A 144,179-nucleotide genomic window follows, 5' to 3' on the forward strand; every position below is an offset into this window, starting at 1 on the left:
TGATTCTTGAAAGAAAACCCAAGCGTGGGCGTGCCTGGGCAGCACAGTGGAGGGCTGCTTCTGTTACACTGCGTAGCTTTTTACTCAGCCCGTTCACCTGCAGCACGGGTCAGGCAGTATTTACCCCAGCAAGACCCAGAGCTCAGCTGAGCTGCCTTAAGTTGAACTCCTGTAGGAAAGGAAAGGAAAAAGGAAAGACCCCCCCAAGGACCCAAACTGTCCTAGACAAAGAGAAATGACCACCAAGGTTTGGTTCTTGAATATGTATTTTTTACTGAAAAAATCATTCATAAATTAACATACAAAAATGTACAAACACATGAGTAAATAATGTAATGACAAAGGACTATTTTTGTGAAAAGTGTTTTTTAAAACATCTTTAGATTTCAGTGCAAAAATGTACCCCTGGCACCTCTTAAAACGTAAGAGCAAGCTCAAAAACACGTAGTGATGGAAATAAGCTAGCTACGCTCAATGCCATCGTCAATGGTGAGTGGATACAATCAATCCATGTGGCTCCTGCTCAGCTATTAATGTCTGTGGTAGAGCATCTCTGACAAGAGGACCTATTACGTCAAAATGAGTATTCTTGCAAATACCCCCCCACCCCCCAAAACAGCATGAACAAACGGGGACACCTTTCCCTGCACACAGCAATCAAAGACAAGATTAAGGGGCCACCCATCAGTAGCCTTGAAGATTTTCAGCTACCAATATATGCACAAGGTCACATTTGGTTCCTGTTTTTTTTTTTTAACATGACAATTTCACACTATTAACAGCACACGGGCCTGGCTGTACGTTTTTAACTATGACATTTCCCATATGATATTCGAGGCCTGGTGGACACATGACTGACAGTGCACATCCAGAGATTCCACACTCATCAGACACAGACATGACCGCAAAGGTATCAAAGTGACCCCACTTTAAGCAGTGAAAAAAGACCTTTCCTTTTGTTCTCAAATCAGCATTTTCTAAAGTCAGGTGTTAGCCTTTTGCCAACAGTGTGTACTTGATGGTAATTATGGTAACGTAGAGCTTCAAACAAGATCGCCTGACAACACTGCCGCATACACACACGGCACCCAGGACTCAGAATCAGTCTGTCCTGGCAAATCCTTCCAAATGACATCATAGTGTTGTCACATTGAAAGCAACTCACAGCCTTCAGTGAGGAAAGGGGAGAGGAGAATGAGAAGGGGAGAAAAGCCAAGGCAGGGACAAAGGCCCGGTGGGGGATGGGGGTTGCAGGGTGGAGGGGGGTCTTTATTGCTATATGCACCATAAAACAAAGGAAAACCAAATGAACTTCTGTGTGTAATGTTCACTTGTGAAGGTATTTTAAAGCATGAAATGCTTAAGTCTTAAAAAACATATGCTATAGCTTACCGGCATTTTCAAGGGCAGGAACCTGCTCTCTCATATGAGCCGATAAGAGCTTTGCAATGCAATTTATTTTCTAAATACCACTCTATTCTTCAAAAGAACAAAAACACAAACAAACAAACACAAAAAAAACAAGGCCTGGCCAATCACTCCCACAGTTTGTGGGGATCATATGTCCACAGAACCATCACATGCAACGAAAAAAGCCCTAACCCACACACATACACACACACACACACACCCCTACACACACCCATGTAAACTATGAAAATCAAGGAAGTTGAAGGCAAACAAGGCAATTAAAAAAAAATACGAAGTACTCTTCAGAAAGTACTCCTCATCACAATATATAAATATGTTTTATGGAAAACAAGGGCGGGGGAGGAAAACTGGCATTTTCCAGAATTCTGCAGAAGCCGACAGAGACTACAATTTGAGGGCTTTGGTTTGGGGAAAAACAAAGAGGCACAAATTCAAATACAATTTAGAATATGACTTCAAGGCTGGGCGCAATGGCTCACACCCGCCCATAATCCCAGCACTTTGGGAAGTCAAGGTGGGCGGATTGCTTGAGTCTAGGAGTTCGAGACCAGCCTGGGCAACATGGAAGAAACCCCCGTCTCTACTAAAAATACAAAAAATTAGCCAGGTGTGGTGGTGTGCACCTGTAGTCCCAGCTACTCGGGAGGCTGAGGTGGGAAAATGGCTTGAGCCTAGGAGATGGAGGCTGCAGTGAGCTGTGATCGTGCCACCACACTCCAGCTTAGGCGACAGAGCCAGACCGTCTTAAAAAACAAAACAAAAAATAATATGACTTCAAAATGCAGGTGGGGGTGTGAGCAGTGCACCTGGGCTCTTGCTGTCTGGAGCTTTATTAGTCTAATTTCAAAGCTTCAATCCGGTCTTACCTGGATCCCAGCTGCCCCACAGCACACAAGTGTCACCAGCTCCCTGGCTCCTGGCTCCCTATTTGAGTGCTCCTTGGTTCTATGTTTCAGTTACTAATGTTGACAAAGAATCTTTCCAGAAACCAAAAAGGGACACAGAGGAATCACTGAAGCCAGCTGGTAATGTAGGCACATTGTTCAGAAACTGTGGCCAAGTTCCACAAGAGAAAAAGTAAGAGGGGGAGGGATTCCCATACACACCCCCGCCCCCCGCCCCCCACCCCGCCATACTGATGAAAAGACAGAACACGAAGCCTGGAGAGCCAGAGATGTGTATGCAGTGAGCCCCGAAGGGCCTGCTTTAGGCAGGAAGCAGCCTGCTCTAACAGCAGCCTCCCGCTTAGCGGAGAGTGGGATGAGCACGTGCGCGGCCGACAGGGAAGAGTGAATCCAGAGCAGAAGTCAAGGGCAAGACTCGTGGGGGAGGAAGAAAGGGACAGAAGCCAGCTCCCAGCAATAAAGGTCGGGTTATTTTGTTCTTTTGTGACATGCCCTATATCCACTCCCTCCCCAAAGTGACAGCAATTCGGGAGATGACATTCTTCAACTGCATTTTAACTGAGTTCCTGCACTTGCCAACCAAGTAAGTGGCCTAATATATAAATCCTCAATTTGAATTGGAGCCAGCTAGAAAATTAAATTTTAAAAAGGCATTTTACATGGCTTATTTACAATTATACTTCTTCAAGAAGTGATTGTTATATATTTATGTCTATTTATCTTTCCCAAACACCCTCCCCTCCACCCTCAATCCCCACCCAAAGAAGGTAATTTTTTTAAAAAATGAAACCAAAGCGAACACCAGAGATCTAGAAGAATGGTGTGGAGTTTCATTTGCTCTTCCTAAAACGCAGCTGCCCTGTGGTGGGTTTGCCTCTGCTCTGAAGGCCAAGAGGCTCCAAGGTCATGTGTAGGGACAGGCTCCACGGCAGGACCACGGCAGATCACAGTTCATCATGGGTTCTGAAGACTGCGGCTAAGACAGGATGTGGGGTAGGAGATGGGGAGAGAGCAGCGGGACAGACGTCTGTCTTGTGAAAACAGAAAGCCAGTGCTGACGAAGGAAGTCCCCAAGCTCACTCCCTCAGTTCCAGCGGCTGATCCAGTGAAGGCGTTTGTGCGTGTGCTGTCACATTTTCCCCCTGAACTCTGTGATCCTTCATGAGACACGGTATTTCTGTTATCTTGCTGTATAGACCCTCCCCCCTCCAAAAAAAAATCTCATCGGACTGCTTTCTTGGTGGCGGTGGGTAAAGCAAACGTACATTCTCTCCTCTCAGTACTCGTTCACCTGAGCCAGCTCGGGTGTCAGGTTGACAGTTATGTTTTTATACAAGGCGTCGTATGTGATGTTTGCAAAGTAGTTCAGGTTGTTGAGGCCATCCAGCCCTTGCCGTTCTTTTGACTTCCTCAGCAGAGCATACCTGTTTAGGGAGGGAACAGAGAAGAGGTGGCTCTGAGTGAGGATCCACGCCTCTGCAGCCAGAGGATGGAGCAGGGCGTCCCACAGCAGAGGACGCAACCCATGGCAGCACTTTTGCAGCGCAAGACGGGCGCACGGCCAATTCTGCTATGCCAGGCTGAGTGCTGTGGTCAGAAACACCTCCTGTGTTTCATGCCAGGTGCTTCACTTAATTATTTCATTTAATGCTCACGCCAGCCCCTGCTAGCAAATGAGGAAACCAAGGCTTAGTAATGTGAGGTAACTTGCCCAAGGTCAGAGAGTGGGGAAGTGGGAGGTAAAGCATTAAAAACACAACAGATGAGAAAGTTCATACTCTGTATTCAGTGCCATTTTACTCCCATGAAAACAGAATTTCAGCAATTAGAATTGGTTGTCTAGAGCACAGTCTTCCCCACAATTTAGAAAAGACACACACACACACACACACACACACACAAAGAAAGAAAAGGTAACACAGCAACTGCAGCCACCCAGACAGAAGCTCAGGACACCATTCGGAACGGGAGCCCACGGAAAGGGCGCCACTGCTCTGTCACCTCAGGGACCTTCATCCAAGCTGTTTCTTCCCAAATTCCCCAAAGGCTACTGGGGAGACCACAAGGCTGAAGACATAGGACAAGTGATTTCCTTCGAAGAATCTTACTATTGAAAATGTTCACCAACGGTCTGATCCCTACACTGGTCTGCCTCAGAGTTAGAATACATGCAACAGCTGTCAAACAGCTGTCAGAACAGGGCCTCGGGGTGGGGAGTAGGAGAAGGGGCTGTAATATGCTCTAAGACATCCGGACATGAAAGTATAGGGGATACTTCTAAGAGACAGAGATAAATTCCACCAACCTTCCAAGAAACTGGACTTCGCCTCGATGGTGATGAGGAATGGACTTGTACTTTCCTGTGTCACCCTCTGGCCGGCTCACAGAATAGCCTGCATTCTGTACTCTGTCCAAGACCAAGAGAACAGGCTTTTAGATACAACGGTAATAGCCCAGGAGTGACCAAAGCCTACAAGACATGTTACAAGCTTACCCTGGAAATCACACACAGCAAAAGCTCTCACCTGCTCAACTGACTCACTGTGTCATTTCTTAAAAACTGAGTTAAAACTCAATTTTAACTGAATTAAAGTTTTTATGTGAACGGAAAAAACAGGCTGGGCTAGGTGGCTCGTGCCTGTAATCCCAGCACTTTGGGAGGCCGAGGTGGGCAGATCATTTGAGGTCAGGAGTTCGAGACCAGCCTGGCCAACATGGTGAAACCCCATCTCTACTTAAAAAAAAAAAAATTAGCCAGGCGTGGTGGTGCAGGTCTGTAATCCCAGCTACTCAGGAGGCTGAGACAGGAGAATCACTTGAACCCGGGAGGCAAAGGTTGCAGTGAGCCAAAATTGCACCAGCTTGGGTAACAGAAAGAAAATCTGTCTCAAAAAAGAAAAGAAAAGTATGGAAAGAAATGGTTACTTCCAGGGAATAAAATAGAATCAAAAAGGGGATTAATACTTAGACACTTGTATCATCTAATTTTTTTTTTTTTAAGAGACAGGGTCCACTGTGTTGCCCAGGCTGGAGTACAGTGAGGTGATCATGGTTCAGTGCAGCCTCAATCTCCCAGGCTCAATTAGTCCTCCCATCTCAGCCTCCTGAGTAGCTGGGACTACAGGCGTGTGCCACCACAACAGGCTAATTTTTAAAATTTTTTGTAGAGACAAAGTCTCACTGTTGCCCAGGCTGGTCTTGAACTCCTGGGCTCAAGTGATCCTCAAGCCTAGGCCTTGTGAAGAGGTGGGATTACAGGTGTGAGCCACAGTGCTCAGCCTATCATTTGAATTTTTATTAGCAAAATAGTCCTTGTAATTAACAACAAACACATACTTTTCAAAAGCCAAGCTACAAAGGAAACAGATACCAGGTAGTATTTTGCATTTGTTCCTTATGAGGTTACTGTTTACTTACTCCATAAAAATATTACTTTATTCCACTCACACACAGGATTGTTCACCCAAGTTTGTACAGTACAAGCCTTATGTGACGGCGCAGCTAAATCTATGTAGACATATCACTAATATTCCACCCTTCAGTTTGGAGTGGTTCCAATGAAATGGGCATTTAGTACAGAGAACGCTGGTGAAGTGAAAAGTTTTGTTAGAACCTTTAGCAGGAGGGGCACTTAGTTATAATATGCCTTAAAAACCCTATTTGCATCCATTAAAGGACAGAGCTTAAAAAAAAAAAGAGCCTTAAAATGACTACATTCGCTTATAGGAATTTTTCCTAAATAGGAATAACAGGCAAAAGAATTATCTACTATATCACACTCTAAATAGTGGAAAATGGAAAAGATTCTAAATATACACCAGGAAGTAGTTACATAAATTACAGCACATCTATATAACCGAATTAAATGGAGCCACTTAAGATCCTGTTTACAGAGTATTTAATGTTGATATAATAAAAACAGTAACACCTATTGAGAGCTTATCACATATCAGATATGCCAGAGCTCTATACACATTACATCATTTAATCCTCACAATCCTGAGATTTGTGATTTTAAAAACTGATACACAGAGATTTTAAATTACTGTTCACTTGCCACTTTTTAAACACAAAATAAACTCAATGAAATGGTAACATGTTACTTATTGTTGTGGGTAATTTATTTTTATACTCATTTGTATTTTATAATGAACGTATTATTTATTAGAAGAAAAAATTGCTAAATTATAATTTGTTGATTTTTGCATGTCAAAGGAGAAAAATGAAAATAGCTGCATTGTTGGGATATACAGTTTGTTTTTTAAGATATTAAGATATTTTTAAATTAAGATTAAAGATATTTTCTAAAAACTTGGATGTGTGTGGTGTGGTGTGTGTGTGTGTGTGTGTGTGTGTGTGTGTGTGTGTGTATTTTTTAAGACAGGTCTCACTCTGACACCCAAGCTAGAGTGCAGTGGCACAGCTCTCTGTGGCCTCGAACTCCTGGGCTCAAGTGATCCTCCCACCTCGGCCTTCCAAAGTGCTGGGATTACAGGTGTGAGCCATCACAGCTGGTCAATTTCATTTTTTTCCTTAACCTTTTAAACTGTAGCTACTAGAACATGTTAAATTACACACATGGCTTGCAATATATTCCTATCGGATAGTATTGGTCTGCAGTCTAAGGTAGCATTTCTAGAAGACACCGAAAGAACGGCAGAGGTACCTGTTCCAGAGGTCGTCATCTTCTCCACCCCAACCCCAGAAAGCATTAGGAAAGCCATTGATTTTCCGAAATTGTTCCACTGTTAAGCCACTCACTCCGCCAAAGAACTCGGTATAAGGAAGCCTAGGAGGAGATGTGGGACATCAATCATCTGTGTGTTACAGGGTAACTGTTTTCCCTAGAAGGTTCTCATTTGAGGACTAAAAACAGTGCTCTCTGTGCTCCTGACCTGAACCATATGAACTTGCTTCCTCATGCTGACATGTATCAAATTAGCAAAATTAATTTTTGCAAACTGATTTTTAATAGCTTTAGTGAGATATAATTGACATACCCATACACAATTCACCCATTTAGAGTATATCATTCAATGGTTTTAGTTTATTCACTGAATTGTGCAACCATGACCACAATCTATATTAACATGTTTCATCACTGTCCCCCGCAAAGCTTTGCACCCATTAGCAATCACCCCCTACTCCTCCTATCCTCCTTAGCCCCTTATAACCATTTATCTACTTTCTGTCACTATAGATTTGCTTATTCTGGACATTTCAGACACCTGGAATCATATGATACACAACCTTTGTGTCCGGCTTCTTTAACGTAATGTTTTCGAAGTTCATCCGTGTTTTGGCACATATCAGTATTTCATTGCTTTCTCCTGCCAAACAGTGCTCCAATTGTATGGATACACACATTTTGTTTATCCATCCATCAGTTGATGGGCATCTAGGTTGCAGCTAATTAGATTTCCTTTTCACATCACTCACCATCCTTTCAGATTTAACCTCTTTAATTAAGAGGAAATGATACTCACAGATACATATACTTATCCAATTTGGTTGCAAAATGCCTCGGCATCTGTCCACATCCATAATAGTTGCGATCACTTTCCGGTATGTGATCTACATCATGAAAAATCAAACAGTCCCACTCCAAGTCCTTCATTGCTTCTTGAAAGCCAACGTTGAAAAGCATGGCTCGATTAAAGGGTTGGGTACCAACCTAAAAGAAACAGAACTTTATTTTTAAAAGAATCTTGAAGGAAAATCTTTGCTGTCTTTCCTGTGCCTAAAGAAGAGTTTATTAGAACCAACTGGAAAAGATCACTGGGCTAGTGTAACCAGGTCCAACACCACAAATCAACTCATAGTGTGGCTCAGAAGTCACTGGACCTCTGGCATGGGCACAGTGGCTCACGCCTGTAATCCCAGCACTTTGGAAAACCAAGGTGGGAGGATCAGGAGTTCGAGACCAGCCTGGCCAACATGGTGAAACCCCATCTCTACTGAAAATACAAAAACATTGGCTAGGCGTAGTGGCGCATGCCTGTAATCCCAGCTACTTGGGAGGCTGAGGTAGGAGAATAGCTTGAACCTGGGAGGCGGAGGCTGCAGTGAGCCGAGATCGCACCATTGTACTCCAGTTTGGGCGACAGAGCAAGACTCCATCTCCAAAAAAAAGAAAAAGAAAAAGAAAAAAAGAAAAAGAAAAAGTCACTGGACCTCTGGCCCCAATTTCTTTAAAAATGTAAGTGGTAGCAAACCCAAGCTTCTCTCTCCCAAGGCTACTGAAGGCAGAAATGCAACCATGTAACAGCATTTAGAAGAGTGCCCCGCTCCACAAAGGGAAGAGACAACACTACCATTTCTACTCTTTACCACTTGCTCTTCAGCACATCAACCAATCTCTAACTGTTCATAAACCAAATCTAGTACAAAGAGTGGTTTTTAGTTTTGTCTTGTTTTATTTTTAAGATCTAACTAAGACAACAGTCACTGAGCATGCCAGGGACTCAAGCCTATGGACAAAGAATTCAGTGGCTCATGAAGAAACCAGTTCAAATCAGTTAACAGCCTAATTAGTGTTACAGCTACATTGACTCCCCCTTGCCACTATCAAAATACCCAACTTAGGACCGGCAGATAGACCGTTAGCATTTCCCAGATGCCCGGCCTTGCTGAACAGTGGCACTCAGCTTTTTTCTCACTCCAGTATAAGGCAAGCTCCAGGGTGACCACTTAACGGCAACTCAGACTGTGAGACTCAAAAGTGTGCCCATAGGGAGAGGTGAGCATGCAACAGACCCTCAGGCTGACGATCAGTGTATTCAGGGAAATCTGTCAACCTTTTGTTTATCTATGGATATAGCAACTCTAGTTCAAGGATCACATACTTCAAAATGCCTACAGAAGCCAAGTCAGTAATGTAAACATATAAAGTAGGCCCGGCAAGAGAAAACCACAGTAGGACAGTCATGTTCCATCTAAAGGCAAATAAAATATATGCAGGACCAAAAAAAAAAAAAAGATTTACAGACTGAATTTGCCATGCGGTCTTCTTCAGTTTGTGACCTCTATATCTGGTTCCCTACCAATATTTTTAAGATTAAAATAAAACCAAACCCTCAGGCTTAGAGAAGTTTGCAAATGTCCCAGGCCACTTGGCTGATTAACAGCAGGCATGACAAGCACTGAGGTCTATTGACTCCAAGGCCACATCCTCTGTGCTGTACCTTGCTGCAGCTCTTTATCTTAAGGGGAACTTCCTGGGTCTGGAGCCTGCAGGCACCAACAAAACCATAATACAAGAGGCCTTTGTTCATGAGCCAACAAAGCTCTCTCCTGGATTCAAGTGTGCCCAGTACTGGGCAACAGACATCTCAAACCAGGAGCACAGAGTTGCTCTCTGCTCCCCCTTCAAACCTCAGGCAACTCGATCCTAAGATTTCAGTTTTATTGGCTCTTCACACCAACAGTGGATTAGCTTGCAGCAACCTAAACTGCTGTCTCAGAAGAGAAAGAAGAAAGGAAAAGAAAGGACTACTCACTTGTTCAACCACATAAAATGCAAACTGCAGGCGCTGGCGCTGGAGCATGGGAAGCAGGTGTCTGAACAGGACTGGGAGGTGCTCGTGGCGGTTCCGGAAGGGGATAAGGATCGCCACCTGGAGTGGATTACAGCAAAAGAAGCACAGTTAGGACTCTCAGCTCTCACTCCTTAGCAGGACACCCCTGCTGAATTGCTGACCAACCCATGGGAGTTCTGGGAGGCTGGCTATCTTGTCCTCAGCTTTCTCTAAACAAAGATCTATGTTGGCAAGTTGGCCCTTGGACCTAGATGAATGTGATTCTTACATATACCATATCTTATAGTACATAGTAGGCCTACAATTTATGCTAGGCCATAACTCATAAGAAAACACACATTCTACACTGTGACAAAAATACATCTATAAACTTACAATTAAAACAAGCTTCACAAAACAGTATTTCCCCTTACAATGTGCAACGTACAAATGCTGGTTATTCAACTGTTTTTATTTCTCAGCGATGGGCTGGATACTGATGTGTTCCAGATCTGCTGCATCAGCAGCACTTAACGAGGCTGGCACAGAATACGCATTTTAATAGATACTTGTTGAAAGAATGGACTTCAGCTGGGGTCACAGCTTAACGAAAACTACTGATGTCTTCTGACTATGGTCAGGCAGAAAAAAACTAAATCTCAATGTCAAGCCAGGTAACTTTGCTTTTTAATCCACTAATCTTGTAGTAACCAATGGAGAACAGGAATGAAGCACTGACTCTGTAGATGACTTCTGCAAATGGGTCATTAGAGACCACCAACGCCCTCATCCCCTTGCTTTGTTAATATTCCTGGTGGGAAGACCAAAGGGTCTTGCTCGGTCATCAGAATAATGCAAATTTCTTTATCTACAAAAAGAGTCCTTGTGGAAACCCATTCCTCTAAAATGTTTCTACATTTGCATGGGGTGGCAGGATGAAAATGACAAAATGTCATGGTTAGCTAATCCCATGGTGATTCGGACCAAAGGCAAACCCCAGGTGGGCTTCTCAGCATTTTGGCTGTGACTTCACACCCTACCTTCCACCGAGGCATGCAATCAGAAGGCTTCCAGTGACCTCCGAGCTTGATGGTTGGGTCTTTGGAGAAGAGTTCATGAATGTAATCCATTCCAATTTCACTCATGTTTATGTCTATTGGGCCCTCTGAACAGAGACGGGGAAAAGGGATTAAGAGGTCAGAAAATGACAGGTTTCCCTATGCCTGGGGTTTTAGTCTCTGGAGAGCGCAATGCTTTTTCAGCTGAATTTGTTTTTAGCAAGGATGGAAGTCCCTTCCTCTGCTTTCCATCTCACCGTATTTCAGTTCCTCACTATTTTCAAGGTGAAGAGGCAAATCAAGGAATTAAGACTTTAGAGTTCTGCTTCTGTCAGGGGCCAGGAAGAAATGAAAACTTTAAGTAAAACAGTAGCTGAGCTTTTCTTTTTTTTTTTTTTTTTGAGACAGTCTCGCTCTGTCGCCCAGGCTGGAGTGCAGTGGTGTGATCTCAGCTCACTGCAACCTCTGCCTCTGGGTTCAAGCAATTCTCCTGCCTCAGCCTCCTGAGTAGCTGCGGTTACAGGCATATGCCACCACACCCAGCTAATTTTGTATTTTTAGTAGAGACGAGGTTTCACCTTGTTGGCCAGGCTGGTCTCGAACTCCTGACCTCAAGGGATCCACCCACCTGGGCCACCCAAAATGTTAGGATTACAGTCGTGGGCCACTGTGCCCAGCCTTCTTTTTTTTTTGTTTTGTTTATTAGTATGTTTTAATAAATAGAGACAGGGTCTCACTATGTTGCCCAGGTTGGTCTTGAACTCCTGAGCTCCAGTGATTCTCCCACCTTGGCCTCCCAAAGTGCTGGGATTATAGCTATGAGCCCCTGCACCTGGCTGCAGCTGAGCTTCTCTGAGAAGAAGGAGAAAAGCAGCTGAGCTTAGAGTCATGTCAGGTTTGTTCCTGATGCAAGTGCAGCCACACTACCTCTCTCAATCCATTCACCAGTGGGTCAGGACCCTGAGTGATTATGTCCTAACTCAGAATGCTGGTCATCTCTGACTTAAGTCAGGAAGTGGTACAGTAACAATCAATAAATGCTACTGAAAAAATGAACTGATAACATTAGTTTTAGGCCTGTCAACGCCTATTTCTGATACACAAATCTCAGCCTTCCCAAACTAAGCTTACATCTAGATGCAAACAAATGCAGGTTTTAAAGGGAAAACCTATATATGTGTGGTGAGACATGCAAATGAAACAGTAAGGCTTCCAACACAACTTACATACTTATAATTAATTATTCATATATGGATGAGAATATGTTCAAATACCATGCACAACTATTTCTAACATTTTCCCTATTTTCACTATGTTTGTGCATAAAAGTCAACTTTGCAAATGTAAGATTTTCCTTTTCTTGATCTCACTTCTTAAAAAAAAACAATTTTAAAAAAAGAAGTGGGGAACCATATAAGAAGCCTAAAAGTATAGGAAAGGTATAAGAGTTTACTGTCCTTGTTTTAGCTTACACGAGATTCAAAAAAAAGAACAAAAAGATCTAAGAATTGTTTTAACTAGCACTTTGTTAAGAAAATAACTTCCAGGCAAGGCATGGTGGCTCATGCCTGTAGTCCCAGCTTCCCAGGAGGCTGAGGCAGGAGGATTGCGTGAGCCCTGAAGTTGGAGACCAGCCTGGGCAACATAGTGAGACCCCCACCTCTAAGATCAAGCACTACCATCAGTGGGAGATTTATACTAAAAAGACAAAGCTGACTGCCTATAGAGTGATGTGCTTTGACATTTTCACCAGTGACAGATGGCATATACGGTGGTTGCATAAGATCACAATGGAGTTGAAAAATTCCTACTGCCTAGTGATGACATAGCTGCCATAGCATTGTTGTGTTACTCAAGTGTTTCTGGTGATGCTGGTATAAACAAATCTACTGCATTGCCAGTCATATAAAAGTGTATCACAAGGCTGGGAGCAGTGGCTCACACCTGTAATCCTAGCACTTTGAGAGGCTGAGGTGGGTGGATCACCTGAGGTCAGGAGTTCAAGACCAGCCTGGCCAACATGGTGAATTCCCATCTCTACTAAAAATACAAAAATTAGCCAGGCGTGGTGGCAGGTGCCTATAATCCCAGCTACTCGGGAGGCTGAGGCAGGAGAATCACTTGAACCTGGGAGGCAGAGGTTGCAGTGAGCGGAGACAGCACCACTGCACTCCAGCCTGGGCAACAAGAGCAAAACTCCCTCTCAAAAATAAAAAAGTATAGCACATACAATTATGTAGAGTACATTATACTAGATAATGATAATAAACTATGTTACTGGTTTATATATTTATTATACTATATTTTTAAATAATTATTTTACCCTTTTGAAACAGGGTCTTGCTTTGTTGCCCAGGCTGGAGTGTAGTGGCACGATCATGGCACACTGCAGCCTGTTGCCCAGGCCTAGGTGGGAGGGTTGTTTGAGGCCAGGAGTTCAAGACCAGCCTGGGCAACATAATAACACCCCATTTCTTAAAAAAGTAATAATAATAATTTTAAAATTAGCCAGGCATTGACAACAGGCACTTGTAGTCCTAGCTCCTCAGGAGGCTGAGGCAAGAGGGTTGCTTGAGCCCAGGAGTTCAAGGCTGCAGTTTTTTTTTAAACTTTTTACAAGTTCACAAGTTTAGAAAGTAAAAAGGTATAATAGTAAGGTTCATCTACCATTAAAGACAGACAAATATTTTCTGAATAAATTTGGTGCAGCCAAAGTGTTCAGTGTTCATAAAGTCTACAGTAGTGCAGAGTCATGTCTCAGGCCTTCACGTTCACATTCACTCCACGTTCACTCACTCACTGACTCACCAGAGCAACTTCCATTCCTGCAGGCTCCATTCATGGTAAGTGCCCTACACAGCTGTACCATTTTTTATCTTTTATATCTCATTTTTTACTGTACCTTTTCTATGTTTAGATACACAAATACTTACCATTGAGCTACAATTACTGTATAGTACCATGCTGCACAGGTTTGCAGCCCAGGAGCAATAGGCCATACCATACAGCCTAGGGGTGTAGCAGGCTACACCATCTAGATTTGTGGAATTTTACTCTAGGAGGTTCTCCCAACGATAAAATCACCTAATGATGTACTTCTCAGAAAGTACCCTCGTTGTTAAGCTATGAATGACTGTATTCATACTTTCTCTAGGAAGTTCAAACAGAACCCAAGTTACAAAGGACAGGCAAGGGCAAAGGGAAGAGTGAAAAAGTAGGAAAGGTAGAAAATGGCACCCAAGAACACAGGCAACCTTGCAGCAGGCTTTGAAGAGGAGCCAGGAGCACAACTTTCACAAACCCTGTTTCCAATGGCAGGGAGGTATTTATATTCTCTCTGCAGGCAGACAGAGAGATCAAGAGTGCCCTCCCCTTTATCCATTTTAAAAGCAGAGGAAGACAGGCCGGAGCTGTACTCACTCATGGAAGGGAGTCTTTCAGGGCAGGTATGGTTTGCAAAGTAGGTGAAGTCTTCAGGAAGAAATGTTGTAGTTTGCAGGAAGGTTTCACTGTGGTTCAAGTCAAGAGGATAATCTAGGGAGGTAAAGGAAAAAAGTCGATCAGACTGGTATGTGTGATCAACCGTGCAATTATCAGATGCCTACCAAGTAAGTCTTTCTCTTAGCTATCATCTTGGTAGAAGGAGACAGGACTCTGGACTACCGCTTTGATGCAGCTAAAAATGTGAACCCATCAATAAAAATGTCAGCCAAATGGCAGATTTTAACCAGTGTTCCTATTCCTATTGATTTTATAGGTTTATATGCAGCACTCAGTTTACAGTCAACTGTAATTAAATGTAATTTTAAAAACAGCAGTTGCCCTCCTCTCATTTCTGTTTTCTAAAGGAACCACTTGCCCTTCTTTTGGCCAAGTATTTCAGCATTTATATGCAGTATTCACCTCTGTCAGCCTCTACGGCTGGTCGTGATGTTTCTGTTTTCAGTCTTACCTACTGACCTCCCACTTATCCCCTTCCTTCTGCCACCCCTGCCACATGATCCCCTTCCATTCCCCAGTCTCCCATCGGTCACATATCATAGCTGTGGTTAGGACAATCTTCAGTCTTTGTATTACGATGCTGCTGTTAAGTACTAGTCATCGCTGAGAAATGTGGAAAGTTATGCATCTTGTTTTTCTGTTTGCTCAGTTTTATATGCAATGATTCTAATTCAACACCATGCCTTTCACCAAGACATTTCCTCCTAAGACATACATTAGGTATTCTCTCAACTTCATCCTCCCAGAGGAGGTGTGGCAGCTTCTGGCCTTCTTCCATGCCAAATGTGCTTGGGGGGAGGTATTCTCTCGGTGATGATTCCTCCCTTCTGTACTCTGTGCTGCCTTTCTGGAGAATACAGAACAGGAGTTGGATGTGGGACCTCCTGGTCCTCTGTCTCATCTTTTCTATCCAGTTTTCCATCTTGCCATTTATCTGCCCTACTTTCCAAGAGATTTCCTCAACTTTACTCAACCTTCCTTTAATCATCATCTCTGCTATCATATTTTTTAACTTTGAAGAGCTCTTGTTTCCTGAATGTTCATTTCTTACTATATTCTTGTTTCATGTTTGCAGTCATTTTTCTCTTATTGGTATCTCCAGTGTCAATATCTTTGGGTCTTTTCTCCTGGTCTGACCAGATTCTCCAGAGAAATCCACTCGAATCTCCTGCCAGAATGGTAGAGTCCTGACTATAAACATCCTGAAACTAAGAAAGAAGAGAAAGAGGCTGGGGCATATGTAATCCCCATCTTTTCAAATACTGTGGTCATGCCAGGTATCCCCAGGTTGAGGAGCCTCTGTTTTGCCATCTCTGGGGTTATTAAGTCTCTAGCTCTTGCCAGGATGGGGAAATGGGTCTGGGTATCTGACTGCTTTTTAACAGCTTTCAATCTCCCTTTATTTTAGTTGCCACCTTTGCTCCTACTTCCCATATTGCTAGTTCCTGAGCTTCTGGGGGATCCTGGGGTGGTTGCTGGTTCTCCTGTTGCTGCTTTGAGCAGTCAGTTTTCTTGGGTTTGTTAAGTCTTTTATCAGTGGTTCTTCTGCTTTCTACCTACCAAGGTTTTTTGCTGTGGTCTCCTTTTGTGTTCTCATTCTCGAGGGTTTATAATTTAAAAACCCTCACATATGTATGCCCCTTTAGAGTCACGTTAGTGGATATGAAGAGTGTGATGGCAGATGTCTTTTTCCTAGGGGACTGTACTTGTAGAGTAGGAGGAGGGTCTTCCAACCTCATTTTCTACAGATGAATAACTGGAACAACATACACAGAACTCTGACCAGGAGCCCTGGCTAATGCATGACAGAGCTCCAACTAAACTCTGAATGAGAGATCCTTCCAGTATACTGTATTGTTTTTATTTTTTTCACAGAATATTAAATCCTTTTGGATCCATGCTGATTCTATGAAAATTAAAACATCCTGTTCAAATTCACTTTGTACCCTAGAATTCTAGAATCTTCAACTAAGATATTTTTGAAAAAGCACTATAAGCAGGTTTCCAAGAATCAAATGGCTAACACATTGAATCCTTTTATATATGCACACGGCTGCCTACTCTGCGCTGCCTACTCTGCAAGTACTCTGGGGCAAAATTCAACGAGAGGCAACTTGAAAATTTTAACAGTGTCTTAACAAGGGAAGGAACAGAATGCTTTCTGTCCTTTTCAGTAGTAGCTTTCCTGAAAAACACTAAGCCTGCATTTATAGAGAATAGTAGAGACTAATTTATATAAAGACATAAACCAGGCTGGGTGTGGTGGCTCATGCCTATAATCCCAGCACTTTGGGAGACTGAGGCAAGAGGATTGCCTGAGCCCAGGAGGCCAAGACCAGCCCAGGAAACATGCTGAGAACCTGTCTCTACAAATAATTTTAAAAATTAGCCAGGCCTGGTGGTGCACGCCTGTGGTCCCAGCTACTCGGGAGGCTGAGGCAGGAGGATCACCTGAGCCTGGGAGGTCGAGGTTCCGGTGGGCAATGATCACACCACTGTACTCCAGCCTGGGTGACAGAGTGAGATCCTATCTTAAAAAAAAAAAAAGAAAACATGAACCAAGACAGAACCTTAAAGATAATATTTACACAGAAATTCTCTGAGCTCAGTTCATACATGCAAACCTGGCCTGGGTTGAATCTTCTTCTGAAGGTAGTAACTGCTTCAAAAATCTATGTGAAGAACCCCTCATCCTAATTATTACTCTGGATGAATCTAATAGATGAAATTATTCTCCTTTAGAAAAAAATTAAAAGACCTCACAAGTACTAGAAAATGTGCCTGTGTTTGTGATACGCCCATGTGTGGCAAGAGACGCTGGCTGGAAACATGTATTGGCACAGTCAATACATTCACTAGAAGGCAATGAAATTCCCAAAAGTATTACACTAAGTATATTTTCGTAAACAAATAAACAAAAACGAAGACAATAATCATTCTGGTCAATGACTGACCCAAGCCCTAGAGCTAGAACCTAATCAGGAAACTAGAATTTAAAAAACATGAGGCAAGAGACAAGATATCACTAACTCTAATGATTCTACTATTTGGAGTTTCTTTGAAGACAGATAAATTCCTTTCTACTTCCTTCAAACAATGATACAGTAAGCCTGGTAGCAACTAGCATGAAACAAAAAAAAAAGCATTTATTTTTCTTCTGATTACTAAATTAATAATATGTCACTGTTTTAAGAATCCTCAAATACACAACAACTCTATTGCAAAAATCTTCCAGAAACTTACTCTACATCTTGGGAGGGGTGGCTTAATTTCCTGATTTCTTGTTTAAAAATTTTTAAATAAAACTTTAATTAAAATAAAGTCTACTTGGAAGGCCAAGGTGGGGTGATCACTTCAGGTCAGGAGTTCGAGATCAGCCTGGCCAATATGGTGAAACCCCAACTCTGCTAAAAAAAAAAAAAACACAAAAATTAGCCGGGCATGGTGGCAGGTGCTTGTAATCCCAGCTACTCAGGAGGCTGAGGAAGGAGAATCGCTTGAACCCAGGAGGCAGAGGTTACAGTGAGCTGAGATCACACGGTTGTACACCAGCCTGGGCAACAACAGCAAAACTCCATCATAAACAAACAAACAAACAAAGTCTGCTTTTCAGTAGCAATAGAGGCCTTTTAAAATGAAAGAGACAGAGGAAATTAATTGCTCACGACCTGGTAAAACTATGTGCAGTTATCGTGAGGAGCCCTTGTTTTTCTCCCCTGCTAGCTGTCCAGCAACGGGTGGGGTTATACCTTATCCCCTTGGAGTTCCAAATATAACTTCTTACTCTTCTAAAGCATGTACCTACTGAATGAGGAAAATGCTGAGAGAAAAACAAGCCTGTTGAATTTCTACAGCCACGGTTTTACTTTTTAATTTAAATCTAATCTATTTCAAACCTGGACATGTTCTTGAAGGGCAAAGAAGGCAGCTGCTTTTACATTTAGAAAATGGGAAAACAAGCCGGGCGCGGTGATCTCTGCATTTTGGGAGGCCAAGGCGGATGGATCACCCAAGGTCAGGAGTTCGAGACCAGCCTGACCAACATGGTGAAACTGTGTCTCTTACTAAAAATACAAAAAATTAGCCAGGCACGGTGGCATGCGCCTGTAGTTCTGGCTACTCAGGAGGCTGAGGCAGGAGAATTGCTTGAACTCAAAAGGTGGAGGCTGCAGTGAGCCGAGATCCCGCCACTGCACGCCAGCCCGGGCAACAGAGCGAGACTTTGTCTCAAAAAAGAAAATGGGAAAACAGGCCAGGCACAGTGGCTCACACCTGTAATCCCAGCACTTTGAGAGGCCAAGGCAGGTGGATCACCTGAGTTCAGGAGTTTGAGACCAGCCTGGCCAACATAGTGAAACCCTATCTCTACTAAAAATACAAAAATTAGCCAGGCATGGTGGTGGGTGCCTGTAATCCCAGCTACTCAGGAGGCTGAGGTAGGAGAATCGCTTGAACCTGGGAGGCAGAGGTTGCAGCAAGCCAAGATCGTGCCACTGCACTCCGGCCTGGGCAACAGAGCGAGACTCCGTCTCAAAAAAAAAAAGAATATAGATAGATAGAAAATGGGAAAACAACAGACTCCTACCTACAGGTTCAAATAGCTACTGATATCATGGGCTTGCAGACCAACATTTCTGTCCAACAGCAACTGCTTATTCAGCATTGCTTCACACCAGTGGTTCAGCAGCCTTGGCTGCATATTAGAATCATCTAAGAAGCTTTCAAAAATCCTAACACCAGGCCGGGTGTGGTGGCTCATGCCTGTAATCCCAGCACTTTGGGAGGCCGAGGTGAGCAGATCACTTGAAGCCAGGAGTTTGAGACCAGCCTGGGCAACATGATGAAACCTCATCTCTACTAAAAATACAAAAATTAGCCAGGGGTGGTGGCACCCGCCTGGTGTCCCAGCTACTCAGGAGGTTGAGGCAGGAGAATCACTTGAATCTCGGAGGCGGAGGTTGCAGTGAGCTGAGATGGTGCCACTGCACTCCAGCCTGGGTGACAGAGCAAGACTGTCTCAAAACAAAAACAAACAAACAAAATTCTAACATTCAGGCTATACCTCAGGCCAATTAAATAAGAATCTCTAGCAGTCAGGCACAGACATCAGTACTTTGGAAAGCTCCTTGGGAATTCCAATGTATAGCTAAGCTTGGTATTGCTACCCTAATACCTGGAGGAGGTAAAAACCTGCCTTCTCCCTTGTGTTACCAAATCCAGTTGAGAAGGAATCGAAAGTGCTGACCAATGGACCCCAGCAAGAATCACCACTTTCCCCTCCCATTTGAGAAAAGACCAAACACTTGCCTCTCTGCTTGAAAAAAATATGGAAATTTATATATACTAGAAAGATGCCACTGGGACAAATATCTGTGAAATATAAAGAATGAGCATTCTTCAAGAGTTAGTCCATTAAAGGATGACTACCTACTGGGAGGGTAGCCACATCGAAGACTACAGACTGGACATCTAAAACCACCGAGAAAGAGGTGAAGATGACCCACTCCATTAATAGATTACAAAGCACACCAGCATGACTTTACTCACTCTGCAGATTCACAATCTCACAAACCAATGGCTTTCAGTGACAACAGGAAGCTTCTCCTGGTCACTACTTCAGGTTTATTTCCAGGTTCACAGACCCCATCCCCAAAAGTCTGTTTTCATTCACTAATCACCATGTTGCTTTTAAACTTAAAGAAAACCAGCATTACTTAAATGCCACCCTGGGCTTTTGAGCTATGCTTGGCCTAATGCAGATGCCTGAATGTGGGTATGTGCCTCAGCATTATTTCAGCAGAGGATGGTGCATAATCCAGGTTACCACCATTAAGCCAACAGTGCTCCAGGCAGAAGTGGTCGGGCCAGAGGTGTCAGTCATTTGGCTGTCTCAGCAGTGCTGGGCCCAGAATACCCTCTCTGACTGTGCTAGGTAGACAACTGCTTTGAAATGAAGAAGAATGATGGGTTTTCATTAAATACACTTTCAGTGAAATGCTATTTTCTTTTCAGTACAGGTTGAGTATCCCCTTATCTGAAATGCTTAGGACCAGAAGTGTTTCAGATTTCTGATTTTTTAGGATTTTGGAATATTTGCATTATACTTACCAGTTGATCAACCCCAATCTAAAAATCCGAAATCTGCAATGCTCCATTGAGTATTTTCTTCAAGTGTCGTGTTGGCACTCAAAGTTTCATCATGTGTGGATTCTGGAGCAGTCTGGAGTTGGTATTTTCTGATTGGGGATGCTCAACCTGTACTTACTCGCCAAAGATGTGCCAGTGACACAGCAGCTCCACAAGATGGTGACCTCCTTAGAAACATGCTACAACACTTAAGACGTGCTTTCTTGTTAAATTCATTCCTTCATGCATACAAAAATAACTTACCAAGTGCTTCCTATGTGCGAGGCAGTGTATAAGGTACTAAGGATACAAAGATGACAAAAGGAATGAAGCCATCACTGCCATTCAGGGCACAGGCCCTGGAGTGAGAGAATCAGCAAACCCTAACCCTGCTGCTGCATCAAGTTCCATGACTTCCATGTGCCTTGTTCCTTTTATCCCTACAATGGGGACACAGTAGCTACCTTCTGGGTTCTTGTGAGGGACTACATGAAATCATGTGAGTCAAGTATCTAATAAACAGTAAGAGAGTCCCTGATGGCACAGACTTCCAATCTATTAGATAAATAAACACGTTTAACAAAAAATAGATTGTTCTAACCAGAGAGATGTAAGGAAAAGGTATTTGGGTGTATGATAATTTGAGAATAAAAGTACACCAAGTTCAATAATAACGGGTCACTGGATACACCCTCCAAGGGTGAAACTCACCTCTGTACTCAGTTTTCAAAGACAGCAACTCAGGAAGTAGCGCAATCCTGTGTTGCCAGACCGGCAGTGGTGTGGAAATGGGGTCCTGCTGCATGCCCCTCTAACTTCTGAGAGAACTGCCAGTACTGCCAAAAGGCCAGAGAGACAGATATTCCAGCCTCATCTAACACTGCAGAAGTATGACATCTGGACTGGATAAATGTCATGAGGACACAAATGTTCCCTTACTCAGTGCTATACAGGGGAGAGAGCTCTGGAAGGGCAGTCAGTACTGCCTCGTTTCTTCACCTAACTAGAAGCAGGATTTTGGCAGGGTTTAGGGAAAGAGTCACATGATCAAGCTGCACCATCTTCCCCAAGATTATATGTACTATGTGTGAAAAATGCAAACAGCATAAAATTCTGCCTTAAATGACAGAGCCACATGAGTCGAGTGAGAATGTGTGTGCGGATTGTGTGCAAAACCTACCACCACATGCAAGACGGAAACTGCAGGGTTTCCTCTCCCAGGTATGGTTCAGGACTCAGGTAACTTGACCCAGTGCGACCACAATTTGTCTAAAAAGCTCTGAAATGTCATTCACTTGTTCTTTGCCAACAAGAAAGTATCAAAAGTTTATCAGTTTGCTAACTACAGTCCTCTGTTGCTAAAGTGGATGGCAGAGGAAACTGATAAATTAGGATGTGGTCAATTCTTTTAAGGAGAGGCAATTCTTTTAAGAGAGGCAATGCTTTCTCTTGATTTCCTAAGCGCCGCAGAATAATTCGCATTTGCAACATTTGCAAAGCAATTTCACATTCGACAGTGAACCTCCAAAAATCTTGTAACTTATTAGAGAAGAAGAGAGGACTGATTTAGAGGGAGAATTTTTTTTTAAATGTAAATATTTTAAAATATTGGGCTTAGACGAAATCATTAAGAAGCCACAGGAGGCTGGGTATGGTGGCTCATGCCTATAATCTTAGCACTTCGGGAGGCCAAGGCAGGTGGATCGCTTAAGCTCAGGAATACAAGACCAGACTGGGCAACATGGTGAAAGCCGTGTCTACAAAAAATACAAAAATTAGCCATGTCTACAAACAATACAAAAAATGAGCCACGGTGGCTCACACCTTTAATCCTAGCACTTTGGGAGGACGAGGCAGGAGAATCACTTGAGCCTGGGAGGTCAAGGCTGCAGTGAGCCAAGATCATGCCATTGCACTCCAGCCTGGGAGACAAAGTGAGATGCCATCTCAAGAGAATAAAAAAAAAGCTCGGGCACAGTGGTTCATGTCTGTAATCCCAACACTTTGGGAGGCCGAGGCAGGCGGATCACCTGAGGTCAGGAGTTTGAGACCAGCCCGGCCAACATGGCGAAACCCCGTCTCTACTAAAAATACAAAAGTTAGCCAGGTATGGTGGCGCACACCTGTAACCCCAGCTACTCAGGAGGCTGAGGCAGGAGAATCAGTTGAACCCGGGAGGTGGAGGTTACAGTGAGCCGAGATAACACCACTGTACTCCAGCCCGGGTGACAAGAGCAAAACTCCATCTCAAAAAAACCCAAACAAACCCAGAAAGCACGTTAGTCCTCAGTTACAGAAATGAGGCGAATCATGAATCCTTAGTAAAATGAAATCTCAGAATCTATTTTTTAAATAAAAACCATCCCTGGCTGGACTAGAGAGGCCTCAAGAGAGTCCCACTTAATCATGTGGAAGTATCACTTCCTTCCTGTATTCAGTTTTTGAAAGAGTTAAAAAGAAAGAGCCCTGGCACAGTGGCTTATGCCTGTAGTCCCAGCACTTTGGGAGGCCGAGGCAGGCAGATCACTTGAGGTCAGGAGTTCAAGACCAACCTGGCCAACATGGTGAAACCCCATCTCTACTAAAAATACAAAAATTAGCCAGGCATGGTGGCATGCTCCTGTAATCCCAGCTACTCAGGAGGCTGAGGCACGAGTATCACTTGAACTGGGGAAGTGGAGGTTGCAGTGAGCCGAAATCACCCGTTGCATGCCAGCCCGGATGACAGGAGCAAAACTCCGTCTCAAAAAAAAAAAAAAAAAAAAAAGTAGTAGTCATCCAGTCGTTCTTAATGTATTATGCTATAGTTTAAATGTCTGTCCCCTGCACACCTCATGCTGAAATGTAATCCCCAATGGTGGAGGTGGGGCCTACAGGAGGTGTTTGGTTCACAGGGGCAGATCCCTCATAAATGGCTTGCTGCTGTTGCGGTAGGTTCTCCTCTATTAGCTCCCACAAGAGCTGGTTGTTAAGAAGAGCCTGGCCCTGCCCTCCTCTCACCTGCCACATTGCTTCCTCTCACCATACACACAGGCTTCCCCTTCCCCTTCCACCAAGAGTGGAAGCAGCCTGAGGCCCTCACCAGAAGCAGATGCTGGCATCACACTTCTTGAATAGTCTGCAGAACCATGAGCCAAATAAATCCTTTTTCTTTGTAAATTATCCAACCTCAAGTACTCTTTTATAGCAACACAAACAGACTGAGTCATATTGTTAACAAAAATGAACGAGGATTCATTTGGCAAGAGCTTTTTTAGCAGTAAAGTAAAACTCAGCCAAATCCCTCTTTTACAATGCGCTTTTCCCATTGAAAATAATTATTGCAACCGAATTTACCTCTCTTGGGAGGAGACATTCTAATCAGACCACCTCTTTACTAAAAATATACCTGAGTCATTTACACTGCTGTTCCTCTTGGCATAAGCACTCCGAAGCACCTGCTCATAAACCTGAGCACCGATTGTTCTCACGTTGTCCCGGATCAGAATGCCTTGAGCTTGCATCATGAAGAGGTAGGTGTTCACTGCAGAAAGCAAAAAGGGGAAAAAGAGGTGGATTCAGAAGCAATCATTTAAAAAAACATACCACATAGCTATGGATTTTTTTTTCTTTTTGGACTTTTAAAGCCTCTTTTAGTTCTTTTAAAACCCTACACGACCATAACTCTATTTTCCATACCTTTCAGGACACCAACATCCTTTGGGTAGCTAGTAGAGCTTAGAGGAATTTCTGTCAATATCCAGCAGTTCTAGAAAAAGCATCAACTTAAAAAAAAATATATTCCATCTCTTCTCCAAATACCCAATCTGTATTCTAGCACTCTGATCATCAGAAGAAAGACCTTTATGAATTAGTTAAAACTTTTTTTTTTAAAGGTTTCTGCTCTCTTTAAGTTCACCTTCTCAGAATTAGTTCATGGTTCTTCATAGAGAAAAGAAACCACTGACTCTCTGACTGCTAGAAGCACTGAAGCCATGGTCTGAAGCCACGGTCTGGTCTTGGCAACCTTTTCAAAGGGGTAGACTGAGGCTCCAATCACTTACCCTTGGGGGATTTGCAAAGAAAAAGGAGTAACGGAAGACTATTTGCAGTCCTCACTATCCACCCATCCCAGCCCAAAAGTCCAAAGCAATAGGGAAAGAGCACAGTCCAAGGTCAATTAAAACATGCTCTTAACAAATGAGTGTTCAGATTAACCTGCCAATCTTGTCTTCTTTGGAAAGTGATCTCCACTTGCATTTTCCTGAAGTCTCTCTATGATACAAAACTAGAAGTTCATAAACACATCAAAATGTAATCCCTATATTCTACTTGCAAACTCCACTGCTGTGCCATCTATTTTCAAGAAACAGTGAGATTGTAAAACATAGTTTCTTAACCAGTCACTCTAATTCCCTCAAATTGCCTTTGTCATTGTGAAAGGGGGATGTGTTACAGGGGTGGAACATTTACAAATCTAAACTTTGTGGGTGTCTGGGGGTGGATTCATCTAACCGCTTGGCTAACCTCGGGACCAGGCCCCAGTGCCTCCTCCACACTCAATACATCTGGCCTTGGGATGTGGATTCTGGCTCTTTGACAAAACACTTGGCTGACGTTATGTTTCATCACTATTAAAGCAGTATCCTGTACATAATGCGCAGCAAACAATGACTGAATGGAATAATGGACGAAGCTTAGAAGTCACTGTATTTCAAGCTAGTGCTTTTGGTGCTTTATACTGGGAATGACAGAGGTGGGGTGGGTTAGCATAATGTCAAAAACCCCACGTGGCCAACATTAAACAGGGACATTGAAATCTTTCGAAGATTTCAAATCATCTCTTAAGGTATATCCCAAGCCATAAAATAATAAGCAAAAAGGACCAGTGTTCAGAATGCTTTCCGAAATGAGGTAGCCGTTTCAAATGCGGCCTTGCATTGATTGGGAGACAGCCCTATGCTTAACTTCTGGCACCGTCGGAGAATAGATCAGATATTGTGTTTATTCTCTAGTAGCTAGGAAAGATTTTAAGGAAAAAAGACAGCTTCCAATTATTAAAAAAAAGTATAACTGTGTGAAGTCTCTGAAAGCAGGAGTAACACCTCATTCTCTATTTCCAGCAGATAGTACACTGCCAGTCACAGTAGGGGGGCAGTCCACAAATACTTGTTAAACCTAAGACTTAAACTTCATCTAATATCACATTTCTAATTCAGTCCTGTGTTGTTGTTGTTGTTTTTAATCATTTGGGCTGTACAGTATGTTCCCACTGCCCTGAAATCTTCCTTTCATCCCAACATATTACTAAACCAGTTGTCTTACTGAAAATTTTGTGTAAAGCTTTTATTGTATTTATTGAAAATCTTGTGTAAAGCTTATAGTAAGGTGCCGCCAAGAATCCACTACCTCCTTTCCTCTGCACTGCAAAGGACACAGTTGCTTAGCCCCTCCTTTAAACACTCTCCCTTTCTTAGCTTTGCATCCCAACTGGAGGATTCCTCTAGGGCAGTCATTCTCTAATGTTTCCCACCCATCCCCCAGAGTGCTTTTAAGAAGCCTGTTTCCTAGGTCCCACTACCCAGACTGATGCAGCTGGTCTGAGTGGGGCCCATGAATGTGCACTTGTAACAAGCTCGCAGGTGATAAATGGTGCTGGACTAAGGACCACACTTCTATAACCACTGCTCTAGGGAACTCTGGCCACATAATAAATGTAAGCAACATTTATTGAGTACTTAATTACATAATTCCTTACTGCATTTAATCCTCATAATTATCCTAAGAGGCACGTAATACTATCCAATTTACAAACAACTTCTAGGCTTCAGTTTCTCCAAGTATCTTCACAAAGGTCAACTGAGAGCACTAGGATTTGAACCAGGTGTGTCTGTGCTCTTAACTACTAAGCTTTTATACCTTGCTCATCCATGTTCTAGCCACAACCTCTCTCTGAAAGATTTCAAGCACCCACATGGCTTAAATGCTTACTCTTAAGGAGATAGCTCTCACATCTTCATCTCCTGCACAAAGCTGCCAGATGGATCTTTCTTGACCTTTCTTAATTACAGATTTATCCACAATGTTCCTGCTCAAAAGTCTTTTATGTCTCTTGCCTTTATCCCTGAGCTGCTGCTACAGCAAGGGGTCTATTCTTTCTGCCGTGCAAATCCCATTAATCCTTCAAACCCCAGTTCACAGACCTCTTGAGGAAGCTTTCAGTACCGTGTCAGTCTCCCCCCTTCTCCAGTTTCTGTGATGGTCTATTACAGACTATCAAAACTTGGATTTGTTTCCATGTTGACTTAATTCGCTAACAACTGTCTCGTGTTAGTCTCGTCATTCAACTAATAAATTAACGTAAACCACATAGTATTTTTTTTTCTAATTATCGAAAGGAACTAGCACAATGCTAAAAAAATAAAAACTGAGGGAGTAAAGACTGCCAAACAAAAGGAAATAATCACAAATCCACAACTTGGGATTGGATGGCATTTTAAGGAACACTCACCAATATCATCGAATGCTTCCCACTACTGGGGAACTATGACCTCCAAGAACACAGAGTCAACAGGGAAAATATGGCCATCAGCAAAGAAAACCTACTTTGGTTGGGTACAAAATGTTTCCCAGTCACTTGTTTTCTCTTTTTTTCTTTTTTTTTTTTTTGAGACAGAGTCTCACTCTGTTGTCCAGGCTGGAGTGCAGCAGTGCAGTCTTGGCTCACTGCACCTCCACCTCCCGGGTTCAAGTGATTCTCATACCTCAGCCTCCCAAGTAGCTGGGACTACTACAGGTGCATGCCACCATGCCTGGCTAATTTTTGTATTTTTCATAGAGACGGGGTTTCAGCATGTTGGCCAGGCTGGCCCAGTCACTTTTGCCCACTGGTTCTCTGTCAACCTTCCCCAGACACCCTCTCCCACTCAGGCCCCTTCTATGTGTGCCCCTCCCATATCACAACTTCACACAACTTCACATCTTCATCATCACAACTTCATCATCACAACCACTGCCCATCCAGGCTGCGCTCTCTGCATACTGGCCCAGTTGTCTACACTTGACAAAGAGTTGTGACCACACTAACGGAGTTGTCCAGATGCAATAGGATGAGCCTAGAAACACACAAACCACCAGCAGCCCTGTTCCACCTGTTACCAAAGATCTGTAAAAGCAAGCCCCTTTTTGGAGATTCACAATGCACAATAACTCAAGGCCCAGAAATTCCCAGAAGAGAGATGTTTAGTTATTTAGCCTGCCATTTCCCAAACCAGAACATCAAGTGAGTCTCTGCAGAACTTACTTTGGGAAATTCAGTTTTGGATATTTCTATGAATAGACTTTTTAAACGTCCATTACATGGTTAGGTAATCAATCAATCAATCTTTGCTGAATGTTGTTGGTAAACAGCAGTCACATCCTATTACTAATTCATATCAAGCTTGCTAGAAGCAAAATCCCCTTAATCTTTTTAGAGATGCTAAATTGCCCTTCTCCTGTGCAATGCTCATGCAGTTGGTTATACAAATCAAACTGTAGGACCTTTCAGGTGTCTCTATTAAAAGTCTTGTTACCGGTTGGGCGCAGTGGCTCACATCTGTAATCCCAGCACTTTGGGAGGCGGAGGCAAGAGGATCACTTGAGGCCAGGAGTTCAAGACCAGCTGAGCAATACAGCAAAATCCCGTCTCTACAAAAATAGATTTTAAAAATACTAGCCGAGTGTGGTAGTGTGCGCCTGTAGTCCCAGCTACTCACTCAGATCAAGGCTGCAGTGAACCATGATTGTGCCACTGCACTCCAGCCTGGGCAACAGTGAGATGCTGTCTGGTTAACAACAACAAAAAAAGCAGTCTTGTTAATAAACTTAGGCCATGGCTCTGGCCTAAAGTAGGAAGTACATATGCATACACATGTTGCTTTCAATCTAAATTATCTCATTCAAAATTCACACCTCTGTGAAGTAGATATCATCTTGAGTGTTTATTTTAGATTAGGAAGTCAAGTCCTCCAGGGGGTAATTTGCCCAAGGTCATATGGTTAGAGAAATCAAAACCAGAGAGGTGAACTGAGTTGCTGCATATATTTTGATGAGCTTTACTTTGTTTTTTTCTTTTTGTTTTTTGGAGATGGAGTCTCCCTCTGTCGCCCAAGCTGGAGTGCAGTGGCACGTCTCGGCTCACTGCAACCTCCATTTCCCAGGTTCAAGCGATTCTTCTGCCTCAGCCTCCTGAGTAGCCGGGATTACAGGCACCTGCCATCATGCCCAGCTAATTTTTTGTATTTTGGTAGAGATGGGGTTTCACCATGTTGGCCAGACTGGTCTTGAACTCCTGACCTCAGGTGATCTGCCTGCCTTGGCCTCCCAAAGTGTTGGGATTACAGACGTGAGCCACCACACCCAGCTAACTTTGAAAATTCTGAAAGCAATACTTTCTAATAATATGGTCCTGAGCAACAGTGGCTGAATCACAGTTTAAAAAAACAATTTTAAGTTGGTGTGCAGTGGTTAAATCCTCCAGTTTCAACGAGTCTCTACTGAGCACCTCCTTTACTGTGTGCTTTTTAGGCACCGTGCGAGGGCACTGGAGGCCAAGTATGCATAAGGCAACGCTGAATAGATGAGTAATGTATAGACAAAATTCAACAAATTACAATGCAGTGTGGTAAATGCGACAACATTTAACACAAATTCACACTTACTAATAATTTGTTTTACACTTTGATGAGACAATGTAATTATTATCCAGCCTCATATCTAGGAGGAGGGATCTCTTATATATAACCATAATTCAGTTGAGAAAAATAAGCCCCATTCAGGTCTACACAGTTAGAAATTTCCATCCAGATGCCAGTGTTAGCAGCCTTGGGCCATGGCTTAACTGGACAGTTTCCGGGGGCGAAGGACTGGGTTTCCTGCCCTTCAGCCACCTCTTGGCCACACAACGTGCCTTTCTTCCTCTCTGCTTCTGATTCTAACAAGAAAACCTCCTCCTTTCTCACTGAACCTTAATGTGTATCCTTAATGTTTGCTGCGGTTGGCTTGGTAAGCTAAAAGAGGGTTCAGAACCAGAAAAGAAACCATTCCCTTCCTGACCACTTTTTACAATCTGTATCTCACCCCCAACATATGCAAACATACAACACACACACACTCACACCCAAACACCAATCACCCTCCTCTGCTTTGGTTTTCTACTTAACATACAACATATTTTAAAATGTATCTTGTCCCCCATAAGAATGTGAGCTCCATTAGGGCAAGGCTGTTGCCTACTTCCTTTAATGCTGTACCCCCAGTGGCTAGAACGGTGTGTCGGGAACACAGAGGATGCATAATAAATATCTGAATTTAAAAAATAATAATAATAAGTTGAGACAATATAGAGTTTTCTAAACTTGGCTGTGCTCCAGGAGGCATGGAGATGGATTTCAAGCCCTTCTCTTTATTTTGCATTAGCCCCCTCCTCCTTTCTGAGAGGAACCCAAAATACTGTAAGTTAACCAGTTTCACTGCACTAACCTGTTCCTAAGAAAAGCTCAGTCATTCCTTTCCACCAATTGAGCAGCACTGCCAAAAAGATTAGCTTTCCCCCCAAAATGTTCTCTGTTACTCTCATTCCTCATAAAGCTTTTAAAAACATGTTCCATACTATAATGCACAAGTTTATTCAAAATCTTGTGCAATATTTGTAGTAGAAAAACACTAGGGAAAAAAGCCTAAATGACCATCCAAAGGAGACTGGTTGAATACATTTTTATACTCACTCCCATGGATGAGTACCATGAGACCATAAAAAAGAATGAGAAAACATTTGTTATAGTCCAAAACTAGAAAGAACTCAGAAGAGATTAAATATTTGTAGCCTATTCCGATTTTGGAATACTATACAGCAACAGGAATAAATAAACTAGAACTGCATGCACCCACATGAATGAATCTCTCACACTTTATGTGACACAAAGAAGCCAGACACAAAAGAACACATGTGGTATGATTCCATGTAGATAAAATACAAAAACAGGCACAGCTAATCTACAACATAAAAGTCAGGAGAATGGCTACCCTGGAGTGCAGGAGAGTTGAAGGTGGCTTCTGGTCATCTTATTTCTTAACCTGGATGCTGGTTATTCAGATATATTCATTTTCTAAACATTCACCAAGCTTTTTGCTTACATGTACACATTTTAATGTTATATGTCAACAAAATTTACCTTCCCCAAAAATAAGGTGAGCAAAACCCATGAATTGACTTCCAAGACATATTATGCTACTTAATAAAGGGAAATTGATATGCACTCACATATTTTTACAAAAAAAAAAAACATAGGAAGAGTAAACCAGAAACTAATAAAAATGTAGGGGTAGGACTGAGGCCTGAGTACACCTTTTATATTTTGGACATTTACGTATTAAAAAAATTATCTAGCTGGGCATGGTGGCACACACCTATGGTCCCAGCTACTTGGGAGGCTGAAGTAGGAGGCTGGCTTGAGCCCAGGAGTTTAAGTCCAGCCAGAGCAACATAGTGAGAATTCATCTCAAGAAAGAAAAAAAAAAAAAAATATATATATATATATATATATGAAAAATGGGCAAACCCTAAAACTAAATACAAACACAAACAAATAATTCTAATAATACATCGTACTGAAAACACAACCAACGGAAAAGTACTCCGATACATTCTTTGAGAGATATGCTGTAAGGACAAAAAGAACCGTAAAGAATCTGGAACTCTGTTTAGCAGGTCTGTTGATTACAGTCATATTTGGGTCATAATCATGACATGGAAATCAACGGATGCTAAAACCCTCAGGTGAAAGGGTTGTTGAAGAGGATAGTCAAAACACATATTCAATGCACCACCCCACAAATTACATGTTGATCACAACTGACATTTGTAATTTTGCTGCATAAGAGGAAGATCTAGCAGGTCATCCCTTTACCAAATGTCTCAACTCAGCAACCCCAATATTAGAACAACCTACAGTTCCAGGCTCCTAATGCAATGTAAGATATTTACTTCCTATATAATATTCTTGCTAATCTACTGAAGAGAAAACAAGAAGATAAATCTAGAATATCCCTTAAGAGTTGGGATCTCACTCTGTCACCCAGGTTGGAGTGCAGTGGCATGAACATGGCTCACTGAAGCCTCCAACTCCTGGGCTCAAGTGATCCTCCCAACTCAGCCTCAGGAGGAGCTGGGACCACAGCGGAATGCCCCCACACACACAGCTAACATTTATATTTTTTTAGAGATGAGGTCTCCAAATACACACACACACACACACACACACACACACACACACACACTTTAGATTCTTCAGGCTGAAAGAACATAGGATATTCTACAAAATAACTGATCTGGACCAAAAAAAAGCAGGGGCTATTCTAGATTAGAGACATAACTAAACGCAATACATGAACTTTGACTAAATTCTGAATAGAAAAATCAGAGTGCTAAAATAGGTATTTTTGAGACAAGTGAGAAAAATTAAACATGGAATGTATATCAGATATTACTAAATGTTAAGCTTAAGTGTAATCATAGTGCTGTGATTATGCAGAATGCGCTTATTCTCAGGAGATGTATATTGAAGTATTTAGAGGTTTCGCATCATGATGTCTACAACTTTACTTTCAAATGCTTCTGAAAAAAATGTGTGCATATGCACATATGCATGTATGAGCTTATGTATGCATATAAAAAGTTAAAGCAAATGTGACAAAATGCTACCAACTGGTGAACTCAGGTGTAGAGCATATATTTATTGTACTATTTTCTCAATGTCTCTACAGATTTGCAATTTTTTTCCAAAAGAAAAATAAAAGGTTGTTAATTAATGTGTTGCAACTGCCAGGTTAAGTGGGTTACTGTTCTGCTGGACTTCAAGCTTTCTCCAAAAGGGGAAAAGTAAAGTGGCCACTTACTCTCCAGGAGTGGCCAAGTTCCCAACTTTATTTAATGAAGAAACAGAGCTGGGCACAGTGGCTCATGCCTGTAATCCCAGCAGTTTGGGAGGCCTAAGCAGGAGGATCACTTGAGGCTAGGAGTTTGAGAACAGCCTGGGCTGTTCCTAGTGAGGCTCCGTCTCTACAAAAAAATTTAAAAATCAGCTGGGCATGATGGCGTACTCCCAAACTACTTGGGAGGCCAAGGTAGAAGAATCCTTGGAGCTCAGGAGTTTGAGTTGCAGTGAGTTATGATCATGTCACTGCACTCCAGCCTGGGTAACACAGCAAGACCCTGTCTCTCAAAAAGGGGGGGTGGGGGGGTAGTAGTAATAATAATAATAATAATAATAATAATAATAATGATGAAGAAACATCAAGTCCTAGGGACTTTTTACACTTCTATAAAACACCAGCTACAAAGAGATGATGAATTCTTTTATAAATGTTACAAACTGTAATTCAGACATACATTCATTCAACACTCATTATATACATATGATGTTCCAGGACTGCCCTATACTCTAAAGATAAAGAGATACAAATAAGACACAGTCCCTGCCATCACCTTGCAATGGAAGAATAGTCACGTTTGTTCAGGGGTACAGGAGAGTGGCTACTAGATCATATTGGGAGCAGGGGCCAGGAAAATACTCTCAGGAGAGGTAATTCTAGAGTATGGTCCTGAAAGAAGAGCACTGAAGCAGGAGAGGGAGCAGCATAAATGAAAACAAAGAGCCATCCAGGGGGAAATACATCTGAGGAATCAAAGAAGTTTCATATGGCTGGAGCAAAGGTTGCATATGGCAAGAACATGAGACGGGAGGCTAGAAAAATGGGGGGAGCAAGAGCGAAAGGGCTTCACGCACTATACTTGGGGTCTGAACTTGATTCTGAAAGCCACAACATTGCAGAAACGGTCCAGGATTGGATTTCCAGTGGGCCAATGAGTAGGTATCAATCGGAACAAGTAAATTTACCCTACTCAAAATTCCTGGCTCCAGATTAAGGACTGAACTTTTTAGTATCCACATCTAAATTCTTAGATGAACTAAATAAGATTCTGTGTGTAGAATCCCCCAGGTGATTAATAAAAGTTGGGAGCCTGAATCTTAGCAAAGACTGTACTTTCTACATGGAGCAATGCAGAGGAACACCACATCTCCATGGCATGTAGAGTGGAGGGAAAATGTCAAGATATAAAGCTAGACACAACTGACCAGAGCCAGAAAGAATGACACTCAGCAAAGGTGCTGCTTGGTGCTCAGGGGGGTCTGTTAGACTGGGTTTTCTTTCTCTGAATTTACTCACATCATCATCCCACTATAAAATGTGGGATTTATAACAGAGTCAAATAAATTCCAGAAAAACACTGGAGCCAATCTATGGATCAGAGGTTCTACCTCTTTAGCATGTCCATGCTTTTGGCATAAAGAACAGGGAAAAGGGAAGAGAATCTAAAGAGAAGAGAAGCAGAAAATGAATAAATAGAACAGGAGGCTCCCTCTCACACTCATGCTTGCTAGTGCTCTCTCCTTCCCCCATATACAAAATACACAGATAAGACACAATAAAAATTAAGGAAAAACAAAATGTGCCAAAGGAATGCTGAAGTTTGATTTCTGCCATGCTAGAGTATCTGCAAAACCTGCATTATCTTTTTAGACCAATATTTTGTGGAAAAAGCACAACCTGAAAAATAATTGAACCTTACCCCCAAACAAGCAGATGATCAGTGTTCACTGCTCTGCACAACAGGTAAAGAAAGAATCTGCTTATTCTGCTTATAAAGAGATGGATTCCTATACAACTAATAATCCATTTATTGAGTCCTTATGTGCCAGCACCTTTCCAAATGCCTGTGTTTTATCTCATTTCATCCTCACAATAACTGAGAGGCAGGTTGTTACCATCAATTTAGAGATGAAAAAAACTCAGGTCTGAATACGCAATCTGACCATGTGGAGCCAAGATTTCACAGCAGGCTTTGTCTCCAGAGTCCAGATTTTTAACAAACATGCTCTACTGCCTCTCAGATGCTCAATCCCCTGAATCCACAGCTGCTATGCTGCCCACACTTTGTTTGATTCCTTTTACTTGGATCTTTTTGAAGTGTTTTTTTTTTTGGCTTGTGTTGTTGTTGTTTTTTTTGAGACGGACTCTCACTGTCACCCAGGCTGGAGTGCAGTGGCGCGATCTCAGCTCACTGCAGGCTGCGCCCCCCAGGGGTTCACGCCATTCTCCTGCCTCAGCCTCCCGAGTAGCTGGGACTACAGGCACCTGCCACCTCGCCCGGCTAATTTTTTTGTATTTTTAGTAGAGACGGGGTTTCACCGTGTCAGCCAGGATGGTCTCGATCTCCTGACCTTGTGATCCACCCTCCTTGGCCTCCCAAAGTGCTGGGATTACAGGTGTGAGCCACCGCGCCCGGCCTGTTGTTGTTTTTGACAGGATCTTGCTCTGTCACTCAGGCTGGAGTGCAGTGGCACGATCATGGCTAACTGCAGTCTTAACCTCCCTGGCTCAAGCAATCCTCACACTTTGGCCTCCCAAAGTGCTGGGATTATAGGTGTGAGCCACCCCGCATGGCCAATATTATTACCTGGATCTTTACTGTCAACATGTCATATATTTCAGGCTTCCAATATTCCACTTCAGGAGTGGGTGCCAATACTCACGCTATAATGCGTCCCCCAAATTTTATAAGTTTGAAGCTCTAATGTGAATCATGAATTTTTCCATTTTAAATCTGCTTAAAATGCTGGATACTCATACTATGCATTACATACATTAACATACATTTAAGAGAGAAAATACAGCTTTTTTAAGATACAAGGAATTTTTGGCAGCAAAATTTACTCCCATTGTCTTATCGATTTAAATATTTTGGAGCAACCGTGTGACAATTTTCATACAAAAAGTGTTTAAAGAGAACTGGGAGGAGGGGGGACACATACACACATTAACAAAGTAAATAATCCAAAAAAATATTTTGGGGGAAAAAATTGATTTGAGGAAACTTTTGCTTTCCTAATCCTTCTCATTTGAGGCGGAAAAATCACAAAGTCATTCGTAGGTTTCATTTTTCACCCTAATTACTATTCCTAGCTATTAAAAAAATCCAAGTGGTAAAAATTAACAGCTATGAAGTACCCTATAAACATTTCCACTGACCTATTAGTCTACCATCTGTTAAATTATTAAACTGTACATAAGATTAGACATGAAAATGCTGTCTAAACAGATATTAGATGGCTGGGTAGCCTATGGTAAGTACTTTACTGATCTAAGCTTCAGCTTTGCTTCCCCCAAAATTCTTAATAGCATGACCAGTTATCAACCCTCAGAAGTACCAGTATCCACATGCACAGCCACATAACCTCAGTATAAGCTTGGGTGGGAGAAAACTGTAAATTACCTTGCTGGTTCCATTGAAACTGAACACGTACACTTATCAAAACAACCCTGTGGAGAATGGGTGGGGGTGGGGGGGGGGCGTCAGGGTATGACGGATGTTGCTGATGGGAATGCGCTAGAGGCACAAGACCAGCACTGCCACACTCCTCTCTGGAACTGAAACCAGAACAAAGGCTCTGCTCCCCTCACCTCCGCACCCCCTCGTCCTAATCTCTGTCCGTCACCGCCCCCACTCCACCGACCAATCCCTGTCCCTGAATTGCCTTGTGGTTCCAGCCTCCCACCCCCACTGACACCTCCTCTGTATGAACGTGCTTTTGTGACACCTGCTCATACTAAGCTTTTTTTTTTTTTTTTAGACAGTGTCTCGTCCTGTCACCCAGGCTGGATTGCAGTGGCACAAACACAGCTCACTGCAACCTCAACTTCGTTGGCTCAAGCAATCCTCCTGTCTCAGCCTCCTGTGTAGCTGGGACCACAGGCGTACACCACCACATCTGGTGAATTTTTTTATTTTTGTAGAGGTAGAATCTCACTTTGTTGCCCAGGCTGGTCTCAAACTCCTGGGCTCAAGCAATCCTCCTGCCTCAGCCTCCCAAACTGCTGGGATTACATGTGAGAGCCATCATGCCCAGCCAATACTAAGCTTTAATGTCCCTTTCCTAGCTTTTCCTGGTATCATCCCACCCCCAAGATTAGAACTGCCTACACCTATCTTTGGGCTCTTTCTCAACTGATACACCAACTTCTATCCATGACCTCTACAAATTTGAGCATGTCTCTCTCTTCCAATAGACTGTAAGCTCCTTAAGAGTACAGACAGTCTTATTCTTTTCTTCATCAACTTCTGATAAATAGTAGGCATTCAGCTATTTATTAAAGAATTACATAGGCTGGGCATGGTTGCTCACACCTGTAATCCCAGCACTTTGGGAGGCTGAGGCAGGTGGATCACCTGAGGTCAGGAGTTCGCAACCAACCTGACCAACATGGAGAAACACCGTCTCTACTAAAAATACAAAATCAGCCGAGCATGGTGGTGCATGCCTGTAATCCCAGTTACTCGGGAGGCTGAGAAAGGAGAATCACTTGAACCTGGGAGGCGGATGTTGCGGTGAGCTAAGATCGCGTCATTGCACTCCAGCCTGGGCAACAAGAGCGAAACTCCACCTCAAAAAAAAAAAAAAAAAAGAATTATAGCTTGGCACACAGATGCTGTGATAGCCGGAGGAGTTGCCTTGCTTTTTTAAGGTAGAAGTATACTGGTTTTTCTGCAACCACAAAAAAAAAGGCTATAAGCCAGAAAAGGTCACAGTGAAACTGATACTTCACCAACTGTGCTGGTGTTTGTGCAGACTGGTATAACCCTTTGGGAAAACTATTTGCAAATTCAACAACAGCCATAAAAATGCTCATACCTTCTGAGCTAGCAAAGTATCCTAAATATGAGGCTATTCTATGCACAAAGTTTTTAATTACATTATTTCTAAAAGCAAAATTTTGGGAAACAACTCAAAATCAACAACCAGCAGCTCTCAGTGCTGCTCTGCCTGTGGAGTAGCCAGTTTCTTTTCTTCTCTAATAAACTTGCTTTCACTTACTAAAACAACAGCACATAAACTGTGACACAAAACTTGACGGAATCTTACACATCTTTAAAAGTGAAAACTACGCAACCTTATCACCATATACCTTATGTATAATATTTAGCATAGACTATCACATTTTTAACAACATGAAAAAAGTTCTGCTATATCATGACAACTATTGCTAAGGAATAAGAACATGTATCAGGCTAAAACAGACTTGAGGCAAATTTACCAACCTGCTTTGCTGTTAGGGAGTAACAGTGATGTGAGATGACCTTTTTTCCTTCTGTTTTACCAATGTTCTTTACAACAGTAATGATTTATTTTTTTGAGACAGGGTCTTACTATGTTGCCCAGGCTGGTCTTGAATTCCTGAGCTCAAGAGATCTTCATGCCTTAGCTCCCAAGCAGCTGGGACTACAGGCATGCATCATGGTGTCTGATTGAGTGAGGGTTTAAAAGAATGCAATTCTATAGCAAAAAGTTGAATTTCTTCAACACTGAACTGCTATCTGCCTACAACTAAGTTTCTTCTAACCCTTTGCAAACATGTAACGTAAAATTTTAAGTTGACACTACAAACTGCTTGTCTAAATGAGTCAAAAGACTGATACCTGTTCTACCAAAGCCTCACCAACATTCAGAGGCTGTTGATGGAAACAAATTGATATAACCTCTAGAGAGGTTGGCAATACAGATCAAAGTGAAATGTTCATACTCTAACCCAGTAGTTCCTACTTTCAGGTATTCATCCTAAAGAAATAATTGGATAAATAACAAATGTGTTCAATACTGTTTATCTCGGTGCTACTTATAAAAGCAAAACTCCAACCTACCTATGCACCAAAAGGGTCTGGAAAAAAAATTATGGCAAAATCAGACCATGACTAACTCAGCTATCACTGAAATAATGATTATTGTTTTAGAAGTACTCACTATTTAAAAATCATACCGTGCAGGCCAGGCACGGTGGCTCATGCCTATAATCCCAGCACTTTGGGAGGCCAAGGTGGGCGGATCACCTGAGGTCAGGAGTTCAAGATCAGCCTGGTCAACATGGCGAAACCCCATCTCTACAAAAAATACAACAATTAACCGGGTGTGGTGGTGCATGCCTGTAACCCCAGCTACTCAGGAGGCTGAGGTGGATCACTTGAACTTGGGAAGCAGAGGTTGTGGTGAGTTGAAATCATGCCACTACACTCCAGCCTGAGTGACAAGAGTGAGACTCTGTCTCAAAAAATAATAATTTTCTGAGATTATGTCTGCATTTGTGCTAAATAATTTACGCTAGGAGCAGTAATAAAAGCAGAGATGAAGCTATTGATTCAAGACTGTATATACATTGTATATATACTACATACAGTATATCACATTTGTGTTAAAGACACAAAGGAAAATATAAGCCTAGAACAGTTTTAGAAATTACTTATCAAGATGTTCAGTGTTTTTTATCTCTGTGTGGCAGAATTACAGGTCATCTGGGTTGTCTTTTCTTTGTTACAATGCAACATTTCCATGAACATCAGAACCCTGTAAGATAAGGAGGTTCTCTGTTCCACTAGTGAAAAACTGCAGTAACCAAATCTGTTTAAATCAACTGACCCAAAATTTCAAACTTTCCAAAGTTACTGAGAACCCCTTTTCACACAGCATCTACTTTATGAGCACCCTTTAGGAATGCTGCCTTTGGGCAGGGTCTTTTTCTTTTCATTTTTTAAAACAATAATCAATACATTTTTGTATGGGGTCGGGGGAAGCACAAAAACACAACCTTCTGCCTTACTAAGAGTTTCCTCCCCTCTTCATTGCTCCAGACTCTAATAATTCCCCTAATCTCAAACTGTTATTCTACCCCCAAATTATCCTACCCCAAATGATTCATAATGATCCTAAAGCTCTTGGTGCTTCTAGCTTTAACTTCATCAAGCAAGTTTCCTCTATCTAGCCTACCATCCAAACATATTCTTCCACATACTGTCCTTTGGTCTCCCTCCTGATTCTCTTTTGGAAAGATTATTCTTCATGTCCTATGGGGATAATATATTTTAATCACATTATTGTTAGCCTGGAAGCTTGTAACAGACTAATGGGTTATCTACTCATTGGGAATTTAAGTGCTTCCAAGAAGGCAGCATTCCAACTGGTATTAACACCCAAACTGTCAAACATAGGAAATCAGAGCCATGCTTTCCATAAAAAGGCAAAAGATGCCAGAGAAAGCACTTGAAATTTTCTAGCTTCTAAGGCACATACACTTAGCAAAACAAAGTCTTTCCTTAACACCTTGTGGGTAATGAAACCCTTCCTCTCCTCCAGATGGCTTGTCTTTTGCATATATCAACTTGTAGTCCTAGAAACGGGTTCTCTGGGCCATGCAGAATGCTGGATTATTTTTCTGTCATCTATTATGACAGACAGACTCTGTCACTTGATCAGACATAAATTTTTCTTTCTTTAGCTAAGTAATGTTCACATTTTAAAGCAATTCAAGACCCAAGTCCACAGAAACAGAAGGGCCAACCTACTCTACAAAGGCACGTTGGAAGAGCATGATTGATGGAAACTTGTAAGGAGTCAGGCAAGGTGGCTCACACCTATAATCCAAGCCCTTTGAGAAGCCAAGGTGGGTGGCTTGGCCTCGACCTCCCCAAAGGCTTGGATTTAAAAAAGAAAACAAACCAGAAAAAAAAACGAACAAAAAACACATCTTGTAAGGCTACACTTTGGAAAGAAAATTAAAAACAAATTCTTCCCACAGATCACATAACTGCAAAGGGGGAAACGTGCATTTACAATGGAGAGATCAGATAGGTATCACTTAACCAAGTGCCCAAACTGGGTATCACCAACTAGAACAAACTAAGATTACCTTCTGAGTATTCTTGCCAAAAACTTTTAATTTAAATCGAATCAAGCTCTTAGACTTATCTTCTGGTTTACAAAAATACAGTGGATTGGCCAGGCGCAGTGGCTCACACCTGTAATCCCAGCACTTTGGGAAGCCGAGGCAGGCGGATCACGAGGTCAGGAGTTCGAGACCAGCCTGGCCAACATGGTGAAACCCCATCTCTACTAAAAATACAAAAATTAGCTGGGCGTGGTGGTGGATGCCTGTAATCCCAGCTACTCAGGAGGCTGAGACAGGAGAATTGCTTGAACCCAGGAGGCAGAGATTACAGCAAGCCGAGATCGTGCCACTGCACCCCAGCCTGGGCGACAAAGAGAGACTCCAACTCAAAAAAAAAAAAACCAGAAAACTAGGGAACACATCAAAGTGACACTAGGCAATTCCAGAATGTAGGACATGCAATAATACTGGCCTGAACTCTTCCTCAAAGAGTTACTACAATGAGCAGTGGATGGGGTGAGAAAGCTACTAAAGACTAACAGACATAACCAAATGTAATATGTTATTTTGGGGATGGGGGCAGCTACAAATAACATTCTGAGCACCACTGGATGAGGACTGGATATTGGAAAGTATTATGATCACTTCTCGGCCTTCTGGCTAAGATCAAGTATTGAAAAGATTATGAAAGTACTGTTAATTTTCTTAGATGCAATAATAGTACTTTGATTAAACAGGAGAATGTCATTTTTTAAAGAGATGTGTGCTGAAGTATTTAAAGGTTAACTGCCTGGATAATTATCAACAATTTAACATGGCTCAGTGGAGAAAGCAGAGCCACAGTTCAAACAAAAAAAGCAAAATAGTGGTAACTGTTGACTCCAGATGGAAGATAATGCTTTTATTGTGTTATTCTTGCAACTTTTCTGTAAGTTTGAATTTTTTCATAATAAAAAGTTGTGGGGGCCAGGCACGGTGGTTCACGCCTGTAATCCCACCACTTTGGGAGGCCGAGGTGGGCGGATCACGAGGTCAGGAGATTTAGACCATCCTGGCTAACACAGTGAAATCCCATCTCTACTAAAAACACACACACACAAAAAAAATGTTAGCCAGGTGTGGTGGCAGGTGCCTGTAGTCCCAGCTACTCGGGAGGCTGAGGCAGAGCTTGCAGTGAGCCGAGATTGTGTCACTGCACTCCAGCCTGGGCGACAGAGCAAGACTCCATCTCAAAAAAAAAAAAAAAAGATGTGGGAAAAGTTTGGTTTGGGATGTATCTAGATTGCCAACTAAACCTAAATCAAAGTATACTAATATTAAAAATCCTGTAAATGGGCCAGGAATTGTTACAGAGGGAATAAAGACCCTAGCAACATAAGAAGTTAAAGCACTGCAGGGTTTTTCTATGCCCGTAAAGTATTCTTTAGTCTTTGGAATCAAGAACTGCATTTAGGGTCGGGTGTGGTGGCTCATGCCTGTAATCCCAACACTTTGGAATTACAAAATCCCAGGAATTAGTAACTTTTTTTAGTGAGTCTGCAAATGTTACTGAATAAGCCAGCCGCAGGACTGCTCATGGAAGGGGAAGGGAGGCACAGGAGACCGAGGTGGGAGGATCACTTGAGCCCAGTAGTTACAGAGACCAGACCAGCCTGGGAAACATAGCGAGATCCCATCCCTATTAAAAAAAAAAAGGAAGAAGAAGAAGAAGAAGAAGAATTGCATTTAGTCTTTACCTATAACGTCCTATAATGTCATAGGTGAACTAAAAGAAATGATAAATATATCCTCCTGTTGTCTCTCAACGGCTTTCCACCACTTTCAAGGTCCAAATTCCTCATGCTTAGTATGACTCAGAAAACTCCATAAAACCTGGCTCCTGCCTCTGGAATTTCAGTTCTTGCCACTCCCAACTCTACCCACAATGGACAGTTCTCTGGAACCTGCTAAGATCTCAGACAATGCTGCTCCTACTGGCTAGGTGCAAAGACACAAAAACTAAGATTTCAAAAGCAAAAAATCCCAGGAAAAATAATCTATCACAACAAAAGCATGAGCTCAGGAAGAAAAGGGAGTGGAGGGGATAAGAGCAGGGGATGGGGACCAAACCCAACTTTGCCTCCCTTCCCCTTCCACGAGCAGCCTGGTGGCTGGCTTGTTCCGTGTGTTCAGTAACATTTGCAAGGACCAAAAAAATCACTAATTCCTAAGATTGCTGTTACTCTCAAACAAAAGTCAATTCCCAAGCCCGCACACCCCACAGTCAAGCTGAGAGTTAAAACTCAGAAAACTCAAAGGCCTTAGGATACTGACCCTATGCTGGCAACCACATAGCTCAGAAATGCAACAAATATTAAATTATGGTGTCCTGTAATAGATTTACACTTTACTTTTAAATATTAACAAGACTGCCACAGGGAGTAAGTTTATCAAGGGATAAGAATCCTAACAGTACCTCCTAGTTCACTCAGAGGCCAATTAACATTTCCCACCACGCCCAACAACAAGGCTCCTGGGGGTGTTCAAAGTTGCTTATGACCCTGTGGAGCTATGAGCAGGTACCTCTGCCCCAGAACCTATTATGAGCAATGCACTAGGGGCTCGGTGCACAAGGAAACACCTGAACTACAACTACCCAAGCAAATATCATATCTTTGTAGGTTGTCGGGTTTCTTCAGCTGTCTGAAGATACAAAACCTCATGTGACTGTTTGATTTTTAGTCTCTTCTCACCTTGGTCTTCCTTTCTCACAGTTATTTTTAAAATCAGCAACTGGCTAATATTTGAAAACTGTCAGTAGCCAACTGTCCGTTTCACAATTAGATCACTGTTCAAAAGGAGCAGAATTTTCAACTCTAGACTTTAGTTCAACAAGCTAGCAAATCATTACAGGAATGAGTGACTTCATCTTTACAGCTGGGTCGCTGCACTATGAGGCTACACTAAAATATACCTAATTGTTGAATTCCAACATGTCTGTAGGCCCTCCCCGCATCTTCAAGGTTAGAGTTTTTATTACTGCATCCTCCCCCAATGCAACCCCCCCAGACAAAGCTTGGCATTTTCAGAACCCCTACTCATAAAGTGACTCAGTCCACTGATGGGCCAACTGACAAATCCTTAAGGGATTAAGATATTACCAGGTAAAAAGTGACTTTTAAAAATGTACATAATACATATATATGGAGAGAGAGAGAGAGTGTGTGTGTTACAGGAAAGCTATTAACTATACTATGAATAAAACAAAATTTCACTGAAAATAAAAGTGATCAGGTAGCACTGACTACAACCTTCTAAATTCCCCCTAAATGAATCCACAGAAAGACTTTCTTGAAGGGTCTTTTGCTAATTTGCGGTTAGAACACAACACACTCAAGAAAATGATGCTCACAGCAGGACACTAATACTAAGTAATTTCTGAGATTATGTCTGCATTTGTGCTAAATAATTTATGCTAGGAGCAGAAATAAAAGCAGAGATGAAGTTAAGCTATTGATTGAAGACTGTGCTAACCCCATTAAAAATAAAGAGAGGTATGAATGTGTGCCTTCACAACTCAGCTCAGGATATACTTGCCAACTGAGCTCTTCCTTCCGTAAGAAGGCCCATTGCTCTTGGCTACTGCGCAGGGGCTATGAAGGCCCCATGGTTCTAGGACTAGAGCAGATGCGTACAAACTCCCTAAAGTCACAGGAAGGAAGGGGAGGCACAACTGGAGAGAAGTTGGTGAACTGCCTCTCTGGCCCATGGGGGCATGAGGGCGGGGGGCACAGAATAAAACCATAAAGCAATAATTTTCACTATTTAAAAGAACAAGTCTAAATGGCACACATCCTCTGTGTCTAAGATGACTAGCACTGCTGTTTTTTGGTGAGTCATCAAGGGCAGTCATGCTGAAAAGCAGGGATACTTCTGTATTCCACCTATGTAATCATTCCAAAATTATGGGATTGGAACATTACAATACCTGTGATGTATGTGCTTATATTTGTATGTGTTTGTGTGCTTACCCTTAAGTGGTGTTTTTTGTTTTGTTTTGTTTTTGCTGACTTCTTTGCTCTCTGGGGTATTTCTGCAGCCTTCTCAGAAAAACCTCAGGGTATTAGAGAAGGTACAACTTGCTAATGGCATCTGGTGAGCATGGGCTGGAAGGGGAACCACAGGGAAACACAGTTGTCAATAACCACACCCCCTATGGTGCAAACATGACCCACATACAAACTGAAGTACAAGTACAACCCCTCCCAAAAGTCTAGCCCTAAGATAATAGCACAGAAACTAAGCCTAACAAGGTGCTTGGAACCTCTTCCTACCTGCACCAACCACCCTCTGCACACCACCCCCAGCAAGACCCCCTGCCTCCAACTCCCCTAAAGCAGCATTTCCAGGATAGCACTATTCTTTAATCCACTGACAACTTTGGCACTGGCTAAAGCTTACTATTTTTATCCCCTTTCACACCATTCTCTGAGCAGAAATGCTAGGTGCAAACATTTGTTGGTAATTATGTTAAAGTAAGTCTTCTTAAGAACAAATGGTAAAATGAATACATGAAAACTTTGCAATCTATTTTTGAAGAATTGTCTGCAAAAAGAGTGGAAATTGAGTTTTTCTTACGCAGCTGAAAGGATAAAACAAAAATTACATATAATCAGAACACAATATAAAATAAGGATCGTACTCCCCCAAAATTACATCTGTATTTGGCTGTGAGAGGTGAAATATCTTTGATTGATTGATTGATTGATTGATTTTTGGGATGGAGTCTCACTCTAACGCCCTGGCTGGAGTGCAATGGTGCAATCTCGGCTCACTGCCATCTCCGCCTCCCAAGTTCAAGCAATTCTCCTGCCTCAGCCTCCTGAGTAGCTGGGATTACAGGCGTGTGCCACCATGCCTGGCTAATTTTTGTATTTTTTAGTAGAGACAGGGGTTTCACCATGTTGGTCAGGCTGGTCTCGAACCCCTGACCTCAGATGATCTGCCCGCCTCAGCCTCCCAAAGTGCTGGAATTATAGGAGTGAGTCATCACGCCCAGCCTGAAATATCTTTTAAATCTTGTTAGCATGTGCTCTGAAAGATATGTTCCACCTTAGGACAAACAGCAAACAAACTTTATTTCTTCAGAACACAGCAAATGGCAGGGTAGAGAATCAAATGACACTGGAAGTGGGGCCTTGATCTCACCCCTCCTGATATGGCAAGCACACAGGGCCTAGAGTCCTGGGCTAAACTAAAAGATGAAGGTCAACTTGGTTACTAATTTCGCAGAGCAAGTCCAAGGCAATCAAAATAGAAAAGCAAAACCAACCCTGGAACTCACAAAGGACTGGACACATGTCATGGAATTATTTATAGTCTAGGACAGGTGAACAATAATTTGGCTGGACAAGAATGCAGGCCCTTTTCTGAGTTCACTCTCACTGTTCCAAGAATGAAGATGTCTTGCTATTCTAGCTGCAAGACAGGCACCAGCCATGAGTCCCTATGTGGTGGTGTGCATGCTGCCTCTGAAGGACAAGCCTCATAATTATCTGGCCAAGATATCTTGAAAGAAGCCTACTAATGCATAAAATACATAATCACTGAGCCCTGGAAGCCATCCAGGTACCCTCGGGCCTTTGGGAGTTGGACAGACATGTAGCAAGGACACATTCTCTCAAACTTCCTCCTAACACAAGCCTTAATCAATATCAAGGGTTAAAAGGTTTCATTTAACTTCGATAAAGTAGGTATTAGTACTCTCATTTTATAGAAAAACAAGCTGAGACTCAATCACTGCTTTCATTTGGCTTAACAGCTCACTACTAGGTTTGCTACTAAGACCTTGAAGATCCTTGGCTTCCATATCCACTTCAATATAAACATTGTTAGTGCTGTTACTGGTAATGGGGGCTGGGGGGAATCCCCAGGGTTCCTGGAGCACAAAGCAAAGTTCCCTCCATTCTCCTAATTACATTAATTTAATCCCTTGCCCACTACATGATTACATTAAAAGGGGCTGGGGGTGGGGAGGGTAACATAAAGCCAAGACCCAAAGTTAACCACAATACAAAAGGAGAGAAGAATGGATACTATGATCTTCCTTTTAAACTTTCATTATAGCTGACTGCAGAACTGCTGGGATGACTCAATAGATTATGGGAAATGGCCTAAAAGGTCTACTGGAAACCAGACTGAACTGTGGCCACATCTTAAAAATAACCTCTTGCCTCTAATTTTCTTCTCCCCCAATTTTTTTGACTAAAAAGGGTTTTTTGCTGTTTTGTTGTTGTTGTTTCACAATCACCAGGCCTAAAATGAAGCTAAAAATTTATTTTCATTTTATCCTTGGTCATTCTCTAGCACCACAATCAAGAACATTAATGAGTCTTTCCTACAATACCGAAAGTTAGTTAAACAAATACCTTGTTTCCCAGCACTTTGGGAGGCCGAGACAGGCGGATCATGAGGTCAGAAGTTCGAGACCAGCCTGGCTAACAGGGTGAAACCCCGTCTCTACTAAAAAAAAAAAAAATACAAAAAATTAGCCAGGCGTGGTGGCATGCACCTGTAGTCCCAGCTACTCAGGAGGCTGAGGCAGGAGAATCACTTGAACCCAGGAGGCGGAGGTTGCAGTGAGCCGAGATCCCACCACTGCACTCCAGCCTGGGCAACAAAGTGAGACTACATCTTCAAAAACAAAAAACAAAAAACAAAAACCTTGTTTCACACATCAGCTGAACTTTCAGTGGACCTGACTACTGAACCCCAAAGGACAGCCAGGTTTTCCTTTAACACATATTGCTGCCATAAAAACTGCTGTTATCAGGCAAAGAATGAATAGGTTATTTAGGAAATATGGCAAATATTTAATAACTGATTTTTTTCAGTATACCTGCCTTGAAGCAACAGGGAAATATTACAGGACTTGGCCCCTAAGCTCAGCAATTTGTCAAATGAGTAAGCGGTAAAATCACGCTCTCCAAGATACCTCTCACTAAATACATTTATCGCATTCCAGAAGAAGAAAACTATTTTGACTTGATTGCTACCTTTAAACTGTCCCTTTTTCAGGTTTTCTATCTATTTCAAATGAGACAAGCTTATCCTTTGATTAAAATGCCATATAATAAAATCCATCAAATCATATTAGCCAGAGGGTCAACAATCCAGCTATTCAATAGCATTATCATTATTTTACTAGTAGCACAAATAAGAGGGCTGCATGGGCTGAAGAGCCACTTCAACAAGCTCTTGGAGTGTTCTGGACACAGAGACCATGAGTGTTTTGGAACATAAGGCTGAGCTATGGAGACCCTTCTGCAGCAAAGAATTCCTGTCAGAAATAAGACTTGATATTAGAGGTTGTTTTAAAAAATAATAATAATAAAAGCACGGATGTGCATCCTAGGATGTTTAGCAAAATTAAAACTTAAAAAATTTAAACTTAAAAAGCAGTGAAACATGCTGTAACATAGATGAACCTTGAAAACATGCTAAGTGAACTATGCCAGAACACAAAAGTACAAATATTATATGATTCCATTTATCTGAGGTACCCAGAATAGGTAAATTCACAGACACGGAAAGTAGAATGGTGATTACTAGAAGTTAGGGAGAAGGGGACTAATAATAGGTGGACTAATAATAGAGGTTGAGAAGGGGACTAATTTTTAATAGGTGCAGAGTTTCTGTTTGGAATGAAGAAATCAAGTTCTGGAAACGAATAGTGGTAATGGTTGCGTAATATTGAGAATGTACTTAACGCCACTAAATTGTATACTTCAAATGATTTAAATGGTACTTTTTTTTTCCGTAAAGTGAAAGCAAGTTTATTAAGAAAGTAAAGAAATAAAAGAATGGCTACTCCATAGGCAGGACAACCTAAAATGGCCTATTTTATGTTATGTATATTTTACCACAATTTAAAAAAACTGTACATAAAAACTAGAATTATAATTTAATAAGTTCCAGCACTTTGGGAGGCTGACGTGGGAGAATTGCCTGAGGCCAGGAGTTTGAGACCAGCCTGGGCAACAGAGTTAAACCTTATTTCTACCAAAAACAATTAGCCAGGCGTGGTGGCATGCATCTGTTGTCCCAGCTACTCAGGAGGCTGAGGCTGGAGGTTTGTTTGAGCCCATGTGTTTTAGGTTATAGTTAGCTATGATCACACCACTGGACTCCAGCCTGCGCAACAGAGCAAGACCCCATCTCTAAAAAAAAAAAAAAAATAGTAAGAAGAACATAGGTGGTAAATAATAAACCTAGCCGGAAGGACACTGAGGTTCTGTATTTAAAATTCATGTTAAGAGTCAGAGCGCTACATGCATCCGTAATCAGAATCAAAGAATCCACACTCCCAAAGTGACAAAACAGCCCCAAACTAATTTCTCTCATTTTAATGCTGCAGATCCCCAAGGCCCAGACCCTGGACTTCTCGATCTACACTCACTCCCTTGGTGATCTCATCCAGTCTCATGATTTCAAATACCACCTGTTTGCTGGACACTCCCAAATCCTTATATTGAGCCCTGACTTCTGCACTGAGCACCAGGATTGTAGACCAACAGCCCCCCTGCCATCTCCACTCAGAAGCCTAACAGTTACCTCAAATTTGTCCAAAACCAGATCACTGTCCTTCCCGTCCACAAACCTGTTCTACTGCAGTCTTCCCATCCTGGTTAATGGTAACTCTACCCTTTTACCCTCATTCCTTGTCAGTTCATTCTCAATTAGGCAACCAGTGGCATTCCTTACAACAGCAGTCAAATTTTCTAATTCCTCTATTTGAAAACCTCCAAGAAAGGCTGGGCGTGGTGGCTCACGCCTGTAATCCCAGCACTTTGGAAGGCTGAGGTGGGCGAAGGGCTTGAGCTCAAGAGTTTAAGACCAGTTTGGGCAACCTGGCAAGACCCCGTCTCTACAAAAAATACAAAAATTAGTCCGGCATGGTGGCTTGCGCCTGTAGTTCCAGGTCCTTGGGAGGCTAAAGTGGGAGGAGCATTTGAGCCTTTGAGGTTGAGGTTGTAGTGAGCTTCCATTGCATCACTGCACTCCAGCCTGGACAAAGGAGCCAGACCCTGTCTCAAAAATAAATAAATAAATAAAAACCCTCCAATGAATTCTCATCTCATTCAGAGTACACATCAAACTCTGGACAATGGCTTACAAGGCTCTAAACCAGGAGTCAGAAGCTGTGGTGGGTGAATCCTGCCCAGTGCCTGCCAGTGTGAATAAAGCACTGCTGGACACCCTGTGCCCCTCTGTGCACTGCCTACTACTGCTTCGGCATTGCAGGCAGAGTTGAGTTGTTGCTATGGACTGCAGAGTCGAAAACGTTTACATCTGGCCCTTCGCAGAGCAAGTCTGTCTACATCAGCTCTTAAATGATTTCCCTTATCCCTCTGACCTCATCTCTCTAGTTCTGCACCTCACTCACTCTGTTCCAGCCACACGGGCCTTCTCGCTGTCCTGTCCTGAAGATACCCATGCAAGCTCTCACCACGGGCCACTGACCCAACCACTGTCTTGGCAGCGCTGCCCAGACAACCACATGGCTTGCTAGCACACCTCCTGAATACCTCACTTCAGTGAGACCTTCCCTCATCACAATATATTTAAAATTGCAAAATTTCCTCTCTCTACTCCCTGCAAAGCATCCACTTTCCTCTGCTTCTCCAAAGCACTAATTACCTAAAAGGACACACAAGTTTGCCTACCATATAGCAGCAGCCCAATAAATATTTGTTAAATGTAGTTAAAAGAGTATTATTAGTGAGCCTAAGGCAAAAATTCAAGATTCCAATTCTAGGCCGGCGCAGTGGCTCACATCTGCAATCCTAACACTTCAGGAAGTTAAGGCAGGAGGATCACTTGAGCCCAGGAGTTTAAGATCAGCCTGGGCAACATAGGAAGGCCCCTTCTCTACTGACATAAAAAAATATTAGCCCGGCATGGTGGTGTGCACCTGTAGTCCCAGCCAGTTGGGAGGCTGAGGTGGGAAGTCTGCTTGAGCCCAGGAGTTCAAGGCTGCAGTGAACTGTGATTGCACCACTGCACTCCAGCCTGGTTAACAGAGTGGGAGACCCTGTTTCTGGGGAGGAAAAAAAAAAGTGACATAGAAGGACGACATATGCTTATATACAACAAATACAAATTCTCAACTAAAAGTTAAATCATAAAAGTTATCCTAGAAATAAATTGTTTTGATTTCACAAATAATGTTCTCCTTAGAAGTTGCAAACTATCTGCACATAAATGTGTTCTGTTTAGTCTAACAGGTATTTTCTAGTTTTCCTTTTATCTTTAAGCTGAATAAATTGTCAGGTAAATGGTTTAATGGTTGAAAGTATTAACTCTGGAGGAGGGCTAGACAGGTTTAAATTCTTTTTTTTTTTTTTTTTGGAGATGGAGTCTCACTCTGTTGCCCAGGCTGGAGTGCAATGGTGCAATCTCGGCTCACTGCAACCTCCGCCTCCTGGGTTCAAGCGATTCTCATGTCTCAGCCTCCTGAGTAGCTGAGATTACAGGCACCCACCATCATGCCCGGCTAATTTTTGTATTTTTGTAGAGATGTGGTTTCACCATGTTGGCCAGCGTGGTCTTGAACTCCTGACCTCAGATGATCTGCCAACCTCAGATGATTTACCCACCTCGGCCTCCCGAATGCTGGGATTACAGGCATGAGCCACTGCGCCCGGCCTAGACAGGTTTAAATTCTAGTCAGCTGAATGACCTTTGGCAAATTATTCATTCTGTGTTTCCTCATCCATAAAACGGGGATAATAATATCCCTATCTCATTTGTATTGAATGAGTTAATATTGGTAAAACATTTAAGAATAAAGACTGCAGCCAGGCATGGTGGTTCACGCCTGTAATCCCAGCGCTTTGGGAGGCCGAGGTGGGTGGATCACTTGAGGTCAGAAGTTTGAGACCAGCCTGGCCAACATAGTAAAACCCTGTCTCTACTAAAAATACAAAAATTAGCCAGGTGTGGTGGCACATGCTTGTAATCTCAGCTACTTGGAAGGCTGAGGAGGGAGGATCGCTTGAACCCAGGAGGTGGAGGCTGCAGTGAGCTGAGATCACACTGCTGCTTTCCAGCCTGGGCAACAGAGCAACATTCCATCTCAAAAAAAAAAAAGAGCAAAGTAATAGTACCTACCTCACTGGGTCAGGAAGAGAAGCAACACATGCAGAGCTCTAAGGGAGTCTTGTATATGGTGAGCACTAATGTGTTCATTCAGAATTTACTTTAATTAAAAAAAAAAAAAGTTGGCTGGGCGCGGTGGCTCATGCCTGTAAGCCCAGCACTTTGGGAGGCTGAGGCGGGCGGATCACAAGGTCAGGAGATCGAGACCATCCTGGCTAACACAGTGAAACCCGGTCTCTACTAAAGACACAAAAAAATTAGCTGAGCGTGGCAGTGTGCGCCTGTAGTCCCAGCTGTTGGGGAGGCTGAGACAGCAGAATGGTGTGAACCTGGGAGGCAGAGCTTGCAGTGAGCCAAGGTTGCGCCACTGCACTCCAGCCTGGGCGATAGAGCAAGACTCCTCAAGAAGAAAAAAAAGTTGGTCCCTGAACTGAAAAAGGCCACATATCAAGGACATAAGCACGCAAAATCAGCAAGTGCCATACAGTAAGTACTGATCTACAACAGAAAGAAATCAAGGCATACCTGCAGACTTAAACGACATACTGAAGAGCCACGTCCTTGTTCAAATAATTCCATTCCAATTCCCCAGAGAACAGAGGTGGCATGGGGTAGGATTAGAGTTTCACTCAGCTAAGACAGAGGTTTGAGTCCCTGCTCGGCTTAGCTGTGTGATCTTGAGCTCGTGACCAAATTTCTTACAGTCTTAGGAGAGTTAGAAATAACAAATGTAGATTCCAGAGTGATTGAAACAGAGTAGGCCTTCAGGAAGTCATGGTTATTATTTGTATAAGCCTTTCAGTTTAGAGTAATTTTAGAATTATAGAAAAGTTGTGAATATAGTACACAGAGTTTCCATGCTGTTATTTTATTTTCACCAATATTGTTATTCTGATTGTGAAGAGAGGTAAACAATTTCTAAATTACACCTTAAAAATCCATGACAACAAAGAATACTGTCACTCTAGGAAACTTCTGATTTATGCACTTAAACACACCACTCGGCATCAGGTGAACTGATTTCCCAAGTTTGTTAAGATGTGTTACACAGTTTAAAGGCAGACATGACTAAGAGGCTAACATGTGTATCACAGACCTAGGAACACTTTCTCCATGTTACCGTCTCTAAAAGGAACTTCAGCAGGTGCAGTGGGTGCCTCCTCTCAACTCATACCACAAACCCAGGGGCTTCAAAAATTACTTTCCCTCTACCAGGGCCCTTCAAAACACAGTATTTCCTAACCAACAGAAAACGAAAAACTCTGTGACCCAGACAGCCCGGCCTTTGAAAGCAGCAGGGGTAGTAACTGCTGAGCCTCAAAAGTCAGCCTCTGAGTAGCCACCCAGAATGCAATGGGCTGGCAAACAGTAGGGGAGAAAAACGCTGGATCCAAGCCTGGATCCCAGTGCTCACCGGACAATCATTTGTCCCATTTCCTCAATTATCTGTTTGTCTCCTATAGCTGTCTATCATAAAGGCAATGTGAAAATATTATTTTAAATTTTACAGAATAGAAATTACGGACTCAGAAGAGGCATATCCAGACAATAGGTAGAAAAGTAGAAAAATAACAGCTATTGTCCTAGAAATCAAATACAATACACACTAACATTTAGATCTGCTTTTAAGAGCTTTCAAAAACCTCACGTTAGTAGACATTTTTGGATAGTTTTAAAAGTCTTGTTCTTTAACAGTAAGAAAAATGCATCCCCTGAATTGAAGCTTTAGAGTATTTAAAGTGAAAAGCTTGCTAAGAGATAAATGTGCAAAAAAAAAAAAAAAAAAAAAAAAAAAAAAATAGTAGTATTTGAGCATTGCAGAGGGATTGCTCCTTTCTCCTGAGCTGCTGCTGTAACATCTCCTCTGACTCAGCACCTAAGAGGCATGATGGGAAGGGAGTACTATAAAAAAGCCATGCATTATTAACAAGACATTTGGCATCAAAGCAGAATGATTTGGAAAACCGGAAAATGTCTGCAGAATAAGAGAAAGGGGAGCTAACAGCTTAAATTATTTTTGGTAGTGTCATGCCATTCAAAATTGTCCATTCTAATCTTCTAAGCTGTCTTTTTCTCCCTTAGTTTTAGCTCTAATTCTGATCTCTTTATGTCTTTCCTACCTTACATTCCAAATGGTTACTACTTACATTCTGAGTGGATTTCTCTATGTTGGTTTGCTCCTGTCAGTTTTAAAGAACTGCTGTACACGCATTAGATCCAATGAAGACAGACTGCAACAGAACTGCTCTGCAGAAGCCCAAGAGATACCACACGTAGGATGTTAACACTTACTACTGCCTAGAAATCAAGAGTCTGTCTTCTTAACCCTAGAATAAGCAACCAAGTGACCTAAGTTCCCAATTCACAGATGGCAAGCCAATGGTTAAAAAAAAAATACATTTACTCTTACAACCATTTTTAGGACCCTAGAATTTACCATCAAATTGTCAGTAAAAAATGAAGCTGGGCCAGGTGGAGTGGCTCATGCCTGTAACCCCAGCACTTTGGGAGACCGAGGCAAGGAGACCTCTTGAGGCCAAGGGTTCTTGCTATGTTGCCTAGGCAACATAGCAAGACCTTGTCTCTGCCCAAAAAAAAAAAAAAAAAAAAAATAGCCAAGTGCGGTGGTGCACGCTGTAGCCCCAGAGACCCACAGGGCTGAGGTGGAAGGATCCCTTCAGCTCAGAAGTTCCAGGCTGCAACGAGCTATAATTATGCCTCTATACTCCAGCCTGGGTGACACAGCGAGACCCCATCTTTACCAAAGAAAAAAAAAAGAATGAAGCTGGCATATAGTCCAATGGTCAGAGACAATGACTTGAGTAACTCAAAATCCAATTCTGCTTTTCTGGCATTATATCAGATTAGGAAAACTAATCCCTTCCTTTAGGCCAGTAGTTCTCAATTAGGGGTGCTTTTGCTTCCCAGGGGACATTTGGCAGTATCTGGGGGCATTTTTCGTTGTCACCACTGCGGGAGAAAGGTGCTACTGGCATCTCTTGGGTAAAGGCCAGAGAGGCTGCAAAACATCCTACAAGGCACAGGACAGCCTCAACAACAAAGCAGCATGTCAACAGCGCCAAGGTTGAGAAACTCTGCCTTAGACAAATCACTTAACTTCTACTGACTTTTAAATTAACCACTGACATTGTTAGAAAGTACAGCAGTAATGCATAAACGTTAAGTTTATATTTGCTGGTTCACATTTATTGGATTAATAAACATGCTGGGCGCAGTGGCTCATGCCTGTAATCCCAGCACTTTGAGAGGCTGAGGCGGGCGGATCATAAGGTCAGTAGTTCGAGACCAGCCTGGCCAACATGGTGAAACCCTGTCTCTACTAAAAATACAAAAATTAGCCGGGTGTGGTGGCAGGCGCCTGTAATCCCAGCTACTCGGGAGGCTGAGGCAGGAGAATTGCTTGAACTCGGGAGGCGGAGGTTGCAGTGAGCCAAGATTGCACCACTGCACTCCAGCCTGGGTAACAGAGCAAGACTCTGTCCTGGGAAAAAATAAAAAATAAAATAAAATAAACAGATAATTTATTTTCGATTCCCTATAAACTGAATATTTCTTCCTTAGTAAATGGAGCACAGACTAGCATCACCTTTTCTGCAACATAAGTAACATGCACATGTGCAAGATTTGCATAAAGTAGCTTCTGCTTCTGGCTGTGACTGAGAGCCTGTGGCAGACCAGAGATCCCTCAGAGAAACAACTCCAACAGCCAGAGAAAATTAAAAAAAAAAAAAAAATTTTTTTTCAAAGTCTGAAGACTTTGGAGAACTGTGGAAGCTACTATGACTTGAAGAGACACAATCCGGAAGGGCAAACCCTAAAGAGCAAGCCAATATGCCACAACTGCTTTGCCCCTCAGGGAATTTGCCAATGCTAGGTGCCAGGAACGAGGCTGAGGAAACAGAAAAGCAGCCTGGGAACATGACCAGAGCCACTATTCACAGGCAGAGAAACCAGCAGAGCTCATGGTAATGTCTCAGGTCTGAAGAAAGAAAAATAGAGACAAAGGCCTAGGATTCCTGTGAAAAGAACTGAGTGTTTTACCCTGAAGACATTTTACAAAATCCCAAAGATGCACAGGTCAGAAGGCTGAAACCAAGCAGAAAGCCTCTGACTAGCACAGCAAGTTTCTTCACCAATCCCATGTACTAAGAAGACAAAGATTAAAGTTCAGGACACACCGTGGGGGACAAAGATTAAAGTTCAGGACACACCATGGGGGAAGGGCCCCAGTTCTTAGCCAGAACTCCTGCAGGGTACTTCCAAAGAGTAGAGGCAAACCAAAAAGAGATGGAGCCTGACCAAAACCACGCCCTTGCTGTGGTCAGCTCAGACAAGATAAATGGAATCAGCCCCCATTTTATTTGCCTAGCAAATGGTGTGAGCCATCTAGATATTAGAAAATCATCTAGGGTTGCTACAATTTTTTTATATACAATGCCCACTTTTCAATAAAAATTAACAGGCATGCCAAAAGATAGGACAAAATGAGTGTCAAGGCCGGGTGCAGTGGCTCACGCCTGTAATCCCAACACTTTGGGAGGCCAAGCCAGGCAGATCACCTAAGGTCAGGAGTTCGAGACCAGCCTGACCAACGTGGAGAAACCCCATCTCTACTAAAATTACAAAATTGCCAGGCTTGGTGGCGCGTGCCTGTAATCCCAGCTACTCAGGAGGCTGAGGCAGGAGAACTGCTTAAGTCCGGGAGGCGGAGGTGGCAGTGAGCCGAGATCGTGCCATTCCACTTCAGCCTGGGTAACAAGAGTGAAACTCCATCTCAAAAAAAAAAAAAAAAAAAAAACAGGGTGTAATATTTTAATATTGGGTAAGACAGAGCAAAAAAAGAGAATGATTGATCCAAAAGCTATGCCATCAGAAAACATCTAGACTGAAAGCTGGAGGAGAAGGAAGGCGAATAGAAAAATACAGATTTGTATTGAGTGCTAGCCTGAGAAAATGTCTCAGCAAAACAGTGTTTAGGTATCCATTGGATGATACATGCAGAAATAAACACAGATGTCACCTCTTTGACAATTATACAGGATTTATGTTACTTGATTTCCAAGTAACAAAGACAGCAAAATAATCAGAAAAAAAATATTTAGACTCAATGAGAAAGATAAGAGAGATCCTTAACATACTGAGGATGAAGAACCTGATAATTCTTAGCTCACTCTCTTATCAATCTCAAAGTTAAAATGATCACGGGAGTGGTGTGATTCAATGGATCCGTTTCTGCCCCGTGGGAACTACAATTTCACAGATACAAATTTGTAACATCTTTTTTGATATCTAATCACCGATGTGAAAATTTTTAACATTTTTAAACCGTTTTATTATGAAAAATTTCAAATATACAGCAAAGTTGAAAGGATTTTACGGTGAACTCCCATATACTCACCATCTTGATTCCACTATTAACTTGCTTATCACAAATATATCCATTAATCCATCTTACTTTGTGACCTATTTCCAAGTAAACTGCGGAGATCAGTATACTTCCTGCTAAACACTTCAACATGCATGTTAATTAATTAGATTTTTTTTCCCTTCTTGGTGTAAAAGTTCATGCAATGAATAGGTGTGCATTTGCGGAGTTTGACAAATGCACATACCTGTGTAATCTAAATCCCTATCAAGATATGAAACATTACAATCACTCCTGAAAGGTTTCCCAAGCCCCTTTCCAGTCAATCCCTACCCTTATTTCCCTCTCTCAGAATAAATGTTTTTTTGTTTGTTTGGAGACGGGGTCTCGCTATGTTGCCCAGGCTGTCCTGGAACTCCTGGCCTCAGGTTCTGAGGAGCTAGGTCTCTAGGCATACATAGCACAAGTGTTTTTGTTGTTGTTATTTGTTTGTTTGTTTTTGAGACAGTCTCGCTCTGTCACCCAGGCTGGAGTGCAGTGGCATGATCTCAGCTTTCTGCAACCTCTGCCTCCTGGCCTCAAGCAATTCTCCTGCCTCAATCTCCCAAGTAGCTGGGATTAGAAGCACACACCACTACACCTGGCTACTTCTTTTGTATTTTTAGTAGAGACAGGGTTTCGCCATGTTGGTCAGGCTGGTCTCGAACTCCTGACCTCAAGTGATCTACCTACTTCCGCCTCCCGAAGTGCGGGGATTACAGGCATGAGCCATCATGCCTGGCCACAAGTGTTATTTTTAACCCACGGCACTTTGAACAATCTTCAAGTCTCTGGTGTGAAGAGATAGTCTTAGAAAAGTAATGTTTAAAAGGGATAAATAGCCAGGCATGGTGGTGCATGCCTGTAATCCCAGCTACTCGGGAGGCTGAGGCAGGAGAATCACTTGAATCTGGGAGGCGGAGGTTGCAGTAAGCCGAGATTGAACCATTGCACTCCAGCCTGGGCAACAACAGTGAAACTCTAACTCAAAAAAAAAAGGGGGGGGGGGTGACAATTATATTTTAATTATAAAATAGTAAATGAAACCATATTCCTGAAGCTAAATTTAATACTTATAAAAAGTTGCAAAAAAGTTATATCTGTTACATCTTTAAATGCATATAAGCCATTTAAATGGTATCAATCTAACAGCTAATTTTCAATGAAATGTTTAGTCTCAAAGAAGGCATACCGATTGATATGTTCAACACAAGTATTCTTGTTTCCTAAAATTCTATTTTTATGAATTCATGGAGACACAAAATATCCTAGAGAAGAATCCTTACCCTGAAATTGCAATTTATCTATAATTTATATTCCTTGAATACCTGGGTTTCCCTTCTGCATATAACCAAATGGAATCCTTTCTTGGCAAGAATGGATTGCTGCCTCTACTGCGAACTGTAGTTACCTGGCTCTAACTGGCAGACAGATAATTTAACGTAAATTAGCAGATTATGCCTGTGCTCTGGTCCTAGAATATTATTTAAGAGATAGCAGATAAGAGTGGTAAATGATCAACCAGGTGTTTGCTGAAACTTCCTGGAGGGTTAAGTAATTTATTATTAATTTTTGAGACTAGCTATAGATGGGAAAAATGAGTCATTCTGATTAAAATGACGGTGCGGGGCAATCAGCCAGCTTTAGACACTGCTCCTATATCAAGTACATGCCAGGCCAGGAGCAGGGGCTCACGCCTGTAATCCCAACACTTTGGGAGGCAGAGGTGGAAGGAATGCTTGAGCCCAGGAGTTTGAGACCAGCCTGGGCAACATAGTGAGGCCCTGTCTCTACAAAAAAAATTTTAAATTAGCCAGGCGTGATGGTACTACGTAACTGTAGTCCCAGCTACTCAGGAGGTTAAGGTGGGAGGATCACTTGATCCTGGGAGGTCAAGGCTGCAGTGAGCCATGACTGCCACACTGTACTCCAGCCTGAGTGACAGAGTCTCACAAAACAAACAAAAAAAAAACCCACACGCCAAAACATGTTCTTCTGCAGTATATGGTAGAGTCCACATTTTCTTACAGGACTGAAAACCTGACAGTCACTTTGCCTCTAGACTACAGTTTTAACATTTTTAGTTAGTATATAAATCTGTACATATAATGTAAGCTCAATTACGTTTTTGAAAAATTACACATACTCCCCTAAAAAAAGATCCAGAAGAAAAAGCACCAAAATGTTAACAGTGTGTTATCTTTGGGTTATGAGGTTTTAGATTGTCTTTATTTTCCTTATGCTTCGCTGTATTTCCCAAATTTTATACACTGAATGTATTATTTTTAAAATCCAAAATAAAGATACCGGGGAAAAAACAAAACCCTAGGCAGTGACTGACCTGTAATGATCCCCAAATGACTGATTTTATCACACTGTGATTATGAAGCTACAATGAATGAATGCCCTTTGTCCTGATTTATCCTTGCTGCCACCCAAAGGTACATATAACCTGATTCTCCTGGCAACAACACACCTTGGCATCCCACTTACCCCATGTCTGTAAAGAGGCCTCAGACAGTAATTCAACCATTTAAAAACTATGTCCCCTACAATTATGCTTTCTCACTATCTTCAGAGTATTCTCACCTACTGTTTTTTTTTTAAATGTATTCACTGTAGTGTGCCTTATAAAAACAATAGGTATGTTGAGTGTGCTGTTTCTATTTATACATAAGCCTTTCACTCCCATCCAAAAGAAAACATCCCAGCCTGGGCAACAAAGTGAGAGCCTGTCTCTACAAAAGAAAAAAAAAAAAAAGTAGCCAGGCATGGTGGCGCGTGCCTGTAGTCCCAACTACTCAGGAGGCTGAGGCAGGAAGATCACCTGAGCCCAGGAAGTCAAGGCTGCAGTGAGCTATGATCGCATCACTGCATTCCAGCCTGGGTGACAGAGCGAGACCCTGTCTCAAAAAACAAAACAAAACAAAAACAATAGAAAATATCTTGGTATCACCATATCATCATCCAATGCCAACTTTATGAAAATTCCTGATGTAAACTGGTGAAAATCCTTGGAATAACAACTAGAATGGGACTCAGTTGTAGTGCTGGCATTGCCTAGGAGGCTGAGTATATCCTTTAAACCTTTCCATGATTCTGTTTTCCCACCTGTAAAATACAGGGGTAAGCCCAATAATTTTGAGTATCCTTTCCACTGAAAACCTGTCACACTGCCTCTAGACTACATTTAACGTTTTTAGTTAGTATATAAAACTGTACATATAATGTAAGTTCAATTATGTTTTTGAAAAATTACACACATACCAAAAAAAATTATCCAAAATGTTGCGATTCTTCAGATCCTGTTGTATCTTACACAGTCATGTGCCGCATAATGACGTTTCAGTCAACGACTAGCTGCATATCCAATGGTGATCCTCTAAGATTATAATACTGTATTTTTACTATACCTTTTCTGTTTAGATATATTTAGCTACACATTTACTTACCTACAGTATTCAGTACAGTACCATGCTGTACAGATTTGTAGCCTACGAATAATAGGCTATACCATACAGCCAAGGGGTGTAATAGGCTATACCATCTAGGTTGGTGTAAGTACACTCCATGATGTTGCCCCAATGACAAAATAGCTTAACAACGCATTTCTCAGGATGTATCCCCATACTTATGCAACATATGACTGTGTTTGTGAATTCATCCTGAAAACACATCTGAGATTATAATCTCCCAATAGTCAGAATATCAATCACGGTAGCAATAACACTGACTGCATATGCTTGCCACCACAGGGACTTTGCTAAGTTCTTCACTATCAGGTAGAAACTAATATCAATTCCAATGAAGAAACTGAAGTTCGAACAGAATGGTCCAGTAACTGGCCCAAAGTCACCAAACCAGTAAGTTGCAGAGCGGGGACAAGAGCTAAGAATCATTAGGCTCCACAGCTCATTGCAGTTTCTCTCTCCAAGGTGCAGGCTAATTCTCCTTGTCCTAAACAACACAACACAGTATCTCTACCTTGCTGTTTCTAAAGGCCCTAAGGTAGATGACTAAGGAAGCTCTCTACATCTGATTTCTAGGAGTCTAGGAATTCTGAGTATAAACATCTTCACTATTCATGGTTACATATCATCAAGAAACAAGCTTACTTTCGCCACCATTTTTTAAGACATTTCCCAAAAGCCTGCTGGCAGCAGTGTGCGCTTATGCTCAGGTGACTAGCTAGGCCCCAGAAGTTTAGAGAGCAGTGCAAATGAGGTTAAGGTGCCAGTTGGACTCCAGGGCAGGTATGCAGCTTTGCATAAAGAACAACTCTTTGCATAAGGGGTAGCCTCAGGGGAGGTTCCCCAAACCCAGAAAGTGACCTTACAAATGCCTACCCACAAACAGTTAATGAAGGGAACAAAGGCACGACAAAATTAATCTCTGTACCTGGAAGATAACTCAAAGTGACAGGATGGACACCTCACTTTCGATAATTAGCCACCTCATTAGATTTACAAAAAAATAACAGAAGTGAGATGACCTGATCAACTAAGCTGGGAGAAGTCTAAGCCACTCTTCCTTGAAAAGCAGACAGCTTATGTATATGTACTTTTTATTAACACCCTAATTTTCACATTTATTTCCAGAAAGAAGTTAGAAAAAGTATGTTCCTCATACTTCAAAGTGCCCTTTCTGTATAGAGAGGCGATGTGCCTAGATGGGAAAAGAATGGGTTTACCTAGGCTTCACACCTACCTACCACCGATTTGCGCATCTATTTTTCTTTTCCCAACTATAACTTTTGAAAGTTATAGCTGGGAAAACTGTAACTTCCTCTTCCTAAGTCAAAGGCAAATCAAAGTATGGGCACGGTGGCTCACACATGTAACCCCAGCACTCTGGGAGGGCGAGGTGGGAAGGTCACTTGAGCCCAGGAATTTGAGACCAGCCTAAGCAACACAGGGAGACCTAGTCCCTACAAAAAAATTTTTTAAAAAGTAGCTACTGGTCCTAGCTACTTGGGAGGGTGAGGTGGGAGGATCACTTGGGCCCAGGAGGTAAAGGCTGCAATGAGGTGTGATCACACCACTGCACTCCAGCCTTGGTGACACAGCAAGGCCCTGCTGAGAAGGGAAAGGGAAAGGGAAAGGGAAAGGGAAAGGGAAAGGGAAAGGGAAAGGGAAGGCAAGTTTGCTCTAACACAACTGATACACCTGGGAACAATATGAGCATAACCTGAACTCTGCCTTTGCATATGCACAATTTCATCCACGAGGAATACCCAGAAAACTACACCCAGCTGGACAGACAGATACACACACACACACACACACCCCTGAAGCATCTACCAGCTACTCAGTTCACCAAGTGGGTGCCACACACATCTGATGTTAGAACTCTCAATGCCATTTCAGATAACCCTCCTTCTACCACTTCACAATAACTCAAGCTGCAACCCTGCTGATGCTCACTTCTATGAGCAAACCACAGATTTAGATTTTCAAAGTGCCATATTTACAGTATTCCTTAACTGCTTAACATGTGAACACCTGCACTGTTTTCATTAGGTTCTTTTTTTTTTTTTTTGGTGATGAGTAACTAATGCAGTTTTTGCACACCTAACTCCAATTTTTCATAATCTCTATGGCTTTTATTGAACAATCTGGCATACTGCGGTAATTTTTTTTTTTTTTTTTAGACAGACTTTTGCTCATGTTGCCCAGGCTGGAGTGGCACAACACACAACCCCCCACACAATCCCCAGCCCCTTTCAGAATGTCTTCCACGAAACTGGTCCCTGGTGCCAAAAAGGTTGGAGACCACTGCTTTATATGGATTAACTCATTAACCACAGGGTGAAGTGAACCTATCATGACAGTCTGTTGTGGTTTATTTTTATTTTTATTTTTTTTTGAGGTGGAGTCTTGCTCTGTCGCCAAGCTGGAGCGCAATGGCGCGATCTCGGCTCACTGTAACCTCCACCTCCCGGGTTCAAGCGATTCTCCTGCCTCAGCCTCCCGAGTAGCTGGGATTACAAGCATATGCCACCATGCCCGGCTAATTTTGTATTTTTAGTAGAGATGGGGTTTCACCACATTGGCCAGGCTGGTTTTGAACTCCCGACCTCAGGTGTTTGGCCTCCCAAAGTGCTAGGATTACAGGTGTGAGCCACCGGGCCCGGCCAGTGTGGTCACTGTTAGAAATGCTTATGCCATGTTATAGCAGAACTATTTAATATAATCACCTTTGTAGAAAAGAATAAACTGCATGACATTAATGATATTCCCATTCTGTACATACAGATACCTTTCTAAAGGGTGGGGGTGGGAAAAGAAAACAACACATTGAGTTTCAATCTAATCATTTCCAACAACTCAGAAGCAAAGAAATATGCTGAGTTTTCATTATGTCTAATGCTTCCATGTGGGATCTTCCAAAGGGCTAAGAAAGCCTGGCTCAGCCTAGAGAATGCCACACAAATTAACTACAGATTTAACTCCTTTACCGATGCAAAAGGCAAGCTGTGTCACACAGCTGTGTATGAAGAAACAATGGAAATAATCGCAGTAAATGCATATAGTTAATGTGACCAGGGTAGCCCAACTCTTTGGTCCTGCTCAATTGATCTGACCTATGTCATAACAGACTCTCAATCATTCAAAGTTTACTCACTCTTGACAAACTAGAGAAAAAATAACAATCTAGAGAAAAATAATCACTAAGTCCAAACAGGTTTCTGAGAAGAGCTTTATTCTACTTTGTGGAATCCAATCAAAGAAAGAAAAAAACTAATTAGACATACTGTTGTAACATTTAATGAGATTTGAAATTCATCTATTTAAATTTATTAATAGTAAAGGAATGAGATTAAATAGACTTGACATCGAAGGCGCTAGAATTTCCCATGAAGTTTTCCACATTATCGGTAAAGACAGCAGGTATGTCTTCTTTACAGCTTTCAAGAATCCCTTGCCAGAAATAATCTTATATTAAGACATGATGTTTCATTATAGTGGGGGAAACAGAACTGGCCAGGAAAAGATCTTATAGCAAAGAGATTGTAAAAGATTATTCTAGCACAAATACAGATTTAAATTGCTGCCATCCTTTTTCTCCCAGCCCAGCAATTCCTGAGGTGCAAAATTTTCAAATATCTGTGTATACAATGACAAGGACACAAGTGAAAACACTTGTGATGAAAGGGTTATGAATAAATTACTGCAATTTCCTTTTATCAACCAAGTTGATTTAATGGTTTAAAAATATTGTTCAACAGAACAAAGGTGGTAACATTTGTTAGATCCTAATTAAACGTGATTCATTCCGGAATGTTTCTGATGACACAGCTTACATAAATAATCTACTGGGAAGTCTACTCAAAATTCACAATGAAGAGTCGGTTTTTCACACATATAATACAACCTGAAACTATAGCTTCAATCTATGCAGATGGTTTTACTATTTTAATTATACAACTAATTAATACCAAAATTAGATCGATGTTGTTTAATTTGTGGCTACTGAGGAATGTTACTATTCACAAATCACAAAATCTGTGCCAAAATAAGTCTTCAAAGGGATATTGTTGCCTCCTTACCCTTCTAAGCTTTGCAGTGGGCTTTGGTCAAAGCTGACATAAACAGCTAAAGAAATTAACAACAGAGTCTCAGAAGACAAGGCCAGGGGAGCCAAAAGGACACAGGTGCTACACACCCAGGCAGTTGTTGTCTGCTCCCAGAGCACCTGACTTCAGCAGCCACAGCACCTGCTCCTCAAGCGCAGCGGCGCCTTTGAGGGAGCACAGCCTGGAAGGTTTACCCTTCGCAGAGACGCTTGCTCTTGGACTTCTGGCTGTACATTCTGAGGGTTCAAATGAAGGATGGGACAATGGGAAAGCTTAAATCCTCTGGAAACGTCACTGTGATCAATGGCTTCAACCCTCCTCTACCTCATACCAGTTCACTGGAGCTGCTAACATTAAGTTTCCTTCTTTATCCGCCCATCTCTATTCCAGTGGAGCCCCGTGATTAAGGGATGGCAAAGAGGAAGGGGACATGTCCTTTTTTTTTTTTTTAACAGAAAAACACTCATTTAGATACCTGGTTTAGTAAGACATCTGAACAACATGAAACCCAACTATGTAAAAGCTTTAAAAATCCAGGTTATGAATTAGCCTAAACCTGTGCTTATGTTCCATTCTGTTTAGAGGAAGGGGGATGGAATCCCTTTCACCTTTATATTTTTCATGACAAGTCCATGGTCACATCAAAAATTACTTTTGTCTTTAACACAGCTGAAATTATTAAATGTTATCTAGACCTACCCAAATCCTATTTCCTTAATGTTATATTCAGGACAGTGAAAAAAATACTGTTTTCTTTTAGCAAAGTCTGACTTTTAAGGCTCAGTTTTTACCTGATTAAATAAACTGACCCTGCTTTTGAGGTTAGAAAAATTACTTTTGTTCATGGGGTCCCATTATACTGTACTATTAAGTTTACTTTTATATGTTTGGAAATTTCCGGCCGGGCGTGGTGGCTCATGCCTATAATCCCAGCTACTCGAGAGGCAGAGGCAGGCAGATTACCTGAAGTCAGGAGTTCAAGACCAGCCTGGCCAACATGGCGAAACCCCATCTCTAGTAAAAACTACAAAAATTAGCCGGGCCTGGTGGCACGCACCTGTAATCCCAGATACTCGGGAGGCTGAGGCGGGAGAATTGCTTGAACCTGGAAAGTGGAGGTTGCAGTGAGCCGAGACGGTGGCACCACACTCCGGCCTGGGGGACAGAGCAAAACTCCATCTCAAAAAAATAAAAAAAGAAAAAAGAAAATTTCCATAATAAAATGAAACTCTTAAGGAAAAAACTGCTTTGAACATAAAGCCAACCCAAAAAGTAGCTCTTACCTAAAGTGAATTTTCCCTAGTGCCAAATGAAATTCAAATAAATCCCAATCTTCTAATTCACACAAATCTTAAGATTTCTAATACTTTAAACCAGAATGAAAAAGTCAGGTATGCCAAATTAACAATCGAAGAGAAAATTAATCCCACACCAAAGCCAAAACATTGAACTTCCTCCCACTCTCGCATTCAGACACACACACAAGCATGAACCACACAATGAAGGATTCCAGTTGCCCCATCCAGACAACTGGACGCACATCACACACCTCCTAGTCATCCAGGGACCATCTTGGCAGCCTGTTTCTCATCACTACCTGCCACCCTGTGCCTGTGTTGTGGACGAGGAAGGCACGGGTAGTAGCCTAGCTTTTTATTTTTTTAAATCTCAGCAATAGAGGCAAGGTTATTTCTACCTTCCATCCAAGAGTATGGAGCACAAGACTAGCTGTTTATTAATAACATGCTTATTTTCCACACCAACCACACAGTTTTCCAATTTCACAAAGTAAATACTTCCTCATCCCTCTTTAGAAAAGATGAAACAATTTATCGTAGCCTAAGCAAAAACCACCTATCAAAGCAAAGACTGGCAAGCAGATTCAAGACATAAAGGTATAGCTTTTATTATAAATTTGAAACCAACAAGAAAGCCATTAACCTAAATATTTTTCTAATCAAAAATCAGAAATGACGTTAATAGCAACATATAAGAATTACTATATCTACCACACTTAGAATGTACTGGGGTAGATGACAATGACAATCAGTACTGATTGCCTTATGTTTATCAACTTTTTCATCTACATTTCAGGTTTCAGTGCAAGACAAACCATTAATACATTCATGACTAGCCACTTCAAAGCATTATTGTATACATACTGTATGACACAAAGTGCTTAATTGTAACTTAAAAGGTTAAAACCCATCTTGAATCCTAAATGGGCAAAAAAAAAAAAAAAAAAAACCCACTAGTCATTTGCCCACAAACCAGGCCCCATATAACCATCAAGCATCTGACTGCATCGGACATGATTAATCTGCAACTGTGCTATGAATCATACAGTAGTCCTCCCTTATCTTCAAGGGATACGTTCTGAAATTCCCCAGTGGGTGCCTGAAACTGCAGGTAGTACCAGATCTAAATACATTGCTTTTTCCTATACACACATACCTATGGTAAAGTTTAAATTATAAATTAGGCACAGTAAAAGATGAATAACAATGTAAAAGGAAAATAAACTTGGGGACCCCAAACCCACTAAGTCAAAGAGAAAAGTCAAGGTAGGAACGGCATCATGCAAACCTACCTCCCTCACAATCTGCCCAATAGGAAATTCCTTGTGGACCTCAACATCCTTACCCTACAACCACTCTGCTGAATTTCACCCTGACAACGTAAATTGACAGCTTATCTTCACAGGTATGGGACAAAGGACAGAACTTAAAGTCATTCCTCTGCTTACCTGAGACAAATGCATAATCCGATCACTTCCTCTGCCCTGTAAGTATATTTTGTCTTATGTAAAAATGCAGATTCACTGAGCTAGATGAATGCATAAGGGACTATTCCTCCGCTGCCCCCCACCCTTGCCCACCACATGTGAACAGCTGATCAAAGACTCAAAAGAATGTAACCATTTGCCTCCTATCTACCACGCCTTCCTAAAATTTCTCCCCCTTTAAATACTGAAGCCCTCAAAATCATCTTAGGAGAAAGGCACAGACCTTGGGCCTGGGTGCATGCCCTTAACCTTGGTAAAATAAACTTCTAAATAAATTGAGACCTGTCTCAGATACTTTTTGGTTTGCAACAAACATAAAATGGTTTTACAATTTGGTTTACAACAACAACAACAACAACAATAAAATGGAACAATTATAACAACAATAAAAGTAATTAAGTAAAATTAATTTTTCTGAGAGAGTCTCACTCTGTTGCCCAGGCTGGAGTGATCATGGCTCACTGCTGCCTCAAACTCCCAGGCTCATGCGATCCCAAGTAGCTGGGGCTACAGGCATGTGCCACCACACCTGGCTAATTTTTATTTGTATTTTTGTAGAAACAAGTTTTCCCCCAGGTTGCCTAGGCTGGTCTCAAACTCCTGGGCTTAAGCGATCCTCCAGCCTCGGCCTCCCAAAATGCTGGGATTACAGGCATGAGCCACCACACCTGGCCATAAGATTAAAATTCAAAAGTATTACAAATAATAAAATTAAAATAAGGGTCACTTGAACACAAGCACTGTGACACCATGATGATGATGTGATAATCCAGACGACTACTAAATGTGTATACAGCGTGGGTATGCTGGACAAAGGAATGACTCACATCCCAGGCAAGACAAAGGGGGACAGAGCAGGATGGTGAAAGATTTCATCACGCCACTCAGAATGGTGCACAATTTAAAATCTATGAAATGTTTATTTCTGGAATTTTCCATTTAATATTTTCAGAACTCAGTGAAACCACAGAAAGTGAAACTCTGGATAAGGGGGTGACTATCGTATTCACTATCGTTCCTGGCAATTAAAGAATGTTAACTCCAACTGAACACCAGATGAATTGGCCCTCAATTAAACACATCTGTCCAGAAATATAAAATCACCCAAAACTAAAAATTTACTAAAGTGAAGCATGCTCCTTAGAAGACTTAAAAAATAACAGTGATACACTGTCTGCTTTGTTCATCACTGTACCCTTCAAGTCTAGCACACTGTAGGGGTGTTACACAGAGATTAATGAATTTAGCTATAAGAAAATAGCAAAATCAGGCAAATGCAAAGACGAGTTTGTAATTTTTTCTCTTTTATCACAGGCACCAGAACATAAAAGTTTTCTAAGTACCCACCCCTGCCTTTAATCACCATTTTTATCACTCACATTTAGATAAATACATTTGCAGTTCAGCTGATATCAGAAAAAAAAATATGTATCAAATTGTCAAATTTTACTAAGTCAGAGCTGTGGGAGTCCAGCAGCTTTTACACGTTAGATTTTTCTATTTCCTCATTCGTCAGCATTTGACATCATTTTCTGATGTTATAAAGGATAATAGAAAAAAAAACCCTGTGCACACATCACGCCCCTCCTAGTCATCTAGGGACCATCTTGGCAGCCTGTTTCTCTTCACCACCTGCCACCCTGTGCCTGTGTTGTGGACGAGGAAGGCACGGGGAAACAGAATATTCTGGTGAATAAAGCATTACTAATTTTCAAAGAATTAGAAGGCAAAAACAAACAAAAAAAACACCCACAATACCAAACTGAAAGTCATGCCTCAGGGTCTTTATTGTAACTACTTAATACTAAACACCAAAACATAAATGATGCTGGTTAATGGAGATTTGGGGCTAAGAAAATACCAAACAGGCTAGGCGTGGTGGCTCATGCCTGTAATCCCAGCACTTTGGGAAGCCAAGACAGGTGGATCAGGTGTTCAAGACCAGCCTGACCAAAATGGTGAAACCCCATCTCTACCAAAAATAAAAAAATTAGCTGGGCGTGGTGGCATGCGCCTGTAACCCCAGCTACTCAGGAGGCGGAGACAGGAGAATCACTTGAACCTGGGAGGCAGAGGTTGCAGTGAGTTGAGATCATGCCATTGCACTACAGCCTGGGTGACAGTAAGATTCCACCTCAAAAAACAACAACAACAAAAAAAGGAAATACCAAACAAAATGTACTTTTCCCTATCTTCGAAATCATCATGTCTTTTCATTCCTGTATGGCAAAAAATAAATCCCGTGTCGCCTGCCGAATCCGAATCTAAATAAATGAATAAAGACAGAGAATAATAAAGAAAGAAAACAGCTTCAAACTTAAACACGTTAGAGCAAGAGAAACAAACAAACAAAAAAAACCATGACTCCTGCTTTCTCAAAAATCACATCAGTAGCTTATAAAGACCTTCATGGGCAGAAAAAGAATGGGCACACTGTAGGGAGCAAAAGGTAAGTGATAATATTTACAAAGTAGTGTATTTTAAAAGCACAAACAAAAAATTAGGTAAATTGGGCCTCATTAAAAACTTTTTTGTGCATCAAAGGACACTATCAGAAGTGAAAAGACAACCCACAGAATAGAAAATATTTGTAAATCATGTATCTGATAAAGGTTTAATATTATTCAGAATCCGTAAAGAACTCCTAACAGGCCAGGCATGGTGGCTCATGCCTGTAATCCCAGCACTCTGGGAGGCTGGGGTGGGAGGATGGCTTCAGTCCACGAGTTTGAGACCGGCCTGGGCAACATAGGGCAATCCCATCTCTACAAATAATGTAAAAATCAGCCGGGCTTGCTGGCACGCACTGGTGGTCTCAGCTGCTTGGGAGGCTGAGGTGAGAGAACTACTTGAGCCTGGGAGGTTGAGGCTGCAGTGAGCCGTGATAGTGCCACTGCACTCCAGCATGGGCAACAGAGCGAGAGTCCATCTCAAAAAACAAAAAACAAAAAAAACCCTAAAAAATAGTGATTACTGGCCAGGCGCGGTGGCTCACGCCTGTAATCTCAGCACTTTGGGAGGCTGAGGCGGGCGGATCAGGAGGTCAGGAGATCGAGACCATCCTGGCTGACACGATGAAACCCCGTCTCTACTAAAAATACAAAAAAATTAGCCGGGCGTGGTGGTGGGTGCCTGTAGTCCCAGCTACTCGACAGTCTGAGGCAGGAGAATGGCGCGAACCCGGGAGGCGGAGCTTGCAGTGAGACCAGATCGCGCCACTGCACTCCAGCCTGGGCGAGACTCCGTCTCAAAAAAAAAAAAAAAAAAGTGATTACTGCATAACATTATGAATGTAATTTATGCCACTAAACTGTACACTTAATTACTTAAATTACTAAAATAGATACATGGCAAATTTCATATTTTACCACCAAAAGAAGAAAAAAGTACAAAGTAGATTTGGAAAAAATTAATTCAGTCACTTCAAAATCAGGATTAATTAATTCCTTTCCCCAAAGTAAATGCAGTCCAACGACCAAGAGGCTGGTCTGCCCAGACAATAGTTTCTTCTTTCATTTCATTAAATATTTAAGTACATACAACGTGCTGGGCACCATCCTAGGCACAAGGAAATTACAATCCAGAAAACTTCCCTCTCATGACTATATAGATTATGAGGATATGGGTCAAATGAGCTTTTCTAAAAAAGTTAAAGCATTAAATGCTTTTATTTAAAACATACAGATTCAGCCGGGCATGGAGGCTCAAGCCTGTAACCCCAGCACTTTAGGAGGCCGAGGCAGGTGGATCACCTGAGGTCAGGAGTTCGAGACCAGCCTGGCCAACACGGCAAAGCCGCATTGCTACTAAAAAAAATAAATAAATAATAATAAAAAAATAGCCAGGTGTCATGGCGCTCGCCTGTAATCCCAGCTACTCAGGAGGCTGAGGCAGCAGTATCACACGAACCCAGGAAGCAGGGGTTGCAGTGAGCCCTGATCGCACCACTGCACTCCAGCCTGGGCAACTGAGACTCCATCTCAGGAAAAAAAAAAAAATACAGATTCAAAATAACTATATCATGAATCCTAAAGCCAGTCTACTATCATTTTTGGTCTATCTGGTTTGACTACCTTAGGTTGGCAATTCTGTCATTTTTCTGAACAGGAATAAAACATTTTTTTCCTTTTTCAATTACATAAGCAAGACACAACACACTATTTAGGAAAATACTATTTTATGACCTTCACCAGCCAAGTCTACCAATCAGCAAATACATACATCCTGATCAGGAATACAATTTAGGCTTGGTTCCTGAAAGTAGAACTTAAAATGGGATAATGAGCAGCTCTGTGAGGAAAAAATAACCCTGTCTCTCCATCTTCCCAAGCTTATGATTGTTCAACACAGTAGAATTAAGAAGAAGGTTTAAATGTCAATTATCCATACTTTTAGGACTACTTGGGAGGGGGTGGAAAAAGTTACCTCTTTACTGATATTTAAATATCCTACAACTTTTTAATAAAAATAATACACAGTTGTGCTCACTAGCATACCCTGGATCCACTGACATGTAAAAACACAACATTGCTGTCTTACAACCTACTCTTTCCGGTACCCAATACCCCACAATATTTTTCATCTTTATAATTAGGCTACTAACCACCTAAGAGAACTGTTCATAATTGATGACAGTAATGAAGGTGCCTCAGAAACAATGAACAGGTTCACTTCTGATTGCTGCAAAGTACCTGGGTAGCTCCGTCACCTGCAAAGGCAGAGGAACAATACCCAGGGTCTAATAATTGCTTACTCAAACTAACAAAAGGAGAGAAAAAAAGGAGGAAGTAGAGAAGGGGCAGCACTCTAAATTATTTAATGTGATTCCCATGCTTGGGAAAACACTGAATTCATGCAACCAGCAGGAGCTGGAATGCGCCTCAGTATAAAACGCACCATATAAAAAGAATTACTGGATCCAAATGCAATATTCATTTTCATTTAACATCCAACTACCTAGAGGATTGAGGTAATGAGTCTGGGGCTCTATTTCACACTTAAAAGCTGAAGTGTGAAGCCAGAGGAAAGGACTGGCTTAGCAAATCAAAATGTAAAAGGATTAGCCTACAGGACAAAAAAAAATGGTCCAAAAAAAGGAAAAAATGGTCTTAACATCCCAAAGATATTTCCAAAAATTCTTTCTGATTTTCTTTCCTTTGACCAAGACAGCACAATTTTCCCTCCCTTCCTTAGTGACAATGATTTCAAAGATAGATTTCCATGTAGAGACACCAAGTCTGGAGTTCCCAGGCTAATGTCCGAAAGCAATGGCACTGCACAGTGGGGACCTTGCCATTCACCCCAAAGACTGAAACTATAAAGTCTGAAGATTACACACAAGCATGTCACCATTCTCACCGCAGCAGTCTGGGGAGGAGATGAAGTCAACGGGAAATCAGAACTTTAAAAGACAGTGTCTTTACTTGACAAAATTATTCCTTCTTTACTTCAAAGGTTCAATTCACACATGCTCAGAATCATGAAACTTCAGATCTGAAAGAGACCCTAGAATCTGCACAATAGTCCAGTCTCCTCAGTTCACAGAAAACAGGAAAAAAAATTCATACCTAGTTATTGGTAAAGTCAGACAGGAGCCCAAACCTAATCTCAGTTTAATATGAGCATGAGACCAAGAGGGCACCTCCTATGGTTATAAATAAGAATCATAAGGCCGGGTGCAGTGGCTCACACCTGTAATCCCAGCACTTTGGAAGGCCAAGGAGGATGGATCACCTGAGGTCTGGAGTTAGAGACCAGCCTGGCTAACATGGTGAAACCCCATCTCTACTAAAAATACAAAAAAAAAAAAAAAATTAGCTGGGCATGGTTGCAGGTGCCTGTAATCCCAGCTACTCAGGAGGGTGAAGCAGATTGAGAATCACTTGAACCCAGGAGGCGGAGGTTGCAGTGAGCCAAGATCGCACCATAGAACTCCAGTCTGGGCAACAAGAGAGCGAAACTCCGTCTCAAAAAAAAAAAAAAAAAAAATCATAAACATAAGGACCTTTGTGTCAAGCTCTGTGCTAAGCCCTTTTATGTGCATATTCTACTTAATTCTGACAAGTAGCTTGAGAAAGGTAGTATCCTCTATTTGAAAACAAAACGAATCTGCCCACTCCAAGCTGATCTGAACCCAGATCTCTTTTCAACCACATTGTATGTGCTTCAGGAATATCTTAATAATTCTCAACTTTGGGCAAGTTAATGACTCAACTTGACTTATATGATCATCTATAAATTGAGAGACATAGTCAAAAGTTTAGAATTCAAAGATCTCCCATAACTGATAACATGACACTCAAATGCTGGGTACCTGGGTAGCTCCAGGATTTTAAGTGCATCTTAAAATCCCATTAATTTTTCCTCACAATTTTCTACAAAACATAACTCGTGTGCAAAGGCAAGCATACCTTTATTGGCTACTAGAAAGTGAAGAACAACTGCCCTTTTCCCCACAGTGCACACAGGCCTGCCTCTTCTCTTCAGCCCACACCCAACCTGCTTGCTTACGATTATCTGTTTGTCTTAGCCAGTGGTAACCTCCCTTTTTCTCTATTCTCTGACAGGCCTCAGCAGCATTACATTGCTCACTTCTTACGTGCTAAGGTTTTTCTTTGCCTTATGTGATTAGATGTGCCCAACATACTTCCAAGATCTAAAAAGCAGCAAAATTTAGGGAAGCAAGAAGTCAATTGTATTCTGGCCTTCTGCTGCTTTGGAATTTCTGCTCTCTCAGAGAGCTCTAAAGAGGCATGGCAACACAGAGCCCCTGCTTCCTGGTGATTATTATACAAGGCTCCCACTGGTCTGTTCAGCTGGGGCGGGGGGAGTCGATGCTGGAACAGAATCATCTGCCGGCTAGGTATCCTGGAACAGTAATTAATACTGTTTGAATGGCTGAGACTATCCAAAACCAACCACTTTCTTTCTACTAAAGAAAATTTCAACTCCAAACCCAAGACCTGGCTTCCAATATAGCAAAAACTCCACAAAGAGAACATAAAACATCACCAAAGTCCTGGTCAAAAGTGGTGCTGTTTACTTTTGTAACATCAACCTGTTCTCCAAACATGGCTTCCTCCTAAGAAGAAGGGACAACACTATACTCAAATACGCGCGCAAGAGTGCATGTGGATTTGGAGCAAAAAAAAAAGGTGTCCTTCACAGGATAAGGCTCTTTAATTCTCTAAAGTGAAGTAACCCATATTTCCCCATATGTATTTCATTCTAGAAAGCTCAGAAACTGAGTGTGCTGAGGGATTCAGAGGGCTTTTTCATGTCAAGAAAAAAAAAAGGCTATTTTCAGACTACACTTGAATGGGGAAAATCTGAAATTTTCATGTGGTTATTAGGAAAAGTTGTATTTGATTATATAAAACATGTATCTTCTCTAAAATCGTTGTTTGGAGACAGGGTCTCACTCTGGGTGCCCAGACTGAGTGCAGTGGTTCAATCATGGCTCATTGCAGCCTCGACCTCCCAGGCTCAGGTGATCTTCTGACCTCAGCCTCCCGAGTAGCTGGGATTACAGGCATGCACCACATCCAACTAATTTTTTTGTATTTTTAGTAGAGACGAGGTTTCACTATGTTGCCCAGGATCGTCTTGAACTCCTGGACACAAGGAATCCGCCCATCTTGGCTTCCCAGAGTGCTGGGATTAAAGGCATGAGCCACCTTGCCCAGCCTTTTTTTTTTTTTTTTTGTCTAAAATCTTAGGAATGGCCGGGCACGGTGGCTCACACCTCTAATCCCAGCACTTTGGGAGGCTTTGGTGGGCGTATCATCTGAGGTCAGAAGTTTGAGACCAGCCTGCCTGGCCAACATGGTAAAACCCCGTCTCTACTAAAAATACAAAAAAAAAAAAAAAATAGCTGGGCATGGTGGCAGGCGCCTGTAATCCCAGCTACTTGGGAAGCTGAGGCAGGAGGATCACTTGAACCCAGGAGGCGGAGGTTGCAGTGAGCCAAGATCATGCCACTGCACTCCAGCCTGGGTGACAGAGCGAGACTTCATCTCAAAAAATAGTAAGATAAAAATAAATTAAAATCTTAGGACCAATGTTTATGTAGAATGTAAATGAATTATCAACTTTCTATATATGAAAGCATCTCACTAGCTTTATTGAGGTATGATTTCTTAAAAATTCTCTAAAAGATTGACTAAGATGCAGTTCTAGTTTTTCAAAGGGCTTTGGGATTTTTTGAAAGTATCAGATCATTGAAATCAAGTCACTTGCTCAAGGTCATTCGGTCAAATCAGGTAAGATTAGAATTACTGGCTCCTGCCTTCCAAAAGCCAGCCATAAATCAAATTTCTCTTGGAACTAAGCAGGCCAAAAATGTCAAAATCATTCCCCATCTCTTTTCTTCAGTAATCAAGGAAAGAGAAAAATTAGTTTAAATGTAGAACAGAATTTCAATTAATAAAATGTCATCGGCCAGGCGCAATGGCTCACGTCTGTAATCCCAGCACTATGGGAGGCCAAGGTGGGCAGACCACAAGGTCAGGAGTTCGAGACCAGCCTGACCAACATGGTGAAACCCCATCAAAAATTAGCCGGGTGTGGTGGCAGGTGCCCGTAATCCCAGCAACTCAGGAGGCTGAGGCAGGAGAATTGCTTGAACCCAGGAGGCGGAGGTTGCAGTGAGCTGAGATTGCGCCACTGCACTCTAGCCTGGGCAACAGAGCGAGACTCCATCTCAAAAAAAAAAAAAAGTCATCAATGCATAAACAATTACCCCTAACCATGCACAGGCACCTCTCTTGAAACCGATAACTGTTTCGACAATTTGCTAAGGTCAGTAACCTCTACACAACCTTGCCATATGATGGTACCATAAACTTATTAAGATTTTAAATCAGCACCTCATATGTATATTTATAAATAGCTCGCTTCTGTTATCTTTTAAAAGACCTGATCAGACTGGAGTAAGGAAGTACTCTGAGCTCTCGGATTTTTTTTTAAGTTAACAGGTCATAAATAAGTTCAAAAGTTTTCTGCAGAACCCTGAAGGGAATAGGGATATTTCAACATTGCAAATAAAACAAGTGATTAAATAAATGAGAATCATAAAGGCCAGGGGGTAGAGGGTTGAAGAGAGGGGACATCACATTTTTATGCAACATTATTACCTTGCTCCTTATCAAATCCACCACTTTCTCTTTTTCACTCTCTCACTTTCTGTCCCAACCTTCTCCTTTTAAATTGCTGATATAAAACACTACTTCCAAAATTAACAATACAAACACAACTCCCGGCCAGGCACGGTGGTTCACGCCTGTAATCCTAGCACTTTGGGAGACTGAGGTGGGTGGATCACTTGAGGTCGGGAGTTCGAGACGAACCTGGCCAACATGGTAAAACCCCATCTCTACTAAAAATACAAAAATTAGCCAGTGGTGGCAAGCGCCTATAATCCCAGCTATTCTGGAGGCTGAAGCAGGAGAATCCTTTGAACCTGGGGGGCAGAGGTTGCAGTGAGCTGAGATCACACCATTTCACTCCAGCCTGGGCAAAAGAGCGAAACTCCGTCTCAAAAAAAAAAAAAAAAATTCCAACAAAGTCGTATTTTTAAAACATTAAATGGATCAAATGGTATTATTATAGTAGCTGAGGGCATTTTATATTTTTTGCAAACACACTATTAATAGTCTTATTTAGTAATTTTCCTCATATCCAATTTTCTATGTGAGATGGTACCCCATTTCACGGATGACTCTCAAGTCCAAGAAAAGTTTCCTTTGCTCTTAGAATACGGGTCACCCACATTAAGTGGCATTAGAGCTCAAAAATACTAAGTTAATGGTTAGGCTGAAATTTTGGCTGGGTTACAGTATACATGGACAATTCATAACATTTATAGCTACATGATTTTTCTTATTTCAAATTCAAGTCTACTATTTCTGAATCTCTTGGAGTGATGATATCTCTAGCCCTTGAGCACAATGTAGCCACAGGGTATACAAAGCAAATCAAAAGCAAGCACTGGAAAAAGTTAAACCTAGAAGGAAATATAAGTCCAATAATTCCACTGTGCCAGAAAACAGAATTGTCATTGGGAAATTTATTAAAGTGAACTACACGAAACTGCTGATATACAACTGTTTTTGACCTGCAAAAACAGAAATTTCATATGGCTCAACCTAATGTTATTTTCTGTTATTTTCTCTCTCTCTTTTTTTTTTTTTTTTTTTTTGTGTGTGTATGAGACAGAGTCTCACTCTATTACCCAGGCTGGAGTGCAATGGCGCAATCTCGGCTCACAGCAACCTCTGCCTCCTGGGTTCAAGTGATTCTCCTGCCTCAGCCTCCTGAGTAGCTGGGATTACAGGCACCTGCCACCACGCCCGGCTAATTTTTGTATTTTTAGTACTGACAGGGTTTCACCATCTTGGATAGGCTGGACTTGAACTCCTGACCTCATGATCCACCCACCTTAGCCTCCCAAAGTGCTGGCATTACAGGTGTGAGCCACCGCGCCCAGCCAACCTAGTATTATTTTCTAAGCTCATTTTAATAACTGTTCAAATAAGGTCTTCATAACCCAAGGAACACAAAACAACCTTCTATTTCTCCAGATTGCCTTAACCTCGAAAAAATTTGCCGCCCCACTGTCCAAAGCTAGACATTCTAAAAATTTAAGTTCAACAGAGCCTGTGCATCATAGTGAGATCCTGTCTCTACAAAAAACTGTTTTAAAAGTTAGCCAGGCAGGGTGGCATGTACCTGGAGTCCCAGCTACTCAGGAGGCTGAGGGAGGAGGATCCCTTGTGCCCAGGAGATCAAGGCTGCAGTAAGCTATGAGCATCACTGCACTACAGCCTGGGCAACAGAGACTATCAAAAAAAAAAAAAAAAAAAAATTAGTAGGAAGGGCAAACAGCTAAATGTAACTACTCCACATCCTTTTTTTATTGTTCCCCTTTCTCACGAACAAAATTTCCATCCTAAGTAGAATTCCCCTTCAGAAGGCTTACATTCAAGGGGATACAGTACTAATGAAAATGTAAGTGCTCTGCCTCTTTTTCAGCTATCAGTGATATAGGATTCTAGGCATGGCAGTAGCACATCGCTTTACACAGGGGTTCCACTGACCTAAAAATCTACTGTTGAGGAATTTTAATTAAATTGATAAGTTCCATTTCTGTTGAAGAATCTGGCTCCTAACCTTTCTATCAAGAGGGTGATTACCATCCCAGTGGGATATAGTTTTCCATTTAGATATAGCTGATTTATGGACTCAGACCAGAAGTACCTGTCACTTTCACAAAAGGAGAAAAAAAGGATTATGGCTCTAAGACTGCCTCTAGGTCCAAATCCCATCTTTTCACACCCATTTTTATTAGAGTCTAATAGCCAACATGCTAATGAACTCTTTTCTCAGTTAATTCCACTAATTAGTTTTCTTGTTCTGCCAGAATCCCAACTCTTTTACAATCTACTCATCAAATCCATCAGGCCACATATTATGCCTTCCTAGAGGAACACTTTTCCTGATGACACTTTGTAAACAAGGCAATCTGATGCTGCCTGTTCTATCTTCCCAGATCTAGTTGATAGTTCAAAACATCAACATTAACCACAAGTAAAATATGCTTAAAAAAATAATCAGGAGACGATCTCCTGCTCTATCTGGAAATTTCTCTATTCAGCTAGTTCTGTGTTGACAGGTCAACAGAGAATGGCACTAGTTATTGCTACAATCCTAAAAGGCATTTCCCTACAGCTAAACCATCAACCCTTTCCTAAAATCCATATAATCCAAAATTTTTCTAGCAGAATTTACTCTCCCTGCCCCTACCCCAGCAGCATCTTCTGATCATTTTTCACCATAAACTGAGGTTTCCTCATAGTGATGCCAAGTCAGGCAAACACATTCCTTAAGCGTTCCACCTAACTCCCTTCTTCCTGGAAGTTACATGTAATAGCTGCCTTTATTTACTTATTTTTAAAACTCTTCAAGCACCAGGTACAGTGGTAAGTGCTTTTAAAGAACATGTATCTACTTCCATCCTTAACACTGTATGAGATTGGGACTCACATTCCCATTTTACAGAGGAGAAAAGCAAAGGCTTAGTAACCTGCCCAAGGTCATACAGGGCAGAGATTGGAATCCAAGTCTGACCTCTGTGTCCTCCGCTCTTAACCCTCATGCTGTCTTTCCTTCTGATCTCTTCCTGTCCTAACTGGTGCCCTGTGGTCTTATAAAAGACTATGCTTGGGGCAGGCGGGGGAGGGGTGGGAGGGTCAGTTTCTCCAGAGACCGCCTTTCCTTTAAAGGATAAGACTTTGAAAAGAAGGAGTACCCATTACATCTTTCCTCCATGCTCCCCCTTCTCACCTGGTACCATTTCCCAAAGGCCCCAATCATATCCCCTTCTCTACGGCCAATTTAAACTTCTCCTTTGTCCCCAGAGCAGGCACTATCCAATACTGAAGAACCACACCATCTACCCTCAAGGCTAGGAGAGGGCAGAAGTGGAAGAAAGGAGAACACAGACAGCACCCCTTCCCCAGGTCTTCAGTTGAGAAAGCAGCTGTGGCTGAAAGTCTGGGGGGCTGGGGGCAAAGGTGACAAGGATGTGCCCTTGTGGGTACGCGAGGTGGGGGGGGGGGGAGATGGGGAAGAGGCATGGGACGCTCAGGGGATTAGCAGGAGATTGAATGGGGGTGGACCTCTGTAAGGGGAAGGGGGGTGCCACCGGCAGGCAGAGAGATCAGGCCACTGAAGAGGTGAACGTGAGTTAGGGAGGAGGACCTGGAGGTGGATGTAATAGGGGAAGTAGAGGAAGAAAGGGGAGGGAGGGGGCTCACGGGAGCAGGAAACGATGGAGTCACGGGGAGTGGGGGAGGATGGATGGGAGCTAGAAGGCGGGGCGGCCTGGGACCCGGGCACATGGGCTCGGCGAAGAGCGGGCGCGCCGCGGGGGACTGGGGTGCGGGGAATGCCGGGAATGGGGGTTCGAAGAGACCCCGGGGAAGGGAAGGGGAAGCGGGAGTTCTCGAGCAGAGGAGCGGGAAGTGGGAGTTCCAGCGAGGCAAGAGCGGGAAGGGGGTTCCGGAGCAAGGGGCGGGCGTGAAGGTACAGTCAGGTTCGCGAGGGTGGCGTTAGGAGGGGCGGGGTGGGCCGGATGCTAGCGCGGGAGAGGGATCCCGGGAGCCCGTTGGGGTGCGGAGGGCAGGAATGTCCTGGCGTCCCCGAGAGCCGGACCAGGACTCCGGAGTCTTCGGAGGACCAGGCTCAGGGCCGCCTCCCGGCCGGGGCCCCTTAAGGAGGGGCGGGGATTCCCCGTGTCCCTCAAGGCCAGAGCGGCAGCCGCTGCGGTCCCAAGCCCCCTTCCTACCTATGCCGGGCGCCACATAGACGAAGTAGAGCAGCGAGGACGAGAGAGAAAAGAAGAAGAGCGCGGCGAGCAGCGAGCGGCGCGGCAGCCGCAGCAGCCCCCGGCGGGCGCGCATGCTGCAGCCAGGCGGCCGCTAGAGAGCCAGGCTGGGCCTGCTCCCGCAGCTCCCCGTCCGCCGCCTCCTGGGCCGCCGCCGCCACCGCCTGGGCCTCGGCCACCGCCTCCCGGGCCTCGCGGGCCGCCACTCGCCGCCGCCGCCGCCTCGCCGCTCCCAGCCGCTGGCCGTCGCGGGCCGGGCCACATGAAGCGGGCGGGGGCCAGAGCGGCCCCGAGCGGGCGCAGCGGCGGGGGCGGAGGCGGGGCGCACGCGCGGGAGGCGGGGCCAGCGCCGCCGGGCACCGTCGCAAAAGAACCGCGCGCTTGCGCTAAGCCGCCGACCCTCGCTCGGCGCCCACAGCAGCCCGCATGGAATATCGCCAAATGGCGACAGACCCTCTCCCAGTGCGGCCACCGCCCAGGCTTTCGGGGAACGTCTCCCAAGTGCTCCGCGCTAGCTCGCCCCCCATCTCGGGGGCCAAGGGGCCATCTACAAAGTCTGACTCATCTCGTTGTCCACTGCAGCAGAAGAGTGGGGACTGCAAGGCTTGGGAGTTTGGCCTGGTATACACCCTCATTCATTCATTCATTCAATTCACCATTTATTTATTGAATGCCAGACACAGTTGTTGGCGCTGGGCATGCTACAGAGAAAAAAACGATAAAAATCTCTGTCTACTTGAAACTTACATTATGTGAGAGATAAAAGAAACAAATCAGCTAGTAATATCAGGTACTGGTAACACATATGAATACGATAAAACAGGAGGATGTATTGCAGGCAGGCTGGAGTGGTCAAGGAAGGCCTCACTGAGCAGTGACACGAACTGAGATATAAAAGGGTGAGAAAGCGCCAGCTTTTTTGAATAAGCTGGGGAAAAAGCAGTCATACCAGGGGGAACAGCAGGTGTAAAGGCCCTGAGGTAGGAAAAGGGCTGATCTGCCCCCGAGTTGAATCCAAGGCCAACATGGATAAAATCCAGTGAAGTAGGGGGGGAAATAGGGATGAGCTTGGAGCTGTAGTCAGGGATCCTACTGTATCAGAAATAGCATAATGATAACAATTGTCAATGTCTCTAGACTTCTGCTGAGAAACATGGACTTTACTCATGCCATGAAATTCCCCCACCAGTCTTGAGATGTGTGCTGTTATTATTACTATCATACAAGTGAGGAAACTGAGGTTTCTAGATGGAAAGGCAATTCACCCAAGCCTTGCAGTAAGGGCTTAAATCAAAACTGGCCTGTCTCCCATGTCAGGCCCTTGACCTCTAGGTTGTAACTGTCTCAGCAGTCTGTATGGCCTCTAATTCTTATCCTGCAGGCAAATCGGTATCCTATCCCCATCACCTGGGTATGGGACCATATCCAAAAAAATGCTTTCAGATCAGCATCAGCTCAAAGGACCTCAGAAGGCAATGAACAGTCCTAGAAATTTATGGCAAGAAGCAGTAGCCTCAAGGAGCTGGACTGAGGAGGCCAGTGTCCCTGTGTAGACATATCTGAAACTAGGGTACTGTCTTGGAATGCCAGAAGCAGTGGGGAGGGGAGAGGACTTTGCAGGGATTCTGTGAGAATCAACAATAATCCTGATTTATATTCCTAAAGTGATTTCTACTTTTTACAGTGTTTCTTTGATCCTTTAAGTGGGGAGTCTAGAGCCACACTGCCCAGGTTCTCTGACTCCCAGCTTTTCCATTGTTAGCTGTGTGACCTCACGCAAGTTAAACTCTCTGTGCCTCAGTAAAATGGAGGAGGTTATTAGCAACCTCATCAGGTTGTTGCGAGGATTTAAGTAATACATGTAAAGTGCACATAGTAAGTGTGCTTAGCTGTCACCTAATTCAAAACCCCTGGAGAATGGTATGGTGGAAGAGAAGAGGCTTAAACGACCAAAAAGGAAAGCAGAGAACTTTGACTCAGATAGATGTGAGTTCAAATCTCAGCTTGGCATCTCCTGGCTGTGTGACTCTGGGAAAGTCACTTACCTCTCTGAGCTTCTCTATTCATCACCTGTGAATCGGACCCAGTGCTGCCCACCCCACGGGGATGTGATGTGGATTCGATGAAATAGTGCAGGTAAGGCCCTGGACCAGAAATCCCAGACTAGCCGGAATCATCTAACTTGCAAATAGTTTTTGTTGGCCCACACAATGGCCCCTCCCAACCCTCGTATCTATGAAACATTTTCAAACATACAGAAAAGTTGAAAGAATAGTACAAGAAACATCTGTACACTCCCCACCTGGATTTGATCATTGTTATCATTTTTCCACATGTATGTATCTATATTCATATGTTGAAAATTTTTATTTTTTGCTAAAAATTTAAAGGTAGGCTGGGCGATTACACCTGTAATCCCAGCACTTTGGGAGGCAAAGGCGGATGGATCGCTTGAGCTCAGGAGTTTGAGATCAGTCTGGCCAACATGGCAAAACTCCATTTCCACAAAAAATACAAAAGAATTAGCTGGGCGTGATGACGTGTGCCTATAGTCCCAGCTACTTGGGAGGCTGAGGTGGGAGGATCTCTTAAGCCCAGGAGGTGGAGGTTGCAGTGAGCCAAGATAGCGCCACTGCACTCCAGCCTGGGAGACAGAGTGAGACCCTGACTCAAAAAAACAATAAAAAAAAGTAAGTTGTTGCCTTACTAGTACTTCATGCCTTAATACTTCAGTAGCAAATCCTAAGGAAAATTACATTATCCTTCAAAACCACAGTAATACTAAGAGAATTAACAATTATACCATAACATTCTGTAACATCCAGTCTGTTCTGGATAGACAGAGAAAGAGAAACCTTCCTACATCTAAACTATGTACCAATGATCAGTCTCTATTTCTGACCTATCTGAAATAACAAGGCATCAAAATAAATTGGTTATGTTTTAGGCCGGGTACAGTGGCTCACGCCTGTAACCCCACCACTTTGGGAGGCCGAGGCAGGCAGATCACTTGAGGTGAAGAGTTTGAGACCAGCCTGGCCAACAACATGAAACCCCATCTCTACTAAAACATACAAAAATTAGCTGGGCGTGGTGGCACGTGCCTGTAATCCCAGCTACTCGGGAGGCTGAGGCAGGAGGATTGCTTGAACCTGGGAGGCAGAGGCAGAGGTTGCAGTGAGCCAAAATCGTGCCATTGCACTCCAGCCTGGACAACAGAGTGAGACTCCACCTCAAAAAAAAATGCAAAATACAAAAATTAGCCAGGCACGGTGTCAGGCAGCCTGTAATCCCAGCTATTTGGGAGGCTCAGGCACAAGAATCGCTTGAACTCTGGAGGTGGAGGTTGCAATGAGCTGAGATCATACCACTGCACTCCAGCCTGGGCGACAGAGCAAGACTCCATCTCAAAAATAAATAAATAAACTGGTTATGGTTTTTGTCTGTTTGTTTGTTTCAGATGGAGTTTCGCTCTTGTTGCCCAGGCTGCAGTGCAATGGCACATTGTCTGCTCACCGCAACCTTCGCCTCCCAGGTTCAAGAGATTCTCCTGCCTCAGCCTCCCAAGTAGCTGGGATTACAGGCATACGCCACCATGCCCGGCTAATTTTGCATTTTTAGTAGAGACAGGGTTTCACCATGTTGGTCAGACTGGTCTCGAACTCCTGACCTCAGGTAATCTGCCTGCCTTGACCTCCCAAAGTGCTGGGATTACAGGCATGAGCCACCGCCTCCAGCAGTTTATGTTTTTAAATGGAAGAAAAAGAAGTATGTCGGGGTATCCAGGGATCCCTACCTCAAACTCCTTCCTCCACACTACTTTTTCATCTCCAAGTTAGGTTTCCAACTCACTAAAGCATGTATTCATTATATATTCATTTGACTATTCAGTTCCTCAGACAAACTCACTGTATTCTAATCTCTGCTCAAATGTTACCGTCTCAAAAAGACCTTTCCTCTAAAGTAGCTTTCCTCTCCCCATCCCAGCACTCTCTATCCATAGCCTTCCTCAGCTTGATTTTTCTCCATAGCACTTTTTATCCCCTGACATTCTACTATACATGTACGGGTTTACTTGTTCATTTTCTTCTCCCAGATCAGAATGTAAACTTCACGAGAGCAGGGATTTGGTTTCACTCTTTGCTGTATCCTTGCACCTAGCACAGTGCTCAGCAGCCAGTAGGCGCTGAATAATGGTTGAAGGACGACAGGTGTGCAGTGACTGTGTGCTGGGCATGGCAGATGCAAAGATGACTAAGACATTCTTGAAGCCTAGTGACATATGAGCTACAGGAAGGTGACTAACTGAGGGACACTGTCATAAGGGCAGGACTCAGCATGGCTGGCAGTAGGAAAAGGTGTTCTGCGAGATTCTAGATGGTCTTTGAAGGGACATTGAGACAGGTTTGCTCAAGGGGCAGTGAGAAGAGGCCTGCCTGGTTGGAGCAGCTAGTCCTGCCAAGGAAAAGAAAGAGGTGAGGGGTGAGGCTGGAGGAGTGAGGCCTGACCCTGTGGCTCAGCATGGGCCCTGGAATTAGATGGATCTGGCTGCCAGTCTTCCTTCCTCCCTGCCCTCACTCTGTCATCTTGGCAAGTCACTTCACCTCTCGGAACCTCCATTTCCGCATCTGTAAAATGGAGATCAGACAGTTCCTTCTTTCTAGGATTGTGCACAGATTACAAATAGTGTCTCTATAAAGGGCCTGATATGTAGGAAGTGCTCAATCCATGGGAGCATCACTATTCTTAACTTTTTCCTCTGAGCCATGGAGAGCCCTTGAAGGTTTTAGCGCAGGGGAGTGGCCTAAAGAAAGGGAGGTCCTTGGTGAAATCTCAGGAGAGCACAGGTTGAGCCTCTTGTGCTTGTCAACACCCAATTGCAGGCTGGCTGAAATCAAACACATAAAGAAAACAATCCGGCAGGGCATGGTAGCTCACGCCTGTAATCCCAGCACTTTGGAAGGCTGAGATGGGCAGGTCACCTGAGGTCAAGAGTTCGAGACCAGCCTGGCCAACATGGTGAAACTGCGTCTCTACTAAAAATACAAAAATTAGCCAGGTGTGGTGGTGGGCACCTGTAATCCCAGCTACTCGGGAGACTGAGACAGGAGAATCACTTGAACCCAGGAGGCGGAGGTTGTAGTGAGCTGAGATCGTGCCACTGGACTCCAGCCTGGGCAATAAAGAGCGCAACTCCGTCTCAAGAAAAAAAATAAAAATAAAAATAAAAAAAGCCGGTGCATCCTTCCCTCTACTTTTCCTTCTATCAAATAACCATCAATGTTCTTCAGAGCAGCCGCCCACCAGCTAAGTTCCAGAATGAGGAGGAGATGCTCCCAACTCCATTTTGCCAATAATGACACGTAGCATGAGCAATAAATAAAGCCTCTGAGATATAGGGGCTTTTTTTTTGAGACAAGTCTTGCTCTGTTGCCCAGGCTGGAGTGCAGTGGCATGATCTCGACTCATTGCAACCTCTGCCTCCTGGGTTCAAGTGATTCTCCTGCCTCAGCCTCCCAAGTAGCTGGGACTACAGGTGTGCACCACCATGCTCAGCTAATTATTGTATTTTTAGTAGAGACAGGGTTTCACCATCTTGGCCATGCTGGTCTCCAACTCCTGACCTCAAGTGATCTGCCCGCCTCGGCCGCCCAAAGTGCTGGAATTATAGGCATGAGCCACCGCGCCAGGCCAAGGGCTATTTTTAATACAGAAAACCTGGCCTATCCTTACTTATCATAAATATACTGTTCTGCAACTTGCTTTCTCCTGACATTATTTTTATAAGATATTTCCATAATGATACACGTGGCTCAAGTTTATTCATTTTCACTGCTGTGTAATATTTTATCATATAACTTGGCCTCACCTTTTAAAATCCTTTTTCCTAATGATGTCTATTTAAGTTTGTTCCAATTTTTTCCTCATACTGGTCCATAAATCCTTAGCTACAATTCAAATTCCAGGAAACCTAAAAATGGAAGGCTTTTTATAATTTATTTAGCAGCAAGATCTGACCTGATTTGAACTTCTTTAGTGGCAAAACCTGACCCGAATAGACAGAAAGCTATTTATAATCATTATGCCACTTAATGTGAATATTCATATGTTCCACTGAGGAAATATTTAGTGGTTTTTTTTGTTTTTTGTTTTTTTTTTTTTTTTTGAGACAGGGTCTCCCTCTGTCGCCCAGGCTGGAGTGCAGTGGCGCAATCACAGCTCACTGCAGCATCAACCTCCTGGGCTCAATCGATCCTCCTGCCTCAGCCTCCTGAACAGCTGGGACTACAGGCATGGGCCACCATACCGAGTTTAGATTTTTGCTTACAGGATGAACCAGTCCTCTCAAGGGGTATGATAGGAGATTTCATGGATGCACCATATTGTCTTTCAAAATTCTAAGAATTTCTTTTTTTTTTTTCTTTTTTGAGACGGAGCTTCACTCTTTTTGCCCAGGCTGGAGTGCAATGGCCTGATCTCGGCTCACCGCAACCTCCGCCTCCCAGATTCAAGCGATTCTCCTGCCTCAGCCTCCCAAGTAGCTGGGATTACAGGCATGCACCACCATGCCCGGCTAATTTTGCATTTTTAGTAGAGACAGGGTTTCACCATATTGGTCAGGCTGGTCTCTAACTCCCAACCTCAGGTGATCCACCCACCTCGGCCTCCCAAAGTGCTGGGATTACAGGCATGAGCCACCGCGCCCGGCCTCAAAATTCTAAGAATTTCTAAAATTCAAAACACGTTTAGCCCTAAGGGCTTTGGATAAGGGATGGTGGACAGGCACAAACATGACTGCGATGTATGCATGTGGCAGAATGTATTTTCCAAAGATGCCCTCAACAATATTTCCTGTCCTCATGCTCTTCTAGAACTTTCTCTAATTCCTCTTCCTGTGAATCTGGGTGGGATTGTGAATCATCTATAACCAATAAAAAGATGAAAATGGCCAGGTATGGTGGCTCATGTCTATCATCCCAGAACTTTGGGAGGCTAAGGCAGGTGGATCATCTGAGGTCAGGAGTTCAAGACCAACCTGGCCGGCATGGTGAAATCCCATCTCTACTAAAAATACAAAAATTAGCCCAAGCGTGGTGGTGCATGCCTGTAATCCCAGCTACTTGGGAGGCTAAGGTGAGAGAATAGCTTGAGCCTGGCAGGTGGAGGTTGCAGTGAGCCGAGATTCTGAGATTGCCCTACTGCACTCCAGCCTGGGCGACAGAGTGAGTGAGACCCTGTCTCAAAAAAAAAAAAAAAAAAAAAAGATGGAAATGATGCTGCACAATTTGTGAGGCAATGCAGCTTCTGACTTGATCACTGGGACACTCACCTTTGGAGCCTGGAACCCCTATGCTGTGAAGAAGCCCAGGCCAAGTGGAGAGGCCACATACAGATGTTCTGGTCAGCAGCCCTGGCAGAGGTTCCAGATGACAGCCAGCATCAGCCACCAAGCATGTCAGAGAACAAGGCTTTAGATGTCCCAACTCCCAGCTGTCAAGTCATCCTCACCCTTTAAACCTTCCCATCTAAAGTCCCACTGCTGTCCCACTGCGCCCTTTCCAAAATGATAAAATGGTTATTGTTTTACACCACTAAATTTGGGATAATTTGTTATGCTGCAGCAGTAGTAACTGAAGCAACACACTTTTTTTTTTTTTTTTTTTGAGAGGGAGTCTTGCTTTTTTACCCAGGCTGAAGGGCAGTGGTGCAATCTCAGCTCACTGCAACCTTTGCCTCCTGGCTTCAAGTGATTCTCCTGCCTCAGCCTCCCAAGTAGCTGAGATTACAGGTGCACGCCACCACGCCCAGCTAATTTTCGTATTTTTAATAGAGACAGGGTTTCGTCATGTCGTCCAGGCTGGTCTCGAACCCCTGACCTCAAGTGATTCCCCCCACCTCCCTGCCTCGGCCTCCCAAAGTGTTGGAATTACAGGCGTGAGCCACTGCAACCGGCTCAACATGCGTCTGTATGTAATTTGTGCATGGGGCAAAAATGTCTCCAGGTCACATGGTTTACAAGAGAGGATTTGGTGAACAGGTGAGGTATGCATATCTTCCGCTTTACTATTTTCCAAATTGTTCTCAAAAATGGTTGTAGCAATTTATACTCCCAGCAGCAGTGAAGGAGGGCTTCCTTTATTTCCTGCTTCACCCACCATTACTGTAATCAGAATTTTCCAGGGTTTGGTCCTTCTGCCACCAATCCCCTCTGAAGAGAGAGAGTAAGGTAAAAGTTAGCAAAGGCCTCCAAGAGCTTTGATTCTGTACAGGACTATGTCTTTGCTGTCAAAAAAAACTGACTTATAGCCAGGCGCGGTAGCATGAGCCTGTAGTCCCCCCTACTCGGGGGGCTGAGACAGGAGGATCACTTGAGTCCAGGAGTTCTGTGTTGTAGTGCACTATGTCATTTGGGTGTCTGCACTAAGTTCGGCATCAATACAGCAACCTCCTAGGATGGGGGGACCACCAGGTTGTCTAAGGAGGGATGAACCAGCCCAGGTTGGAAATGGAGCAGGTCAAAACTCCAGTGTTGATTAGTAGTGGGATCGCACCTGTGAATAGCCACCGCACTCCAGCCTAGGCAACATTATGAGACCCTGCCTCTAAAATAATTAAAAAATTAAAAATAAAATAAAATAGCCCGGGCATGGTGGCTCACGCCTGTAATCCCAGCACTTTGGGAGGCCAAGGCGGGCAGATCACCTGAGGCCAGGAGTTCAAGACCAGCTTGGCCAATGTGGTGAAACCCCATCTCTACTAAAAATACAAAAATTAGCTGGGCGTGGTGGCCGGCGCCTGTAATTCCAGCTACTCAGGAGGCTGAGGCAGAGGTTGCAATGAGCTGAGATCACACCATCGCACTCTAGCCTCGGCGACAACAGTGAAACTCTGTCTCAAAAAATAATAATAATAATAAAAATAAAAAATAAAAACTGACTTATATCCCTTCTCTAAATTCTCCTCAGTCTTTCCTATCCTGTAGAGGAAGGCCTAAGGCATGACAAGATTGCTCCTAGTATTGCCTGATATAACTCATTCTCTCATTCAACAGATATTAGTACTTATCAAGTACTGGCCGGGCACGGTGGCTCACACCTGTAATCCCAGCACTTTGGGAGGCCGAGACAGGCAGATCGCTTGAGGTCAGGAGTTTGAGACCAGCCTGGCCTACATGGTGAAATCCCATCTCCACTAAAAATACAAAATATATATATATATAATTAGCCAGGTGTAGCGGCAGATGCCGGTAATCCCAGGTACTCGGGAGGCTGAGGCATGGGAATCGCTTGAACCTGGAAGGCAGAGGTTGCAGTGAGCCAAGGTCGCCCCACTGCACTCCAGCCTGGGTGATAGAGTGAGACTCTGTCTCAAAAAAAAGAAAAAATAATAATATTTATCAAGTACCAAACTAGATGCCAGACATTTTTCTAGATGCTAAGAGAAAATTATGATGATAATGATGATGATGCCACTGCCATCTAGGGACCAGGTATTTATTGAATTTTTTAGTCACCTAGCATCCATTCACTTGACTTCTGAAACAGCCAGATTTCCTTCTCTCCTTGTTTTCAGTCTATGTGGTTCTCTGAGGTTGTTAACTCCATTTCCATCTCCAGACATGATATGAACTAGCCTGGCCAGTCAGAATATTATATTCCTTTTGCAACAGTGATTGGTTCAGGGCTGAGCAGACCAGCCAGAGCCAATGATGCTAAATATCCAGCTTTCTTTGTGCCTTTGGAGACGCCAACTTTCTCTTTCATGCTAGACATAAACATGACTGGTTGTGAGGCCTCAGCAATGGCAACTGTTTTATCAACATGTGGAACCTGAGAATGAAATGAGCATATGAACAGACTGATACAAACAGCAAAGAGAAATTGAGTCCTAATGATATAGTTTGACTCTTGAATTCACCTAGTCCTAACCTGCCTTTCTTTCCTTCCCCAGTTTTGCATCTGCTGAGGTTTTTACAAGTGTGTTTTTTTTATTTTAATTGAATCATAGCACACATACAGAAAAATACACATTGTAACAAAAGTATAGTTTGCTAAATTTTTACAAATGGAATATACCCATTTAACCAACACTCACATCAAGAAATAAGGACATGATATGATGTATACATGTACATCACATATGTATAGGTATGTATAAGTATATAATATGTGTATGTATATGATGTACATGGTCTCCAATTTATGATAGTTTGACGTACCGCTTTTTGATTTCATGATGGTGAGAAAGTGATACATGTTCAGTAAAAACTGGACTTCAAGAAGGCCAGGCGCAGTGGCTCATGCCTGTAATCCCAGCACTTTTGCAGGCCGAGGCGGGTGGATCACTTGAGGTCAGGAGTTTAAGACCAGCCTGGTCAACATGGTGAAGCCCCACCTCTACTGAAAATACAAAAAATTAGCCAGGCATGGTGGTGCGCACCTGTAATCCTAGCTACTTGGGAGGCTGAGGCAGGAGATTAGCTTGAACCCAGGAGGCGGAGATAGCTATGAGCCGAGACTGCCCCACTGCACTCCAGCCTGGGTGAGAGAACAAGACTCCATCTCACAAAAAAAAAAAAAAGAAAGAAACTGGACTTCAAGTACCTATACAACCACTCTGTTTTTCAGTTTCAGTACAGTGTTCAATAAATGATATGAGATATTCAACACTTGATTATAAAATAGGCATTGTGTTAATTTTACCCAACTTTAGGCTAATATAAGTGTTCCGAGCACATTTAAGGTGGACTAGGCTAAACTAAGATGTTTGGTAGGTTAGGTGGATTAATGCATTTTCAATTTACGGTATTTTCAGCTCACAATGGGTTTAGCAAGATGTAGCCCCTCTGTATGTTGAGGAGCACCTGTGCTGTTCTGTCTGGCTCCGTTTGCTCACCATGTTTGTGAGATTCATGCATACCGATGAGTGAGATTGTAAAACCATTCATTTTAATTGCTGAATAGTATCCTGTTGTGTGAATACACCATAGTTTACTTTCCAGTCAACTGCTGTCATCTGGCATTTGGATCGTTTCTAGTTAGAGGATACTAGGAATAAAGCTGCTATAAGCTCCCTGGGACAGTGGCTCTCAGGCTTGTGAAATACTCTCTTGATGTAGTGTATCAGTCAGGCATAGCTGGGGGGCTCACATGATATCAGCAGCCTTAGTTTCTCTCAATATCTTAGTTCTGCTTCCCTCTGAGTTGGTTTCATCAGATTCATGTGTTCCTCCTGACCAAGCTTATTCTCAGCTGCTCCAGGCTTCCATTCCCCAGCCCAGTCACTTAGCCAAAAAAAGAAATTTTATAATAAAGTCTCATTGGTCTGGCTTCATTCATATGTTCCTCCCCGAACCGATCCCTGTGACTAAAGGGATGGAGTGTGCTGATTGGACAGAAGTGGTCACATACCCACTCCCCAACCCGCCCCCACCCTGGAGCCAGGAAGCAAGATCAGCTTCCTGTGAACCACAAGGTTGATGTAGGGAGGGGTGGCTCCCCGAGGGGAAATCAAAGTGCAATTATTCAAGTGGAATTGTTGCTGGGCAGGCAAAAACAACAGGTATTTGTGGACCACACCAACTTTTTTTTCAATGCCTTCATGCCTTTAGGTGCTCTGTTTCTGCTACCAGGAAATACTGTGTTCTCTTTCTCCTCATCCTCTAAGATCCAGCTTAAATATTTTTCCCATCCTAAAACCTCCCAGAATTTTTGGACTTGATTCTGGATGAATGTTCTTTTTTTTTTTTCTTTCTTTTAAGACGGAGTCTCGCTCTGTTGCCCAAGCTGGAGTGCAGTGGCGCTATCTCGGCTCACTGCAACCTCCGCCTCCCAGGTTCAAGCAATTCTGCTGCCTCAGCCTCCTGAGTAGCTGGGATTACAGGCGCATGCCACCATGCCTGGCTAATTTTTTGTATTTTTACTAGATACAGGATTTCGCCATGTTGGCCAGGCTGGTCTCGAACTTCTGACCTCAGGTGATCTGCCCACCTTGGCCTCCCAAAGTGCTGGGATTAGAAAGGCCTGAGCCACCCCGCCCGGCCTGGATGGATGTTCTTAACCTCCATTTACTCTCCTTCTGTTGGAAGAGGCTCAAAAGCTTAAAACAGCATTCCACAGGCTCTCTTGCAGCTATGACAGTGAGAAGTTAAATTCTGTCAGTTAGATTCATTTGCATGAGATCTGGAGGATGGGAGAGAGGGAGAGGTCGTCTTGCTGGAGCTGTGTCAGCTAAGGGAGCGGTTCTGCAGGTGGGAGGAGCATGTACAGTGGAGTCCACTGTGCAGTCCCCACTTAGGAGGGTGTGAGGTAGTAGGATGGAGGCCATGGTGGTGGCAGGGAAGCAGCAGTTTGGTAACCTTGGGAACAAGGCCTTGCTGGAGGAACCTTGAAATCAAAAGCCTGAAATGGCCCCTGACTTCTACTCTTCCAGACCTCCTAATGATTTTGTAAGCACCTATATCCCTGTATTAAATCTTTTTTATTTATTACTATTATTATTATTTTTAAAATTATAGACACAGAGTCTTATACTGTTGCCCAGGCTGGTCTCAAACTCCGGGCTTCAAGCAATCCTCCCACTTGGGTCTCCCAAAACACTGGGATCACAGGTGTCCAGCCTCAAAATTCTTTTTTGGGCCAGGTGCGGTTGCTTCCACCTGTAATCCCAGCACTTTGGGAGGCCAAGGTGGGTAGATCACTTGAGGCCAGGAGTTCGAGACCAGTCTGGCCAACATTGTGAAACCCCATCTCTACTAAAAATACAAAAATTAGCCAGGCATGGTGGCCCATGCCTGTAATCCCAGCTACTCGGGAGGCTGAAGCAGGAGAATGGCTTGAACCTGGGAGGCAGGGGTTGCAGTGAGCCCAGATCGCTCCATTGCACTCCATCCTGGTGACACAGCGAGACCCTGTCTCAAAACAAAACAATACAAACCACTGAACAAACAAAACCCTTAATCTTTACAACAACATCTTGAGGTAAGTACTACTGCCACCCTCATTTGCAGATGAGGAAATAAAAGTCTAGAAGGATTAAGAAATTTGCCCAAGGTCACACAACTGGTTTCTTATAAATTATGTAAGGTTATGGGTAGATTTCATAATGCCATGGGGAATGCTCTTGATGGGAAGGACTGTCCTTGAAGGCAAGCACTGTCTTTTTTTCATATTTGCACCCCAGTGCCTAAATTAGCACCCTAAGCACTTGATAGGTGTTTGGTAAATATTGGTTGAATGAATTAATGAAACTATTTATGAATTCAGCTGAGTCTGCTGTGAAAAGAAAAAAAAACTAAATATTAAAAAGAAATTCAGAGTATATTTTCCCACTAGAGCACAGGTGAGCAAAGTTCTTTTATAAAGAGGCAGATAGTAATTTTTTTGTTTGTTTTTTTGAGAAAGAGTCTCACTCTGTCACCCAGGCTGGAGTGCAGTCACATGATCACTGCAGCCTGGACCTCTTGGGCTCAAGTGATCCTCCCACCTTAGCCTCCCAAGTAACTGGGACACAGACTTACAACACTATGCCTGGCAAAGATTTTTTATTTTTTTCTATAGAAACAAGGTGTCACTATATTACCCAGGCTGGTCTCAAACTCCTGGCCTCAAGTGATCCTCCCACCTTAGCCTCCCAAAGGGCTGGGATTAGAGATAGTAAATTTTTTTTTTTTTCGAGATGGAGTCTTGCTCTGTTGCCCAGGCTGCAGTGCAGTGGTTTGATCTCAACTCACTGTAGTCTCCGCCTCCAGGGTTCAAGCGATTCTCCTGCCTCAGCCTCCTGAGTAGCTGGGACCACCATGTGCCATCACACCCAGCTAATTTTTGTATTTTTGGTAGAGATAGGGTTTCACCATTTTGGCTAGGGTGGTCTCCAGCTCCTGGCCTCAAATAATCTGCCTGTCTCAGCCTCCCAAAGTGCTGAGATTATAGGCATGAGCCACTGTGCCCAGCCAAGATAGTAAATATTTTTTATTTTACTGGCTGTACAATCTTTGGCACAGTCAATTAATTCTGCTATTCTATCACAAAGGCAGCCATAGCCACTATGTAAACAAAGGAGTGTGTTTCTGTTCCAATAAAACTTTATTTACAAAGACAAGTAGCAGACCAGATTTGGCTCATGGATTGTACTTTGCTGACCTTGCCCTACAAGATGAGTTTTAATATATCAAAAGATTTACTGTAGATTACTGTACTTAGTAAAATCTTTTTTTGCTTTGTTTTGAAAAAATTATTTTATTTTATTATTTTTTTTGAGACGGAGTCTCACTCTGTCTCCCAGGTTGGAGTGCAGTGGCTCGATCTTGGCTCACTGCAATCTCGGCCTGCCAGGTTCAAGCGATTCTCCTGCCTCAGCCTCCTGAGTAGCTGTGATTACAGGTGTGTGCCACCACGCCCGGCTAATTTTTGTATTTTTAGGAGAGACAAGGTTTCGCCATGTTGGCCAGGCTGATCTCGAACTCCTGACCTCAGGCAATCTGCCTGTCTCAGCTTCCCAAAGTGCTGGAATTACAGGTGTGAGCCACCATCCCCGGCCCTCTCCAACATGTAAGTAGGGAATATAGAGCTAACGTTTCAATATTGTATTTCATTTATTTTTATTTTTTTGAAAAACAAATCTTTATTGTCTAGAAATATATATTTTAAAAATCCCCCACAAAAGATGCTATTCTCTAATTTTCCCATCTTCTTTTTCTTTCTTTTTTTTAAGACAGAGTCTTCCTCTGTCGCCCAGGCTGGAGTGCAGTAGTGTGATCTCCACTGCAAACTCTGCCTCCTGGGTTCAAGCGATTCTCCTGCCTTAGCCTCTTGAGTAGCTGGAAGTACAGTCATGTGCCACCACACCCGGCTAATTTTTGTATTTTTGTAGAGATGGGGTTTCACCTTGTTGGCCAAGCTGGTCTTGAACTCCTGACCTCAAGTGATTCACCCGCCTCAGCCTCCCAATCATTTCTCCATCTTCTTCCTCTTCTTCCACACCTCTGATATAAAGGACATTATTACACCTTATTAAAACTTCACCCAGATGTCCAGACAATGCTCCATCTATGTATTCTTCTGTATTTGCAAGCTGCATGTTCATGTAGCCATCTACAGATACCAGGTAGCCCTAGTACTCCATTCCCCGCTTAAGTTTCACCATCCTTGGCTTTCCTGTTACTCCACTGAGGAAAGATCTGGGATTGAGACATAAACTCATCATCGTAACCACAGGCAAATGCTATGGGCAAATGCTGCAGGCCGCTGACCAGGCTGACCAGGCTCCTGACTACAGCAGCTACCACAGGTCCTGAGCCACTGAGCATCAGGAGAAAACTATGTTCAAGATTTTATAGTAAGAAATGTATTTGGTAACATTCCATGATTTTATACCATAGAAGGCTCAGCCAACATTCCATGATTCCACATAGAAGGGGGTTTAGCTAACATTCCTTAAGTCTGTACAGAAGGGTGCTCTGTAGACATTCCATAACGATAAGCAAAAAGGTTCTGCAAACATTCAATGATTTTATACATGGACAGATGTTCTGCAAACGGTTCAAAATTCATGCTACAAGAAAGGATTCTAGCCAGGCGCGGTGGCTCACACCCGTATTCCCAGCACTTTGGGAGGCTGAGGCTAGGTCAGGAGTTTGCGACCAGTCTGGCCAACATGGTGAAACCCTGTCTTCACTAAAAATACAAAAAATAGCTGGCCATGGTGATGGGAACCTGTAATCCCAGCGACTTGGGAGGCTGAGGCATGATAATCACTTGAACCCGGGAGGTGGAGATTGCAGTGAACCAAGATCGCGCCGCTGTACTCCAGTGAGGGTGACAGAGCGAGACTCCATCTCAAGAAAAGAAAAGAAAGGACTCTAAACATTCCATGATTCTGTATACATGTGGGTGTTCCTCAAAAACAGTTCATAATTTGATTTTTTTATTTTATTATTTTTATTTATTTTTTTGAGATGGAGTCTCACTCTGCCAGCCCGTCTGGAGTGCAGTGGCACGATCTCGGCTCACTGCAACCTCTGCCTCTCAGGTTCAAGCGATTCTCCTGCCTCAACCTCCCAAGTAGCTGGGATTACAGGCATGGGCCACCACGCCTGGCTAATTTTTGTATTTTTTGTAGAGAAGAGGTTTCACCATGTTGGCCAGGCTGGTCTCAAACTCCTGACCTCACGTGATCCGCCCGCCCTGGCCTCCCAAAGTTCTGGGATTACAGGCGTGTGCCACTGCTCCCGGCCGACAGTTCATAATTCCATATACAAGAAGGAAAACTTATTTGTTCTGACACCCTGAAATTCTGTACACAGGAAGTGCTCTGTAAACATTTATGATTTCATTGCTATGAATAGGCTTTATAAATATTACATAATTCTAATAGATAGAAATGGGCTATATAGAACTTCTTGATTTTATGCTTTTGTACACAGTTGGTGATTCTATAGCTGAAGAGCACTCTTCAAACAATTAATGATTCTACCTAAAGGAGGGTACAGGTTTCCCTGAACCTACCTAGAACAAAGGGTACTCTGTAAAGATTCCATAATACTAAACATAGGGAACTCTGCCTGCTGTTAATGACACTACAGATAGAAGGGTATTCTGTAAATATTCCTTGATTTCATGGCCCAGTGAGGTGGTTTATGCCTGTAATCCCAGCCATTTGGGAGGCCGAGGTGGGTGGATCGCCTGAGCTCAGGAGTTTGAGACCAGCCTGGGCAATATGGTGAAACCCCATCTCTACTAAAAATACAAAAATTAGCCAGGTGTGGTGGTGGTGAAACCCCATCTCTACTAAAAATACAAAAATTAGCCAGGTGGGCGCCTGTAATCCCAGCTGCCTGGGATGGTGAGACAGTAGAATCGTTTGAACCTGGGAGGCAAAGGTTGCAGTGAGCCGAGACCGCGCCATTGCACTCCAGCCTGGGAGACAAGAGCGAAACTCAGTCTCAAAAATAAATAAATAAATAAAAATACAAAAATTAGCTGGGCAGGATGGCACACACCTGTAATCCCAGCTTCAAAGGAGGCTGAGGCAAGAGAATTGCTGGAACCCAAGAGGAAGAGATTGCAGTGAGCTAAGATTGAGCCACTGCACTCCAGCCTGGTCGACAGAGTGAGACTGTCTCAAAAAAAAAAAAAAAAAAAAAAGGATGATGAAGCTGTCTACATAGGGATGTAGAAAAGTCTCTAAGATATAGTGTTAGGTTAAAAAGTAATTGTGGGGCCGGTCGCGGTGGCTCACGCCTGTAATCCCAGCACTTTGGGAGGCCAAGGCAGGTGGATCACAAGGTCAGGAGTTCGAGACCATCCTGCCAAACACGGTGAAACTCCATCTCTACTAAAAACACAAAAAAATTACCCAGGCCTGGTGGTGGGCGCCTGTAGTCCCAGCTACTTGGGAGGCTGAGGCAGGAGAATGGCGTGAACCCGGGAGGCAGAGCTTGCAGTGAGCTGAGATCGCGCCACTGCACTCCAGCCTGGGTGACAGAGTGAGACTCCATCTCAAAAAAAAAAAAAAAAAAATTGTGTATCTATATAAAATTGAATATATATATACATATACATATGGAGTTGGATCACAAGGTCAGGAGATTGAGATCATCCTGCCCAACATGGTGAAATTCTGTCTCTACTAAAAACACAAAAATTACCCGCATGTGGTGGCGCATGCCCGTAGTCTCAGCTACTCGGGAGACTGAGGGAGGAGAATCGCTTGAACCTGGGAGGCGGAGGCTGCAGTGAGCCGAGATTGCGCCACTGCACTCCAGCCTGGTGACAGAGCGAGACTCTGTCTCAAAAAAAGAAAATAAATAAAAACAAATAAATTAATTTATTAAATTAAATAAATGCAGTGTCAGGGTCTATATAATTTTTTTATTTTTTTATTTTTTTATTTTTGAGACAGTCTTGCTCTGTCGTCAGGCTGGAGTGCAGTCACGGGATTTTGGCTCACTGCAACTTCTGCCTCCTGGGTTCAAGTGATTCTCGTGCCTCAGCCTCCCAAGTAGCTGAGACTACAGGTGTGTACCACCATGCTCAGATAATTTTTGTATTTTTAGTAGGGACGGGGTTTCACCATGTTGGCCAGGCTGGTCTTGAACTTCTAGCCTCAAGCGATCCGCCTGCCTCGGCCTCCCGAAATGCTGGGATTACAGGCATGAGCCACCTTTTTTTTTTTTTTTTTTTTTTTTTTGGCTTTTAAATAAAAGCCCGCCAGGCTTTTTTTTTTTTTTTTTTGGCTTTTAAATAAAAAGAGACAGGATCCCAATATGTCGCCCAGGCTGGAGTGCAGTGGAGAATCCAGTTTTTTTTTTTTTTTTTTTGAGACGGAGTCTCGCTCTGTCGCCCAGGCTGGAGTGCATTGGCGCCATCTCGGCTCACTGCAAGCTCCGCCTCCCGGGTTCACGCCATTCTCCTGCCTCAGCCTCCCGAGTAGCTGGGACTACAGGCGCCCGCCACCACGCCTGGCTAATTTTTTGTATTTTTAGTAGAGACGGGGTTTCACCGTGTTAGCCAGGATGGTCTCGATCTCCTGACCTCGTGATCCGCCCGCCTCGGCCTCCCAAAGTGCTGGGATTACAGGCGTGAGCCACCGCGCCCGGCCGAGAATCCAGTTTTAAAGAGAGTATTCAAGCGAGAAGCTGTGAATGGCCACTTAGAAACACAGACTCCAGAGAAATGGGGTGAGTACTCAAAAGTTAAAAGTTAGGGTCTTGCTTAGATAGGAAGAAAACAAAGAAATTTAACAGCATTATGACTTTTTTTTTTTAAGAGATGGGGTCTCACTCTGTTGCCCAGGCTGGAATGTAGTGGTGTGATCAGGGCTCACTGCAGCTTCAAACTCCGGGGCTCAAGCCATCCTCCCATCTCAGCCTCCTAAGTGGCTGGGATTACAGGCATGAACCACTGAACCTGCCTTCATTACATTTTCTATACAAGGCTTATGAGTTACAACAATTTAATTAGTTATGGTTTGTTTTTATTTCCTTTCTAGAAATACACTTAAAGAGTGTATTTGACATTCCATCTCAAGACAGTATGATGATAGTCATGAAGTCTTTGTGTGAGAAAGGTAAGAGGGAAGTTATTATACAATGAAGATGAACAGTGAAGAGGAAAGGGGTCTTCTCTGGTGCCCGTTAGTCATTTACAATATTTTCTTTCTTTCTTTTTTTTTTTTTTGAAACGGAGTCTTGCTGTGTCGCCAGGCTGGAGTCAGTGGTACAATCTCAGCTCACTGCAACCTCTGCAGGATTCTCTGAGGCAGGAGAATCGGGTTCAAGCGATTCTCCTGCCTCAGCCTCCTGAGTAGCTGGGACTACAGGTGCACGCTACCACACCCAGCTAATTTTTGTATTTTTAGTAGAGACAGGGTTTCACCATGTTGGCCAGGATGGTCTCATCTCTTGACCTCGTGATCCGCCCGCCTTGGCCTCCCAGAGTGCTGGGATTACAGGCGTGAGCCATTGTGCCCGGCTGTTTACAATACTTTCTAAAACAGTGTAGGTAGAGAAGAGGGCTAATTATAATCAAACAAACAAAGGTAACGCCTGCCTAGGTTACAGCTGAGTAGGTTCAGAAGACTTGTGTCCCACAATCACATTCCCTTAAGGCTTGAAATATTTTAAAGTCTCAACAGCTCAGATTTTGAAATACTTATTTTCACACTTCCCTGCTTAAAAGTTTCTCAAGGACCACTGTGCCTGGCCCAGATGGTTGTATTCTTTTGAGTTTCTGATTGGCCTCTCCAAAGGAGCCAAAGAGATATGCATTTATCTCAGTGAGCAGAGGGGTGACTTTGAATAGAATGGGAGGGAGGTTGGCCCTAAGCAGTTCCCAGCTTGACTTTTCCCTTTAGTTTAGGGATCTGGGGGCCCTAAGATTTATTTTCCTTTCACAGCATCATAGCCAAAAGTGGAAAAAAGTTACTGGGTGCAGTGGCTCATGCCTGTAATTCCAGCACTTTAGGAGGCCGAGGTGGGTGGATCACTTGAGGTCAGGAGATCGAGACCAGCCTGGCCAACATGGTGAAACCCTGTCTTTACTAAAAATACAAAAAAATTAGCCAGGGGTGGTGGCAGGCGCCTGTAATTCCAGCTACTTGGGAGGCTGAGGCACAAGAATCACTTGAATCCGGGAGGCAGAGGTTGCAGTGAGCTGAGCTGAGATCCTGTCACTGCACTTCAGCCTGGATGACAGCGAGACTCCGTGTCAAAAAAAAAAAAAAAAAAAAGGCTGGTGGCGGGAGCGGGGAGAGGAAGGTGAGAACAATCGAAATACCATCAACTGATGAATGGATAAACAAAATATGGTATAGGCATACAATGGAAAATTAGCCAAAAATAAAATAAAATAAAATAAAATAAAAGATGAGGCGGGGCTTGGCGGCTCATTCCTGTAATTCTACCACTTTGGGAAGCTGAGACAGGAGGATCACTCAGCCCAGGAGTTTGAGACCAGCCAGGGCAACATAGTGAGATATCATCTCTACAAAAAAATTTTTTTTAATTAGCCAGGTGTAGTGGTGTGCACCTATGGTCTCAGCTATTCAGGAGGCTGAAGTGGGAGGATCATTTGAGCAGGGGAGGTTGAGGCTGCAGTGAGCCTCGATTGCACCATTGCACTCCAGCCAGGGCAACATAGTGAGATATCATCTCTACAAAAAAATTTTTTTTAATTAGCCAGGTGTAGTGGTGTGCACCTATGGTCTCAGCTATTCAGGAGGCTGAAGTGGGAGGATCATTTGAGCAGGGGAGGTTGAGGCTGCAGTGAGCCTCGATTGCACCATTGCACTCCAGCCTGGGCAACAGAGTGAGTCCTTGTCTCAAAAGAGGAAAATGAAGAATGATGTGCTGAAAGAAGTATGCTACATGCTACAATGTGCGTGAACCTTTTTTTTTTTTTTTGAGACAGGGTCTTCCTCTTAGGCTCAAGTGATCCTCCTCTCTCAGCCTTCTGAGTAGCTGGGGTTACAGGCATGTACCTCAGCATAAGCGGGCATTAATCTTTTTACTTTATTTTTATTTTTGAGACAGGGTCTCACTCTGTCACCCATGCTGGAGTGAAGTGGCACAATCATGGCTCACTGCAGCCTCCAACTGTTAGCCCCAAGACATCTTCCTGCTTCTGTCCCCCACGTACCTAGGACCACAGGTGTATGCCACTATGCCCAGCTATTTAAAAATTGTTTTGTAGAGGTGAGGTTTTACTATGTTGCCCAGGCTGGTCTTGAACTCCTGGGCTCAAGTGATCCTCCCCGCTTGGCCTCCCAAAATGGTGGGATTACAGGCATGAGTCACTGTGACTGGCCAGGCATCAATCTTGAAAACATTATGCTAAATAAGAGAAGCCAGACACAAAAGGCCACATACTGTATGATTCTATTTCTAGGAAATGTACAGAATAGGCAAATCTATTATAGATGATTAGTTGTCTAAGACTGAGAGCATGGGGAGAAATGGGGAGTGACTGCTAAATGGTATGGGGCTTCTTAAGGGGGTGATGAAAATGTTCTAAAATTGATTGTGGTGTGGTTGCACAACTCTGTGAATATACTAAAAACCATTAGATTGAATATTTATTTATTTAGAGACAGAGTCTCGCTCTGTTGCCAGACTGGAGTGCAGTGGCACAATCTCAGCTCACTGTCACCTCCGCCTCCCAGGTTCAAGTGATTCTCCTGCCTCAGCCTCCTGAGTAGCTGGGATTACAGGTGTGTGCCACCATGCCTGGCTAATTTTTGTATTTTTAGTAGAGATGGAGTTTCACCATGTTGGCCAGGCTGGTCTTGAACTCCTGACCTCCGGTGATCTGCCCACCTCAGTCTCCCAAAGTGCTGGGGTTACAGGATGAGCCACCGCATCCGGCAGATTGAATACTTTAAATGGAAAAATTGTATCACATGTAAATTATATTTCAATAAAGCTGTTACATATACGTATATTTTTTAATCCAATAAAAAGTCTTGGCGGGGCGCGGTGGCCGGCCTGTAATCCCAGCACTTTTGGAGGCTGAGGTGGGCGGATCACGAGGTCAGGGGATCAAGACCATCCTGCTGATTTACACGGTGAAACCCCGTCTCTACTAAAAATGCAAAAAATTAGCTGGGCATGGTGGCGGGCGCCTGTAGTCCCAGCTACTCGGGAGGCTGAGGCAGAATGGTGTGAACCCGGGAGGCGCAGCTTGCAGTGAGCTGAGATCACGCCACTGCACTCCAGCCTGGGTGACAGAGTGAGACTCTGTCTCAAAAAAGAAAAAAAATCTCCTTCCCACTTTTGTTCTCCATTGAACCATTTCCCAACACTAGCTGCTCCTTGCCATGCACACACACACACACACACACACACACACATACACACACACACACAGAGCTAACTACTATTGTTAGTTTCTTGTGTTTCTCCAGTTTTTATGTGCATAAAATATAAACAGAGATTCTTTTCCCCCATGCTCTTACACAAGAATAGCATAATACTGTTCTGCCTTTTCTTTTTTCATTTAATATTTCAGTGCGTTACACTTGCCTTATTCTTTTTATTTAATTAATTAATTTATTTTCTGTAGGGACAGAGAGTCTTGCTATGTTGCCCAGGCTGGTCTCCAACTCTTGGTCTCAAGAGATCCTCCCGCCTTGGCCTCCCAAAGTGCTGAGATTATAGGTGTGTACCACTGTACCCAGCCTGATTCTCTCTCTCTTTTTTTTTTCTGTTCTTTTCTTTTGAGAGGGGGCAGGGTCTCACTTTGTTACCCAGGCTGGAGTGCAGTGGCACAATCTCGGCTCACTGCAACCTTTGCCTCTCAGATTCAAGTGATTCTCCTGCCTCACCTACCCTAGTAGCTGAGATTACAGGCGTGTGCCACCACCCCTGGCTAATTTTTGTTTTTTTGGTAGAGAAGCGGTTTTGTCATGTTGACCAGCCTCGTCTCGAACTCCTAGCCTCAAGTGATTCACCTGCCTTAGCCTCTCAAAATGCTGGGATTACAGGTGTGAGCCACCGTGCCCACTGATTCTTTTTAATAGCCACATAATATTCAGTTTTATGAATAAACTATAATTAGTTTATTCTTCTAACAGAAATTTGGTTGTTTCTAATCTTTCTACCTTAACACAGTGTTGCAATATATATACATTATTTTGCACATGGGCAGGTGTGTCTGTAGGATTAATGACTAGAAATGGACTTTCTGGGTCAAAAGGTATGTCTTTGTAATGATGATAGAGACCTTGCTCCCAAGGGTGCTGTACCAGTTTACATGCACACCAGCAACATGGGAGGGTGCTTGATCTTTGCCAGCACAACAGAGTGAGCGTCACATAGTTTCACTTGCATTTCTTCTTCTGTGATAATTCAAGCATCTTTTAATATATGTAAGAGCCGTTTGTATTTTTCTGGTCATTTCCTTTGCCATTTTCCACTGGGTGTGTACTTTTCTATTTCTAGAAAGAATATGCTTTATGTATTAGGAAGATACAGCCCTTTCTATATGAGTTGACATTTTTCCTGGCTTGTCATTTGTGTTTTGACTTTGTTTATGGTACTTTTTGTCCCTGGACTTTAATCATTTAAAAATTTTTTCTTATTTATGTATTTATTTGAAACAGGATCTCATTCTGTCATCCAGGCTGGAGTAGAGTGGTGCCATCATAGCTTGCTGCTGCCTCAAACTTCTGGGCTCAAGTGATCCTCCTGTCTCAGCCTCTGGAGTAGCTGGGACCACAGGTGCATCCCACCATACCCGGCTATGTCCCTGGACTTTAAGCTTCTTGGCTATCTACGCTCCGTCTTATCTATTCCCTTGAACTCCCCCTATCTCCATTTCATCTGCTCACTCATTGTCTTCATCTTTTCAGGCTGCTATATCAAAATACTATAAGCTGGGTGGATTTTAAACAACAGAGGTTTATTTTTCACTGTTCTGAATGCAGGGAAGTCCAAGATCAAAGCACTGGCAGATTCAGTGTCTGGTGACGGCTTGATTTCTGGTTCATGGATGATATCTTCTCGCTGTGTCCTCACATGGTTGAGGAGGGGAAGGCAGCTCTCTGGGGCCTCTTTTATATGTGGCACTAATCCCATTTTTGTGGGTTCCACCCTCATGACCTAAACCCTTCTCAAGGCCCCACTTCCTGATACCACCCCATTGGTGATTAAGTTTCAATATATGAATTTGGTAGGGGAGACATAAACATTCAGATTTTAGCATTTCTCCCCTGGCTCCCCAAAAGTCATGTCCTTCTTGCATGCAAAATATATTCATTCCATCCCAATAGCCCCCAAAGTCTTAAACCATAATATCAGCCCACGCTTGTAATCCCAGCAGTTTGGGAGGCAAAGGTGGGTAAATCATTTGAGGTCAGGAGTTCAAGGCCAGCCTGACCAACATGGTCCAACCCCGTCTCTATAAAAATACAAAAAAATTAGCTGGGCATGGTGGCACAGGCCTGTAATCTCAGCTATTCAGGAGGCTGAGGTGAAAGGATCGCTTGAACCCGGGAGGTAGAGGTTGCAGTGAGCCAAGATCACGCCACTCCACTGCAGCCTGGACTACAGAGCGAGACTCCATCTCAAAACATAAAATAAAATAAAGATAAGATACAGGTGAGACTCAAGATACGATTCATCCTGAAGCAAACTGCTCTCTAGCCGTGAACCTGTGAACTACCAAAATACATCGATGGGACGGGCATAGGACAGACATTCCCATTCCGAAAAGGAGAAGTAGGAAGGAGGAAAGGGGTGACAGATCTGAAGCAAGTCCAAAACCTTACGTCTCAGGAACAATCTTTGACTTAAGGCTCTGCCCTCCAGGCCCACTGGGGGCTGTGCCCTGACTTCTGGACCCACTGGGATGGAGGTCCTGCCTCCACAGTTTGGCTGGGCAGCAGTTTGACCCCCAAGGCTCTGAGTGTTCTGTTCCCACGGCTTTGCTGAGTGCAGCCTATGCCACAGTTCTCATGGATTGGAGTAATGTGCCTGTGGCTGTCCCAGCCTGGCATCACGCTCTGGTGGTGCAACCAGTCTGGAGTCTCAGGGTGGCCCCACCTCTGCAGGCACCCCACCCCCATGGCTCCACTCGGCACTGCCCTTGTGGGGGCTCTCCACAGAGGCCCTGCTGCTGCCTTGCTTCTCTGCCTAGGCCCTGAGGCCTTCTGGGGGCATCCTTTGAAACTTAGGTGGAGGCAGCCACGTCCCCACAGCTTTGCTGGGCACAGTACACCCCAAACCAGGGCCCACTGGAGCAGCATCTGGGATGGCCGAGGAGGTAGAAATGGAGTGTGGGGAGCAGAGTCGAGAGGCAGTGGCAGCCAAAGTCCCACAGGCCCCGGTGGCCCCTCCTTTGAAATTGCTCTGTCCTCTGGGCCCTGGCACAATGGGCCTATCATGGGAGGAGCAGCTCCAGTCATCTCTGAAATGTCTTTGGGGTCCTTCTTTTTTTTTTTTTTTCTAGATGGAGTCTCGTTCTATTGCCCAGGCTGGAGTGCAGTGGCACAATTGTGGCTCACTGCAACCTCCACCTCCCAGGTTCAAGAGATTCTCCTGCCTCAGCCTCCGGAGTAGCTGGGATTACAGGCACGCACCACCACGCCTGGCTAATTTTTGTATTTTTAGTAGAGACGGGGTTTCACCATGATGGTCAGACTGGTTTCAAACTCCTGACCTCAAGTGATCTGCCCACCTCAGCCTCCTAAAGTGCTAGGATTACAGGCGTGAGCCATGGCACCCGGCCTTGGGGTCCTTCTTTCATTCTCTTGGACAATAGATCCTGGTTTCTGTTGAGATGGCTGATCCATACTAATCTCCTTATCAAATGTTTCCTTGGCCACACCTTTGTTCTCTCACTCTCTTTCTCTCTCTTTCTTTTTTTTTTTTTTTTTTTTTGAGACAGGGTCTTGCTGTGTTGTCCAGACTGGAGTGCAGTGGTGTGTTTATGGCTCTCTACAGCCTTGACTTCCCAAGCTCAAGTGATCCTCCCACCTCAGCCCCTCAAGTAGCTAGGACTATAGGCACATGCCAGCCTGCTATTTTTTTTTTATTTGTTTTAGAAACAGGGTCTTGCTATATTGCCCAGACTTGCCTCAAACTCCCTGCCTCAAGCTATCCTCCTTCCTTGGCCTCCCAAAGTGTGGGATTATAGGCCTGTGCTGCCACACCCAGCTGTTCTGTCTTATATAGGCTTTCTGTTTTTTTCCAATATGGGTAGGCTTTGAGTTCTACCTTTTTGATTAACAATTCCATTTTTTTTTTTTTTTTTTTTTTTTTGGTGAGATAGAATCTCGCTCTGTTGCCCAGGCTGGAGTGCAGTGGCACAATCTTGGCTCACTACAACCTCCGCCTCCCAGGTTCAAGCAATTCTCCTGCCTCAGTCTCCCAAGTAGCTGGGATTACAGGTGCCTGCCACCACACCCAGCTAATGTTTTGTATTTTTAGTACAGACAGGGTTTTGCAATATTGGCCAGGCTGGTTTCCAACTCCTGACCTCAGGTGATCCACTTGCCTCAGCCTCCCAAAGTGCTGGGATTACAGGCGTGAGCCACCGGTGCCTGGCCAACAATTCCATCTTTAAGTCATTTCTCTCTCACTTCATTTTACTATAAGTAGTCAAGAGAACCCAGGCTGCACCCTCAACTCTTTACTTAGAAATAGCTTCAGGCCAGGCACGGTGGCTCACGCCTATAGTCACTTGAAGTCAGGAGTTTGAGACCAGCCTGGCCAACATGGCGAAATTTCATCTCTACTAGAAATACAAAAATTAGTTGGGCACAATGGCACACGCCTGTAATCCCAGCTACAAGGGAGGCTGAGGCATAAGAATAGCTTGAACCCAGGAGGCAGGGGTTGCAGTGAGCAAAGATTGTGCCACTGCACTCCAGCTTGGGTGACAGAGCCAGACTCCAACTTGAAAAATAAAATAAAAAGAAATGGCTTAAGCTACATGTCTACTTTTGTTGCTCACAAGTTCTTCCACAAAATAGTGGGTCATAAACACAATTCAGGCAAGTTCTTTGCCACTTTATAACAAGAATTGCCTTTCCTCCCGTTTCGAGTAACATATTCCTCATTTCTCTCTGAGACCTCATCAAAGTGACCTTTCTTATCCATATTTTCACCAACATTCTATTTATGACCACTTAGGTCTTCTTTGAGAAGATCGGGGTTCTCGCTACAGCTCTTTTCTCCCTCCCTCCCTCCCATCCTCCTTTCCTTCCTTCCTTCCCTCCCTCCCTCTCTCCCTCTCTCCCTGTCTCTCTCTCTGTCTCTCTTTCTCTCTTTCTTTCTTCAGAGTTTCACTCTATCGCCCAGGCTGGAGTGCAGTGGCATGATCTTAGCTCACTGCAAACTCTGCCTCCCACACTCAAACTATCCTCTCGCCTCAGCCTCCTGAGTAGCTGGGACTGTGGGTGCACACCAACACGCCTGGCTAATTTTTGTATTTTTTGTAGTAACAGAGTTTCACCATGTTGCCCAGGCTGGTCCTAAACTCCTGGGCTCAAGTGATCTGCCTGCTTTGGCCTCCCAAGGTGCTGGGATTACAGGCATAAGCCACCACTCCCAGCCCCATACATGTTCTTTCTTTGTTCAAAATCCTTCCAGCCAGACGTGGTGGCTCACACCTATAATCCCAGCTCTTTGAGAGGCCGAGGCCAGAGGATCACTTGAGGCTAGGAGTTCGAGACCAGCGTGGGTAATGTAGCAAGACCCTGTCTCTACAAAAAATTTTAAAAATTAAAATTAAAAAACATAAGAAGCAAATAAACTCTTCCATAGCTCCCCATTGCCCTCAGGAAAAAATCCAAACAGCCTGACACGCCTCCCAACCCCTGCATAAAGCAGGTCTGCCCACCTCTCCCACTCTTCCTCTGCCATTTTCCGCTCAGTTTCTTTCTTACGAACACCACCACACTGGTTTCCTTTGAGTCCCTGAATGAGGCACGCTTGCTCACGCTGTGTGTTACATCTTTCCCTCCCCTCACCTTCCCACTCTCTTAGACTAACTATACCTACACACACTGCTGGGATCAGCTCAGACCTCACCTCCAGGGAGCTTCCCTGGAGGAGGCCGCAGCTCCAGCAAGGGAGCAGAGGAGCAGGGAGGAGGCCAGCTTGGCAGGAGTGGGATGAGACAGTGGAAGGATGAGATCGGAGGGCACGGCAGAGCAAGCGATCATGGAAGGCCTTGTCAATGGATCACAGTGAGACTTCGGCTTTTCATGCTGAGTGAGGTGGAAGCCACAGGAAGATTTTCAGCAGAGAAACAGGGTCTGATTCAGGATTCTTCTGGCATCTGAGAAGCGGCTGGGAAGAAGCAGGAAGACCCCAACACTCTCAATCAGAATTAATCTCCACTTAGTCTGTGTACCCAGGGCACATGAATATACTGCTTTAAACAAGCAAACGCCTTGGTTTCTTCTGTCTAATGTTTTAGTTTCCTGTACGCAGCAGGTGCTGAAGCATAGTGATTAAGACTGAGGGCTATGCAGCCCAGCCTTTCTGAACTCCTTCCACAGGTCTGTCGCAAGGATTAAATGAATTAATCTGCATAAAGGGTGCCCAGAGCACTGTCAGTGCTCAAGGAATATTAGCCATTATTAGGAAGTGTCTGTCTGCACTGCTATAGCATGACTTTTTTTTTTTTTTTTTTGAGACAGAGTTTCACTCTTGTTGCCCAGGCTGTTGCCCAGGAGTGCAATGGCACGATCTCGGCTCACTGCAACCTCCGCCTCCCGGGTTCAAGCGATTCTTCTGTCTCAGCCTGCCGAGTAGGTGGGATTACAGGCATGTGCCACCACGCCCAGCTAATTTTGTATTTTTAGTAGAGATGGGGTTTCTCCACGTTGGTTAGGCTGGTCTCGAACTCCTGACCTCAGGTGATCCACCCTCCTCGGCCTCCCAAAGTGCTGAGATTACAGTTGTGAGCCACCACGCCCCATGACTTTCTAAGGAATGCTGTATTGCTTTAAGCCAGGTTCACGGAAGCAGCCCTCAGGCAGTTTGCTGGAGATCGAAGCCTCTGCTGGCTGCCTAGGTCTCTTCCTCCCGCTCCTTCTTCTCCTCTTTCCCTCTGGATTGTTGTGATTCTTGCAACAGGTTCCTGCAGAATCTTGCCATTTTAACACTTCCAAAGAATGCCAATGATCCGTGGGTTTCCTGGACAGGTAGAGAAACTCACAGAAGCATCCAGCCGCAGGACGACAGGGCTGATGGCCTTGGAGCCTTTGTCTAATGCATATTGCAGATAAAGAAATGGGGGCCCAAAAAGGTTAAGCCACTTGGCATCAGGCACACAAGGCAAGAGCAGAACTGGGTAGGAATTCAGGTTTCCTCTCTCCAGTCCTGGGGTATGTTTTTTTCCTTTTATGTACTTTTTTTTCTCTTTTTTCTTTTTCTAAAGACAGTCTTACCCTGTCGCCCAGGCTGGAGTGAGGTGGCTCCATCTCAGCTCACTGCAACCTTCGCCTCCCAGGTTCAAATAAGTCTCCTGCCTCAGCCTCCTGAGTAGCTGGGAATACAGGCATGTGCCACCACAACTGGCTAATTTTTATATTTTTAGTAGAGACAGAGTTTTGCCATGTTGGCCAGGCTGGTCTCAAACTCCTGATCTCAAGTGATCCTTCTGCCTCAGCCTCCCAAAGTGCTGGGATTACAGGCATGAGCCACCGCAGCTGGCACTCCTTTTATATAGTTTTAAAAGTACATAAGGAGTAAAAGTATGTAAGGTAAGGAGGGCCAGGCGCAGTGGCTCATGCCTGTAATCCCAGTACTTTGGGAGGCCAAGGTGGGTAGATCACGAGATCAGGAGTTCGAGACCATCCTGGCCAATATGGTGAAACCTCGTCTCTACCAAAAAAAAAAAAAAAAAAAATTAGCCGGGTGTGGTGGCACACGCCTGTATTCCCAGCTATTCAGGCAGCTGAGGCAGAAGAATCACTTGAACCTGGGATCACACCCTGGGATCGGCAGTGAGCCGAGATCGCACCACTGCATTCCAGCCTGGGCAACAGAGCAAGACTCCGTCTCAAAAAAAAAAAAAAAGTAAGGAGGTCTCATCTTTAAAAAAATGCACGTAAGTGAAAAAAAATGTCTTTAATGATCACCCTGTGCCATCTGCCAACATTCTCTATCCATATCCGCTGCTCTGTTTTTTTTTTTTTTTTGCCAAAGCACTTATTTCCACTTGATATATCAGCCACTGGAATGGGAACACCCAGAAGGCATGGATATATGCAGAGTGTGGTCTCAGTGCTAAGGACAGTGCCTGGCACAGAGTAAATGCTCAATAAATATGTGTTTAAAAGAATAAATAATACAGCCAGTCATGGTGGCTCATGCCTGTAATCCCAGCACTTTGGGAGGCTGAGGTGGGAGGATTGCTTGAGCTGAGGAGTTTGAGAACAGCCTGGGTAACATAGCAAGACCCTGTCTCTATCTCAAAAATAAATAAATAAATAAAGCCCTGCAATCCTTGTTCCTCCCCATGCCAACATAATTGCTGTTATCAATTTGGCTTTGCTATTCTTCTAGACCAGTACCATCCAATAGAAGGCTCTGCAGCGACGCATAAATCCTATATCTGCACTGTTTAATCCACCCGCCACTAGCTGCGCTGGAAATGGGCCTGATGCCATTGAGGAACTAAACTTTACATTTTATTTAGTTGTAATTCATTTGCATTTAAATGTAAACAGCCACACGTGGCTGGTGACAAGCATATCAACTGTTCTAGACGTTTTTTTTCTGGGCATTTGCATATGTATATGTCATCAGGGGCTATTTTGCGTTTTTGTTTTACATACATTTTCATGCTGCACGTAGCCTTCTGCTACTTACTTTTTTGCGTTGAGCAACACTACATTTTGGAAGGCTTTTCATATGAGGCCATATAGATCTGCCTCATTCTTTTTACTTGCTGCACAGAAGTGCATAGTATAGATGTGCCATAATTTGTTTAGCCATTCTCTATCGGGAGACATTTACTTATTTACTTACTTTTCTCTTTTTTCGAAAAATAGAGATTTGTTGTGGGGGAGGGCGGGGTTTTGCTATTTTTGCCCAGGCTGGTCTCGAACTCTTGGCCTCAAGTAATTCTCTTGCCTTGGCCTCCCAAAGTGGTGGGATTACAGATGTGAGCCACCACACCTGGCCAATATTATTATTATTATTGATTTTTTTTGTTTGTTTTTAGAGATAGAGTCTCATGACCGGGCATGGTAGCTCGCGCCTGTAATCTCAGCACTTTGGGAGGCCAAGGTGGGCAGATCACTTGAGGTCAGGAGTTTGAGACCAGCCTGGCCAACATGGCAAAACCCCGTCTCTACTAAAAATACAAAAATTAGCCAGGTGTGGTGGCGCCTGTAATCTCAGCTACTCGGGAGGCTGAGGCAGGAGAATCGCTTGAATCTGGGAGGCAGAGGTTGCAGTGAGCTGAGATCGTGCCATTGCACTCTAGCCTAGGCAACAGAATGAGACTCCATGTCAAAAAAAGAAAAACAAAGGCTGGGCGTGGTGGCTCGCGCCTGTAATCCCAGCACTTTCAGAGGCCGAGGTGGGCAGATCACCTGAGGTCAGGAGTTTGAGACCAGCCTGGCTAACATGGTGAAACGCTGTTTCTACTAAAAATACAAAAAATTAGCTGGGCGTGGTGGCACATGCCTGTAATCCCAGCTACTCGAGAGGCTGAGGCAGGAGACTCGCTTGAACCCTGGAGGCGGAGGTTGCAGTGAGCCGAGATCACACCATTGCACTCCAGCTTGGGCAACAAGAGCGAAATTCCATCTCAAAAACAAAAAACAAAAACAAGAGACATAGGGTCTCACTCTCTCACAGACTGGAGTACAGTGGCTTGAAAATAGCTCACTGTAATCTTGAATTCCTAGACTCAAGGGATCCTCCCACCTCAGCCTCCTGAGTAACTAGGACTACAGGTACACAACACTGTGCTGGTTGATTTTTAAATTTTTTGTAGAGATGGAGTCTCACTATATTGCCCAAGCTCGTCCTGAACACCTGGCCTCAAGGGTCATTTAGATGGTTTTCAATTTGTCTCTATTAAAAATAGACCTGCAACAAATGTTACTGTTCATACCTTCTTGGGCACGTGCATGACCTTTTCTCTCTGATGAGTACGAATAACAATAGCTCTTTCTTTCTTTCTTTCTTTCTTTCTTTCTTTCTTTCTTTCTTTCTTTCTTTCTTTCTTTCTCTTTCTCTCTCTCTCTCTTTTCTTTTTTTGACAGAGTCTCATTCTGACACCCAGACTGGAGTGCAATGGTGCAATCTCGGCTCACTGCAACCTCCACTTCCCAAGTTCTAGCAATTCTCCTGCCTCAGCCTCCCAAGTAGCTGGGATTTCAGGCGCCTGCCACCACACCCAGCTAATTTTTTTGTATTTTTAGTAGAGACAGGGTTTCGCCATGTTGGCCAAGCTGGTTTCAAACTCTTGACCTTAGGTAATCCACCTGCCTCAGCCTCCCAAAGTGCTGGGATTACAGGCATGAGCCACCGCGCCTGACATTTTTTTTTTTTTTTTCAGCATCTTGCTCTGTCGCCCAGATGGGAGTTCAGTGGCGCGATCTCTGCCCACTGCAACCTCCTTTTCCTGGGTTCAAGCGATTATCCTGCCTCAGGCTTCCAAGTAGTTGAGATTACAAGCATACACCACCATACTCAGCTAATATTTGTATTTTTATTGGTGACGGGGTTTCACCATGTTTGTGAACAGGCTGGTCTCGAATTCCTGACCTCAAGTGATCTGCCTGCCTTGGCCTCCCAAAGTGCTGGGATTACAGGTGTGAGCCACCACTCCTGGCCCAATAACAATAGTTCTTATTTTAGTAATAATAATAATTGCTTCTACTTACTGAGCCCTTATTGCCTGAGCCGAAGCATTGCTCTAAGCCCTTTACTTGTATTAAATGATGTAATTATTTTTACGAGCTGGGCACAGTGGCTCGTGCCTGTAGTCCCAGCTACTAGGGAGGCTGAGGTGGGAAGATTTCTTGAGCCCAGAACTTGGAGGCTGCAGTGAGCTATAAGCTATGATCATGCCACCATACTCTAGCCTGGGCAACAGAACAAGACCTTGTCTCTCTTTTATTTTTTTCTTTTTTGAGACAGGGTCTCACTCTGTCACCCAAACTGGAGTGCAGTGGGGCGAACTTGGCTCACTGCAACCTCTGCCTCCTGGGCTCAAGGGATCCTCCCACCTCAGCCTTCCAAGTAGCTGGGACCACAGGCACACACTATCATGCCCAGCTAATTTTTGTATTTAGCCATGAGCCTCCGTGCCCGGCAAGACTTTGTCTCTAAAAAAAATTTATTATGTCGAATAAGAGAGGTTTTATTATTATTTCCATAGTACAGATGCAGAATCTGAGCCTCAGTTTTAGAAATTTGCCCAAAATTACATAACCAGTAAATGACAGAGCTGAGATGTGAACTCAAACATCCACTTCTTGAGTCTGAATATCCATTTTCTGTTTTCCTAGCTCTTACCAAGCTAGCCTGCAGAGGGACTATGCTAGTGTCCACACAGGCATGGGTCCTTCACCCACAGAGCCGCACTGCCACCCCAGGGATCACTTTCCAGGTTTGAGGCCCTGGACCCCTGGATCTAGGGTAAGACATGCATCCCTGGAGCCTTGGAACTGGGCAGAGCTGAAGTTTCGGTCCATCTTGGAAGCACTAAACTACAGACATGCCCTGTGTCTTGTCCCATCCCCCATTATTAAGTCCTGAGTCTTCCTCCCTGGCTGGTGATGTGCTGAGAGTGATAAGAAGATAACAGCAAGACAGACAGAGTGAGAGCGACAGGCTGACTTACGTAACCTGGTGGAAAGTGATACAGGCAGATTCGCTGATGGGAAACAAACAGAAAGGGAGTCAGGCAGAGCTTCCTGGAATCCAGGTCTAGGAGCTGCCAAAAACAGGCCTCCTCTCTTAGGAACAATTGAATGTCACTGCAGTAACCGAACACTGCTGGCCAGAGAGGCCTTCTGCCCACAGCCTCACAGAGCGGCCTGTGTGAGCCAGGACAGGCTCCAGAGGAAAAAAGGGCCTGGCAAGGTGCCCTGTGAGGCTATCTGAGGAGACATTGCATTTCCTCACCCTGGATGGGCCTCCACCAGCACAGGGCTGCGAGTTGAAGGCCGGGGAATTCCCAGGGCGAGTCCCATGCACAGAGGCTGTGAGCTAGGAGGGCTCTAACCTGGGGTTAAGCCCTGAACTCAGAAGCCGGGCTCCTAGGCTCTTATCCTAGCTTTTTTCTGCTGTGTGACCCTGGGCATGGCATAACCTCTCTGAGACCTCTCTCTCTCAGTCTTCTCATTGGTAGAAAGGGAATAAATATGTGATAGTAGATAAAAATAGGACTCGTAGAAAGGGGATAAAAATGTTATAAGAATCAAATAAACCAGGGCTTGACAAACCTTTTAGGTAAAGAGCCATATAATATAGATTTTAGGCTTTGTTGGCAGTACAGTCTCTGCCACAACTATTCAACTCTGCTGTTGTACAGCACACAAACAACAACAACAACAAAAAACCAAATGACTATGCCCACGTGCCAATAAAACTTTATTTCTGGATACTGAAACTTGAATTTTACATAATTTTCATGTGTCACAAAATATTCTTTTTTTTAAAATTTGTATTTATTTACTTGTTTTTATTTGTTTGTTTATTTGAGATAGAGTCTCGCTCTGTTGCCTAGGCTGGAGTGCAGTGGCACATTCTTGGTTCACTGCAACCTCTGCTTCCTGGGTTCAAGTGATTCTTCTGCCTCAGCCTCCCCAGTAGCTGGGATTACAGGTGTGCGCCGCCATGCCCGGCTAATTTTTATATTTTTAATAGAGACAGGGTCTCGCTATGTTAGCCAGGCGGGTCTCGAACTCCTGCTCTCAAGTGATCTGCTCACCTCAGCCTCCCAGAGGGTTGGGATTACAGGTGTGAGCCACTGCGCCTGGCCTCCAGCCATCATATTTTATCTAATGTTCCATTCGGAGACATGTAGATTGTCTCTAGTTTTTCTTCCTTTTTTTTCCTTCTTCTTTTTTTTTTTTTTTTTTTTGAGACGGAGTCTCCCTCTGTTGCCTGGGCTGGAGTGCAGTGGCGCCATCTCAGCTCACTGCAAGCTCCACCTCCCGGGTTCACGCCATTCTCCTGCCTCAGCCTCCCGAGTAGCTGGGACTACAGGTGCCCGCCACCACACCCAGCTAATTTTTTTGTGTGTGTTTTTAGTAGAGATGGGGTTTCACCATGTTAGCTAGGATGGTCTCAATCTCCTGACCTCGTGATCCACCCGCCTTGGCCTCCCAAAGTGCTGGGATTACAGGCGTGAGCCACCGCGCCCGGCCCTAGTTTTGCATGCTCAGAGCTGTGAAACACATCCTCAGCTATTCTTGTCTGCTTGTTTCTTAAACACCTAGACCTGGAATTTGCAGGGGGAAAAGCATAAACCTGGGGCCTCCAATGCATGTTACTTAGGCAGGTGGTTGTGCATTGGATTGCTCTTGTTCCTGGGCAGGACAGATAGTGGCTAAAAGCCAGGCTTTGAAGTCCTGTAGAGCAGAGTTCAAATCCCAGCTCAGTATTTACTGGCTGGGTAATCTTTGGCAGGTCACTTCACCAGTTTGAGCCTCCATTTCCTCATTTGTAAAATCCTGCCTTCATTGGTCCTCATCTCACTTCTGACTCTAAACCACCATATCCCAAGATGGGGCTGATTAGAATGACTTCCTCATGGAAGTTACAATTATTGAAATTGTAATAGCTTGATGAATGGAAGTTCCCACTTCTTTTATCCCAGGCAGTTTCTCAAAAGCAAAAGGAAAAGGAACTAAGGCCAAAATCTGGGAACCTACAAAATCACTGGGAATGAAACAGAAGTGTGGGCATTAGAATGGAGGCTCAATATCCCAGTCCAAGATCTATGGATCTGGTGGAAAATAACCCACTAAAACTGGCTCCAACTATAATAAAAGGGGGAGGCTGGGCTCGGTGGTTCAGCCTGTGATCCTAGCACTTTGGGAGGCCAAGGCGTGCAGGTTGCTTGAGCCCAGGAGTTTGAGACCAGCCTGGGCAACATGGCGAAACCCTGTCTCTACAAAAATACAAAAAATTAGCTGGGTGTGGTGGTGAGTGCCTGTAGTCCTAGCTACTGGGAAGCTGAGGTGGGAGGATCACCTGAGCCCAGGGAGTTTGAGGCTTCAGTGAGCCATGATTGTGCCACTGTTCTCCGTTCTCCAGCCTGGGTAACAGAATGAGACCCTGTCTCAAAAAAAAGAGGAAAAAAGAAAGAAAAAAAAGGGGAAATTCACCATAAGAAGTATCAGTCAGGAGTGTTTCTGCTGTTGCAGAAACCCAACTAAATTTGGTTGAAGCATGAGGAGAATCAACTTTTATTTTTGGTCACTTAATTGAAAACATCAGGACAAGTGCCAGCTTCCAGCACAGCTGGACCCAAGGGCCAACATGTGGCTCCAGGGACTCTCCCTCCATTTCCAGTGCTGCACTCCAGCCTTTGCTGTGTCCCCACTCCTGGGTCAAGATGGCCTCTCAGCAACCGCAGAGCCAGGCAATTCTGTCTTTTCACGGATGAGAACAGAAAGTCCCAGAAGGAAGTCTCACTGGGTCTAGCCTGGTCACATGCCCATTTCTAAACCAATCGCTGTGACTAGGCCAGCCTAGAGCTAGGCAGAGCTGGCCCCCACGGACAGAAAGGAGGAGACCCGTAGCTCCCGGGAGGATGCAGGTGCTGTTTCCAGAAGGGGCATCAAGGCCAGAAAGGCAAAGACAACAGGTGTCTATTATGCCACCTGGCTGTACTTTTTGTGAGAACCGCTGTTATCACATGAAACACAAGGGCAGGAAGTGCAGTGGCCTCACACCTTTCTTAAATGAGCACCTGAAAGGCCACCAGGAATTGTGGCAGCCAAATCCTGGTCTCTCTATGACTCTGCCCACAGGTTTCCTCATCTCTGCTTCTCTCTTTTCCCTCTCCCTGTCTTCTTCCTTGAGCCCATGCGCAAACCCGACTGCCCCATAGCACCTGACAGCACAACCCCTTCCTTTAAGCAACAGCCCACAAGACTCACCAAATTCTCAAGACAGAGAATCTGATCACCTCAACCAGTCAGGTGCCCGTCTTTGTGCAGTCAATTCTGGCTGGAGGGCAGGGTTGAGTAGCTTGTACGCGTGGTTTCATGGGTTAGTTGCACCTGTTTCAAAGAGAGGTGGGTCACCACAAACTGGGCAGAAACCACACGATATGTCCATGATGCTCTGCAGCTGAATGAAGTTATCTACAAAGAAACTGAAGCCAAGGCCAGGCAGAAGTCAGGCCTGAAGCTAAGAATTTGTTTCCCCAAGACAGGAACATTCCTGCATCTGGAGGCTGAGGCTGCTTGGACAGAGACGTGCATCCAGCTGCCAAGGTGAAGCTCTGAAGGGGCCTGTCCATGAGAGCAGGGCCAAGAACGCCTAAGCCCACCAGTAAGATGCAAGAACACCTGTGTGAAATAATAATAATGATCATAGCTGGGTGTGGTGCCTGACAGCTGTAATCCCAGCACTCAGGGAGGCAGAGGCAGGAGGATCACTTGAGCCCAGGAGTTTGAGACCAGCCTGGGCAACCTGGCAACCCCTTCCCCACACCCCTTGTCTCCACAAAAACGACAAAACATTTTTTAAATGATAATAATATAAAATAGCACGAATAATAAATGTTATTCAGTGCTACTGACCAGGTATCACTCTAGACACTTAAATGAACAGCATTTTTGCTTTTTTGTTTCTTTGTTTTTGAGACAGAGCCTCACTCTGTCCCCCAGGCTGGAGTGCAGTGGCACCATCTTGGCTTATTGCAAACTCTGCCTCCTGGGTTCAAGTGATTTTCATGTCTCAGCCTCCGGAGCAGTTGGGATTACAAGCGTGTGCCACCACGCCCAGCTAAGTTTTTGTATTTTTAGTGGAGACGGGGGTTTCACCATGTTGGTCAGGCTGGTCTCAAACTTCTGGCCTCAAAGTGATCCACCCGTCTCAGCCTCCCGAAGTGCTGGGATTACAGGCGTTAGCCACTGTGCCTGACCTAAATGCGCAGCATTTTTAAGCCTAATGATACAGTCAGATGGGTATTTATTATCCTCATTTACGGAACATATATTGAATGAGTGAGCATTAACTGATCTTTCACCTTATTAATTCACTTAGTCATTCACTCACTCAATGGATAAACAATTAATGAATGCCAACTATATGCCAAATACCATGTGTGCTGGGTGTTGGGACACAAGCAGTCCTGTCTTTGTGAATGTTACAGTAAAATGTTGGAGGCTCTGAAGGGTGAGTGGTCATTAATTAGACGGTTAGACTAATAAGAGGGGAAGGGAAAGGCATTCCAGGTAGAAGGAACTCCATGTGCTAAGGCACTGTGGGGGAAGGGCATGTGTGGGGCGGGAGCAATGCCTGTTGACTGATGCTGTGCCAGAGAGGCAGAGAGCCACGCAGTTTACACCTGCTGGCTCACTGACCCTTACCACAGTCCTGTGAGATAGCTACTGCTATTAATATCATTTTGTAGATGAGGAAGTCGAGGCACAGAGAAGGTAAGTAACTTTCCCAAGGACACACAGCACCATTAGCAGTGAAAGAGCAGCAGTTATAACCCAGGCCTGTGACCAGAATTCTGAACATCTCTAATCCTTAAGTAAAGGAACGCAGGAGAAATTGGTCCATTTGGGGCAGGTGTGTTGTCTGGGAACCTTCCAGCACTATTTTCACTTGCAGCTATAGCCACAGGCTACATAGATGATTTCCATAATGGAGGGGAAGAAGAGTGCACCCAGCCTTTCCTGGCCACAGGCAGGAATACTTTTAGCCAGTTATTATTGCTCAGCCACAGGAGATGCCGCAGTGAGACACACAGAGGAGCCAGACCAGGGAGAGGCAGCAAGAAAGACAGCATTGATCCTGGAGGTACACATTTAGGAGAGAGAAACTGTCAGAACAGAAAGAGCTTGGACTTGGGGCCAGGCCAACCTCAGCCCAAATGGCAGCCCTGCTACCCACCAGCTCTGTGACCTTAAGTAAGTTTCCTCCTAGTCTCCAGTTCTTTATTGAAGCAGAGTAAAAGGATGCTTCCCGCCTCCCTCCCACCTCTATCCTGTAGCCCACAGTCCCCCCTCCCCAGAGGCATGCACTATGACTAGTTTCATGCATCATCTTCCGGGTAAATTGTAGAGAGATAGACGGATGAATAGAAGTATATATGTGTGTGTATAATATAGTACACACATATATGCAAATATTGTAACTATTGGGATGCTTTGACTAAATACAAAAAACCTACAGATGCAAGATTTACTTATTAAGAACTGTGGAGACAATAAATGCCTAATTTCTGTGTCCAACTGCTCATTAATGTCTAGTAAGAATCTCAAATTTAAAATGGTTAAGATTAAACTTTTATTGTTATTATTATTATTTTGAGACAGAGCCTCACTCTGCTGCCCTGGAGTGCAGTGGTGCAATCTTGGCTTACTGCAGCATCAACTTCCCAGGCTCAAGCAATCCTCCCACCTCAGCCTCCTGGGACTGCAGGTGCACACCACCACGCCTGTCTAATAAAATTAAACTTTTTGATTCCTCACCCTCCAAACCTGTTTCTCCCTTACTAAATACCTGGTTACTCAAGCCAAAAATACACTGAAATAATTCTGGATTTTTCTCTTTCACTCACTTTTTTTGGGGGGTGCTGGAGTGCAGTGGCGCCACCTCAGCTCACTGAAACCTCCACCTCCTGGGTTCAAGGAGATTCTTGTGCACCAGCCACTGGAGTAACTGATTACAAGTGTGTGCCACCATGCCCAGGTTTTTTTTTTTTTTTTTTTGGTATTTTTAGTAGAGTTTTGGTATTTTAGTAGAGTAGGGTTTCGCCATGTTGGCCAGGCTGGTCTCGAACTCCTCACCTGAAGTCATCCACTTGCCTTGGCCTACCAAAGTGCTAGGATTACAGGCATGAGCCACCGCGCCTGGCCTTTCACTCACTTTTTACATCTGATTCATCACCTAGTCCTGTCCAGCTTTTCTGAAAATCTAGAGATAGATCCATCATTAAGTGAATGAAGCAAAGCTGAGATCAGGGCTCTTCAACTGCACAGCCCCTTCCAAATCTAGCAATGTGTTCACACAGTCATGTGTTTCTGCAACATCTGCAAAGGTAAATATTTTAGCTGCAAGTGGTTAGACACAGTCTCTCCAGCTCCCCAACGTTGCCTGCCTGGGAATGTGCATCGGGTGGCATTTGGGGAGCTATGGGCAGGGATCAGCTAAGGGGGAGATGAGTTAGGGAATCCATTAAATTTGGGTTTAGTGGATGTAATCATTTTTTTTTTTTTTTAAATAGAGGTGGGGGTCTCACTATGTTGCCCAGGCTAGACTTGGGCTCCTGGGCTCGAGTGATCCTCCCACCTCAGGCTCCTGAGTAGCTGGGACTACAGGTGTGCACCACTGCACGCAGCTTTAGCGGGATGTAGTCTGGTAGCTCACGATCTTTTCGGTGAATAAGGAAAGTATTGCTTGTTGTCCTGGCAGAGAAATGGCTTCCAGGATACTCCTTCTGCCCATGCTACTGACTCACCCAGTATCAAGACACAAAAGTCTGGCACGGTGGCTCATACCTGTAATTTCAGCACTTTGGGAGGCCAAGGCAGGAAGATTGATTGAGCCTAGGAGTTCCAGACCAGTCTGGGCAACATAGTGAAACCCTATCTCTTCAAAAAAAAAATTGTTTTAGCTAGCTTGGAGTGGTGGTGGTGTGTTCCTGTAGTCCCAGCTATTAGGGAGGCTGAGGTGGGAGGATCACTTGAGCCCAGGAGGTCAAGACTACAGTGAGCCATGATTGCACCACTGCACTCCATCCTGGGCAACAGAGAAGCCCTGTCTCAAATTTAAAAATAAAAATAAAAAAACAGGCACAAAAGTGACTGGGCACGGTGGCTCACGCCTGTAATCCCAGCACTTTGGGAGGCTGAGGCGGGCAGATCACGAGGTCAGGAGATCGAGACCATCCTGGCTAACATGGTGAAACCCTGTCTCTACTAAAAATACAAACAAATTATCTGGGCGTGGTGGCGGGTGCCTGTAGTCCCAGCTACTCGGGAGGCTGAGGCAGGAGAATGCCGTGAACCCGGGAGGCAGAGCTTGCAGTGAGCCGAGATCGAGCCACTGCACTCCAGCCTGGGCAGCACAGCAAGACTCCATCTCAAAAAAAAAAAAAAAAGACACAAAGTTATAGTACTAAGGATGCCAGAGCAAGAAGAGAGGAGGAATCTGGATCCTTAGTGATAGCATTGCTTCCCTAAATGAACCAACTGTGAAACTGTTCTACATCCAGACTCCTCATAGGTAAATTATACATTTGCGGGTTGGGTATTGTTTTGTATTTGCAGCCAAAAGCATCCCAACAGATACAACAATATATGCTTCCATACATCTAAAGTTAACCTGGAAGGAGATATACAAGACTGGTAATGCTGAATGCCTCTGTGGAGGGGGACAGGTAGCAGAGGGGAATGGGAGGGAGACCTATTTAATTCAGATTTTTTTGTGTGTGCTTGAATTTTGTTTCTCTGGGGCCAACTTTCACCATTTCAAAAAGTAGATAGTAAAACTTCAAAGTATGTGGAACACTTGGGGACTTTTTTTTTTCCTTTGGGACAGAGTCTTGCTCTGTTGCCCAGGCTGGAGTACAGTGGCAGTCTCGGCTCACTGCAATCTTCTTGTCCCAGGTTCAAGTGATTCTTGTGCCTCAGCCTTCCAAATACCTGAGATTACAGGCATGCACCACCACGACTGATTAATTTTTTGTATTTTTAGTAGAGATGTGATTTCGCCATGTTGCCAGGCTTGTCTCGACCTCTTAGGCTCTGGTGATCCATCTGCCTCGGCCTTCCAAAGTGCTGGGATTACAGGCGTGAGCCACCGTGCCCAGCCAGGTTTTTCATTTCTTTTAAGCACATGAAAGAAGTACATTTAATCTGGCAAGGCTGGCTCTTGCTGAAGTGGTCTCGGAGAGGCCATTGGAACAACAAAGAAAGAAATGTCATTGGCAAGTTCAGATACTAAAGGGTTGGAAGGTGATCTGGCACTCAGCATCCTGGAGCTTGAGGCACATTTGGAGTTCTTCCTGCCTGCTTCCCACTGCTGAGCAATTCCCAGCCCAGCCTGATATTTCAAATGATTTCCAGGAAGGGGAACCTGGCACCAGCTGTACCCCCTTGAAGTTCTTGTGACTGTCTTCTTCAAATGCATCCGCCTGCTTCTTCTTCAAAAGACAAGAGAAAATGCTGCTGGCGAGCTAAGAGACTTCAAAGATGGTTTTGTCATGTGTTTTATGAGTCAAGAGGCTAAGTTTCTGAGAGGAGGAGAGATTTTTTTCAAGGACACATACAGTTAATTGGTGACAGGACTCCAGTGTTCACTTAGCTAGGCTCCTTCTTGCTCCTATTCTGCCCAGGGCCCTTAGTTCTTCCAGGCTGTTCCACCCAGTAGGCCTCCCAGGTTCTCAAAGTGATAGCACAGGGAGATCTCCTGGGGAAAAAAATGACCTTGACATCCATGGTCCGTGAGTCTGGGGAAGGCTGCATTCTATAGCAGCCTCCTGGAGATTTACAGATCATGTTGGCAGATTAAGGGTTCTGCAGAGTCCTGCATAAAGAAAACTACTTAAAAAAAAAATTCCTGGCCAGGCACGGTGGCTCACGCCTGTAATCCCAGCACGTTGGGAGGCTGAGGCGGGTGGATCACTTGAGGTCAGGAGTTCAAGACCAGGCTGGCCAACATGGTGAAACGCCATCTCTACTAAAAATACAAAAAATTAGCCGGGCGTGGTGATGCGTGCCTGTAATCCCAGTGACTTGGGAGGCTGAGGCAGGAGAATCACTTGAACCCAGGAGGCAGAAGTGGCAGTGAGCCGAGATCACACGACTGCACTCCAGCCTGGTCTTGCTCTGTCACAAAAACAGAGTCTTGCTCTGTCACAAAAACAAAAACAAAAACAAATTCCTCCCAGGTCAGGATATTAATAGTACTCACCTCATAGTGTTGTCATGAAGATTAGTATCACGAGGCTACAACCATTTATCGGATATCAGGGTTTCAAAATTTACACTAAATGGGTTCAATAAGATTATGTATAACCTCAGGACAGGTCAGGATTTCCTTCCAAATGAGTGTTGGCACCAGACTTTTGAGAAACAGTTCATTTCATAGCCTTTTTTGTTTTGTTTTGTTTTTCAGAGACGTTTCTAGTTGTCATTATAGGCTTTTTTTTTTTTTTTCTGATGCCTGTCTTCCTCCTGCAGTATGATAACCTTTTTTGATTTTAGAATTGTGGTTAAAGGAATGAGGACTTGTAATGAAGATAATAGCTAATATTTATTGAGCATTTTTGTGAAACCCGGCAATGTTCCAAGTGCCTCACATCAATGAACTTATTGAATCCACAGAGCAACTGCACGTGACAGATAGTGTGGTAAACCCTGTCGGGCAAATGAGCAAACTGAGGCGTAGGGGGACTCAAGCAGCAGAGCTGGGAGTAAATGAGACAATATATATGAATTGTTTATCACAATGCCTAGCACATAATCAACAATCCATATAAACATTAGCTATTATCCTCATTAATGATGGCAGAATCATGACTAATCTTTTTTATTTTTTGTTTTTCAGACAGGATCTTGCTCTGTCACCAGGCTGGAGTACAGTGGTGCAATCATGGCTCACTGCAGCCTCAATCTCTTGGGCTCAAGCAATCCTCCTAGCTCAGTCCCCAAGCAGCTAGGACTACAGGTGTGTGCCACCACACTCAGCTAATTTAAAAAATCTTTGTAGAGATGAGGTTTTGCCATGTTGCCCAGGCTGGTCTTGAACTCCTAGGTTCAAGCAATCCTCCCGCCTCAGCCTCCCAAAGTATTGGGATTACAGGCGTGAGCCACCATGTCTGGCCTTGACTAACTTTTATCTTCTTTGCACCCATGTAGAATTTCTAATTTTACTATAATAAAAATATTCTGGGCTGTGTGTGGTAACTCATGCCTGTAATCCCGGCACTTTGGAAGGCCAAGGTGGGCGGATCACTTGAGGTCAGGAGTTCAAGACCAGGCTGGCCAACATAGCAAAACCCCATCTCTACTAAAAATACAAAAATTAGCCAGGCATGGTGGCACATGCCTGTAGTCCTAGCTACTTGGGAGGCTAAGGCATGGGGAGGCAGAGGTTGCAGTGAGCTGAGATCATGCCACTGCACTCCTGTGATGGAGTGAGACTCTGTCTAAAAAAAAAAAAAAAAAAAATTATATGTGGGGGAAAATGTTTTTCAAAAGATGAGACAATTTCTGAATTGAGCCTAATATCTCAATATCTCTCAGTCTCTCTTCTCACTCCACCAGGTCTGATGCTGGTCTGGGCAGAAATGGATTTGTCACCTCAAAGATGACTTCCTTGGGCACAACTAGGCCAGACACTGGGTACCTTGTGGTGGCCCTGGAGGGGTACAGCTTCAAGAAAGAACTTGCCGATCCCCTGCAAAGAATGCAGTTAGCCAACAGCCTTCAGCCTCAGCACATTCAAGATCTGCCTTAACTTTCAAGCCAAGGCTAGCTCTTCCTGAGCAGGCTCCAGCGAAGAACCTGCATGGAGGGACTAGGACCTGACCAGTTCTGCCCAACATGGGGCTCCCCTAACAAACAGTCTTTGTTCTGGAGCTCCCAAACTGGGTTGACAAAGCCTCTGTCAGCCCTGCATTGCCATCTGAGGCTCCCCTGCTGAGTGCTGCTTTCACCCACTTTTGTCTTTCACAGGCATGACACTCCTCCCTCTCGTCCTCCTAGCTCCACTTTACCATCTGCTTCCCAGAGGACTGGAACTGACATGCTGCCTTTACTACCCCGCAACCATTCTCACCCCACCTCCACATATGCCTGCCCAAATAATCTTGATTTTGGGCTCAGCTACTAGATCGAAATCCCTTCATCTTTGGAGAGTGGGTTGCTCCCCAGCCCCAGCAGATAAATCATGATCTGTCTTAAGTAGACCCAGTAAGTCCTTTCTGTTCTACAGGAATTGGTCCAGGATGGGTGCCTGGTCCACCTTTTAGCCGATGAGAGGTCAGGGGAAATCTGGGGCTTCACTTTATTAATAACATAGACCTTCATGTAGTTAAAGCCTTCTGCCCTGCCCCTTCCCTTCCATTTTGATCAGTGTCCTGTGATCAAATGATGTGAGGCACTGCAGCAGCTGTTTTGTGCAGTGAGTTTGAGGACAAAAGCCAACTGCTGAAGATGACAGAGCAGAAAGATGAGAAGAGCCTGAGTCCTGAAGAACACCCCCGAGCCACTGCAATGACTCTGGAGCTGCTGACCTCCACATGTTTTGCTATTAAAAAAAAGATTGCATTTCTTCTTTGCTCAAGCCACCATGAATCAGGCATGCTGTGACTGGCAGCTGAAAATATGGTAACGCATGCAATCACATTCCCCATGTTCTATTCTCCAGATTACCTGCAAACACCTGAAGGTACAGGACTCAGAGTTCCCGTTGAGGTATTTGAACTACTTTCCTGGAAGGGAAATATTCAAAAAGTCCTCTCAGCCCTGGGCACAGTGGCTTACACTGTGGATTACAAAAGGACTTTTAAGGACTCATAGGATTACAAAATCCTGTAATCCCAGCACTTTGGTGGGCAGGTCACCTGAGATCAGGAGTTCAAGACCAGCCTGGCCAAAATGGTGAACTCCCGTCTGTACTAAAATTATAAAAATTACCGAGTGTGGAGGTGCATGCCTGTAATTCCAGCTACTGGGGAGGCTGAGGCAGGAGAATCACTTGAACCCGGGAGGCAGAGGTTGCAGTGAGCTGAGATCACACCATTGCACTCTAGCCTGGGCGACAGAGTGAGACTGCATCTAAAAAAAAAAACAAAAAAATTGTCTCATTTCCAACTTGCCAACACCTGTGATAAGGTAAACCAAAAATGAAATTCTAAGCCCCTCAACTGACTGAATGAATCCCCATCTTCACCAAGGCGATCCCAAAGAAAACCTGAAAAACTAGTTCAGGCCATGATGGGAAGGAAGGTCAGATATGCCTCTTCGCCTCTTCATACTTTCCTCCCTTTGGAGTTTAGGCACAACTGGCCAGCATTCACATTAAAATACAGATCATCATAGGGCTGGCATGGTGGCTCACGCCTGTAATCCCAGCACTTTGGGAGGCCGAGGCGGGCAGATCACTTGAAGTCAGGAGTTTGAGACCAGCCTGGCCAACATGGTGAAACCCCGTCTCTACCAAAAATACAAAAATTAGCCAGGCATGGTGGCAGGCGCCTGTAATCCCAGCTACTTGGGAGGCTGAGGCAGGAGAATTGCTTGAACCTGGGAGGTGGAGGTTGCAGTGAGCTGAGATCGCTCCACTGCAATCCAGCCTGGGTGACAGAGCGAGACTCCGTCTCAAAAAACAAAACAAAACACAAAAAACCAGATCATCAGATGGACAAAACAGACTCTTTGTGCAATAAGATACCAAATTCCAACCTGACCCTGTATGTGATGTAGAGCAAAACAGTGACAGATAACAGGCCCTAAGGGAAGTCAAAGTATTTTACCCCAAGATATATTTATTTGACATATTTTGGAGTGACCCTGCAAAGCCCACTCTTTGCCTTCTGTAGCGAATCCCCTTCCTATTCCAGGTCTTCTCCTGATCCAGGAGAGAATTAAACTAAGAGTCTCACACCTTTTAAGGTCTAATAAGAGAAATCTACCATCTATCCTGTCTGAAGCCGGGTGCTTAGAGGCTTCATCTACATAAACAAGAACCTTGGCTTCCACAACTCTCTTACCTTAACTCAAGCATTTCTTTTTCTTTTTTTTTCTTTTTTGAGTTGGGTTCTCACCCTGTCACGTAGGCTGGAGTGCAGTGGTGTGATCTCGGCTCACTGCAACCTCTGCCTCCCAGGCTCAAGCCATCCTCCTGACTCCACCTCCTGATAGCTGGGAGCACAGGTGCGTACCACCATGCTGGGCTAATTTTTGGTAGAGTCAGGGGTCTCTCCATGTTGCCCAGTCTGGCCTGGGACTCCTAGGCTCAAGCGATCCACCCGTCTTGGCCTCCTAAAGTGCTGGGATTACAGGTGTGAGCCACCGCACCTGACCTCAAACATTTCTTTATGCTGACTTCAACTCCTCGGGCAATGCTTCACTCTTTCAATCAATTGCCAATGGGAAATCTTTGAATCCACCTATGCCCTGGAAGTCCCTCTGCTTCCATCTTTGAGATGTCCTGCCTTTTGAGGCTGAACCAATGTATACATTTCATATATTGCTTTATGTCTTTGTTTGTGACTTCCATCTCTCTAAAATGTATAAAACCAAACTGTAACCTGACCACCTTGTGCATATGTCCTCAGGACCCCCTGAGGCTGTGTCACGGGCCATGATCACTCATATTTGGGTCAGAATAAACTTCTTCAGATATTTTACGGAGTTTGGCTTTTTTCCTCAACAGTACTTACCTCTCCCTTGCTTCAAACCCTCCCATGGCTCCCCAGTACTTTTTTAGTTTTTTTTTTGAGACAGAGTTTTGCTCTTTTTGTCCAGGCTGGAGTGTCGTGGTGCGATCTCCGCTCACTGCAACCTCTGCCTCCTGGGTTCAAGCGATTCTCCTACCTCAGCCTCCTGAGTAGCTGGGATTACAGGCACCCGCCACCACATCTGGCTAATTTTTGTATTTTTAGTAGAGATGGAGTTTCACCATGTTGGCCAGGCTAGTCTTGAACTCCTGACCTCAGGTGATCCACCCGCCTTGGCCTCCCAAAGTGCTGGGATTACAGGCGTGAGTCACCATGCCCGGCCAGCCCTCCAGTACTCTTAAGACAGAGTTTGAACTCCTCACTGATAAAGACCTGCAAGATCTGGCACCTCCTGGTCCCCTGCCATCACCCATGACCCTTCCTACTTCATACTTGTTCCCCAGCCAGACTGAACTACTTTTAGTTGCCTAATATTATTACTAGAAAGGGGTCCTGATCCAGACCACAAGAAAGAATTCTCTCACAAGAAAGAATTCGGGATGAGTCCACAGAGTAAAGCAAAAGCAAGTTTACTAAGAAAGTAAAGGAATAAAGGCCGGGCGCGGTGGCTCACGCCTGTAATCCCAGCACTTTGGGAGGTCGAGGCAGGGGGATCACCTGAGGTTGGGAGTTCAAGACCAGCCTGGCTAAAATGGCGAAACCCCATCTCTACTAAAAATACAAAAAATTAGCTGGGCCTGGTTGTGCGCCCCTGTAATCCCAGCTACTCAGGAGGCTGAGGCATCAGAATTGCCTGAACCCAGGAGGCCGAGGTTGCGATGAGCCAAGATCGCACCACTGCACTCCAGCCTGGGCGACAGAGTGAGGCTCCATCTCAAAAAAAAAAAGTAAGTAAAAGAATAAAAGAATGGCTATTCTGTAGGCAGAGCAGCAGCGTGGGCTGCTTGACTGAGTGTATTTATGGATACTTCCTAATTATATGCTAAACAAGGGGTGAATTTTTCATGAGTTTTCCAGGGCAGGGTTGGGGAGCATCCTGGAAGTGAGGGTTTCTCTTCTTTTTAGATCATATAGGGTAGCTTCTGGACATTGTCATGACTCTGGTGGGAGTGTCTTTTCGCATGCTAATTAGTGTATAATGAGCAGTGAGGACAACCAGAGGTCGCTTTTGTTATCATCTTGGTTTGGATGGCTTTTGACCTGCTTCTTTACTACCTCTTGTTTTGTCAGCAGGGTCTCGATGACCTGTATCTTGTGATACGAATCCTGCTGGCCTCTTATCTCAACCTGTGACTAAGAATGCCTAACCTCCTGGGAATGCAGCCCGTTGGGTCTCGTCCACATTTTACCCAGCCCCTATTCCAGATGGAGTCGCTCTGGTTCTAACACCTCTGACAATATCCTATATTACCTCCAGACATTTGCGTATGCTAATTTCTCTCCCTCCTCCCCCATTTCATGTGGCTGTCTCCTCCTTCGTCAGGTCTCAACTCAAATGTTTTCTCCCCCAAGAGGCCTTCCTTGATTTCTTTTCTTTTTTTTTTTTTTGAGATGGAGTCTCGCTCTATCACCCAGGCTGGAGTGTAGTGGTGCGATCTCGGCTCACTGCAACCTCCATCTCCTGGGTTCAAACGATTCAGCCTATTGAGTAGCTGAGATTACAGGCACCCACAAACATGCCCAGATAATTTTTGTATTTTTAGTTGAGACGGGGTTTCACCATGTTGTCCAGCTGGTCTCAAACTCCTGAGCTCAAGTGATCTGCCCGCCTCGGCCTCCCATAGTGCTGGGATTACAGGCATGAGTCACTGCACCCAACCACCTTCCTTGATTTCTAGACTGGATTCTGAAACCCCTTAGGGCTCCCATTGCACCTTGTGTTTACCCTGTTGAAACAGCTATCAAACTGGATTATGGTTGTCTGTTTTCGGGACTGCTCTCTGCTCTCTCCTATACTACCTCTAGCTTTTTTTCTTTTTCAGATGTAGTTTTGCTCTGTCACCCAGGCTGGAGCGCAGTGGCACTATCTCGGCTCACTGCAACCTCCGCCTCCCAGATTCAAGCAATTCTCTTGCCTCAGCCTCCCAAGTAGCTGGGACTACAGGCGCACACCACCATGCCGGCTAACTTTTGTATTTTTAGTAGAGACGGGGTTTCAACCTGTTGGCCAGGCTGGTCTCAAACTCTTGACCTCAGGTGACCCACCCGCTTCAGCCTCCCAAAGTGCTGGGATTACAGGCGTGAGCCACTGCGCCTGACCTCTAGCTCTTTTTTCTAACTGTTGGCCTGCTTTCCAAAAGTTGGCTTAGGCCCATGACCAGGTTCTTGGCTGTAGACTCACAAAGAACTGCTTCCCAGAGACCTCTCCACCACCTCCCTTTTGCAGTTTTACTCCAGCAGTTGGATGTGCTTGGTTTATCAATCTGACTGGTGACTCTTCTCTGATCCTCTAAGTCCTTTTTTGAGACACAGTCTTGCTCTTTCCCCTGCAAATTCCAGATCTAGGCATTTTTCTTTTTCTTTCTTTCTTTCTTTCTTTTTTTTTTTTTTGAGAAGGAGTCTTGCTCTGTCGCCCAGGCTGGAGTGCAGTGGTGCGATCTCAGCTCACTGCAATCTCCGCCTCCCGAGTTCAAGTGATTCTCCTGCCTCAGCCTCTCGAGTAGCTGGGATTACAGGCATGTGCCACCATACCCAGCTAATTTTGTATTTTTAGTCAAGATGGGGTTTCTCCACGTTGGTCAGTCTGGTCTCGAACTCCCAACCTCAGGTGATCCGCTCGCCTCGGCCTCCCAAAGTGCTGGGATTACAGGCGTGATCCACCGCGCCTGGCGGCCTTTTGTTCCTTTTAGAAGAAAATAAAAAAAGAATCTAGAGGATTGGTGAAAAATAAAAAATGACAGTAGAACTCTAGGAAGGGTTTTTTTTGTTTTGTTTTGTTTTTTTTGAGACGGAGTCTCGCTCTGTCTCCCAGGCTGGAGTGCAGTGGCGCGATCTCGGCTCACTGCAAGCTCCGCCTCCCGGGTTTTACGCCATTCTCCTGCCTCAGCCTCCCAAGTAGCTGGGACTACAGGCTAATTTTTCTGTATTTTTAGTAGAGATGGGGTTTCACCATATTAGCCAGGATGGTCTCGAACTCCTGACCTTGTGATCCGCCTGCCTCGGCCTCCCAAAGTGCTGGGATTACAGGCATGAGCCACCGCGCCCAGCAGAAAGGGGTTTTAATCATTACTTAATCCAACGCTTTTTTGTTGTTGTTGAAGAGGGAAAACTGAAACAGGGGAATGTAATTTGCTCAGGATCACATGGCCAAGCTGTAGAATCAGGCTGCACTCTAGCCTGGGTGACAGAGGGGGACTCCATCTAAAAAAAAAAAAAAAAAAAGGAAAGAAAAAGAAATTATTAACAATGAAAATTAAAACAAATAAAAATGTTAGAGGCTAGACTCCACAGCCAGCCCACTCTCACCCTCTGTATTGTAAATGCTTGCATGAGGCTTCAGGCAACTTTCAGACTGACAAGGAAGTTTACAGCACCCAGTCCATAGTGGGAGTGTCCTAATGAATGATGAACCAGAATATGCATAATCTGAATCTGATCACAAGAAAACATCAGACAAACTCAAAAGGAGTATTATTCTTTAAAAAAAAAAACGTTGAGTGGAGGAAGAGCATTCTTCAAAAATGTCATAAAAGACAAAGAAACACTATGAAATGTTCCAGATCAAAGGACACTAAAGAGACATGACAACTGAATGCAATACTTGACACTAAACTGGATTCTGTACTGAAGGAGAAAAAATCCGTTATGACATTATAGACTCAATTAACAAAATTGGGGCTGGGCGTGGCGGCTCACACCTGTAATCTTAGCACTTTGGGAGGCTGAGGCGGGCAGATCGCCTGAGCTCAGGAGTTTGAGACCAGCCTGGCCAACATGGCGAAACCCCATCTCTACTAAAAATATAAAAATTAGCTGGGCATGGTGGCAGGTGCCTGTAATCCCAGCTACTCAGGAGGCTGAGGCACAAGAATTGCTTGAACCTGGGAGATTCTCTCTGGGAGGTGGAGGGTGCAGTGAGCTGAGATTGCACCACTGCACTCCAGCATGGGCAACAGAGTGAGACTCTGTCTTAAAAAAAAAAAAAAAATTGGAATACAAGTGGTAGATTAAATAAACTAATTATAGTAATGTTGAAGATACTGGCCAGGTGTGGTGGCTCACACCTGTAATCCCAGCACTTCGGGAGGCTGAGATGTGAGGATCACCTGAACCCAGGAGTTCGAGACCAGCCTGGGTAACATAGTGATAGCTCATCTTTACAAAGAATAGAAAAAAAAATTAACCAGGTCTGTGGGTGCACACCTGTGGGTCCAGCTACTCAGAGGGCTGAGACAGGAGGATCGCTTGAGTCCAGGAGGTCTAAGCTGCAGTGAGCCGCGATTGTGCCACTGCACTCTAGCCTCAGTGACAGAGTGAGACCCTGTGTCAAAAAAAACAAAATAGACACTATGTTGATAACTGTACTCGGGTTGTATAAGATAATATCCCTATTTTTAGCAAATACACACAGAAGCATATAGTGGTAAGGGGTCATAATATATATAATTTACCTTCAAATGGTTCAAAAAATTATGTACACACACATATACACATTGCAGGGGGTGGCAGAAAATGATAAAGAACATGGAGTAAAGTATTTACAATAGGTGAGTTTGGATAAAGGGCATATAGATATTCTTTATCCTGTTTTTATTTGTATAACTTTTCCATAAATTTGAAATTATTGGCTGGGCATAGTGGCTCAGCACTGTAATCCCAGCACTTTGGGAGGCCAAGGCGGGAGGATCACTTGAGGCCACAGGTTTGAGATCAGCCTGGCCAACATGGTGAAACTTTGTCTCTACTAAAAATACAAAAATTAGCTGGATGTGGTTGCACACGCCTGTAATCCCAGCTACTCAGGAGGCTGAGGCACAAGCATTGCTTGAACCCAGGAGGCGGAAGCAGTGAGCCAAGATCATGCCACTGCACTCCAGCCTGGGCAACAGAAGGAGACGCCATCTCAAAAAAAAAAAATAAATAAAAACAAAAAACGGTAATTATTAACAAATGAAAATTAAAAAAAAAGTTAGAGGCTAGACTCCACAGCCAGCTCACTCTCACCCTCTGTGTTGTAAATGCTTGCATGAGGCTTCAGGCAACTTTCAGACTGACAAGGAAGTTTACAGCACCCAGCCCATAGTGGGAGTGTGCTAATGAATGATGAATGCTTATCGTGTGCAACAGCTCTTTCTTCTTCTTCTTTTAAATGACCTGGTCAGCAGGAAGTAGCAAGAGCTTCTTAATAGAACATTGGGGGAGCCAAGTGGGAGAGGCTCAACCAGCTTTTGAACCAGAATAATCTCCGAGAAGTCACAGCCTTTTTTGTTCGGCCCTCTTTACCTGCAGGTGGATTCATTAGAGTACTTTGAGTTGCATGTAAGGAGACTGGGTCAAGAGGGCCTTAAGTGACTAGAGTACTTAGTATTATCTCAGGTAACAATACACCAATAGGTGGGCTGTTTCAGGGTTGGCTATTTCAGCGTCTCAGTTCTGGGATATTGGATTAGCTTGTTACTGGACAGGGGTCCCAATCCAGACCACAAGAGAGGGTTCTTGGATCTCGCGCAAGAATAAATTCAGGGTGAGTCCGCATAGTAAAGTGAAAGCAAGTTTATTAGGAAAATAAAGGAATAAAGAATAGCTACTCCATAGACAGAGCAGTCCTGAGAGTGGCTGGTTGCCCATTTTTATGGTTATTTCTTGATCATATGCTAAACAAGGGGTGGATTATTCATGCCTCTCCTTTTAGACCATATAGGGTAACTTTCTGAGGTTGCCATGGCTTTTGTAAACTGTCAGGGCCCTGGTGGGAGTATAGCAGTGAGGACGACCAGAGGTCACTCTCATCGCCATCTTGGTTTTGGTGGGTTTTCGCAGGCTTCTTTGCTGCAATCTGTTTTATCAGCAAGGTCTTTATGACCTGTATCTTGTGCTGACCTCCTGTCTCATCCTATGACTTAGAATGCCTAAGTGCCTGAGAACATATCCCAGTAGGTCTCAGCCTTATTTCATACAGCCCCTACTCAAGACGGAGTTGCTCTGGTTCAAATGCCTCTAAGCTTCTCAAGGATTCCTCGTGGTCTCAAAATGGCCGCTGCAACTTCAAATGTCACATTCTAGCACAGCAATGTCCAAAGGCTGGAAGAATATGTGTGAGAGAGAAAAGAAGTTGGGAGGCGGGAAAGTTTCTCTCTTTTAACAGAAAGGAACTTCCTTCCCAGAAACCCTCAGCAGACCTCCACCAATGCCTCAACTGCCAGGACTGCTTCCAATGCTTACTCCAAGACTGTCAACAGGATTTCCATGGCTGGCTCAGACCAATCAGAATTAATTTCCTGCACCTGACATGTTGTGTTTCATTCCAACAAAATTAGGTTCTGTTGGCAGGGGAGAAGGGGAATGAAGTAATCAACAGAATCTCTTTTAGGGCTTTATTTATAGGGCGGTGCGAAAGTAGTTGTGGTTTTTACCACTTCTTTTAAAAAAATGGCAAAAAACACAGTTACTTTTGTACTAACCTACTATTTATTTATTTTCTGAGACAGGGTCTCATTCTATCACCCAGGCTAGAGTGCAGGGGCATGATCACAGTTCAGTGCAGCCTCGACCTCCCAGGCTCAATCAATCCTCCCACCTTAGCCTGCCAAGTAGCTGGGACTATAGGTGCCACCACACCTGGCTAATACTGGTATTTTCTGTAGAGATGGGGTTTCGACATGTTGCTCAGACTGGTCACAAATTCCTGGGCTCAAGTGATCCTCCATCCTTGGCCTCCCAAAGTGCTGGGATTACAGGCATGAGCCACCACACGCTGCCATATGGCTTTGATAATTTCCTGAGTGGGCACCATGGATCTCTTTTTGTGATCCGGACCAAAAAGCAACTTGAACTTCCCAGGATGCTCAGATGCCCAAAGCACCTAACATGAGGGGAAGATTTATGGCCTAGACTAGACTATACTGGACACCAATTTCTTTGGGAAACCTCCCCTCCCTCGCTTCCACTCCCTGCAGTTCAGGTGAGGCTGTTTATACCCCTTGGTTCCACCAAGAAGCATGTGACCAGGCCTGGACAATCAAAGCATTGCCTTCTTCAAGTGACAATGATTGGTTCAGAGATGAACCACAACTTGAGTTCGTCCAATCAGAGTGAATGCTGCAACTTCAGCAGCATTTCCAGGAAGTGACCTCCTTTCCCACCACACTCATACCTGGCAGGATGCAGGCCTGGAGCTATTGGTTGCCAGCTTGCTATCAAGTAGATACTAAGACTGGAGCCAACTCACTGAAGAGCAAAGCCAAGAGATGGCGAGAGACTATGTCTGGTAACCTCATTTGAGTTCCTGAATCCAGCCAGGTCTGAAGCCAGTACTTTTCAGTTACTTAAGCCAATAAATTGCTTTTTGCGTAAAAATCCGTTTCAAATGGGGCTTCTGTCATTTACAAATAAAAGAATCCTAGGCTGGGCACAGTGGCTCATGCCTGTAATCCCAGCACTTTGAGAGGCCAAGGTGGGAGGATTGTTTGAGTTCAGGAGTTTGAGACCAGCAACATAGCAGGACCCCATCTCTATCTGAAAAAGAAAAAAGAAGTATACATACAAATAAAAGAATCCCAAGTTTCTCAGTGTTTGGAGAAACATGTTTGAAAGACGAATTGAAAACATGTTTGAAAGACAAATTCCCAGGTGACCGAGACACCTGTGCTGGGACCTGAACCTCCACCTTTGGAACAAGCTCCTTCAGGACCCCTAATGTATGTAGTCCTGCCTTTATAGTCTGACACTCTCTGACCCAGACTTTGGGGGAAGGACGGTCTCTTAATTCTGCATGGGAAACAAAAGACACCCAGTCCTTTCCATCACAAAGCCCCAGCTACCTTCTTGGCAAAGAGTAGGGAAATGCCTTTCATTCTTTCCCAGTGACCCTGGAATTGAGAAAATGAAAGACAGTTGATTTCCCAATCAGGTTATTCCACCACGTTGAACTTTCGGTAACTGTCCTTGCCCCATCGTGTTGCGAAAGCATTCAGGTTGAACAGTGTTCAGGAAGAATACTCAAGCAAAAACTGGTTTGCAGCCAAATACAGAGACTGCAAACCCCAGTGGCTTCAGGGGCCAGGCAGGGAAAGTAAACATGTGAAACAATAGGGAGTAGTCCTGCCTGTGGGGAACAGGAGAGTTCTCATGCCCCAGCCTAATAAATGAAAAAATTATTTATACACCGCAGTGGAACCGGAGATGCACCTAAAGCCATTGGGATGTGGTTTCTCTTTTTCATCTCACTGCTCTGTCTCTGATGTGGCTTCATTCTCAGAGGATTGTGGGCTCACAAGCCAACATCCTGACAGTTTAGAAACCACAGGAGAAATGTTTCTCTTTCTCAATCGTTTCAACATAAATCCTGGATGAAACTGTTATTGGCCTTGTTTGAGTTCAAATGGTCATCCCTGAACCATCCCTGTACCTAAAAGAGGTATGGTGGTGTCATTGGTCAGACCTGAGTCTGACCCATCCTGGAATGGGGTTCAGGCCCACTTTAACCATATAGACTGAGACTGGGGAATGGGAAAGGTTTCATGCCTTTGTTTGGGCTCCCTCAGAAGCAGACTCTGAGATGAGGATTTGAGGTGCAAGTGGATTATTTGGGAGATGATCCCAGAAAGCACCATTAGGGGATTGAGGGAATGAGACAGAGAAGAGAAGCCTGCGGAAACAGGAAGTATTATCCAGCAAGTTACTACTGTGGACAACTGGAGCACAATCCCATCAGGGAACTCTGGCAGCCAGTGTAGAGCATTGTTTTAGTCTATTTTGTGCTGTTATGATAGAATACCACAGACTGGGCAATTTAAAACAATAGAAGTTTATTTGGCCCATGGTTATGGAGGCTGGGGAGTCCAAGGGCATAATGCTGGCATCTGGCAAGGGCCTTCATGCTGCATCATTCATGGTGGAAGGTAAAAACGTAAGAGAAGGTGAGGGTGAACAAGAGATTGAACTCGCAGCCTCAAGCCCTTTCACAACTGGCATTAATCCATTCTCATGAGGGCTCCATTAGGCTCCACTCCCCAGCACATTTGAATTGTGGATTAAGTTTCCAATACATGCTTTTGGGGGGACACATTCAAACCATAGCAAACATAGACCTCAGTGTTATCCCATCTTAGGGCTGAGGGAGCTGGGGTATTCATCTACCAACTTCTGTCAGTCATTGTCTGACAGTTGCTAGCAGGAGAGTTTTTGCCCAGAACTTCCAGCATGGAAGAGCACGGTCCCTGCTGGTCTGAGAAAGTCCTCAGACAAAGAGACGAAGCTTGGGCCAGCGTGCATTGAAGGTTAGGACAATGGCCAGGGCACCGATAGCCTTTGCTTCATTGTCTGAAGGAAAATTGGGGTGCTATGATCAGAAGAAGGCACTGATGTTGCACAGGTCAAACAAACATGTTCATTCAAGGAGTGAATTGGTTGGCCCATTCATTGTCTGAGTCCATTAACCAAGCAATGGCAGGGAAGGGTATACTCTGTTGCTCTAAGGAACTGGCATGGAAGCTGCACTTGGCACTTTTGTTCACATCTCATAGGCCAGGATGTGATCAGATGGCCATATCTACATGTGGGGAAATGTAACTTTTGACCGTCCAGCCAAATCTCAGGGATTATGGCTAGGTGTGGTGGCTCACTCTTGTAATCCCAGCACTTTCAGAGGCTGAGGTGGAAGGATTACTTGAGCCTAGAGCTTTGAGACCAGCCTGGGCAGCAAAGTGAGACTCTTGCCTTTACCAAAAAAAAAAAAAAGAGTTTAAAGTAGCTGGGCATGTTGGCGCATGCCTGTAGTCCCAGTTACTTGAGAGGCTGAGGCAAAGGAAATGCTTGGGCTCAAGAGTTCAAGGCTGCAATGAACTATAATAGTGCCACTGCACTCTAGCCTGGGTGACGGAGTGAGACCCTGTCTCAAAAAAAAAAAAAAAAAAAAAATTACAGAGATTCTGCTACTTAAAGAAGGGGAAGGAAGGGCCAAATGTTTTTTCCTGGCAAGACTTTGTGTCTATATTTCAGAAGGAATGCCTTCCCAGTGGACTTCAGCCTACATCTCATTTTCCTGAACCATGTCTCACTGCTTCCACTGGAGAACCAAGTATTTAGCTTCCTGGTCTCTCTAATAGAAGAAGGCAAGGGGAAGGGGATTGGGAGTGGGCAGTTTGGGCAGGAAGATCAACCATCCTGGTTTGCCTGGGACTAAAGATATTCTGGAGACATGGGATTTTCAGTGGTAAAACCAACCTCCAGGATCTGCAGCCATACCCTATGTAGCTTGAGACCTTAACTCCAGTTGGAGAAATGTTATCTTCTCTGTCACCTCCTCCTCCTAACAACCTTCTCTTTCTCTTCATCACTTCCTCTTCAACTAAAAGGTGGCCAGGTCCTCTGCTATGTCCTACATCCACTTACACTCTGTCCTCATGGTTGGACCTCCTTGGACCCCAACTCTGCCCTGACTTCTGGGAACTTCAGTGGTGCCAGAGCCTCTGTCCAGCTCTCAGCATCTCCCTTACCTCCGCCATCTTGTTTCTGGCCATCTTGCGTCCTTGGAGTCCAGAGTTTGCAGAGGTGGAAATGGAGAAGCTGGAGAGAGAAAGCACTTGCTGGTCTCAGTGAAACAGTCAGGACTCAAACTCTCAGCCCAAGGCTCTTCGCTCTGCACCCCTCAAAACCTTTGGTGCCTGTTATTCAACTAGCTTGACATTTCTCCAGCTCTGAGGTGATACCTCTCTCCAAGATGCCTGCAGTCAGAGGGCAGGGGGCGTGGCACAGAATGGGGCCTCAAGAAACACTGCAAAATACCTCTAGGGCCCCTTTCTGGCTCTCAAATGATCTCCGTACGACTTGACCTGACCAAACAGAAAGAATTCAGGCTCCCTCCTCAAACCTGTTCCCCTACCACCTCCTAAGCGGTAGGGGTGGTTTGGACCCCAATAACGACATTTTTATATAACTTGGAGTTTATTATTTTTTCTTTTTCTTTTCTTTTCTTTCTTTCTTTTTTTTTTTTTAAGACAAGAGTCTCGCTCTGTCACCCAGGCTGGAGTGCAGTGGTGCTATCTCGGCTCAATGAAACCTCCACCTCCCAGGTTCAAGCAATTCTTGTGCCTCAGCTTCCTGAGTAGCTGGGACTACAGGCATGCGCCACCGGGCCTGGCTAATTTTTGTATTTTTAGTAGAGACAGGATTTTGCCATATAATTTGGAGTTTCACAACACCAGAACTATTTGGGCCAAATAATCCTTGAGGGGGGTGGGGGTGGGGGCTGTCCTGTTCACTGTAGGAGGTTTAGGGGCAGGCCTGACCTCCACCCACCAGATGCCCAGAGAACCCTCCTCCCCAGTTATGTCAGTGCCTGCAGACATTGCTAAATGTCCCCCGAGAGACAAAAATCACTCCTGAACCACTGATCTAGACAGTCAATATTTTCTTAATATAAAAAGTGGGGCTGGGCGCGGTGGCTCATGCCTGTAATCCCAGCACTTTGGGAGGCCGAGGCAGGTGGATCACGAGGTCAGGAGATCGAGACTATCATGGCTAACACAGTGAAACCCCGTCTCTACTAAAAATACAAAAAATTAGCCAGGCATGGTGGCGGGCACCTGTACTTCCAGCTACTTGGGAGGCTGAGGCAGGAGAATGGCATGCACCAGGGAGGCGGAGGCTGCAGTGAGCAGAGATCGTGCCACTGCACTCCAGCCTGGGCGACAGAGCGAGACTCCGTCTCAACAACAACAAAAGGGCGGGGGGAGCAACAAGCAACTTCAGAAAACGAAGTCCCTTTCAATGAGTACCCACCTTCTGTGGAAAAACCTCAAGCTCACTACTCAAATGCAGCCTGGAACAAAGGCCCTGGCAACCCTGCCATCCAGCTGGCTTCTCTCAGTGAGTCACACTCAGAGATTTCTGGCGCCACTGCCACTCTCCCCACCCCCTCTCATGCAGAACAATGGGTCTCACTCTGGCTCTGACCTTCTTCACACCCAGCACTTTACTCCATTTTCCTGGACTGGGAAAGCCCTTTATGTTGTGGGCAACTTTGTTTGTGCTAAGTCAACAGAAAATGCTTCTTGGCCTCTACCCTCCTGAGAGCACATGGTGCATTAATAAGTTTAACCCAGAGTTTCCCAACCTTGGTGCTACTGACATTTTGGGCTGGCTCATTCTTTGCTTCGGGGGCTGTCCTGTGTGTTGTCTGATGTTTAGCAACATCCCTGGCCTCCATTCACAGATGCCAGGGGCAACACCACACCTGGTTGTAACCAAAACTTTCTCCAGACATTGTCAAATATCCTCTGGGGAAAAAAAATCACCCTCGGTTGAGAACCATCGTCAACTCCTACTAGGAACCACTGAGGTTAGTAATATTTTTATTATTTTTTTTATTTTTTATTTTTTTATTTTTTGAGACAGTCTTGCTCTGGTACCCAGGCTGGAGTGCAGTGGCACTATCTTGGCTCACTGCAACTTCTGCCTGCTGGATTCAAGCGATTCTCCTGCCTCATCCTCCCGAGTAGCTGGAATTACAGATGCCCGCCACCACGCCCGGCTAATTATTTTGTATTTTTAGTAGAGACAGGGTTTCACCATGTTGCCCAGGCTGGTCTCGAAATTCTGACCTCAAGTGATCCACCTGCCTCGGCCTTCCAAAGTGTTAGGATTACAGGTGTGAGCCACTGTGTCCAGCCATATTATTATTATTTTAGAGATGAGGAAATCAGGATTATGGAAGTGTGATGACTTGTTCGGGTATAAGGGGCAAAGTCAGGAATTGGAATTTCTCCCAAGCCAGTGATTTTCTTTTCCTTTTTTTTTTTTTTTTTTTTTGAGACGGAGTTTCGCTCTTGTTGCCTAGGCTGGAGTGCAGTGTCATGATCTTGGCTCACTGCAACCTCGGCCTCCCAGGTTCAAGCAATTCTCCTGCCTCAGCCTCCCGAGTAGCTGGGATTATAGATGCCTGCCACCACACCCAGCTAATTTTTTGTATTTTTAGTAGAGACGGGGTATCACTGTGTTGACCAGGCTGATCTGGAACTCCTGACCTCAGGTGATCCACCTGCCTCGGCCTCTCAAAGTGCTGGGATTACAGACATGAGCCACCGCGCCCGGCCTAAGACAGTGATTTTCAAATTCACTAGCTGATAAACGTCACTGGGGCCCTTGCTAACAGAGGCCTGGCCCCATGCCAGACCCACTGCATCAGAACCTTTAGGAAAGGGGCCAGGAGTTCTATATTCCCTACAAGATTCCTTTCCTGACAACCTGCAAGCATCAATATTTAACAGCCAATATTCTCTGTTTTTATAGCTTTTCTCACATGAGCCCCCACTGTTTATTTTTTACCTTTTGTTGTTGTTGTTATAAATGAGACAGAGTCTCATTATGTTGCCCAGGTTGGTCTCCAACTCCTGGGCTCAAGTGATCCTCTCACCTTGGCCTCCCAAAGTACTGGGATTATAGGTGTGAGCCACTATGCCTGGTCTTTTAAATTTTTTTAGAGTTGGGGTGCACTGCCTATTCGTAGGAGTGATCATGGCACAGTATAGCCTTGAACCTCTGGCCTCAGCCTCAGAAGCTGGGACTACAGACACACTCAGGGTGTCCAGCTTGCCATTCCCACTTCAGAGAAGAAACTGAAGCACACAGAGATTGTGACTTGCCCAAAGCCTTTCAGAAAGTGAGAATAGGCCAGGTGCAGTGGCTCAAGACTGTAATCCCAGCAGTTTGGGAGGCTGAGGTCGGAGGATCACTTGAGCCCAGGAGTTGGAGACCAGCCTGGGCAACATGGCAAAATTCCGTCTCTACAAAAAATACAAAAATTAGTCAGGTATGGTGGCACTCACCTGTAGTCCCAGCTACATGGGAGGCTGAGGTGGGAGGATTGCTTGAGCTTGGGAGGTCATGGCTGCAGTGAGCCATTATTGCACCAGTGCATTCCAACCTAGGTGACAGAGGGAGACCATCTCAAAAAAAAGAAAAAAAAAAATGAGGCTGGGCACGGTGGCTTAGGTCTGTAATCCTAGCACTTTAGGAGGCTGAGGCAGGCGATTGCCCAAGGTCAGGAGTTTGAGACCAGCCTGGCAAACATGGTGAAACCCCGTCTCTCCTAAAAATACAAAAATTAGCTGGGCGCGGTGGCACATGCCTGTAAATCCCAGCTACTCGGGAGGCTGAGGCAGGAGAATCACTTGAACCTGGGAGGCAGAAGTTACAATGAGCCGAGATTGGACCACTGCACTCCAGCTTGGGTGACAGGGTGAGACTCTGTCTCCAAAATAAAAAAGTGAGAAGAAAAATAAATAAAATTTAAAATAACAAAAAGTAAGAAACAGAAACATACACACACACAAAACCAAACAAAAGAAAACAAGAAAAGGAAAAAATGAAACAAACCAGAAAAAACAAAATGAGAAGAATGTAGACTGTCATCATGTGCCTCAGCCATCCCTCCAGGAAGATGTCTTGGAGCTGGGATTCGTGGATAAACAAGATAAACAAGATGTATACAGTTTCCTGTGTGCTTGCAGCTACACACACACACACACACACACTTGTGCATGCATTTGGACACACAAACACTGGGGCCAGAGAGAGGCCCAGCCTCCCCTTAGACACATTGTTGTCCAATGTCCCCCACCCCCAGTTGGGGTTCTGTAAGTAAAAAAGAAGGAACAGGATGAGTATTCAACAGGCAACCTTTAGGTTTTCCATGGACCTCACCTCATTTGATAGACAGAAAAGTTTCTACAGCAAGTTCATTGGCAGGACTAGGCCTTGAGCCCGCTCCCTGGGCCAGCGGACTCCACACCACCTGTTACAACTGGAGATTGAGTGTCTGCCGGAAGCTGCTTCCTGGGGAACTGCAGCCAGCTGCTGGCCGCGTAGGAGCTCTTTATCCCCCACCAACTCACCTCCCTGGGATCTACCCAGGACCTGCCTGCACCAGGGCACTTGCTGCCCATTGAAAGTCCTCATGAGTCATTCTCCAAGGTTCCAAGGGAAAAAAAACTCCTAGATAGGGGCCCATCCCAGAAAGAAATAAAACGTTGGCCCAGGGCCGAGACTTTCAGAGAAACCAGCTGGCCTGCTTGTGAGTGGGAGGTGGGGGGGGGGGTCACCTTGAACCGAGGTCTCTCTGGACAGAACTGTTTTCTTATTCAATCATTCATTCATCATCTATTTATAGACATGACATTTATTCATGGATTCAGCTAATATTTATTAGGAGGGGCAAAATAACTCTCACTTCTAACCTGCACATTTTTGAGTTGTTTACATTCATTATTACACAAGTATGTGCTGCTTTCATTTTTTTAAGCTTTGCTTTTAATTAATTAATTTATTTATTTATTTAGCAATCCCAGGATGGAGACAGATTTAATTATTTTAAAATAACAGGCCAGGCGTGGTGGCACACACTTGTAATCCCAGCTACTCAGGAGGCTGAGGCAGGAGAATCGCTTGAACGCAGGAGGTAGAGGTTGCAGTGAGCCGAGATCATGCCACTGCACTCCAGCCTCAGCCACAGCCTGTCTCAAAAATTAAAAAGAGAGAGAGAGAGAGAGAGATGCTGCTTTCTGATCCAGAGGACATACATGCCCCACTGGCAAGACAGAAGATCCCCAATTCGGACAGCTACCTGGAGAAGTTGACCTCTAAGCTGAAAACTCAAGGATGAACGTTGCCAGGTGACAGGGAGGAAATTACCAGAAATGGTGCTCTGGGCAAAGGGAACAGCATGTACAAAGGTCAGGAGATCATGCTTTTTTCCGAAAATGCAAGTGTTTGAGACCATACTGTAGGAAGTGGGAGAGGAA

The 144,179-nt window shown here is 44.1% G+C and overlaps 1 protein-coding gene and 1 pseudogene across 1 annotated transcript; both read right to left on the minus strand.

Moving 5' to 3' along the window:
* Nucleotides 1-248: 248 nt before the first annotated feature.
* Nucleotides 249-80,906, minus strand: B4GALT5 (beta-1,4-galactosyltransferase 5). Its single transcript, XM_008961466.4, has 9 exons — nt 80,603-80,906; nt 23,927-24,061; nt 14,332-14,445; nt 10,894-11,018; nt 9,836-9,952; nt 7,823-8,010; nt 7,003-7,125; nt 4,642-4,743; nt 249-3,760 (listed from the first exon to the last, which is right to left on the minus strand). Exons 1-9 carry the CDS (start codon nt 80,715-80,717, stop codon nt 3,613-3,615), a joined length of 1,167 nt encoding a protein of 388 aa, XP_008959714.3. The 5' UTR covers nt 80,718-80,906; the 3' UTR covers nt 249-3,612.
* Nucleotides 80,907-93,734: 12,828 nt separating this feature from the next.
* On the minus strand, nt 93,735-95,842 carry LOC100987283 (small nuclear ribonucleoprotein F-like; annotated as a pseudogene).
* Between the last annotated feature and the right edge of the window lie 48,337 nt (nt 95,843-144,179).

Source organism: Pan paniscus, chromosome 21, assembly GCF_029289425.2.
Source record: "Pan paniscus chromosome 21, NHGRI_mPanPan1-v2.0_pri, whole genome shotgun sequence".
In the NCBI taxonomy this organism is placed as follows: Eukaryota; Metazoa; Chordata; class Mammalia; order Primates; family Hominidae; genus Pan; species Pan paniscus.

Coding starts and splice junctions, on each gene's coding strand:
- B4GALT5 (XM_008961466.4), bottom strand. CDS start 80,717: ATGCGCGCCCGCCGGGGGCTGCTGCGGCTGCCGCGCCGCTCGCTGCTC. Junction 14,446..23,926: donor CAGCAGTGTAAATGACTCAG/GTATATTTTTAG, acceptor TTACCTCCCTAG/ATTATCCTCTTGACTTGAAC. Junction 4,744..7,002: donor GATGACGACCTCTGGAACAG/GTACCTCTGCCG, acceptor GGTCTTGGACAG/AGTACAGAATGCAGGCTATT.